The sequence below is a fragment of the Onychostruthus taczanowskii genome, unplaced genomic scaffold (assembly GCF_017590055.1).
Source record: "Onychostruthus taczanowskii isolate IOZ18803 unplaced genomic scaffold, ASM1759005v1 scaffold18, whole genome shotgun sequence".
Lineage (NCBI taxonomy): Eukaryota > Metazoa > Chordata > Aves > Passeriformes > Passeridae > Onychostruthus > Onychostruthus taczanowskii.
This window is the reverse complement of record NW_024499017.1, coordinates 1,824,723-1,956,085: the sequence shown is the minus strand read 5'-3', so window position 1 is coordinate 1,956,085 and position 131,363 is coordinate 1,824,723. Positions and strand designations below refer to the sequence as shown.

Below are 131,363 nucleotides of genomic sequence, written 5' to 3'. Positions count from 1 at the left end.
CACAGGTGGAAATGTTTCCTTGAAAGCCACTGGGACATGTGAGCACTTCACCAAATTTCTGTTCATACAACCAGTCTGCATTTTTCATCTTCCTTAGACACAACATGTTTTACTGAACCTGTCCTACTTCTTTGTTGAAGTAAGCAGACACTGGGTGTATATACTTGGAAGTTTGGAAACCAGCTAAACAGTCCTTCTGTCAACACAGCCGTTGTTAGAGTCACTGTTAAGTCAAAGTACATGGGAGTTCAGAATTCAGAAATGTATTTAGCATGTTAGTACACCAGAATTTTTCAACTCTCTGTTAATATAGCTGATACTGAAAATCTTTATACAATGCATGTTATTCTGACTTGTACTGCATACAATATATGTCACAAACAATAATGCAATTAAGTCTTTCTTTTTTGTAGTGGCACTTGGGGACTATTTGGATTAAATATAAATTTCTTAATCACCACTTCACTGAAAAGATTTAGCCACTGTTTTGACATGGTATAGCATATCACAAAGTATCTTGATCCTCACTTACTAGATTTACACAGCAATGTCTTGGGTAAGCAACCACAATACATAGACATCTGTTATCTTTCTTATTCAGACAGCTCCAGAGGGAAATATTATTATACAGCAAGATTTTCAAAGGTAGAAAGGGAGTGAAGTATTCAGTTAATACTGATTTTCAGTCAGATGTCTGTCTTTGTAGCTTCAGAAATTTTCTCATACATATTTAGGTAGTCCTGTGAGGAGCAGGGGGTTGGATTTGACGATGCTTTTTGGTCACTCCAAATTGAGATGGTTCATGATTCTGTTATTCCATTCTCACCTGAGAGCCTGATCCCTTCTGGCCAGTATCAAAAAAGGTAACAGATACATCAGTGGGGGTTCATCTGTGTACTGACAGGGTCAGCACAGAGGTAAAAGAAGAAATAAGCAGATGATTTGGGATTTATCTTCAAAAGGAAAGAAATACAAGCTAACAAGACAAAGATTTTAAAGTAACATGAATTGTAAGTCAGATACTGGTTTTTACCCATCTCTTTAAACAAAAAACATTGTCCCACCCAATAAGATGAAAGGCAATATACCTAAATCTTCCAAAGGCCATATTACTTCCAGGCATTTTTTTCACAATAATGAATTGATCAGTACTTGCCTCTGACAATGAGAAAACTGAAACTGGGAACCAAAGACGGTAACATCATTTCATAGAAGTAAATGACATTATTTTTAGTACCACTGTAACAACCACACATTTACCAATTATGATAGAGCTTGAATTTTTTGTACCTTTTTGTAACTGTACCCAAAACCTTACACCTTTAGACACATTCCTAATACAATCCCTGCAACCGTGCCCAACATTGCTCAAAATTGGTTAGTTTGGAAGCAGATAATCTACTAGCACAAAGCACAGTACAAGTTAGTCCTGAAAATATTTACTTAAGACTTCAGCAAGTGTTACCTCTTTCCCTAAGTTCTGTGAGGGAATTAGTGTCCCAGGACAGTCAATTTGGACATACCCACAGTACACTAAAGTCCCTGCATATAAATCATTATAAAAATAAATAACAACTGTATAACACTGCCTCTGGCCTAATAATACTTTTATCATTATTACCGAAGAGCTTTTACCATAACTTTAAAGATTTGAATGAAGAAAATTTTTTAGAAGTTTACAGGGCATAAATATCTCTTAATAGGTAAGAGATTTCTTCCAAGGCAGCTTGGAAGAAATCATAAAGGTTACATGAGATTTACTTAATGTCTTTTTTAAATGAAAACTTAGTTGATGAAGGGGGAAGGCACAAGCATAAAGCACTTCAACTGCTGCAAGATTTTTGATTAATAACTTTTCTTAATTCCAATTAATAATAGAACTAAACAGGCAAACACAAGTGAATGAAAAACTGAGTCACTATTGAGATGAATCTGTTGTCAGTATTTTTCAGGTTTTCAACACTAACAAAGAAAATGCATGAAGTTTGCAGGTAGCAATACATGGAGAACTGAATCATAACAAGAACCAGTCATTTATAATAAAGGAACAGATATAAAGAAAGCCAAACCACAGATCTTGAGCCCTCCTTTTTGGCAGGATTAAATACTGTCTGGTGTCACACTTGTCTCTCTTCCTCCAGAGGATATCTGTGTGTCCTTCTTTTGAAGGAAGAAAATGGAAACTCAATAGAACAGAAAAACATTTCATAAAAGAGAAATACATGTGTTTACACTCCCAAAAGGATTGTGGAATTCTGTCTTTTTGACAGTTCCTTAAAAACAGAGAAACAAACATGCTTCTACAAGTAAAATTTGTAAAGCAGAATGTAGGATATGCTTTCCTTAAATAACAGCAAAACAATTGAACCAACTTGTTTTTCACATCTTCAGTGCAGAACAAAGAAGTGTGGCAGTTTGCTGGAGGTCACAGAACACCTGATAGACTCATCTACATAGGATACTGTAGGGCAGAGTGATTACTACTATATACAGATCTAGAGGGCTCCCTGTTGTCAGGCAGATTGCTGTTGAGAATTTTAGGATGCTTAGAGTAGTTAATTAAAGAGAAGCACTGGGAGCATTGCGAGGCCATAAATTCCTCCCTCATAGCTTATGGGGCTCAGTGCTGGAACTTTCCATCTGGCTGTTTTTAAATGGCATAAACTTGTTTTGACCTTAACCAGCATTTTAGACTAACAGTACAAAAGGCAAAGAGAGAAAAGGTGGGGAGAAGTTATTAGTCAAAGAGGCTTGCATATATGCTCAATTATATATACACATATATATAATGAGAAAATGAGCACTCTTGATTTATCCACTGGTATGTTAAAGTCAAAGCAAAGACAATATGGCAGTTTATAATCTAACTGTTCTACAAGCACATAAATTAACACACATTTTGCAATCAAACCAGCAAGCACTTGAGGAACAGGTTTGTTGTATCTGTAGGTATCAAATATCATAAAACATAAATTAACGAGTCTGTAGATTATTAAATGACAGTTGAGATGCCAGCTTTCCTTTTTTTATCATGGAAGATATTCCCAGGATCTGTGACATCTGTGGTGGCTAATCCCCCATAGAGAAACTGACATTAAAAGGAATTCACACTGTGGTAAAGCCATACACCATTACAATGTTAGCTATGGGTTTCCAAAGCTCTCCTGGATTTTGCGCTGCAGAGCAGAACTGGAGTGAAAACTGACAAGGCTGGTTTCCACATTTGCATTGCAAACAATAGCTTTCTAAACTGGGACTTTGAACTAACCCACTGTGGTGAAGATTTCCAACATCTTTCACAGGAAAAAAGAAAGATTGCTACACACCACTGTTCTCATCTGGTGTCCTGAATGTCTTGCATCTTTCAAGAAATATTTCTTTTCAGTTGCTACCCGCTTCATTTTCAGCATTAAATGTGATTTTTTTTAAGTGTGATAAAAATGGGAAGATATCATACTATGAAATATCACTGTAATCTCTGAAAACAAACTCTGTAATTGACAAAAGTATAGTTATTCACAACAGCTTCTCAGAGAAAAAAAAAATCACTAAGAAAAAGGAATGATCAAGTCAACTTTCTGTACCACCTCAGGTAGTTAAGCTTGGTCAGGTAGTTAAGCATGACAAAGTCATGCCTCACTGGTCTTCTGTCTCTAACAGGAATGCCTGTCCTTGTTTTCTCTCATAAAACCCTTCAATTTAACTACTTCTTTCATTTCATTTCTGATAATGACAGCGTCATCATCTTTTGTTTTCTATCTTGTGCTTTTGGATTGCAAATCTTTTATCTCTGCATCACCTCATTTTGACTTCATCAGAACCCTGCTGCACTAAAAGCCTTCCAGTGAAACTAGCTCAAAGTGTGACCCTTCCTTTTGAATGGAAGGTCAATTTTCAATGATTCCATCATTCTTCCCAAAGGGAAGAAATCCAGAAACCAGCAGATCACTTCATAAACCACCACTGTTTAAAATGAAACTATTTGTCATTTCTTCACATCAGCTGTACACAGACACCTGCTTATAAGTAGCTGGGGCAGCAGTGGTAAACCAGCAACTAAACAGGGCAGGCATCTGGAAGAAAACAGGCAAGTGCCCCAGAGCAAACTGTGTCAGTAAAAACAGAACAGCCACAGAACCCAGCCTCCTCTGCATCCAGCATTTGCCTCTGCTAGAAAGATTTTAAATAGGAAGCTATTTCTGCACCATTACTTTCAGAAATAAAATTTCTAAAAGGGACATGACCTTTAAGGATTTTATACAAGGAGCTGTAGAGCTCAAGCTCATTTACAACCCAGGACTAAGTCTTTATAGTGGTATGGCAGTAACTCCACACATAAAAACATCAAAATACTTCATTTCTACAGCATTAATCATACTTTCTGCTAGCCTTGAAACACAGCATTCTTTCATCCAAAACAGCATCCCCAAAGTAATACTACATATTTTAACTTTGCTGCTATGATGAGAATAGCAATTACTGACTATGCACATACTTTCCACTTATTTAGTAAAAATTACCCATTCTTTTTAAAGCTAGTATTTTTTGCTGGCTTATATGACAACAGATACATAAATGAGACCATATTCACTTCTCACATACATGAAATCACCCATTATGTTTATCTGAATTGCAACACTCTCCCTTCATTAAATATTCACATCTCACTAGACCTTCATTCTTTTCTTCACTACATGAAATAATTTTCAATGACTGCTTCACAGCGCAGTGTATTATATCAAGATTAAAGCATCAATAATTAGCACTGAGAGATAAAAAATTTCAACCAAAAGACTGAAATAATTAAATAATTAAAATAAATGCTCAAATTACCTCAGTGGAATCACATCCAAAGAAAGGCTGACACATTATATTCTAAAAGAATATAAACAATGTAAATAAAACACGATTTTGTTCTCCCAGAAACATCTAAGAAAGGAGACCCTTAGTCACTGGCTGGTAAACACTCTAACACCAGCAGATCAGTCCTAGTCTGCCTCATCACCCTAAACTCTTTAATCTGTATAAGCACAAAATAAATATATTAATTGCTCCTCAGAAATACTGGATCTGCTGGGCACAGTGACAGTCTCAGGGAACCAGGGGTCACTGAAAGCACCTGTGTCACTGCACATAAACACAACAGCAACCCACGCAGGGCTGTGCTTCCTATTTACTCTGTATTTCATTTCTTTTTAACCCAGGTGCATGACAGATCACACAAGCACAAATCTATGGACAAACGAAGCCATCTAAGTGATGAAAGCTTTAGATTTCTACTGGGAGCTGGTGTAATCACATTTCAAATCACTGAAAATACAATTAGGTAAAGGTACAGGAAAATATTCTGAGCAATAACAACTCAAAATATAACAAGTTCTATCTTCATTCTGGTTTGCTTTAGATGACAGGATATTTTGGATAAGGACCATCTTTCTGTGGGTAATTACAACACTTAGCACATTGAGCCCTTGACTTATATAGTAACAAAGCGGCTACCAGAGCACACATCAGACAGACAACCTTTTAATTGTTATACTCTAATGTTAGCTGAAGCAAAACAATAGAACTAGGGATATCAAAATCCATAAAAAATATTTGAGTTGTCACATGAAGATGAGGTCCAACATGATGCTAATTTGGTCAGATAATCACAAAGAATAAGAAATTGTAAATTCTAGATGACAGTGTGTGAATATAGATCCACAAAGTATACTCTCCCAACTACAAAGAAAATGTGTATGTGACTGTGAACTAAGACAATGAAATATGGAACTTCAGTTCCACTTAGAACCAGTAGTTGCTATATTATCAAATTTGAAATAATGTCTGATATCCTGCATTTATATCCAAATCTCAGCATTTCTGGAGAATCAATGCTGACCTAAATGCTGAATATTATTCTCAAACAAAATTAGTCAAAAAGGGTATAGCACAATCCTGACATTCCCTGTACACAAAAGCCTCCCAGTCATCTTCCCAAGGTCCTTCTGTGCATGAGCAGGATTTGAACTCTTCAACAGCCCCATGGATAAACTGTTGTTATACTGAAGATCAGGCAGCTCTCTAGGAGGAGGAATTGACCTACTGGTGGTCTTCTAAACTGTCTGCAAGCTGGCAGGTTCCAGAGATATGTGACATTATGAGAGCAGCTCAATAGCCTTTTTTATGGTCACAGGCAAGAAAGGCAGACACCGTTCCCAACAGCCCTAAAGTTCTAGGAGTTGGGCCAGGTGGGCTGAAGTTTTCCTTCAAGTTTCAATGCTAAAATCAGCCTGAAGATTTTTGGCAGTCACATCCAACTATATAAAGGCAACTTGAAGCAGCCAGAGGCAAAAAAATAGTAGGCGGCTGGAAAGTCAAGGGCACAGGAAGAAAGGCATGGTAATACATCCCTGCGAGAAAGTATGAGAGCAAGTGCACAAGTCCTGCTACAAAGGACTAGCAACTACAAGCCAAGAAATTATTTGCTGTAGTTTGATCCCAGCCATGTTTAGAAAAGCAGTACTACAGGTATTTTCTGTGGATAAGGAACAGCTTTTTAATGTGTCTTACCATATGAAAATTTCTTCTCTTAGCAGAAACAGTCCATAAAACTGAACAAGTAATAAAGCTCTTGGCTATTAATAGCCTACATTTATGAAGTACCAGTTGTCATCAAGAATACTCAGTGTGCCAGTCACTCCCAGAGTCACAGACCCATCAAATGTCCAGCAAGTGGTTGTGTGAATAGTAAAGTACAGTGAAACATAAACATTTGGCTAAAAATAAATAGGGAAGAAGGAATATGACCAAACTTGTTATGGACACCAGAAATTTCTACATTTCTGTTTTAGAATATGTTCTTCCTAAGTACCCATGTAAACTGCCAACAACATCTACATATTCTAATGAATTTATATAATGTATTTTAAAGGAGTAATGTGATTTGCCATAGCATCTGCAATAGATGCAACACAGAATTCACACTGAGAGGTCACTTTAGCATTTTCCTTCAGGAAAACTCTTTCTATCCAAAAGATATAAATCATTCATTCTAACAAGTAAGATATTTTAGGTACTACTCACTAGCAGTGGAATTTACCAGAATATTCCTTTCCTTCAAACACATCCCAATCTTCCCTCATGTACCTTCACATTACACTGAGCTCTAAAGAAAAGGCCTCATGACAAAAATCCTTGTTTGGTGGACATCCTCACCATTCAAAAGGATAATCAGTTAGTAGGACTAACCTGAGAAGGAAAGCTCATGTTATTCTAAAGTATTAACTAGATTCTGTGCTAAAATGAAAAGGAACACAGCAACCCGGAAGTCCAACACAGTTGCCAACATTTTTCTCTTTTGTGTGTCCTCCAGAGAATGACCCATAACTGAACCAGGAAACCAACATAATGGCATGAACTGAGGTTTCTTTCATCTAAAATGACCCAAAATGCCCTCCTGGAAAAAGAGGGGGGAAAAAAAAAAAGGTTGGGGGAGGAACTTGTCTTCCCACACTACTGCTAAACCTCTGGGTTAAAAATCCATGCAAATCTAATGCAATGAAGAAATGTGATGAAAATGAAATTAATGTACTTTTGTACATTTGAGGATTTGGAAGAATCCCCCTTTCTTTTGAACATATAAAATGAAAAGATCCACAACACCCAGAAGGCTGTGAATAATTATTTTTACTAACAGGACTGCCAGAAATTTTTAAACACTTACTAAGCACAAGATTTCAAGATTAAAAAAAAATTAACTTTTAAGTTTTTTCCCCAGATTCCTTTCCTCAACAGACTTCACATAAAGAACTTATTTCAATTTTCCCCTCTATTAAAAATAGATGACATTAATAAAGCCAAAGAGGAGGCATTTCTATTCATCTAAATTCTGCAAGGAAGCATATTTATGCAGATGGATTTGGATTTGAACAGTACAAATCATTCAAAAGTGTGGCTGCAGTGCCTCAGGATTGGCCTTCCTTGTGACGTAAGCAATAAACTCGATTCTGCTGTTAACTTACTGATTGCACAGGTGCCACTCTAACAGCATATTCTCACAGCTGATACAAAACATATCTTCTTATTTCTTGTGAGCTTTCAGTAGCTGAAGTTCTGCATCATTCAGTGGCAAATGAAGGCTACAGCACAGAACTCAGAATTATTTATAATGAAAGCCAACAGAGGGCTCAAATTCTTCTGTTGTTTGCACTGAAGTAATCCTAAAGTAACTTGATTTCTAAAACAAAATTGAGTTTTGATTGAATTTTGTCTAAAATACTCCAGGAGTTGTGTTAACAATTAACTGTAAAAGAGTGAAATAGTCTTTTTTCCCCTTGTGGGCCAAGCTACACTCTTCCAAGGAGGAAGCACTTAACCATTTATGAACTATAGCATTCCTGAGGAGAAACAATTTAGCCTGTTTTGCTCTTCTCACTTGCTGATCAAAAAGTATTTCTATCAACTTGTGATCTCTAGAACATGTCGGTGTGGGCTGGGAAATCCCCAGCCACCAAGACTGACAATGATTCAAGTATTTTTACTCTTTGTAAAACATCATCTCAGTTTTCTTATGTGGTAGCCAAGATGGTGGCATAACAGAAGCTCATCCTGGCTGCAAAGTGCCTGGAATCTCATAGTCACAGAATAAAGTTTCTTGATATAAGGAAAATAACAGAAAACCTATGGTCAATGCTGTTTCTAAAACAAAGGGGTTTGTAAACTATTAGCAGAGTCTTTCTGACTCTAACTGAACAGGTTTAATCAGCTGTTGGCTAAAAGAGGTCATCACATTTACACCCTTGCTCCCTAATTTAGCCAAATCAAGCCAGCTGCTTTTTAATTTGGTTATAAATATAAAAGCAGCAGGTATCTGCCACAGCATATACCACAGCTGAGAGGGCCATAACACACAGAGTATCAGCACACAATTCCAGAAGGCTTTAAGCATTCCCCCAAACAGAGCCACACCTTACCACAGCAGAAGGCTTCAGGTGTCTGCCCATAGAGAGGAACACCAGGTCACCTCAGAAGGCTGCAGTCATCTGCTCCTGTTGTTCTTTATCCCAGCCTTTTATCCCCTCATGCTGATGCCCTGCCCCTGTGTGCCTCTGCTCCCTTTGGTGTTGGTCAGTGCCCCTGGGCACTCCATGGCTCATTGCTGTCAGTGCTGCTCACCTGCTGCTCACAGCTCTGCCCACTGGGGACGAGGCTGGGCCAGCCCCACTCCCAGTCACCACAAACTGTGTGCCTACAGATATCTAGTGGCCTATACAGCAAGACAGGCAGAATTCTGTCAGTGAATAGCTGCTAAAAAACTTAAGAAATAAATGTTGTCAATATTTAAGAACAGCCCATACTACTTCTTTACTAAAAAATGAAATGTACTTGAAGCATATTCAAGGCAATTATTCACCTGTGTAAACCAGGTGAAAATAGTGGGACTGTCATCTGGATTTCAATTCCAAATTTACTCTAGAATAATGACTACTCTAGTTTATTAACTCAGTTTGTGAAATATATAAATAAAGCATCTTTGATGAAAGGATAAAGTTCTGACAGTCTGCAATAGCCTGGGGAGACTATTCCATACATCACCGTGCTAAGGAAGTGCTGTACTTTTGTGAAATGCTTTAATACAATGATATTGACAGGACCAAGAGAGCCTAAGGTAAATAAATATTGTCTCCCTTTTGAGAAAGCCGTTTACTTCATGGCATCTTCATCCTTAATAAATGCTCAGATTCACTTTATGAGTTACAGTTTTTTCACAAAATAAGGATTATTTTAATCACTTCAGTTAAATACACCATGACACCTCCAGGCGGGCAAAAAGGTGTTCAGGCATTGTTGAGTCAGGCATCAACAAGCAGCTGTAGAACATCTGCATGTTAGTTTTGAAGACCAGAGCCTTTCATAATCTTTATATATCCAAAGAACTGGATGAACCAAGAAATGGTGATTTATCTAACCAGCAGATTTTTTTCTGTATTTGCCTACATGGGAAACTGTAGTAAAAGCAGAAAAAAATTTCAAATCAAGTAGAATAAAGCTGTTCTACTTCACATCCTTCAGTTTTTAGCAGATATTATCATTTCACAGAACAGGCTCTTACTTTTTGTTTATATTTAGTGCTATACGTCTTTCAAGATCATGTACTGAGCAACAACCTAAAATAAATTAATACACTGAGCAAGAGATGAAAGAAAACAAAAATAATGAAGAGGCAACATGGTGTAATACTTGTTATAAAATAAAGAGTTTGTGAGATCAGAGGGAGGAAAAAAATCAGTGTAGCTAAAGGTTTAGGTGAGATTTGGGGTCAGACTCTATCTCTCCTTTGATTGTTTTTTCTCAACAGACTTGCAGCCCCAACATATAATGTGTGTCTAAGACAAGGCACCTGTGTAATTGGAGATGTTCTACCCTACCCTGGCTCCCTGTCCACAGTGGGCCTCTCTGCCTTAGTTCTGACATTAGCTCCTCATTCCACCACTCCTTGGCAAAGCTGATTAAATACAGAGCATCTTAATGGACTTAATGGACTACTGCATATACTTACTTCATCTTTATTGTATAGTATATAAAAATAAAAATTAAAACAGCTAAGCCGTGTGTAAGAAATACCATTAAACATTCTAGTATATTAAAACCATTAAGAATTTCACACAAGAAATTTCAAAAATTGCACATACTTCTTTCTCCTCCTACCCCAGAAATGTAAAAGCAAATATCACAGCAAATACAATATACATAAACAATATGTATATTGCATATACAATTCTGCATTTGAATTCTAAGCCCTGGCTCTTAAAGTCAGGTTTAACTGCTATCATGAGTAGAGTTTCTAAATTAACTATTATTATGTTTGTCTGTCTTCCTTCACTGTTTATTCCCAAGGCACCATGGCAGCTTGTAGTTTACCACCAGGGGATTGGTGTTAAAACAGAAGTTTTTGTAAATCTTAGGTAGTGTAGTTCCTACTGCTGCTATGGTAATAGAGTAAACCAAATATGTGACTGCAACACAGACCAAGAAAAAGTTCTGCAGAGACTCTGAGTTAATAGTGCCCACATCATTTCTGTCTCCACTGTTGCTCTGTTAGATGCACTAATACAGGACCAAAACACCACTTTGGTACAGATCACTATAGATATTTAATATCCCTTCACTTTGTCTCATCTGTGTGTACTCACACCAAGCACAAAGCTCCTGATTTTTGTTCCTTCTTGGCCATGAGGCTGGCTTAGCAATACACCTCTGGAAAATGTTCTAGTTTTCACCATATTACCTACTGCTGTACCAGAATTATTCCCTTCCCATGTTTTACATCACAAATTATATCAGAATAATAATGAATCAAATCGAAACACAGAATGACACTGTTTACCAGATGTGAACATGCTCTGAGAGTGAAATTAGACTTGCTAAAAAGTACATGCATAAAACTCTCATCTTTTATATACATCATCCAGAGTTCTTAAAAATGTGTAAGTACATATTATGAACACAGTGTAGTTCAGCACAAAATGAAACTATGCTGGACCTGCTACAAGTTCAGTGTCCAACAAAAATTAGCTTTTACTTGTTGTGGGAACCTCTTGCTTCATAGTTGAAGCCTTATGGATTTTTTTCTATTTTGTCAAATACTTCCTCATCAAGCTTTTCTTAATGGTTTTCTCACTCCAAATTTTCCAGTTATCTGGAGTTTTTACTCAATTTTGCTCTATGTACCAGGACATGCTCAGCTATGGCCTTCTTCCTAATCAATGTTTTCTTAAAACCTTGTTATTTTCATCCATTTCTTCTCAAATAAGGTAAGTCTGTGAAACAAGGTCCTTTTAAGCATATTACCTGTCAAGTTTCAGTCATTACTATGTAAACATGTATTTATCTTCTCATGGTTGCTTAAATTAGTGGTAAATTGAGTTAGATAGAACTGAGATTCTAGCACTTACTGAAAACTACAATTAGACTGATAAGAAATTAATGATCTTACAACCCACTGGTGAAAACTCTTGTTTAAATTACAGTCTTGTTAACTTTTCTTCCTTCACTCTAGTAAAAGCCAAACATATGAGTGGAGGGAAGGAAATTAAGTAATACAAATTATGCAGAGAGATGTTCAAATGTATTCTTTCTTCAGTTAAATATCCCCAAACAATCATTCAGAGTGTTTTTGATGCTAACACCTTTAATAATTTTGCATATCCAGAATAGATTCTATGACCTCTTGACTTCAGTATTTTGTTAAAATCAGCAACAAAAAAAAAAAAAAAAAAAAAAAACCAAAAAACTTTCAGTAAATATTATCATAAAATACTGATTTGAATTTAAACAAAAAAAAACAACCTGACTGGCAATCAAAACATTAAGATTAAGAAAAACACTGTAAACTTTATCTTATTTCATCCTGCAATTCTTCTCAATAATGTTTGTTTATAGCAGTAAAAATAACTATTACAATGTGCTAGATAAGAACATTTTAGGATGATTAAATAAACCTAGTGCTATTTTATCTTTAAAAAGAGATCAGACTTGCAAAGAAATACTCATTAGTAATTTGAAAACCATGCTATGCTACACTTGCATTTAATAAGGTAATGATTTACGTTTATGCAGTACCTTTTATCCCAAAGCAATTTACAATTTACAGCCAGAGATTATCACTTCATCTCCAGCGGAACTCAACAAATGTGAAGTGTACAAATTCCAGTAGGTAATAGTAAATATAATGTTTCAGTTGAATAACCGACTCTTATATTTATGCCTCCAATTAAATCAAACAAAAAAAAAATTAAATTATTTTTCTGAAGTTGTATTGCCTTTTTTACCTACCATCCACTTGCAACATGAGAAACAGGTCCTACAAGAAGCAGAAAAACATTTTCCCATTACAGATTATCTGAAATATAGAAATATTGATGGTTCGTCAAGGATTCTGGAAGTGCCATCTAAGATACAGGTAGCACTTCTTCCTGAACTGCTTCCTATGAACAACAGTAGTTAGGAGTAGCTTGGGATCAGAAACCACATTTAGAAATACCTCTGATGTTCAGACATGTCAATGTAGACAATGTCTAAAAGAAAAAAAAAAATAGATCTACAAAGCATTCAAAATGAAAGAAGTTCAACTTTATCCACTAGAACAACCATATTATATTAAAACAAGCTGTATACTTCCATTTTCTGTGAATTTACTTTCTGGAATGCACGCTTTCACCTTATAGTCTGTATCAACAAGGATGAAGAACTGCTCCTTTAAAAAACAAAGAAACAAAACAAAAAGCACTGAAGGCAAGAAGTTATATGACAAAAAATACAGTGGTTTTAGTATAAAAACACTGGCTATCTTGCTCTACGGTTAAACAAAATCAGTTTTGGTTTTCCAAGAAAATTTGGCATGAGTGTAACTATGACTGAAATTCAGGCTTTCACGTATAGAAAAACAAGGATGTGAATGAAATGGACAAAAGCATAAAACCCTGATAAATGTGAAAACACCTTCTTGTCCAGTCAGCCTGTGGAACCACCTGACATGATATATAGTGAAAAACAAAACATGAGCTTAAAATTTCAGACACCAGTGGATCATTTCATCCTCAGCATGCAAGACAAAGTCCTTCAAGAAATAAATGCCCAACACTGGGATGTAACATCCAGACCTGTCCATGCCATCACACATTTAACTTGCCTAATGCAACTCTGTGTCAACTTCCATAAAATGTCAAGCAATTTTTAGAATGTGTAGACTCCTTTGGAGACACAATGACCACCGAAGGGAAAGAAGAGTTCCCAAAAGCCTACATAAAAATCCATTCCAGTTCCAGGATCAGATTCTGATTCTTGTCCTGGGGCCTCCAGAGGGCCGAGGTTCAGCTGACCTTCTACCAGAGTGGGGAGAAGGAAGGCACCACAACAGGAGGCAGCTCTCTAAGAACCTTCTGGTGACAGAACCAGACAGATCACTGACCTGATTGATTTCATTTCACAGCATACACAAAAGTCCTACAAGAAGTGGCCATATTGTCATTGCTATGTTTTAAATTAATAGAAAGTACAAGTAAAGCACTAATTGATCATCTACTGTGAAAAGATCTGGAGAAATACTTAAAGCAGCAACGTGAATACCCTGTCAGAATAAATTATAAAACATGCATTTCCATATATATCTCAGAGCAAATACTTCATGCAGTCTGACAAGGCCATTTTGAATTGATCACACCCAGTTCTTCTCACACACTCATGCATAAACACTTGCTACAACAACATTAATGAGCAATGACATAAGGAATTTTGGTCTAACCAAACAGACTACATCTGAACAGTTCCATGCTTAAATCCTTAAACTCCTTCCTCATCTCCCTTAAGCAAATGAGGGGTTTTTCTTTAAAGGTGAAAAAAATTATCACATAGCTGTCATTTCATACACTTTTTTCAGCAAACCCTCTCAACAGAAGTGCAGTATAACAAACAGGAACATAATCAGGCTACAGTGGAGGCATGTTGCTCCTCACAGACTGCATCCACCTCCCCTCTTGATCTACATCAGTCTACTTATTTACAGAGACTTTTTGAAAGAACTAAAATTACTTCAGAGTTTTAGTTAATCAATCCAGCCAGACAAATCTCTCACAGTTTTCATTTTCTCTGCAACTGTCACTTTCTGACCTGAGCCAATCTTTTCTAAAGACTGTATTCTACCATGTGGGTTTAGAACAAAACAAAACAAAAAAACAAAGCAGAAGCTTAAACCAAAAGTTCTTAGTAATTTCTAAGAGATTTATGGTTTGCACCAGGTCCTAAACATCTGGATATTGAAATAATATTCTTTTGATTACATATAATCAGTAATCTAAAGGGTCAAGTGACCTGACACTACATTCTTTTTATGCTGCTCTCCTCCAAGCTTTCACTCAGAGAGCAAAATTGCAGAGCATATCACAGGAGCTACAGAAGCATTTTACAGATTGTAAGTTCCCATCCACACCACATCTTTGGGTGTCAGTACCACTGGGAAGTTTCAGGAGACAGTATGTGTAACATAAGAAGATCAATTATCTGCCACCTGGCTTGTGGTTGAAAAATTTAAAATATTCCAGCTCTAATTTATGCAAAACTCTGTGGAGTGCAGAAGGTATTCCAGGAGAATGTGATCCAGGATGTCATTATCCTTAAGAACAAGCATTATAAGCAGCAGATAACCACCACTGGTGTTGTCTGAAGCACCAGAGTACAGCCTGCATCAGTTTAAAGAGTCAGCCCCTCCTTACAGACCACATGTGAAGGTCTCACTTTACTAGGGAAATGTAGCACAACCCAGGACAAGGTCCCAGGTATGTTGGTACCTACCGGGACTATGCTGGTTCTTAGCACGAGCAACTACTACTACTTAACTGCTATTGCTACTTCTTTTACCTAAATATGGTCCAGTCATTGAGGAGAAAGCTACATAAAATCTTCAGTTTATTCAGCCCAAGCTGAAGTTGTTCTTAATTTTTATTTTTTTCTAGGTTGTAGACTAAAAAGCCAAACCAAACTCAAGCCAAATACCAGTCAAAACATATTTATTTTTTCCTTCCTCAATCTGAAAATAAAACTTAACTGTTAGTTTGATGTTTCTGTCAAACAGGAATGGAAACTTCTTCCTTTTTCCCTCATTTTTTATTTCCCTCAGAAAAGAAAATTCTGATTACTGGTTCAGAACAACAGTTTGACTAACATTGACGTTCCATAGTGGACCCCATTTAGCACAGAAACTCTTTACTTCTGCTAGAATTTGCAGAGTGGTGTTATACTGATTCCTTTAACTTCATTTTTCTCCCTTCACATGAACACCAGTGCATGCAATATTAGTGTCTGCACACACTGTTCTGCCAATCCTGCTGAGCTCAAACACCTTCCCCAAACAAGTTTAAACTAAAGGTGACAAAAGGCTGGACCTTTAATTCTTCTTTTTGCATAGAGAAATATAAATAGACCCCACCAACATCACCCTCCCCTTTGGTGATCCCTGCACGGGTGTCCCTGTGTTTCACACGCACAGGGCTCCTGGTGGCCATTCCCTCTGCTTTCTGGCCACAGCCTGTGCAGCTCAAGCCAGCCCCAAAGCACTGCAATGCCACGGCTCCTCCCAGCTCCTCAGTCAGTGCACAAAATGCAAACACCTGGGGAGAAGCTGCTGCGCCTGCTGGCAAAGTGGATGAAGGACACCAGACTCCAGCAGATGAAAACCAAAGCTGTTACACAGTGGGGGGGACACTGCAGATCCCATGTGCCCCTCTCCATTTTTAAATTACACATTTCCCACAGAGGACTGTATCAGGATTTCTGAACCAACTAACAAATCACTAATAGCTTGAATGCAAACACCACCAGAAAGAGCTGAGCTAAACCCAGAATTTATCCTACAAAATCTGCTTGACTACTTGCATGAAATTAAAGGTCTTTAAAAAGTAACCATTCATGTAATGTCTTGTACTGTCAGATAATAAGCAAACAAAAATTGTCTATTATGTAAATTTCCTTCTCTTGAACATAAGTTGCTTTTCCTTTGCATATTACACCACCAAGTGGCATAATGATCTTATTTTTTGTTCAATGTGTTTCCTCTAGAGACACCACTACACAAAACAAAATTTAATTTAAAAAGATGAATTGCTACCTAAAAAAAAAAAAAAAAATTAACTGGAGTATCATCTAAGACATTCAGCTAGACACTTGTTTTAAACTTTCTCCTATTATAGCTTACAAGTGCAAATTTAATACAAGTACAAAGTTCATCATCATTTTCCCTCTTACAGCACTTAAACTTATTAGGAAAAGGTTTCTCTCCACATTATTTGGTTAATACCTATACCTAATGGAGAACTGTGATGTGCCTGCTATGAGCACAGGCATTTTCAGATATTTTATTCAATTTAAAACATGACAAAAGTAATTAAAATACATAGCGAAAACAAACATTTAGGACTTTAACTAAAGTCTGACCAAGTATGTGAATCAAGGAAGTTCAGAACTGGCTGGTAATATCTTGATTGAACAAGCAAATCTTGCATGTATTTGAAACAAGCAGGACTATACACGAGTGAGGGCAATGGGACCTGGCTTGGAATCATGAGTAAATATAATTTGGTTACATTTCAAAGGACCCATCAGCTCAACCTAGGGTTCAAACTTTTCATTCTCAATTCCAATGCCCAGCCTTATGCTGCTACCTGATGGTGTGGTTTTATCTGGAAATCCACTCCATATTTTGACAATACATATATATACATATAATCTAGTGGTCTCTGCCAGTAACTCCTCTCCTCCCCAAGGAAATTACCTGCTGCAATTGCTAAGACAGGCTTCAGTTCCAACTTGCTTGCTGTTCAGGTTTCTTCCTTCTTTTGCTCCTTATCCTCCAGCTGACTAGGGAAAAGCAGGGATGATGGATAAATCCCATTTGTCCATCAATCCCCTCTCATGAGGATCCAGCTGAATCCTGTTTAATTTTCCCTACCTGTGCAGCTACAGCAGCCAAGAACCAAGGTCATAAATGTTCAAATTTCATGCAATTTCATGCATGTCTAGCAAAAATTTGGCTATTTTAATTCAGAGGTGTGCAACTAGGTATTTCTTCAGGTGCACAAAATCACTTCAAAAGAGAGTTATTAAAAGAGGCGCCAGCAGGATTTGGGCAAGGTCACAGGAAAGATATTTACAAAACACAGATTTGTACAAATATACACACACACAGATCTTAGAGCATGATCCATGTGAGTGCTTTATGGACCATAAGATGATCATCCCTATGACTGAATTACAACCTTAATTTAAAGTTTATTACAGTCATAAGGATCTTGGGGTAGAAACAGATAATTGCCTATTTTCATGAATATATGAATTAGACAGTTCAGTGCTAAACTGAAAAAAGAGAAAATGCATCATAATGATGAGACTGTCTATTCAAATTAAGGGAAAAAATTCATCTGTCACAGTGGATTTTTTCAAGACATGGAAAATGACAATGTCCCTTTAATACTCACAGAATCAAGAAAATATTCATATTGATCACATTTTCAGCTAATGAGTAATTGATTTTAAAATCATATTAATAACTCAACAATCAATAAAATATTGACTGCATTCTTTATTTCTGCCACGTGATCAGATATTTTTAGAAAGATGTGTTGGGGTAAAATACTGGTTTAAAATTAATGTCTGTCACAAAAACTTTATTCCAATGTTTCCATGTCATAGACTACAAACCAAACCCACTTATGAAAAACTCCCAGTGACTTTAGCATCCCAGGTTTCTATATGCTTGTGCATTCACAGAAACCTGCTCCCAAGGACTCTGGCACACTCTCCTCCTGTGCCTTGCAGCAGCCTCTGCACTTTCTGCTGTTACCAGGATCTACCTCTTCCTCCTGAAGCAGTGATTAAAGCAACAAGGTTTCACTAAGCTTTTTATATCTCTGTCAACACACTAAATTATAATGCCTGTGCTATACACTCACTGAGCAAAGACAAACCCACAAATAACCCTGCTTATTGCATTCTTCTTTTTTTTTTTTTTTTTTTTTTTTTTTTTTTGGGGGGGGGGAGGGGGAGGAAACACAAAAAAAAATTATCAATTTAAATAATTGTGGTATTTGATGTCTAGCTAAATGATAAACACCTTATTGCATTCTTCTTTTTTTTTTTTTTTTTTTTTTTTTTGGGGGGGGGGGAGGAGGAGGGAACACCAAAAAAAATTATCAATTTAAATAATTGTGGTATTTGATGTCTAGCTAAATGATAAACACTAATATCATCTTATGCTTTCCACGGGTATGAATAGAAGTTCTTTACAAGATGGAAAAGGCATATGTGAAAACACTTGGACATCCTGGAAGTGTTGAAGGCTACTCTGGATGGAGCTCTGAGTAACCTGGTCTACTGAAAGGTCTCCCTGTCCATGGCAGAGGGCTTGGAACTAGGTGGTTTTTAAGGTCCTTTCCAACCCAAACCATTCATGACTCAATGATCTATTTTCGAACATTTCCTCTGTTAGTAGCTCACAGTGATAACAACAAACATTATTGTCTCTCACTCTTAAGTGCTAGTTGCTTTAGAAACCTGACACAGATTAAGAACATGATCCTCAGGAAATATGCAATGAATTGAAATTATTAACTCTGCACTATCAACAAGAATGAGACCTTACCTTTTTAATATCAAACAGTGACAACTCTTCATAGGCTTACAAATGTTGTTTCAGACTCTGTGCCCAGCTAGGCTATGAAGGGTTTGAAGCAGGAAGAAATACTGATCTTCTAATGGGAAAGCAGAGCTAGAGACAGGGATGGCAAAGCCAGTGTCTATTCTAGGTGGTGTGAGCACTAACTGTTCAGAAATATCCTTCTCTGACCCGGAGGATGCTATTGAAGGACACACCTAGAAGCTCTCAATATTGGCCAGATCTCACATTCCTTGCTTGTGTGTAATTCTCTGAGATTTTATTAAATTTAGGACAAGATTAGTCAGGAAATTTCAGAATAACAATTGAACAAATGATCTTACCATATGACATCTGAAAGAAAAACCTTAGAAAGTCTGCCAATTTTCTTGTGGGAACAGAGGATATAGCAACATTTTTTCATTCTATAAAACATGTCCTTTAAATATTTACTAGTCTTGTATTTTCTACATGTGGCCATATCCCAAGCAAAAGCCCTCTACCTCTCACTAAAGTATGCTTAAGAACATTCACTGCCTATGCAAAAAGAGTTTTAAAGGATCCAGATGTGAATTAGAAAAACAACCGTGTCCATTATGACTGAATTTCAAACTACTGGAGTAAGATCAAGCAGGAAAGCTGTGGTTTATTCCAGAGCACCACCCACACAATTCTCTGAGTAGGATACCAAATGACAGTAATGTAACCAGCAAAATGCAAAACAAAGCTGTCACATCTGATTACACTCCCAGTGACTAAACGGACAACAGACAAGAGATTTTCTCGATCTTGATATGCTCTCAAAATAAACCTTGTATCACTGTACGGCCATACATATCATAAATTTCTTATTAACAACTTTTTTTTTTTTCTTTTTGGCTATAAAACATCACTTATGAGTCAACAAACTTGAGGAATACTTACAGGACTATAGTGTGGGAATAAATTAAAGCTTCTCTTTTGAAATAGGAACAGTTTATTTTTGCACTCCAGACTTCAGAGAACTGAAATTTCAAGATGCACTATTGAAGAGGTCTTGGCAGAAAACAATACCCACACAGCGCTGTTGAAAGAGCAATAGCTGCAGCTTAAGCAATAGCAACAAATACCCTATTAACTTTGAAAGACTATACAATCAGCATCGCATTTAATTTTGAAAACCAGTTGCTTGCTTTAGGAACACTCTCACGCAAGGCAAATGGGCGGCTTTCAGCATTTCTAGGACTACAGAATTTCTTATTTTTTACCAGTAATGGACAATAGACATACTTTCCTTAGAGTTTTACCTGATTGTAAAGCATTTCCTTTCAAAACTAGCGAGCAGGCTTAGGCACTCAGTCGGCAAGGCGGAGCCTGTCCGAGCCTGGGCAGGACAGCACAGCCATCGCTGCTGTTTGCCAGGGCACAGAGAGACGTGTCCCTGGGATGGCTACAGACTCGACACACCTCTGCCAACCCTTCCTCGGGTAGACGCATCCTCTGCTCTTCTCACTGGAACAAATTTGGGCACAGGTGCTCACACTCCAGGAACAGCAAGCCTTTGTCCCGGGCTGAGGGTCTGTGGTGGGCCGGAGCTCTCGCCTGGCGTGCCGGGCCGGCAGCAGCAGCCAGGTCGTGGCACATCGCAGCCGAGAAGCCGGCAAACCTCGCGGGCCCCTTGGCATCCAGCCGGGTGCAGAGTAAACTCTGCTGTCAGAAGGACAGACTGCCACAGCACCCCGCCCGCTGCTGTCACCTTCGGCCCCTGGCACACACAGTCATGGCAGGGGACATTCTGTGGCCCCGGCTTCTGCCGACACAGCGGGACTCAGGCTGGGTACTCGGGTGGGGGAGTCACCGTCCCTGGGGGTGTTTAGGGACAGACTGGACGTGGCCCTCAGTGCCAGGGTCTGGTTGGCACGGTGGTGATCGGTCACAGGATGGCCGCAGAGGTCCTTTCCAGCCTCAGGGACTCTGTGACTCCGTGAATTCTGCCGAAATCTCTGAAGCGCTGCACTGCCCCGAGTTCCCAAGGTGGGATAAGAGGGGCAGGGACGCGGGCACGGCCCGCCTCAGGCCGGGAGCAAGGGGCACCGCCGGGGGAACAGCGAGGAGCTGCTGGCGGCTGCGTGAGGGGAGAGGCTGCGGGCAGGCGCAGGACAGACGAGATCAGATTTTTAGAAAAAAATCACTATTCGGGTGATGTGTCCTTGGAACAGGCTGCCCAGAGAGGTGGTGGAGTCCCCATCCCTAGAGGTGTTTAAGGGGTGATGAGGTTTAGGGGTAGTGCTGGTTTGACACCGGGACTGGATGATTTTAAAGGTCTCTTCCAGCTTTGAACATTCTATGATTCGGTAGGATGCCGCGAGGGTCCTGGAGAGGCGATGCTGCCCGGGGAGCGGAGGGGGCTGCTCACAAGGGGAAATGCCCCGAGCCGCGATGGCAGACCCCGATCCCGCCGCAGCCCGGCCACGCTGCCGCTCAGCCTCCCACCGCTGCGCCAGACCTCCAGCGCGCCAGGGGGCGCTGCGGCCGCCATCGCCCGCTGCGGGCCGCGCGGGGCCGCGCCGTGCTCCGCCTCAACAGCGCGGCCTCTCCCGGGCGGGCCGGGCCGGGGCCATGGGGAAGAAGCACAAGAAGCACAAGTCGGACAAACATCCCTACGAGGGTGGGTCCCTACGGGGGTGGGCGGGCAGAGGCCGCCGGGCAGCGCGGCCCGAAGCGGACGCGGGCCCGGAGCCCCCGGCGGCGGCCGCCCCGCCCCGCCGGGCCCAGCGCCGGGGAGGTTTGAACGCTCCGGGCTGAGGCTGCGGGGAGCGGGGCCTTCACTCCGCCGGCGGGCCCGGGGTCGGGAGGTGGGCGGCGGGCTCGGCTCTGCTCTGCGCGGGGGAGAAGCAGCTCTAGGGACTGGGAATGAGGAAATGGTGCGGTGAGGAAGAGGAGGGATCGCGCGGGGTTACTGAGGACAGGAGTGTGTTTGATCTGGTACTCACACAGCCTGTTTCTCTGCTGGTTTAAGAATACGTAGAAAAGCCATTGAAGCTGGTGCTGAAAGTTGGAGGAAATGAAGTTGCTGAGCTTTCCACTGGAAATGCTGGACTTGATTCCAGCCTCTACGAAGACAAATCTGAACATGAAAAACACAAGGACAGAAAAAGGAAAAAGAGGAAGAAAGGAGAAAAACAAGTTCCTGGCGAAGAAAAGGAGAAAAGAAGGAGAAAAGTTAAGGTATGTGTTCATGTTACTGCATTTTAGCAAAAAAAAGTTTTGACTTTCTCTGGGTTTCACATCAAAAGGTCAGCAGATATGACTGTAACTTGTATCCTTAAGCTGGAGTACGTTCAGCCTCGATGTGTGAGGCATTCCTGTCTCATTTTTTAAGGATACACACCAGATAGCTGTCACATTTTCTAAACAACTAATTCAGTGGTACATTGTAGTGTACGGCTGAATTATTTCAGTGTCCAGCAGATGGAGACAGTACATAAAGAATACAGAAATTTTAAGCACTTACAAACTATTCTTATTTTCTAAACTTTGTGAATATGTTTTGAAAAATCTAGAGAGCATTATGTACATTAATAATGCAGGGTTTGCAGGTACTCTTACATTTCCATAACAATCTTTCCAGGAGGATAAAAAGAAACGAGATCGAGACCATGGAGACAGTGAGGGAGAGCAGGAAATGAAATGTCAGACCCCCGTCAGAATGGAATTGTCACCAGAGAAACCACTGACGAGCTCTTTATCCAAGCAGGAGGGTAGGGGAAAAAAGACATTTCTTTTGCTAATTCATGTTTTCTGTAATTGACTCATGTTTTATTGTTCTTTGTTTCTGTAGCAAGTGACTTGGCATTTTGTGCCATCTGTTTTTCTCCATATTGTACAAAGTTTGGAATTAGTTTTCTGTACACTTCCTTTAAAGAGTGGTATCTGGTACTTCTGTCAGAGTGAGCAGAATGTGAAGTAAGGGCAATGAGAAAAGTAGATCCCCTGTAGGTATTGTGGGGTTTGCCATGGTGTTCTTTTCTTTATACTGAATTCTCAAGGTGCGTCAGTTTTGTTTGGTTGATTTGTAATATCTTGGAAGTGCAGTCAGTTGTGCCTCACACTGTTTCTCCCCCTCTCCTTGTTTTTGCTCTAGAGGTGGAGCAGACACCACTTCAGGAAGCTCTGAATCAACTCATGAGACAGCTGCAGAGGTAATGTCTGTGCTACAGGCTTGCAGAGCTGTGAAGTGAAAATAACATCCAGTAAGGGAAGGGGCACACACAGAGCTCAGTGAAAATATCATTGGTAAATATATTGCTAAGAGGCCTATTTTAGGAATTTAAGTGCTAGTTTAAGAAAGTGTATTTGGAGTTTCTCTTCAGCTTAGACTTCTTGTGAACACCTCCAGTTTCAAGTTCATAGTGGTTTTAAAAAGCTTTCAAAACCGGGGAAGTTTTCCAATAATGTGATGTTTTCTTTAGAGGAAGCTTTTGAAAGGAAAGCACAAAAAATTATAATTAACTTGCCAAAGTTTCTTTTACCTTGAATTCTATTTTAGCATGATTTACAATAAAAAGGAAGAATGCATTTGAAAACTTCAGCCATGTTCTCTTACTGTTTTACTAACCATATGTCTTTTTGGTTAAAACCATCAAGTCTGCAATTCTTTAGAGTAGTCTCTTACTAAGATAATCTTTTGTGACTGTAAGAGTATCTGCATCTTATGCAAGAGTGGTTGAAAGATCTTTCCCTTTAGCTGTCTCACCAGACTGAGCTTGAAACTTCGTTTGCAGGTTTTCTCTTACCTGTAAATTTGCAAGACCTAGGTGTGGTATCAGTTTCAAGAAACTTAAACTATCAAAAGTGTTCATTTTGGCTCCCTTTCTGTGCATACAAAAAACAGCACTTGGATTTTGAATCCTGTCTCTTCCCTTCTGATAATTTCTGAGTAAACGATAAATGACAAGAATATTCTTATATTCTGTATATTTGTTTAATTTTTAAATTATTTCTAATATGGTATAAAATACCTTTGTTAAAATGTAAAATCTTTTTTAAAAATTTGGGGTTTTTTCATCTTCTGGGGAGCACAGATAATTATCAAAATATAGAAAGAACTTCTGAAATGCATTTGTAGTACTTTTTTGGTACATGGGTTTGCATATGAGATCTTTTCAACCTTGAAAGGGAAAGATTATGCTGACACAAGCTATTTCTCTCTTTATAGTTCTGATTCCTTTTCAGCTTAGTTATTTCCTTTCTATTTAGTTCCAAACTCGGTATGTTCTTTGTTATAAGTTGAAACATAAAAAACCATCTTTCATTTCTTAACAGAAAGGATCCAAGTTCTTTCTTTTCATTTCCTGTGACTGACTTTATTGCCCCTGGCTATTCCATGATCATTAAAAACCCAATGGATTTTAGTACCATGAAAGAGAAGATCAAGAACAATGGGTACCAGTCCATAGAAGAATTAAAGGTAATGTTTTGAATTTTGTTTTGACTACAGAGATGTGTTATGCTCAATTGACTTGAAGGCTAGTATTTTATGGGAGTAGAAAGATGCCAAGATGAATCAGTACTTCTACCAAGAAATGTTTCTTCTTGAATTTTTGTGAGCAAGTGAGTTCTGACTGTAAAAGAGAAAACACTTCTGGTTTGTAAATGTGCATCTCAAAAAGATGCAGATGGTTTTAGGTTTTGTGCAGGATTGCATGGAATCTGTCAGTTTGTCCTTCAGCCTGTTTTAGATCTCTTGCTTTCCCAGACTAGTCTGGTCATGGAGATCAAGGAGTGAAGGCACTGTGAGCTCGGTCCTGGTGCTGTAGTGTGCCTAATGGATCCAAGGTCCTGGTTTGAAAGCCTTCTTGAACCTTCAAAATATGTGGGACCTAGTTTTGTTTTGTTTTCTTCATCAGAAATACTCTAGTTCTTTACTGGGCTAGATGAGGGCCTGAGAGGTGTAATTTGTGTGTAATTAACAATTAGGCAGATGTTAGTTAATAGTATTGGTTGTATTTTCTTACACATTCTTCTTTAGATTTCCAAAACTTAGAAGAGCATTCCCTGTTGTAACAGCTGTTTCTAGTTAATTTTAATTTTGTAAATAAATGAGAATGTGACAAAACATATTCACCTGTAGAGGCTGCAGTGAGTATAGAAGTGCAGTTTCTAGCTCACTTGAATTTCAAACAAGCATACATTTCTTCATTGTAACTAAAACTTTGGGATAGTCTGTAATAATTTAACTTTGCACTGCAGCTTTTCTTTGTTATGTTGCTTCACTTTGTTTTAATGGCTGCTGACTGGCCAGGAGGTGGGTAGCTGTAGCCAAGAGGCTTCCTTTGAAGCTTTAAAAACTACAAACAGTACACTTAGAGTATTTCAAGGATGTTTCTTGGGTTGATAAATTCAAGTCTTAAAACAGAGTTACATACTTATCCCTGTTTACATTTTTAGTAGATTTCTTAAATTCATTCATTAAAAGTATTTGTCTAAGTTTTTTTTCCCTAAAGCTCAAGACACCCCATTTGCAACAAGAATATCAGTATATAGTACACTGGAAAATTAACTTTCATTCCAAAATTATTCATTTTTGAACAGGATAACTTCAAACTGATGTGTAATAATGCAATGATTTACAACAAACCAGACACCGTTTACTACAAAGCTGCAAAAAAACTGCTGCACTCAGGGATGAAGATACTTAGCCAGGTAACAAAAAACACCAACCAAAATATTTTAAAGTATACTGCTTCTTTTTTTTGATCCCTGTTTATCCCCTTTACAGGGATCTCTTGAAAATTAATAAAACCTTTCTTGGTATTTGTCAAACGCTTGTTGTATATTGGAATATAAATAGTACATTGTTTTAGTAATGCTGCCAGATTAGTCATTGTGGAAAGTGTTGAATTTAGTATTTCACCTTCTAGACTCTGTGTTTGCTAGCATAAGAAAGAAAGAACTCAGATAAAATTAAGTCTCCATGGGTAGGTTACAAAAAGATTCATTGAAGCAGCAAATAAAAGGATTTTCATGTTATTCAGGAGAGAATTCAGAGCCTGAAACAAAGTATAGAATTCATGGCTGACTTACAGAAGACAAGGAAGCAGAAGGACAAGACAGAACTGCAGCAAACTGGAGAAGAGGAAAATGGTCCCGGAAAAGACAGAGGAGAACCTATGGATGGTGACACCAAAGCATTCAAAACACCTAGCAAAGAGCACAAAAAGTGAAGTATTGTCTGAGTCATTGTAGGATACACCTTTTAAATGCTACATAGCAAGATGATTTAGGGTCCAATGGATGTGGGTTTCTCTTTGGTACTACTTAGACATTTTCATCTCAAGGGAGCTACACTTATATAAAGCATCCTAATTACTAAAACCAAATAAGTTTAGAATCATTTATGATACAATCATTTTTGAGGGTAGGTAACCATGTACTGTTCATCATTCCTTCAATTATTTTCTGGTTTAGTGTCCATTTCACGGACACTGTGTAGTTTTGGAGAAGGCTTGCAAACAAGTGCTTTTAAACATTTTGGTACAAAAAGCTACATAGCAAATTTTGATTACTTTTTGTTTGTTTACATAGTGGTTGTATTTGAAACACACAGCTGCCTAGCTACAGAAAGTGTACTTTCTGAAATAGCTATTCATATCTAGAAATACCAGATAGGAAGATGGTAAATATTTAGGAAAATAAATGCTGGGTACTAAAATTAAGGGTATCTTAGTTTTGTGGGAGACCTTTACAGTTATTAACTGTAAAGGTTTACTGATGTAACCCTTTGTCACATGCCTTCCCCAGCTGTATTACATACAGTCATATTCAATAGCACTCTTTGTTGTTGTTGGTTGTTTTGTCTGCAAAACCAGGTACAGAGTAGGCTAAAACTATTGTCACAGTATCCTGTTGTGTTATTTAGCCAGTTGGTGTCCAGCTAGTCCCTAAGTTGTGTGGGTGCATTCACAGGAAGGATAAAGACCTGCTTGAGGACAAGTTACGAAGCAATAGCTTGGAAAGGGAGCAAGAGCAGATTGATCGGATTGTTAAGGAATCCGGAGGGAAGTTAACCAGGCGCCTTGCAAACAGCCAGGTAGGCACTGGGGGCCTTGGTAGCTCCTTTCCCTTTTCCATAAATCAGGTTTCCTTGGCCTCTTATACCAGTTGAAACTTCTTGTCTGCTTTTACTGCAGCTTACACCATTTTACACCATTGATCATCTATGTAACATCATCAGGTTAAAAAAAAAGTGCTATTTGAATGCATGCTGAATTTCATCAGCAGAGCAAGTTGAGCTGAAATTTTCAATAAAGTAATAGAAAAGGATGAATAGTAGAAAGCTCAAGAAAATAAAACTGACCTGCAAAAATCTCATAGTTCTGGAACAGACACATACCTGATCAAAGGTTATTAGTATTACAGGAGAAGAAACTCAGATTGGTAGTACTATGCGAGTTTCTTTTTCTACATTTTTTGTCACTTGCCCTTTGCAGAAGCATTAATATTTATTATAATATCTCAATTCTTTGTGCCTATACCAATAATAAAGTTATCTAGTGAAAGTAAAAATTTAGAGCAGCACTTGATTCTGAGTGACTGATTTCCTTTCTTATTCCTGCAGATAGGACAGTTTCATTAAATGTTTTCATTAGTTTAAGGACCAGGAATTTCAAGTACTATGCAAATTAAAATAGTCTAATCTTATTTCAGTGTGAATTCGAAAGAAGAAAACCAGATGGTACAACAACTCTGGGCCTTCTTAATCCCGTTGACCTCGCTGCTGGAGGTGAGTTGGCATGGTGCAGGTAACAAGTGACTTCCACGTACCTGGCATCTTTACAGGGACAGATGAGCAAATCCTGGCCAAGAACTGAATGCCTCTTTCCAGTCTGATAAAGATCTGGATTGGAAAAGCTGCAGCTGAAGGATCACGTAGATGGGCCTCAGCTGTGGCTGTTGTTAGGAGCAGCTGGTGGGAGGCCTCAGTGCTCTTGCTTCTCTGATTTGTGTCAGCTGTTTGTGGAAGCTGCAAAAGAACACTTGCTACTGGAGAATTTCTTGGGATCCTCTTATTTTTGGTCCATGTACAGAGTGCAGTGTCTGCAGACCCAGAAGGTCACAAGATGTTTTAGAATTGGGAACTGTCTGGGTCCCAGATCATTAGCATGAAGCATTTGGATAGGAAAGCACACTTTGAGAGCCATGTCCTATTTGAGTTCTTAGCTGAGTATTAAATGAGTTTAGTCATCTTCCTATGCCTTCTCTGTATTCTGATATGTCCTATTGCAGAACCAGGTTACTGCCCTGTGAAGCTGGGAATGACAGCAGGAAGGCTTCAGTCAGGAGTTAATACATTACAGGGGTTCAAAGAAGACAAAAGAAACAAGGTTACTCCAGGTAAGTGCTGATAATTTTTTTTTAAGAATACAAATCCTTCTTCTTATATAAATAAAGTGTATCTTGTTACTAGCACACAAATTTGGAACTAACAATTTCTAAAAATCACATTATTAGGTGTCCTTGCCCATGGCAGGGTGTTGTATTTAGTTGTTGTTTTTGCACTGGGTGTTTGGTAATTTGCACTGATCACATGGTTTGTCCCAGTCTCCCATTTTCACCCTTTAAAGCACAGGGATTGGAAATAGATGATCTTTAAGGTCCCTCCCAAGCCAAACCATTCTATGCTTCTTTGTATCTATTACACAATTAACAGCATATCACAGAGTCCTGCTTAAGTTACACATAGGAAAGGGGCAAGTTATTTATTTTTTATCTACACTGAGAAGAGAAACCTTTTTGGTGGCTTTAAAAGAGCAGGGGTGAGCCTGAGAACCTTTTCCCAGCATCAGACTCTTCATGTAGTGCTAAGGCACGCAGTGATGTTAATGACATATTTGCAAATGCAAATGCATTTGATTTAGATCTTATTAAATATTGTTACATTGTGAACAGATGGTTCTGTGAAGGCTTGTTTTCACCTTAAGAAATACATTCCTTTAAAGTTTCTTCTTGGGGGTTGTTTTGGAGCCCCTCCCTTCTCATTTCTACCGAAGCATCCAAAGCAGGGTAATAATTAGTGCTATTGTTATTCATTAGTGACATACTTGAATTACGGACCCTTCAGTTCCTATGCACCAACGTATGATTCGACATTTGCCAACATAAGCAAAGAAGATTCTGACCTAATCTACTCCACATATGGGGAAGACTCTAATCAAGGATCTTCCAGGTAATCCAGCAGGCAGGATGCACAGTACAGCTGCCATGGACAGAGGCAGTTATGTGAAACTCTCTGCAGGATGGGCTGGCTTTGCTGTGGAGTGATGGCCCCGCCATCTTTATAGCTCACAGGGGTTTGCTTGTGTAAGAAACAAATACTTCAGTAGAAGAACCTGCCTCTAAAGTATAATTGGAGGAAGAATTGTGATGCTGCTGATTCCTAGGAGTACACTGTCTAAACTTAGATGTATTTATAACTTAAGGACTCATGTTCAAAGCCAGAAGATTTTTGAGTTTTACAAATGTTTGTAGAAACTGGTGGGTTTTTTTCACCTTAATTACTGCCTTGAATGAGATACAGCTTTGTAAAAATAATTGTTGGTTTATTATTCTTGATTGTAAAAATTTCAAACCTCTTTTGTTTTATGAGAGTGTCACAAGGAGCAGGCACAGTGATATAAATTTTTGGGAAAGGGAGGAATACTTTAGTACAGTGTAAACGTGAAGGGCCTGTGCAAGTTTGCTTTCGTGTTGATGCAGCTGCCTCAGACACTACACATGTCCAAGTTTTGCAGTGTCCCATTCAGAATGGATTCCTCAGCTACAGAAGGCAGGCATTATTAAACTAAAGCAATCCATTTTGATCAGATACTGTCCTATTTCTTACGTTTTCTGTGCTGTACATATTGGTTTGACCTTACATAACATTTTTACATTAAATGTTTGATATGAAAGTAGTTACCTGAACTATCTTTATTCTTTCAGCATTCAAGATTTTTTTATGAAATCCCAGGATTATCCTCTCCTAATGGCTGATAGTTTGCTGGATGTTCTGACTAAAGGAGGACATTCTAGAGCTCTCAGAGAACTAGAAATGGTGAGGGTGGATTTGTGTACTATCTGGCTCTTGGTTTTAGCACATAAGCTCTGAAGCAAGAGGAAGACGATGCTGATCCTATTAATGGGCTTTCTTTCAATTGATAGAATTGGAAAGTAAAGACTGATCTTTGCCTCCAGTGGCAGGATTTTCTGGAAAGCAATTATTGTTAATTAGATTAATGAACATTAACATATTGTACATAGAATATAATTACCTATTCTTTGTCCATTATCCCCTTCCCATTATCACTAACTCCTGTTTCAAGACCAGTAAGTAGTTGTTTAAAATTGAGGTAATCATTGACAGACTTCTTTTTTTCCATGAAAATTTTATCACATGCCTAGCTGTCACTGTTTAGTTTAGGTGAATTAATATGTAGTTTTTCCTTTTACTTGGTACCATGCTTTTAAAGTCACACATGTGCTGTGTAAAAACACTGAGCAGTCACTTCAAATTCTTAGGAAATTCCAGTCCTGTCCATGCTAAACATTACTGGAATCAAAGAGGCTCATTTGATAACCTTAATTGACAATCCAATAATTATTAGAGAATCTCCTCTGAACAGTTCCTGTTAACTAAAAGTCTTGCTTTGAGTTTCAAATCAATGCCAGCTATTGAAACAAACAGATTGTAGCCTTAATGAGTCAAATATTACCTAAATTAATACTAGAAATAGTCCATGGACCTTTTTGCCTCAGCTCACACCTTTCCTTAGCATTTCACGTTTAGCTCTTTTCTTGTACCCAGTACTGGCACTGACTCTCAGGGTCTGGCCTCTTACTCTGGGCAGTATTGAGAGAAATACAATTGCATACACAAACAGAAAACATTTCAGCCTCTAATAAACACCCTTCCTCTTTTTCCTGCACATCAGTCTCTGGTGTGACATCGCTGTGAACTTTGCAAAGAGAAATAAAACCTGAGCTGAAAAAATGTATTTCAGTAAACATTAGTACCCCAAGAAAGACCCTAAAAAATAGCTGCATTATAACTTGCTTTACAGTGAAAGCACATTATGACGTTGCATACTTACCTAGAATATGGCATCTTGTAAGATTTTACTTTGAATTAAAAGAGTAATTTTAATGCTTTCTTTAAAAATCCTTTCTTTATTCAGCCATGTGAGGAAGCTGAAGGCCCACAGGAAAGAAGTGATGCAATGAAAGATGTAAAGGTAAAATTTTTCTTTATGAATTAACTTCTCCAACCAACCTGTCCAAGCTCACAGTTATAAAACAGCCTAAAACTTTCAGGGCTCTACTACAACACTGAGACTTTGACAAGCTGTAAATCTTGTGAAAATGGTGTGTCCCTTTGTATGCATGAGGAGAGTAAGGTTCTCCAAAACGTTAAGTCTTAACTATATGTTAAGAGAACTGGAAGAAAATGCTTATGTATTTTTGTTTGTGGTTGTTCAGAACTGTAGCTTTGTTTCTATTTTAATGTGGTTTTGTTTAACATGAATTTGTAATGTCAGTGTACACAATATGTTGCAGTCTTTGAGAAGTTCTCACTTTGTGCCCTTACAGGCAATACATTATAGATGTCAAATCATTCCACCCAAACTTTGCTCAATTAGAGAAAGCAGTTCTAGGGCCAGGGGTGCTCTCCTGAAGCATTTCTTCATCTGCAGCCAGTACCCAGATTCCTTTTGAATTTTGGCCTCAGATCTTTGATAAAATCTCCTTTAGGTGCGCTGAAGGAAGTTTTAGACTGCTTTTTAAGTAGGATGTTGGTCATAAGTTACCACATTGTTTGTGCATATATCCCCAATGATTTTGGCAGATGCTGATTTCTATTTGCATATGAAATAGAATGAGTAAACAATAACTGTAGAACAGTAAAGTTGTACAGGGCGTCTTTTCAGCTTTCCCTCTGTATGTTCACTTACTTTTGTAGATCAGGCTAACCTTACCTTTGTGTTCTGATCTTCCCCAGACAATTTTGTTGTTTCAAGGCTGAACCAAATATTATTTACATTATTACTTGCTGGGGTTTTTTTTCAGAGTATGGAAATTGATATTGCTGCCAGGTTGGAGGCTGCTAATAGCGACAGACTTACAGCTCTAAAAGCAGTTACAAACTTTGGCATGCCTATAGAAGAGTTTGATTCTGAGGGTGAGTCTTTGTGGTAGTGAAAGTTCTGATATATGTCTGTAACTCCTTTAGTTTCTCAGTCCCTTACACAATATTTTGTGTCGTAAAGTAAGTAAATAGACTTAGGTCTTACTAGTCAGGACTTTCTTTTTCTCTTTAAACAGAGGCTGAAATCTTCCAGAGGAAACTTGATGAAACAACAAAGCTGCTCAGAGAACTGCAGGACGCTCAAAATGAACGACTGAGTACAAAACCACCGCCTAATATGATTTGTCTTCTGGGTCCATCTTACAGAGAAATGCACTTGGGTAAATACACTTTTTCTGATCATTCTTGCAGAATTGATCAAGTCCCAACTGGTATCAGCTCCAAGAAAAAAAAGTCTCAAGGGCTGTAGTGTAGATTACATGCTCTGTTAGGCCTAGAGGAGTAACTTAAACTTCTTTGGATGTAAAGCCAGATGAAACTTAAATAGTAATTACAAGTATTTTCTCTTTGTTCCTAAATGCCCCTAGAACTGATTAAAGCTTCTGTATGCCATAGGGCAGAGAATAGCCAAATACCAATAACTCCATGAGTTTTGCAGTGTCTTTGAACAGGTCTGCTTAAGTATTGCCAAGTTATTATTGCAAGGCCAGCTTTGGTCCAGGATGGATCTGGTGATCAGTCTGTTGAGTTCACTAATTAATACCAGTCATACATTCAAGGCCAGCTTTGGTCCAGGATGGATCTGGTGATCAGTCTGTTGAGTTACACTAATTAGTACCAATCATACATTGTTTAGTTATTTGAGCAAACCTGCTTGTCTCACAGATCAACTACACAGCTTTTGTTAATGGCAGCCCTCTAAGATATGACTGTGTGCAGGGTGCCTGTTTGGCAAGTAAAACTGACTTGTGCAAGACTATTCATGGTCTCAACTAAACCACATTACTGAAGCAATATGACAAAGTCGGTACCACACCAAGTCTAAGCCAGACCAAATACTATCTTTTTTTATGGTTCACTACTTATGGCTTCCTTCTTGAGGAAAAACTACATTTGTAGCAGCAAGCACAGTCTGTCTTTATATCCAAAGCTTTGTGCTGAATCCCAAAATCCTGCTATTACTAACACCAGTGCTGTGTGGGTGCCATCAGCCCTCTCCCAGCTGCTGCATGTGTGGCCCAAGTTTCATTAACTTACTCTTTTAACTTCTGGTGTTTCCTGATGGCAGCAAGCCTTGGGCAGCAGCTGTTCATTCCTCCTGTTCTTCTTACTTTGTTTCTTGGTTCCCAGGATGTCTTTCCCGGCTGCACACAGCACAGGACAGCTCTTCTGTTCTAGAAATATTATTTAACATAGTTGCCTTTGCACTAAATAATTGAACTGCTTGCAGGGTGATTCAGCAATTTGGTGTCTATATGTAGCACATAAACACATCCTCTTATCTTTTCCAGCGGAGAGAGTAACCAATAACCTGAAAGAACTTGCCCAGCAAGTGACTCCGGGTGACATTGTCAGTACCTACGGAATCCGGAAAGCAATGGGAATCTCGGTCCCTCTACCTGAGACAGAAGACAGCTGGGTAGATTTGACAGAGGGTGAGTATATGAAAACATCTTGTAGCATCTGTTCAACTGGAACAAAACCACATCTGCAAATCCTTAGACTGGCTTATGGTAAAACTTTGCAGTAGTGTGGTTCCAATTTTCAGTTCTTCTCTCCTTTTTAAATTCTGTTTCAAATGGAAAGTTGCTGCCTTTGGTCTCAGTCCAAAATGAATCTTTTGTGTGTAGGGGACTTTGGTTCAGCTACATGATTACTCTACAATCCATTTTACAGCACTGCCAGATTTTAAATCTCAGTAATTAATTTAGTTTTAATTTTCCCCATTTTGCATGAGGTTGCAAGAGAGGAGTTGAAATTCCTCACTTGCTAAAATGAGTACATCGTGATTCCTTCTTCTCCAGGCTTTTGGCTGTGCAGGCCTTTTGCTTAGTTTGGCAAGCTGTCATGCTTTGGAACTTGACAGCATGAGTTCAACTTACCCTATCCAGCCAAAAGCAGCGGCTGTTTTTGCTGGATTAGGGAGTCTGGTCAGTGGAGTCTCGGTGCCAGATCCTGTCCTCCCCCATTTATAACATGCACAGCAAAAGAGCACCCAGAGTTAGGGTAGGGCAGGAAGAATTTCCTCTCACAAAACATAATTCACACAACAAATTTAGTCAATCTGTGGCTTATGAAAGTGTTCATTAAATAACATTTTAACTGAAAGAGCAGGATTAATTCAGGAACTCATTCCTATTTTTTAAGGAAACTGCTCAAGAAATTTCCATTTCAAAATTATTGAGCCTTTTCTTTTCCATAACATTACACAGAGGCTTTGCAACAGAACCAAATGAAACACAGGATTTTCTGGGACTGTTGAAGAGCAAACAGCTAACACAGGACTGTCTGCATAAATAGCAAATGACCTGAGGCATGCTCTGCTGGATATGCATGTCTTCACTTGAGCATTCTGTGGTCAGTAACCTGCTGTCTGTTGTAAACTTTCAGACTTTGAAGAGCCTAAAAAGACCATCACTGTCCCTGAAAATGAGTGTGGTGCAGTTACTAGCTGAAGATTCTGTTCAGCTTACAGCTGTTTGTTTGATTCTGTTTAAGACCCAGGTAAAAGTCCTTCAGGTGCATTCACCATGTGTGTTTATTGTGTGTTAAACTACTTTTGTTTATTAAATTTTGGAGCTGATGGCTTTTGAAGGGTTTGTATTAGTTACTTCTGCTATGTAAATGCACTAAATTATTCTTTTTGCATTCTCTAATATTTTTAAGCACCTCTGCCGCATTTAAGTTTTCCTAAATTACCAAGTATCTGGAAAAGTCAAAGCATAATGAAAATGTGCCTATATATGGTGCAGGGACTCAACCAAAAGTTTCTAGAAGCAATGTATAGACTTGTCTCTGAGTCTGGTTAGTGCAAACATCATTAGTGTAAACATCGTTAGTGTTTGAACATGCCCCTTTTTAAAATTACTGTGCAACTCTCATGGACATGAGGAAGAGAAATAAACTTTTTATACAAAACTGATGCAGTGTGATGAATTAACAAAAGCTCAGCTTTGTGATGCTTTGAATGTGGATTAATCTCCTCTTAGAGAAACCTTGCTGTGTACTTACAGTATCCTAAAACTGGAGGGCAAGCTTACACCCATGACCAGAAGTGAGACTAACATTGTCAGCAAGTACAAGTACCCTGTGGTTGTGGTACAGTCATCTCAGACAGTTCTTCATGTTATGCAGAGGTATTAGCAGATACTGTCTGGATAATGGTTCTAGGCTCGTTTGCCAGAAAGCCTTCTCCCGTTAAGACAGCTCCCTGTTCACCAGAGGGGCAGACCAGCAGCACAGCTCTCAGGCACAGAGAGCTCGAGCATTGCCTGGGCACAGCTGCAGCCAGCAGCACACCCAAGCAGGCTTTCCCTGTGCTCCCCATTTGCTCTCACACCATCACACAGTGCTGCACGTGGCTTCTACCGTAGGCATCCTTCATTGTTTTTAAATGTTGCTTTTTTTAATCCCTGATTCCAGTATAACCCTGTTGTCAAGAGGAACGAGCTGTAGGTTAGAGCCACTGCTCACGTGTGCAGTGACAGGGAACTGAACTGAGAGGTAACTTACAGGCCAAACAGCATTGTGAATTCCACCCCCTCCCCTCAGTCTTCTGGCCAACATCATATCCTTGCTTCCTCTTTTCCTTCCTCTCTGAAAATGCTGCAGAAAGATTTGTTTTTAAACTTGCACAATTACTAAAATACATAGCAAAATTTTTAACTGTCACCCTGGGGTTTTCTCCAGTAGTTTCACTTGTCCCAGAAGACTTAATAGTCACCACTGGAGTTTTTTCAGTTCTAGGCAATAGCAGCTGAATTATTACTCCAGGGAATAAATTCTTCCATTACTATATAAATCATCTTCATGCTACAAGAAAAAGACAATATTCAGGGCAAATGTGCTAGCCAAATCCTTACTCGCTCCTTCCATAGCATCTTACTGCCCATCACTCACCTTTTAGATGGGGCACGAGGTGGCTGCTAGTGACAGAAGTATTTCTCATCAGCTGTTGAACATGTGGATGTCACTCTAAGCATTTTCTACTGGCAACGTTTTTTAAAAAGATAAATACCAAGGCAGTTTATGAGTAAAAAGAGTTCCATTTAGGCTGCAGCACTATAAAGAATATACCTCCTTTTCACGGGGATCTCCATCAAAATAATTGCAAAACCAGACATGTTTCAATAAGCTTTTTATTTCATAGTAAAAACAAAGTTTGTTCTTTAAACCAGATACCTAGTTCCAGATGTTATTAGCTCTTCAAATTAGATACAGTGCCATTTTTTCCATTTAAGAAAAAAAAATAATGCTGCAAGGAAGATTTTTCCACCAAGATTGAACTGTGAAACTTAAATTGAAGAAACAATCTCAGAAGGACTGCTGAAAACAATTATTTCAATACAGTTGCTTGTTAAGTTGAACTTTTTCTGTGGTTGAATATAGCTCTTATACAGTTCAGTTCTGGTGAGAAATTAGTCATCCTCTCTTTCATTACACAGAGTTTCTAACTTCCCCAAGAAGGCTGTGCACAGCACACCAAGTCAGCATTCTTTTTAAATCTGCAACCAAACCCAACTCCTTCCCCTTTGGAAGCTGCAGCTCTTCCTGCCACTTCTGCAAATGAGGTTGAGTCGAAGGTACACCCAAATAAGTTACCAGCCTGACAGGCAACATCATGTAAACAAAAGCATTTCAAAATGCTGTTACAGACAGCAAATGTTCTTTCTTAGATAACTTACATCTACAGTCTACAAGTTCTGTGAACAGGAGCACTTCAGAGCCAGCTCTATTTATAGGCATAATGCACTTTTCAAATTAGATTCATGAGACAAATGGTCACTTCACCTAACATGACATCAAAGACTGCTGAAAGGAGCCTTTGACACATGCGTGGTCCTGTAAAACAATAAATATCTCTAAAGAAATGCTTGCTGAGCACCTGTAACTACAAATACACAACATACAAGAGTAGCAAAAACTGTTTGAAGGTTTTTTCAACTACAACACTGACTTGCACTAACACGACGGCGAGTATGTCACTTCCTTCTTCAGCAGAGCCCATGCATGAACTTGCCACCTCAAATTCAGGTTTTCTTACATGCTGTTTTCTGTTGGAGACCTACTACACACATAGATTTGATCTACAAAATTGACAAAGACTACCAGTACAATTTTTAATCCACAGTTGGACAATACTTACATTTGTTCCTGTCTTGATATATAGTCACTTCCTCTTCTAAAGAAGTTACACAGTAATTAGAAGGCAGCAGTGAAGCACAGGACTGCTTAAACACTTGTCCAGCATGGGTTGGTAGTAAACCCAGAAGCATTAGGAAATGCTGTTTGTAGAGGAGTAAGGCTCAGCCAAATAGGTGTTGTACTCACTAATCACTGTGCTGTCCAGCCCTAACGTGGTATATGGGGAAAGGAGGAAGCCATCCTTAGTGAGGGACATAACAGGGCACAAGATGCTAGCCTTACAAACTACTGTCATCTGCACCAACAGCAAATAAATTAAGAGATTGCAGTAAGTAAAGAATGCCAATGTAGAAATTAGCAAAGGACACTAACAGCTTAAAAACCTTACAAATAAACTAATTTACACCGTGTCCACAATGATCTTATGAATGCTCTACTCACATTTCCAGTATTGGGGCTCTGCTGAAACATTTCATTATGAACACATTTTTTCCATACGTCCTTTTGTAACCTTCAAAACCAGTTTATGAAAAATCTGCACTGCCTTTGAAAGGCATAGTAACCAGCCAGTGGCTAGTCAAACTGTAGAAATAAGAACGGGGAAAAAAAACCAAAACCCACCACACACAGTTCTGTTTATACAGTATCTGCTACTGTTTCTAATACTATTTTAGTAATTCTGTTCTTCAACTTCCCAGCAATTCAGATTTTTTTTAGTTCCTTAAGTGCCCTCAAGAACACAGCACAGAATCAGAATTCCTGCTGGGATCAGCAACACCAGCTGCTGTCAGAGCCTGATCCCTGTGCTCCTCACCATCACTTGTACTTTTTGAAATATAACGTAAAAAATTTAAGATTTACCATGACAGAACAAAATGCACATACAGATACTAATTACAGAGAAATACAAAGGAGAACATGTAATATAATGTAAACACACTGAACTAGATTAAAGGTATTTCAGGTATTTGTGAACAGCTCTTGGTCGTGAAAACATCTGCATAACACAAGGTACTACTGTGGAGGAGGCGAGGGTGGTCAAGTGACCCATACTGTGCAATTCAGGTTTTTTTCCCAAAAGAGCTCAGAACAGTCATCACGTGACACACTTGAGTTTCCTTGCATTCCTCTTCCCATTATTCAGCTGTCTTCTGCTGTGCAGTCTGTTCAGCACTGAAGCAGGATAGGCAGTGCCCTCAGTTTCAGCACACGTGTCAGGACAAACACAATACTGTAAGCAGGTGTGTGTCTAGCAGGCAATGAATGTTTTAGCATAGGAACGAGTTCTGCAGTGCATCCACACCAGTTGCCACCAGAGCTGTTAAGACTCCCAGTGCAGGTAAGGAAAGCAACTAACTGAAAATGCCTCATGGCAATTCCAGGTAAATCCTCAAATTACTTCAGGAAAAAGTAGTCTTTTTCAGACTGACATTTGTATATCTTCTAGGAACTTCTCAGAATTCTTTATTAAAAAAAAATTCTCTCATCTTGAGATGTAGAAGAGATAGGAACAGTATATACATGTTTTTAGAATAAAGTCCTTCACATAAGGAGGGAAATTCTACGTCTTCACAGAAGGGAGGCAGATCTAAGTCTATTTTTATTAACTTCATTTTAGCCTCAGTTCAGTCCCATGCCTTGAAATTTGGCTGTCTCAGTGCAAACAAAATAAGTCCTCAGTTCTCCCTTGCCTTTGACATTAATGAGTCCCCTACATTCACATGAGTATCCCAGCTCCTGTAGTATTTTGCTTGTTTCTTCGGTGACCTTTGTGTGAAAAGAATAAGAAACTCTTGTGAAATTCTTCTGATTATTCACATTAAAGCAAAATTCCACAACCAATTGGAAATAATGCTTTGGACATTGCAAGGCTCATAGTTTTACCTGGATCTTGCCAAGCTCCCCTGTGCTCTCCATTCGGCTGGCAACATTAACAGTGTTGCCCCAAATGTCGTACTGAGGCTTCCGGGCACCAATCACACCAGCAATCACAGGGCCATGATTGATCCCTGCAGAAACACAAGCAGTTGTCATTACTGAGGTAGAAAGGGATGTGATTGTGTTAGCTGTAGCTTCAGGGATAAAAAAACCATCCCAAAACTTAACTCTGCAACACCTGTCTAGCAATCAGTATTAGTGCTGTTCCATAAATATTCATACTGAGGCTCAGGAGATGTGAAGTGACTCACTCATTGCAAAATAGGAAGTCTAGGGCACAAAGCAAAATTCTTCCTCTTCTACTTTTACTATATAGAAATGAGCATTGTAATGACAATACTGTCTTCAGTCAACAGTCACCAACAGGATACTGCACTCTTCATCTGTACCTTTCATTTCCTCCAAAGTCATGCAGCTGCACTCTTCCTGCTGCTCCCTCCAGTGATGAGAAAATACCCATCCACGCAGGAGCTTGGCCTGTCTGAAAAGCTGACCACACAACACTGCCTTTGGCTCTTCAGCACGTGGACCTACCTCATCCTGCCTGTTTCTCACCTCTCTGAGCTGTGGCGTCCACATTCCCCACAAACAGAGCTTACCAACGCGTAGGCGGAAGTTGTTAAAGGAATGTCGGTTGATGCCATCCAGTTTACTCATCAGGGCAATTCCATACTCCACCATAATCCCAATGTGAGCGTGCTGCCTTTCCCTGTCCTGTGCAAGTCATAACACATATTAATGACCAAATTACAACATGAAAGGCTGTGTCAGGCTGCTACTCCAAAGCAGTACTACAAGTGTGAAAACACACACTGGAGTGTTTATAAGGATGAGACCACTCATCCTTGTAAATGCAGAACTGCAGAATTTCAAAACTCCATTAAATACAGCTGGGATGTATATGAGATAACAAGCATGATATGATTGAATTTTATAACAAATTATTGTCTGTCCTTTAGGGTTTCACCTTTAATTTTACATAGTTTGGGTATATAATTATTATGTGCATATATTAGTATATGCATCTTAATGTCATACACAAACCTGCTATACTGAAAATGAGCCAGAGAAATTAGTGTTAATTCTTCCAGCTAACAGTTTAAGACCTAACGTGGCACTTGAGGATTCTCTTTCTGTGCCAGTTCTCAGGTATCAGAAAAAGCCTACTGTCCAGTTCTGAGATGGCCTTTTCTTTGGCTCCCATTCTTTGGCTCCCCTATTATTAGAGCCTTTCTGTTATGCATCTAGGAATGTTAAACTACTGGAATCAAAGATGAAAGATGTAAAAAGTATGCTGGGATTACAGACTGAATAACTTAATTCAGAAATAAAATGGAACTAGGAGATAAATAGTGAAATCAGCAGGAGACAATACAATTTTGTCATAATTTTCCACATTTCAGGAAGTCACCGTGCATTATATTCTTTTTTGTATCATGTTATATTTCATAACTTTAAGCACACCTATGCACCCACAGAATACTGAAGGCAGGTTCAGAGCCAACATACCTGGTTGTTCTCCTGGCCTGGTGTTACACTGAGACCAGCTGCTGCCATGTAAGTGCTTCCAATCGTTTTTATTTTTTCAACACCACTAAATTTAGGTTTTAACAAGAGCTGTTTGAATGGAAAGAAAACAAAAACTTGAGACTTTAATACCATATTTCAGTGTAGTATTTAACCAGAAATCTTATAGTGCCTACCATAAGCATTAAACATCTCTAGCAATACTATCACTCATATGAAGATTAAATAAAATACTGAGGATTAGTTTCACAGTTTTGCTCTACCCACTCACAGGATAAATGAAAGCATTGGAGTACTGAAATAAAGTCCTTAAAGTCAGGACTTTCAAAGCATACTTCTAATGGATTAGATGAAGTACTTGAAAATCCCAACTAGATGGGAAAATATCCTTCAAGATTGCAGGCTGAAGCCAGAATATTAGTACAGCACAAAAATGGTTTTTCCCCCTCTAATGCTCACAGATCTAGTGAAACATTTATTTTGCAGTAAATATGTAATCCAGTGCATTTTTGACAGAAGCTTAATTACCTCATCAAAATCAGCAATGATTTCATTTAACAGCCTCAAGCATTCCAAGCCTTCTTTATTGACATCACATTCAGTGTAGAACACCTTAAAATCTGGTACTGATGCAAACATGACACAGACACAGTCGTAGGATTGATGGTACCAGTCCTAAAGGAAAGCAATAAACCCACACATTGTCAGCAGCCACACTCCCCCCACAGGTACTCACGCTCATGATACTTGTTTGTAACCAGAAATCAAATTACAGCTTTCCTATGAATTCAACCACATCTCTTATTCTATCAGAAACATAAACAAAATAGATTTGCCTAAGGAAAAGCTGAGATTCTTTAAAGATACCTTAAACATTTCAGTCTACTTGGACATTGTCATTCTTCTGAGAGTTCTCTCTCGACATGCAGGCAGAATGAGATTTCTTAAAAAAATCATTATCAATTAATTTCTCTCTGGGAGATACTATCTGCTCCTCAACTCATTCCCCTAAAAATTACAACCTATCCTCTCTGGTAAAATACAGTCTTTGTAAAGCAGTAAATCTCATTTAAATATTTGCCAAACTAAAACTTCTCATTTTTTTGAGGGCATCTGGTTAACATGTTGTTTGGTTTACAAAGGTGTTGGAATGCAAACAAGAGGCAAAGATTGCAGCAGTTTACAGTCTGTGCTCTTTTTTGCATCATGTGTAGTATATATCACAGAAATCCAATTTGCTGTCCTTCACATAGGAGAGCTTCAACACACCTCATTTCGTTTTTCTCCAATGAAATATGCAGCAACATGTGCTGGAAGTACATTTTCTAGCAAAAGCCTGTTAACATTCTCCATAGTTTCAAATTGTTCATGTTCTTTTTTAAACTTATTCTTCCACAGACAATCCAGTCGACAGTAATAGTCAATCTGCAAAGAGATCAAATATGATAAATTAAATCCATCAAATAACTCACTGAAAAATATGAGGCAATTTTCTCAAGAAGTGTAGTAGTAATAGTTCCTTCAAGGCCTTTTGAGTCTATATAGTTATGAAAAATATGCTTTGAGAGCAAAGGTCACAAAAATATGAAGCAGCCACTAAGACCAAATGTCATTTGATACCATCAAATGGTGTATTTACCAAAATGACACTTCAGTAATATAATTATTTTTATCTTGAATTGCTATGTTGATTTAGAATGAATACTGATATATAAATACAGATAGATCAAAACTGGAAGAACCAGGAAGTTCTCACGTCTGTGATGCAAACACTGTTGAAAACTAGAAAAATGTTCCCATCCTTTCACAGTAAAAATTCTTTCATTGCCAAAAACTAATTAGAAGTGTGTTTTCTGCAAGACCAGAATATTTAAAAATATAAAGATATATACTAATGTAAAGCACAATTTCAAGGAACAACACTTCTGCATTTTATCTAAGTCAAGTAGCTGCAAGTAAAGGAACTAGGTGATTGTGTTTTAAATACATACCTGTTTTGCAAGTAAAACTAGGGTTATGTAAAACAGAACCAGATATAAATTAGTCATTATCCTTGGCTCTTTGATGAAAAACCTGAAAATAAGAAAGCAATACAAAGTTATCTGTATCCTTTAAGAAAATCTGCACGCTGGAGGGTTGGGGTGGGAGGTGAGGGGAAGAGGGTGTCTGCCCAGACTTGCACCACAGTGTCACTGCTCATTTGTGCACAGGTCCTGTCCTAACAACGAGAAAGGATGATCAGCCAGTACCACTCATGGAATGATGCATTTCACATCACAGCACACTGGGTGTTGAAACCTTGTTCAGTAGCTGTCGTAGTGAGATGCTCAAGTAAACAGGGCTTTATCTTAATGGAGCCATCTCATTTCCACCAGACCGAGTTTCATCTCCCACCCCACACCGCCCTACAAAAAGACAGCCAACAAAACATTGAGATAGGAAAACAGACTTTCTTATTTGTGGAAGGAAAGACAATAACAAATTAAAAACCTGAATTCCTAAGACAAAGACAGCAATTAAATCATATCTGTATCTGAATCACCACTCATATTTCATAGTAAGATCAGTCTTACCACATCTATTACTTTTTACACATGCAAATTAAATTCTCATCACATGAATGATTAAGTTCACTCAAGGTTTTTTAAGGTGTACTGACAGGTTACAGCCCCTGTAAAATAAATTTATTCTAATCTTCAGCAATGAGACTATGCTGAGGAATCTGAGAAAGACTTAAAAACTAACAGTAAAGCAGTAAAGACTTTGCATGTGATTTCTCTTCAGTATTTTCAGTTTCTGCAATTAGATCAGGTAAATTGCTGTTACTTTTCAAAATACCTGTAAGAGTTCACCATCCTATTGACTCCAAGCTTGAGCCTCAGAAATTAGCAAGGCTTCATAACTTAATATCAACCTTACATTAATATTCTACTCTCTAGTCCTTAATATAGTCCAAGGCTTCTTGGAATCTCAGAAGCCACATTACAGATTTTTTTCAGAGAACATATACTTTGTTTAAAAAATATATGTAAAAAAAGTGACATGGTCTAATAGGATTTCCATGTTAACTTTACAGCAAGGTTTGCAGTGTCTGGCTTATAAGATTTTGATATTTCAACATTCCAGTACAAAATATTCCAGCACAAAAATCTAACACCTCCTTAAATGAAACATAAAAGGATGAGAAACTTTACAGTGCACCTGGTACTGTTGCCATAGTTGTCTTTGTGCTGAAGGGTATTAAAAATGATGAGGTAGACAGTCACAGCAATGGACAGGAGGAGAACTTTGAGTTCGAAGCTCATTTGAAGAAATACCGAGCAGGCAATGAACCCCAATATACAGCAGTAAGCATAATACTGTAAAAGAGCAAGGTAAAGGTAAAGAGCCTTTGCATTATTTAGAACTTATGTCTAAGAAATATTCAAAACATAGCAAATGTTCTGAGTTCATGATCACTGCAATTTAAAGCAAAGAAATTGCAATCACTTAAAGCTATATTTTTAATGGCACTAAAAGGATGAACTTAATATTGATTTGCATTTACTTTTATAATTTCTAATGGGTAAAAAAATATTTAAACCAAAAAAAAATCAACATAAGTAAGCAATGTCAGATAAAAACTGAAGTGCCAAGAATTTATCTCCTGAAGTTTATTAATTTAAGCATTTATTTATTCAAAGTTCAAGAGTAATCTAAAATAGGTTCATAGTCCATAGAACCAGCAAGTCCAGTGCTCTGATCCTATTCTGTGCTTTCCCATTGCAACCTAGAGCAGATTCCCATTCCCAGCTCCCACACCAGTAACACATGGAGACTGACTGGTTATCCAGCCTGAGGCACAGCTCCTTAGAAGAGCTGTGATTGATGCTGATAAACATTATCAAGCTATGGCCACTGTCCCCACTATGGAATTACTGAGCAGGGGAGCCCCAGCTCGGGCAGGGTGTCCCAGGTCAGCCTGCAGCTGGCAGCACCAAACACGGTACCAAGCGTGTGCTGCAGACAGGATTGCTGCCTGCAGCCACGGGCACAGGTGTGAGGGGCTCAGCTGCCATGCTCCAAAATTATCTCAGCTTCTGCTCCTCAAGAATTCATTTCTCTTTATGCACAAAGCACTGTTTTCTCACCTGTAACAGCACATGCCTACCACAGAACTGTGAGATTCTTGACTGTATAATTAACATTTCTACTGAAGTGAATGAAACCAGAATAATTTATGAGGCAACTCCTAATCAGAGCCCATATATCACACATTATACCAAATCTGTCATCCTAAAGACATTGAGTCTACCTCCAAAAGACATTGAACACTCTACCTCAAGCCAAACCTCTGAAAAAGGAACCACTATGTAGAGAATGGCAAGAGAGGTCTGTCAGCCCACTTAAGCCCTTTCACTCTGTAAACACACTTTACTGGGACTCTTGCAAGTTCAGCTCTCATCTGTCAGACTCAAACATTATCATCACATGTTTTGCTGGTTTTTTCCTTAAAGATTTAGGCCTACTTCTAAGTCTGAAATTTCTAAAAACTGCAAAGCCATACTTTGTGCAACAGCAGCAGCTGAATTATCTTGATTTCATGAACAATTTTTCTGCTGTCAAATATCTAAAAGAGCTTCCTTTCATACCTTTCATTCCTTTCAATAGAACCTGCCATTTGTCAGTAATATACACCACATTCAAAGATCAGGCCTAAGTAAGGCGCGTTCACTACTTACAGTTTCCTCTACGCAGGAATGAGTTGTGTTTCCAAAAGCCTGATTTACAAACATGCAAGAACAAAAGGTTACCAGGTGAGCACAATGTGTGTTTCATATGTGTAACTTATCATTTTTCATAAGCATCTGAATAAAAGGCTCCTCACACAACTTGCTGCACATAATTCAAAAATATTGAATTGTCTCATCTAAAGGGGTGGCCAGGTGACAAAGGAGCATCCCAAACACTTGGATGAACTCAAAATAGAACACAACTTTGTCATTAAAGATAGAAAAAGTGAAATTCCCAGAAATTATACTCTTGTGTCACTACTAAGTGCTGAATTTACCCTTACAGAAATGCTAGAGAATACCTTTCAAATATGCTGAGAGACCAAAATAAACCAAAACTTCAGTTTATACATGAATACTCTAGACTTCTGAAAATCCCTAAAGGATGCACAAGAAAGCTATATATATAAATATAAAATATCCCTTAAAACTGCCTTGTGTCATGAGCAATTCTTCATGTTCAACAATTTAAAAAACCCAAAACCCTATCTTTATAAATAAAAATTAAAAAATATAAAATGTTGTCATCCATTATGACATCATCCTACATGATAGGAGTTGGACTTTGATGATCCTTGTGGGTGCCCTCCAATTCAGGATGTCCTATGATTCTATACCCACCATCCAAGACTCATTTTATTTCAATCCTAGAAATTAGGATGGTACTGTACTCACATAGGTGGTAGCACTCAGGTCATTTGATCCAGTAAAGTTGGCAGGTTTGTTCTTTTCAGTAGTCTTGATTTATTGGAGGGGAAGAAAAAAAAAACCACAAAAAACCCACATCAATAAAACCATCATACCAACTTATTAGCAGGTAATCACCAATTTTTTTTCCCTATGTATTTTACAAAGAGTGTTGATCTGGTTGTCTTTTCACTGCTGCTGAATAAATGTTGAAATACAACTGCTTCCCATGTAGTTGTATTAAACATATATGCACACACAAGCTGCAAGAAGGTTAAAATTTACTTATTTTCTAACTGGGGGTAAAGGTTTACATTATGGCTATGTCAATTTAGCAACTACCTGGCACAAACATGTGGTTTTGTCTCAACCCCAGTTTCACAGCTGCTGTTCCTGTTGTCTTTCAGTCTGTCTCTGGTGGTGTTCACATGACACCACTGTGAGTCAATGCAAGGACCTAAGCCAGCAGAAAAAACACCCTTTGAAAGAGAACTAAGCATTTTCTGCAGTATTGCTTTCAGAAGGAACTCCCCATGCAATCAGGAGAATGGCAAGGCAAAGGAACACATGGGATCAGGAGGACATCAGTTTTAGTAGTTAACTACCAGTTAAGTGGAACTGATCACACACAGAGCTTGTTTAAATAAAAAACCAGCACAGTTATTCAAATGGACATGCCCCAGGTGCAATATAATATTCAAACTAAATTTAAAAGACAGATGCCGTTTCCACTTTACTCCAGCTGTACCTATCCACAATGCCTTTGCTTTTAGAAGAGAGCCAAGCTATATTCTTCCTCACCCACATTACTACCAGTGAGTGCAAATACCACACTGAACTGCTTAAAGTGCTGCCTTGCCACTGCCAAATATTTCAAACCACTTCAAAACAGGAAAATATCTTAGTGAGGAGGGTTACAATCAAGAGCAGTTGTAAGTGCTGTCTTGAAACCAAGAAAAGTTTGTAGAACTGAAGTCTATCAAGTGTACTTTCAGTTCCACAAACTAGGAGCTTTTATTTTTAATGCTTTTACTTGACATCATGCACTATCCCTGTGCAAATCAACTCGTGTTGTAAGGCAGGCATTAGAAATAGCAGCAAAAATTGGTACTTGATGAAAAGGAAGCAGGAACTTACTTAAACTGTGGGTTTTACAATAGTTTTACAATAAGTTCATTAATTAATGTGATTACTTACCAAATTAAAAATGGCTATAATCAGCAAGGCAGCTATAGTGATGACTGCTAAAGGCAGCCTGAGTAAAGGCATTGTTTCCACCTTCTCTGAGACAGCACACAGACGGCGCAGGAGAGGCCACTGCTCTGAGCAGCACTTCTGTAAACACAATTAATTCGTTTCAGTAACAGATAACACTTTGATACAGGGGAACAAATATTTCTAAATATAAAGTTGTCCTTTTTTTCTGCAGGAGAGCGTCGACAGCCTTCACTGGAATTCTAATTTAGAAGTTTGAATCTCCTCTTTCTGAGTTCATGTCTAACACCTTTCCCCAACTGAAAATAGAAACAATGCTTCCTTTCTTCAAAGGAGTTGGGTGCTAAAATTTTCTGAATTCGTGCTTTAAAAATGCAGAATTATGGTTTGAAAGTCCTAGAGAAAAGTTAATAAAAATGCAGTAAAAATTTTGTATTTTTTTAGTTATAGAGCTATAATGTTATATTTGGAACTACATTTTTTAGATTAATAAATCAAAACCAACCCTAGACAGTCCTCATTCTTGCCATCCCCATGTCCTCCAGTTGTTGCTATAGACAAAAACAATCCAGTAAAGCATATAATTTTAATGACTGCAAGCATTATTCCATTATTTGCCTACTCCAAAACACTCCCAAGCTTAAAACTCAAGTCTCATACAACTGCAGTCCTGGAATTTTCTGTTTTCTCCATGTGTTTCTACACATGGAGAAAAAACACATGAATGCATATACACACACACACCTCTCTCTCTATACAGGTATATATACAAAAATTCATGTTTATGTATATATATAAATACCATACATACATAAAATCCATAAATCTGTCTAACCATACAATTAAATGAATCATAAACCTTTATCCCATGTCCTGAGTGCAATTTTTTCTTATTTTTTTTCTTTCCCTTTTGCACAGCTTGACTGTGGCTCTGTAAGAGACTCTTTCCCTGGAGAGCTCCATCCCCTCACTGGGTGCTGCACGTCCTCACTCTGGCACAGTGCAGGTTTCATGAGCGCAAGGAACATTCCAGAATCCCTTCTCTAAAATCCCTTCCCTCTCCCCACCCTGCTTCCAGGCAGTTCTTGAAGTGAGGAGGCCTTTTTTTTTTTTAACTCTGTATCATTGAACTCTCCATCACTAGGGGCTCTCTCTGTCACTATATATTTTTAAACATTAATTGCATGTGTTTAATAATGCAAAGAAAAAGGAACTACAAGTGCAAAGTGTCCCAATTGATGTAATGGTGAATTTGGAATTCTAACAGCAATGAAATTGTTGCCAATAAATTATTCATATGTTTGTAATTTTCATTACACTTCATAAATTATTATGAAAACTGATCTTCTGTTCCCACCTATTTCAATATTGTTTCCAGCATAGAGAATAACAGTATTTACAACCAAAAGTACTATTAATGACAAACATAAAAATACATTTTATAAAACCAACCCCATGTTCTCCCTCCTAACCATCTATTCTTGTACTCAAATAATTCTGAATTATTATTTAAATAATTATGAATCTGAGAATTTTCAGACATGAAAACCTGTTTCAGGCAATGGAATCTTTTGGTAGTCTCAGGTTCAAGGCTCCTGTAACTCCTATTGAAATGACTAAAATTTCCCTCAGCCTAAAAGACAGACCAAGTTGCTGAAATATATCCATCCACTTTTGAAAACAGGAAGTGTTTTTTAAAAGTAAACTTACCAGACACTTCTCAGCAAAGCACACAAACAAAATAAGCACAATGATGACTGCAACAACTCCAAAGGAAATTCCCAGTTCTGCAGTTCTAAACAGAAGAAAAAAAACACTTAAAAAACCAAGTTTAAATATGATTTTTTTTTTTCAAATAGCACTGAATAACCATAGCATCACACAGGTTATGGTTGCTCTGTTGCACAGTCACTGCTTTGAGATTCTGCTCCTGATGGCCTGAGCCACTGCCCTGTGCATAAACCACATGGAAACTGCACTGCAACAGCCACGAAAAACAAACATGCATGCACTTCAGAATTATCCATCATCTGCTTTCTTGGAGCTGTGACTAGCAGCTCAAAGTTGCCTCCTTGTAGCAGTACAGAAAAGGATCACTGAGCACAGTTTAAGCAGCGAAATCCCATTTTCCTACTGCTCAATGTCTTTATAGCCAACTGTTCTTATAAAACTGACCTCCTCCCTGGATGTACTAGGCAAACAAAAATGAAAAGAAATATTTTATTTTATTTTATTTTCATTCTAATATGTTAGCTCTTATGCTAACGATATTAATGTAATCTTTATCATGGGGTAAATTAATGTATGTTTCTTAAATTTAACCCTTCAGGAACTCCAAAAAGTTCTGAAAAGAGCACATGCACTTCACTTTAGCTGTTGGTTAATTTGAATTATAAATAATTAAAATACCAGCACTTACTTTGGCATGATAAGCATCTGGATCACAAATATACAAAGGAACACAAAACTGGCACAGGCAAAGTAACTCTTGAGTTTCAGAATAGGAATTGTGCGATACTGAAACAGACAGAATAAAGCATCAGGGTCATTTCAGGGGTGTTTTTTCTTCTTTTCATTACAGTCTTGTGATGACACATATATAAAAGTTTATACTGTATTATTAAAAATATACTAAAACAGAAGAAAAGAAGATGACCAGCAAAAAAAAAAAAACCCAAAAAACAGTCACTTGAACATCTTTCAAGAAAAACAGCCCAGGCCAAAAGATAATTTCCAAATTTCCAGCCTAGAGGGAAATCCAGGCAGTATGTAAAACAGCTCTCCACAGATTCCCATGGCCAAAATCCTTATCAAAAAAGGACATACACAGAAGTAAACCTAAAGTGTATGTACAGACCCACACCAGTAACTACATCCACAGCACAGTAAATTTAACAGCAGTTATTCAAACTGAAAAACTACAGTGCACCTAACAAATATCAGCATTATATCTACAATGAAATAGCCACAGCAAACAAAGTGTTTTCATTATGGATACAGAATTTTTTTTTCCTTTCCTTCTTTAAATCTTGTTACTTTAGAGGGAAGTAGTTTATATAAAAAAATTATCAAACTCCCACTAACTCCTTTATGGCAAGAATTTGACCACAGATTAGAGACATTTAATTAAGCTCAGAATTTTCATTCTCAAGGAAGAATGACCAGTTCAAATGACTCCTGAAATCGGCTTTCCATTAGTTACCAAAAACCTCTGGGATGTGCAGTCACCTCCAGAATCCAGTTTCAGAATGCAAAGTTTCAAACATTCTTATGCTGCTCTGAAGGGCAAATCAAAGACCAGGAAGGATTCTTTTGCTCTTACCAACCTCTTTTTCAAGACCAGGCTCGGCAAAGATCAGCGAGAATCCGCAGAAGTCATCCGACCTGCCGCACCACGGACTGCAGCCAGACAGAGACAGGGGTTACCAGGAGCACACAGGGCCAAGGACAGGACACAAAATAATCCCTGCACCGGAGGCCCCACAGGGATCTTAACACACTGATGTTTCTGCAACACACTGATGTTTCTGCAAGGTCTTGATGTTTCATAGCAGAACATAGCAGTAAAAACAATGTTTTTACTCATCTAACAGGCCTACCCACAACACTCTCAGACAGCAGCATCTGCCAGCTACATGAAAAATGCAGCTCCAAACCTTCCTGAAGGCTGACAAGTAGGAAAGTGTAACAGCAGATGTTAGAGAAGGCTCACAGCCTCCAAAAACTTCCCCTAAATAATACCAGATTCCTATTAGGAATACCTGAGGTATAGCCTTCCTAGCATTTAGATGAAAGAAGGAGTTTTTCTTCAATTCAGTGTTTTAAGAATTTGTTAGGAATTTAAGTATTGTATTTATTTTAAATTAAAACAAAACCAAAAAAAAAAAAAAAAAAACCCAAACCACCACCACTGCCTGTGTTTGTCTGCTTTCAAATGCAAATGCACTGTCAAAGGAATTACCCACCCTTGACAGACCATTTGCCTTCAGTGGACCAGGCACTAAAGCAACTTTATTACCCACAAAACTGTTTTGATTTTATATGTAGTTTTTTGTTCAGGACAGCACCCCATCTCAAGACATTTCTTGTTTTAATAAAGAAAACATTGAACAGCAAGACTGATCACTGGCTTCCTGCTAAAAAATGCAGTAGCACTCTCATATTCAAATTAAAAAATAAAACAGAAACTAAATAAAAACAAAGGGCAAGACAAAAATCCTGATAACTTTATACACATATTTTATATCTAGGCTTAAATTGAGAACGCAGGTTAATCTCAAAGAAAAGATGAAGAATAAATTAAAATACTGCATACGTAGTTGAACTGAGGCCTTCAATGGTTGACATCATTTCATCATAAATATCTTCCTCCATCCTTCCCTTCTGAGATGAATTTCTGAGGATGAAAAGAAGTCTGCGTGACAAATGCTATTCAGAAACATGTAATGTGTACAGAGTACACTTTCTCAGCACACAGTGGGGCAAGCCTCCAGGCAAAAGTCAAACTAGAATGAGCCAAGCTGATTAAAAAACACACCCATGAGCACTTTACTAAGCATTTCTCTAGTTACCCAAATCAAGCATTTTTCAAGACAGCATTTTGACAAACTGAAGGAATGTTCCACAAGGGAAAATCAGCCCCTCATTTAACTCAGTGCTACAGGTGCCACTGACAATTCTTATCACATTGTAATGGCAAACATTAATAACACTAACCAAACCCAAAACTTTCCACTTTAGGGTTCTTCCTTCCCAATTCCCTCCCACCCTGCTGCAGCCCAGCAAGCAAAATGCAATCTGAATGACTGGGGGGACAGAGTAAGACAAGAAGCTCCTTTTAGAGTCTGCTAACAATAACAAACAGGAGCTGAGAAGTCTTCCAAAGGCCAAAGATTTAGCTTAACCTTTCTAAGGCAGGACTATCATACACACAGTGATTAATCAACCAAACGATCACATCCTTACAGCACACTGAACTGCAAGAGGAGCACAAAAAAACCCAGAAATGTACTTGACAAACCTATCAGAAGTTCTCTGGCGCCCAGTAGAACACAAAGGTATTTCCTAAAGAAAATAGGAATTCAGAATAAATTACACACTCTTTGAATAGCAAACAACTATGGGATACAAGCATCAAGAAACTGCCCAAACCATTTTTATTCAGAAATAAAAGAAATCAAGCACGATTCTCAAACAGATGTTTCTAAAAATCAATCTTTTCCAGCAACTTTGCTTCTTTAACAAGTGAGAAGTGAGTGTTTTCTGACAAAAAAGGTTGTTCGAAAATAATTAAACAGATCTTCCCTCTCATTTTTCTCTACAAAACAAAGTAACTAAGTAAGCTCCAGCACAGGTGAGCAGACTGGAAACTACTTCCACACATCTGAATGAATGGTGGATGGATGCTTAAATTACAATTTACTACATCTGTGGCTCCAGGACAACATGTGAAAGCATGCACATCTACTTCCAGCTTTCAGGAACAGGAGATGGAAGGAAAAATTAGTTTTCTTATATTTTAAAATTTTAAAAACCTTAAGAATTCTTGATCTTAAAAATTCTTTACTGATAAAATCCAGTTGCTGAGAGAGCATGTAGAGGGACTACTTATTTTCTATACATTTCAATTAAGTATTGAATGTATCTATCTGGGTTTTTTTACAAAACCACATGCACTAGGCAGGATTTCAAGATGGAAAAATAATAGGAAAAATATAGTTTTGCTGTGAGGATATACCATGATTATAGCACGCTAGAGAGACTGGCAGTCTGAGAGTGGTGAAGGTCTGACAGAAGGAGGTGTTGCACCGACACCCCCTCAGCTGTGCGGGCACTGAGCACCAAGGGTAAGAGCAGAGGCGCAGCCACTGAGGTCAGGTGAAGAGTTTCAGGGTGCAGGCTCCAGAGCAGCTTGCAGCTGCTGGCTGCCCGTGGCCCTCGCCGCCTGCCCGTGGTTCAATTAAGTATTGAATGTATCTATCTGGGTTTTTTTACAAAACCACATGCACTAGGCAGGATTTCAAGATGGAAAAATAATAGGAAAAATATAGTTTTGCTGTGAGGATATACCATGATTATAGCACGCTAGAGAGACTGGCAGTCTGAGAGTGGTGAAGGTCTGACAGAAGGAGGTGTTGCACCGACACCCCCTCAGCTGTGCGGGCACTGAGCACCAAGGGTAAGAGCAGAGGCGCAGCCACTGAGGTCAGGTGAAGAGTTTCAGGGTGCAGGCTCCAGAGCAGCTTGCAGCTGCTGCCTGCCCGTGGCCCTCGCTGCCTGCCCCTGGCCCTCGCTGCCTGCCCCTGGCCCTCGCCGCCTGCCCCTGGCCCTTTGCCCGCCCGTGGCCCTCGCCGCCTGCCCGTGGCCCTCGCCGCCTGCCCCTGGCCCTCTGCCCGCTGACCTTCCTGCGGCGGCCCTGCGAGCCCGAGGAGTCGCTGCTGACGCTCTCGCGGTGGCTCAGGTGCGCGAAGGGCCGCGCCGCTCCCCAGGACTCCAGGTACCGCGTCATCCGCACGGACGCGCGCATCTTCAGCCCGTCGTTCACTCGGGTTTTGGGGAGGTGGTTGTTTGATAGGCATTGCTTGGACTAACAGAAAGAAAACGCGCTCATGTACAAAACAAATTCAGACAAATTGCAAAATACCGAAGCTCTGTGTGTTGAGTAGTTTAAGACTACAAAAATCTTGCAGTTTTGTAGGGCTCTGAACACATCTGCAACATGTCAGCCAACCTCAATTCGTTTATCTCATTTAATTAAGGTGAGCTAAAGAAAATCACAGCACACACAATTAATTGCTTCATCTGCCTTTACCAGACTTGGCTTGCAACACTGCAACAGTCAAACGTCCAGGTTTATGTACAGTGACGCAAGGGCTCACAGGATCTATGAACAGATAGAGTTCCCTTGCAGTCAGCACTACAGCAGGGGAAAAGGTGCCAAACTCCTGAGCTGGGGTGTATCAAAACAGTGGTTAGAAGATCCCACAAATTACAGACTCCACATTAGATTATATCTCTGTGTCACAGGTGCTGAGCCAGGCAGTACAGACACCGTGTGTACAGCAATACCCTTGCAGAACTACAGGGAAGCTAAAACTACAGAATAAACCAAGACATCAAGGACTGATAACTCTAACATTTCACAAGTATCTTCAAGGGAGCAGAGACCATTTTAATAGACATAGGTCCTCATTCTGAAAATATGTGCTGGGTGGGAGTTCTTGCTAATTAAAAGTGGCTCTATGCTGTTCCTTCCTGTAGAGATCAGGAAGGAAAGAAGTTTCTCATCTGCATTCTTTTTTCATTTGAAACATGTTACTCATCAACCACAAGCCAATTCAAAATAGCAATACTCCAGGTGTTTGTAGTTACCAAGCTCTAAAGAAGCAACCCACAGTTGCTAAATTCACACCCCGAATAGAAGGTGAATCTTTATTTTCAGATAGTGAGGAAGATGTCTGACGTTATTTTACAAGGAATATTTTAGGTGGAAGTGACCACATAGTACAGGTATTCTTTCATTCCTTCATCCTCATCTTTTGACCTCAGTTTTTGAGACAATTCATAAAAATACCTAGTCAAATATGTGGTTTTACTCTAAGTGGGTCACATAAGAAGTTTCAGCATAACACCTATTACTTTCAGTGTAATAGGCATGTCATAAAAAAGCAGGATGTGCTTTCAGATCTGAACTCCCAAATCCAAGCTACTCAGGGGACTCACACCATGCTCTAATTCTGTTCCTGAATGAAAAAGCTCTATGCACCACAGAAACCTATGTACTTGTGTGTATACACTTGAATAAATATACATGTTTAAAAACAAATACATACCCTTGGATCGACCACTAAGTAGGTTTTGATATTCATGGATTCAAGGTAAGGATCCCTCAGGTGTCCATTCCCTTCTTCCACTTCATAAGCTTTGCCTAGGTGATTTAATGTTGCTTCAGTGATGTGCACACGGCTGAGAACAGGAGAAAGAACAAGAGACCCAAACACTCACAGAAAGGTCACATTAAGCATTTCATTTACATTTCAATGGCCACTGCTGACATTTCTGCTTTTCAAACACCCCCTGCTTTGGCAGCCAACTGAAAAATCCTGCCAGTGCTTAAAATTATATTTGCAATCTCTTACTATAGTACATCATTCATAGCAAGTGTCCTAAAAAACACTTCCCGTAATGAGATAGTGTTGGTATAAAATTGAATTGGAATGAGCAGGAAAGTAAATGAAACAATAAGAAATGTGATCAAAGGAAATCTGATGACTCACAAGACAGGCAGGCTCACAGGCAGGTTGGGAGAGCTGCAGGGAAAACTCATGAACAAAACCCAAGCAAGGACTGCTTTGTGCTAGAAATGCGTGAGGGTGGGGGGAGACACAAAATCTGGGAAAAGAAAGTTGGGGAAGGTTTTTTGTTAACTCTGAGGAGAATTCTGAAAATCTGCCTTTTCTGACTGAAACAATCCAAGGAAAAGGCAACACAGCAACAACAGCAATGCACTTCTGAGGAGAGCAGCCAGTATTTTTCTGTACCTATTCACACTTCCCCTTAAATGTCATTTCACTCAGTATCTTAAATCATGTATTTCCACATAAGTTATGAGTAATATCTTTCCATATAATTTCTCAACAATTTATTGAGAATTGGAGGGAGTTCATAAAATAGCATTTCTTAAGTTCTACTTTTTCATTGTTCATCTTCCCATGCTTTTCTCACTTTTCTTTGGCACAGAGGGGTTAGACACTGTCCTACAATCCATTAGCTCATGGCTGGGAAAAGCACAATTCCAGAATGGAAACTGGCAGTGTGCAGCACTGCTGCCTAACTATAGAGAGCAAGGGAATCACAGCTCCATCCAGCCCTCCTTCCTAAAGCTGGACATAGGTTTGCATGAAGGTAATGTGTCCAAGACCTGAAAACTACTGGCTGTAGCTTCTAAGAAGGAAGAATAAAAAAACTTCCTTAGTACTTTTCAGGCCAACAGTAACAGCTGAATTGCAGAGGGTGCCTGCTTTTATCTGTATACTGGTAATTTTCTCAAAAAAATTTAATTGTTACCTTGACTATACACTTTCGCAATTAAGGTGAACCTTCAAATCTGAAATTTTAAACTTTGCTCTAGACAATAATTTTCTTCCACAGAGACTGGGGCAGTTCACTACCCACCATTTTGCCTTTTTCCGAGCTTCCTCTCCCTCAAATCACACACTTTGTAGGACATTCCTGATCTTACTGCAAACTTCTCTTCCAGTTAGATGCCAGTGATCTCTCAGCAGTTACTAATTGCTCCCTGGATTCCAGGATAAGCACACAACCAAGAGCTGCTCTCCCAGGCAAGCTGGAGCACGCACTGCTGCTCTTGCCATGCCAGGACAGAACACCCAGCACACTGCCCAGTTTCCTATGCAGACAGCAGAATAACACGTGCTGAGCTTTCAGGCATTTACAATCAGACAGAACTGCTCATAAATGCGTTTTTAGTTTTATGCTACTCCTTTCTGCTTTAGCAACATATTATGCCGTTACGAATGTAAGTAATTTTTAAAAACACAAGGAAGATGAACAAGGTTACTCTGACACTGGACAGAAAATACTTCGAAAGCTAGAAGTTTTCCTGCATCCCTTCAAAAGTCTTTAGAATTCCTTCATTTACAGAAACTCAAAATAGATATGCTTCCTATTATAAACAAAACCTCTGGCTGGCTTCTAATGACAGAACTGCTTCCAAAGAAGAAGGAATAGCTAACATTGGAGTGAGGAATCCCCAACAAATAATTCCTTGCAGAGCAGGAGAAAAAATACAACGTAACGTTTGCATAGTTAATAACACCCCTTCCACCCTGTCAGGCTCAGTCTTCCACAAGCGGAAGATGTTTCCTCTGGCCACTTTTGAAACACAAGATGAGTGAGCACTACACAGCTATACCTAGAGGAAGTAATAAGAAAAATGTTTCCAGATCAGCATGACAGACTAAACCAGCTTAATTCTTCACCAGCTTATCAACTATAAACCTGACAGCCATACAGGAATAATCACAGTTTTCAAGATTAGGCAAAGGTCCTAAACGTGACTAACAAAGTGTGGTTTTGTCATGCTGTTTGTTTTACCAACAAAAGAAACTTTACAACTCTGTATTCTTGTTTAATCATGCTGAATCAACACACTAAACCCTTCAGCCTGGCTGGTTAACCAAGCTCTGAGAAGTTTTCTTTCTGTTTCAGGCACCAATGCAAAAAAGTATTTTGATATTCATAACCCCCTATCACGATAAATCACTTTAATTTTTAAGTTACAAGCATATACCTAAAAGCTGTCTGAGGTACAGAAATAATAAGAAAAGCTATAGCTTTTCATGCCCCGCATGTCACTGGTTTGAAACACTTACTGCACACTTACTGAAAGAAACCAATTGGTACAGACTACCATGACACAAAAAAAAAAAAAAAAGTCTGATTTGGAAATGAAAAAATAAAGTCTTATAACATCCTTTTTAGTGCGAACTACCAAAATAGGAAAGAAAAAAAAAAGAGTTTTTTAGATGAATTCTAATCCTTAAATTTAACTTAGAACACAGGAAAAGAGTATACTTTCCTAAACAAGGAAAATGCAAATGTTGGTGTTTTTGCAAAACATTTATATTTGTTCTGTTCAATGAGTGTCTTCAAAAGGCTGCAAGAGACCAAACTCAGCCTTAATGCTTGTATCACTGAGCAGCACATGGCGAGTTATATTCCTGCTCAGCCTCAATCCTCCCATTCAGCACCACTCCCTTCCCTTCCTTTTGCCCATGGCAAATGCACAACAAACAACAGCTCCAGACTCTCCTTGCTGGAATACTCCCCATCAGGATGCATTTTAATTTCTGAGCTGCTTGTGGGGTTTGAGTGCTGGGGGTGGTGAATATAGAGCTGATATAAATCAAGTGGAGCTGATCAATGCATTAGCAGAAACACTGAGTAAAGACAGCTTGGCCTTGTTGACTTAAGGAGCACAACTGTTCTCTAACTAAACTCACAAACGTAGAATTATCCCTGTGTACAGCATGGATTAACTAAGTCAACATAACGCACATGTTTCTCCCATGAAGGGAAGGTCAAGAAGCCGTCTCTTGCCTAAGAATAGAATTTTATAGCTCATCGAAAACGCAATCAGAAAATACGAGCATTTTACAGCTCTGCTAAGTACACAGTTGTGGAAATCTGTCCTATTTCCACCACCCCAGGTGAGGATGTGTGTCAGAGCACAGCGACAGACCCCGGGCCATGCCAGCCTGGCTCGGCCCCGCACGGACGGCGCTGGCTCACCCCGGCACTCCGGCGGACTCCATGCGGTTGGCCAGGGACACGTCGTGTGACCACACGTCGTACTGCCACTTCCTGAGGCCGATCACCCCGCACAGCACGTTCCCGGAGTGGATCCCAACCCTCATGTTGATGTCCACGCCCGTGGCTTCTCTCACCTGCCTGGGGAGCATCAGAGATTAGAGCAGACTTGTCATTTCATCTCCTCCTCCTGTCTCATCATACACTTGGTGCAAAACTTATGATCAGAACTAAGCAAGTACAGCTAATAAATACACTTTGAATGTTGACAAGAAAACTAATTACTTAATTCAATATCTCAGATCTTAGTATCTAGATACACAGTATCTATATTTTAAACAGCCTTCTGTGTAACACTTACTTTATTGCTTCACACATGTCGAGCCCCATTTTAACACAGTTCCTGGCATGAACTGGTAAGGACACAGGCAGGCCGGACACACAGTAGTAACAGTCTCCCAGGATTTTTATTCTCATGCATTCATTCTCCTGCAAAATTACACCAAACATTTTTAACAGGAAAAAATTAACTGCAAGTAGGCTAGCAGCTCCAAAGGTTCTGGTTTGAGAAAGTCAGGCTTTGTTCAATCCTTGTCGAAACAAAGCTTACTTCTTTTGCCCTACATCTGAATGTATGGATGTTGCTCACTGGAGAGAACAAAAATGACCACTTTGAGCATTTCTGAAAAAACACTATCTTGTTAGTTTATCTCCTTTTTCTTGGAACTGTGTGAAATTGAAAAAACTATAAATAAAATAAAACCATCACAGAATTTACCATCTAAAAGATGAAATCTACTTATCTATCTTTTAATCTTCATCTGAATTATGGGCAGTTTTCCTCTATTTTTATACGGCAGCCTCATAAGTAACAGTGTGAGGTGTCAGAAAACTTCCCAGTACGAGAGAAAACTTAGAAATTCAGATGCCCAACCTGGTAGTTGTGCAGATGCAAAATGGGTTTGTTTTCGTTAATGCAAACATGACTGAAGAGGAAGCTGGCACACACTACAGTTTGCTATTGCTAATAAAAAACCCACAATACTAAATGGTAGCAAAAAAAATGTTTCCTAACTGTGCAACAGAGGATACTGCTGCCAATGACTGGCAGGAGAGAGCAAAAAATCCCTGATACTGTCTTTTGTGAACACTTTACTGAAGAATTTTAACTGCAAAGGTTGCAAGCAAGCCCAGGCTAATTCTGCAAGGCTGTGTAATGTTTGACTGATGAGCAGAGATAGCTTAATTTGGGCCAGCCAATAGCTCCAGCTGTTCAACACTACCTGCTGTGGGAACACAGTTCCTAAATCAACTCCAAAATCAGCCCAAATATGTGGCAATTTCCCAAACTGAGCTGTTCTCCCTCATCAGATAAAGCCTTTAGTGAACATCCATCTTTCTCCACATCTTAATCCATCCCAGTGTGTTCTGAGCAGTGCCACAAGTGACAAGCTCAGAGGGATCAGCAGGAAAAACCAGCCCTGGATTAGAGCTGCTGCACTTCAGCATCCAGCTCAGTGTCCAGCTTAGCCATCAGTTTTTATTAGGTAAACTGGAGCTTGCAATATTTGTACATTATGGAAAAGATGACAGAATACTCCCTGGCAGAGCAAAAATAGCACAAAAAGCAGGAACCTCTTCTCACAGCTCAACCACAGAGTTGCAAAAGACCTTGACTCACTAATCCAGACATTTCAGTGCAATTTACATAAGTGAGAAATTAAAACGCATCACTCAAGATCTAGATTTTCCTATTTTTGTATCTGCAAAACAGTTACAAAACCTTACCAAATGTGTTTAGCATCAGCTTCTACTTCACCATTAAAATAAATTTTGCCATTTGGCAATTAAGATGACATAACTTACTCTGTCTTTATAGCTGCTTCACAACAATACAATTGCAATAGATATAGTATAACTTATTTGTCAGTTCCTAAACACTTAACAACTGAATTCAGATAAATGCAAAAATTAGTCATGCCATGAAACTACGATATTTCAATGCCATGTAGTCAAAAATATTTTTAGCATCTTAGTCAGGTTTTAATCAGTGGTATATTTAAGAATTTATTCAATGATATCCACAAGGGTTTAATTACAGCAATTTCACTCCTCTGCTACATTATGATTTTAGAGTTTCCAACTTTTTCTGACAAATTTTTAGGATTTCACAAACACAACACACAAACATGTAGGTGATACAGCCCCTGTAATGTGAGAAATAAAAATCCGAGTTCGTGATTACTGCTGCAAAAAATGAACCTCAAGCAGCACCTGGAAGTGGTGACAATTCCTGCCAGGCTGAGGGGTCAGTATTGAGGGTATGCCTTAATAGGGACCATTTTAAACAGTTACTCCCCAGTTTTACACTTTTGTGTAAGTAGCCATTAGTAACAGGAAGCTTTCTTTAGTTCACTCCTCAGCTAAAGAACTCTTTGCCTGATGCCTCTGAATTTAAATGTGTCTGAGAGTTCTCCATTTGTGGAGTCAAACCTTCGAGCTGAACACAGCAAAGCTCCTCGGTGGAGTTTGTACACAAAACCTCCCACAGCCCTGCTGCAATCACTTACCACCATCAGACAATTTCCTAAATGATACAGATAAACCTTCACACCCAAGAACTGGAATTACAGTAGCAACCTGCAATATTTCCCATTTTTGATTTACATTTTGTTTTAATGTTATTTTGCCAGTTAGCTTTAAAGCAAAAGCAGTCTTGCCTTCCTGACTTGAGGGCTAACACCCCGCTATCCTGTTGTGCAAAAAACTTTTTCCAAAGGCCTTTATCCTACAGCACAAACTGTAAACCCACCTTTGCAATCTGATCAAACTTTCCAAAGAGTTCATTCAGCATCACTACAAGTTCCTTAGGAGAGCAGTCACTGGCAAGGCGAGTGAATCCTACGATGTCTGCATAAAGAATGCTAGACAAGAGCGAAAGGAAAAAGCAAAGAAAGTGAAATATGAAGATACATCAATTCCACAGTCAGCATAACTATTGAAATGCTTTTAACAGAAAACACCTCTCTCCTCTTTGGGAAAGAACTCCAACAAAAAAGGTTCAAGTATCTCCCCTGATTTAAAAGAGAGCACACCAGTGCAACACACGTTATCTTCCCATAGCAGGAAAGAAGCTCACTTCAGCCTCAAAGTTTGCCTTCAAATTTTAATTTCACCAGACCATATGTATTGATAAGAATCGGAAGTGTATAACAATACAATTATTTCTAGGGCTTCCACTTACCTAACATTTTGATGCCTTTTTACATATAGGCTGTGGAAGTTATTGTCATGCATCTGCCTGTTATCATTAGTTTCCTTCAGTCGCTCAATGATTGCCAGCTTCATTTCCATAGAGATATGAGCAGGCAGGATGGATAAAAGCAAATTTTCCTAAAAAGTGGGGGGAGGAATAATTGTGCAAAATTATTAACACAGTAAGTCTGAAACAGCAGAATTCTACTGACTGTAAGAAGGCATAAAAAAAAAACCAAAACAAAAATTCCTTTATTCAAACAGTTTTTGAGTCATGCACGTCAGGTTTTCCAGAAAACAATTTTACATTGCTGTTCTCCAAATTATTGATTTCACAGTAATGTTGCATATTTTTTCTTTTGTTCCTTGTGGCCTAGGTGTGACATTCCATTGTAACCGTGAAACAAACATACACAAAAAATGTCAGTATTCAGTACTACATTTTCTGGATAAATTGCATTTTATTTTGTCCCCTGATGTCAGTGTTATGTTGGCACTGTCTGATAGAGCTTCTGTAAAAGCTTATGTTTTGTACCTAACAATCTGTTCAGTATTAAAAATATTTGCAAATTCTCAAATACTGGAAAAGCAGCAACAGATACAAAAGTGTCAGCTGCGTGCTGCTACAGCTAACCTGAAGCAATGCCACTGAAATGAAGCCTGTTCAGCTGAACGAGAAAGACAAACAGGCTTCTCCAAACCCACTCCCATTGTTTGACTATTCAGGGCACCGTTTTACACTGCTCTCACTCAAAAGCCCATTCTTCAAAGAAGACCCTGGTAAGTTGCTGGGCAGAAGAGGATGACAAAAAATATTTTGAGTGAGGAAGGGCTCTCCCACTGCAGAGATGGAAGAGGAAATGTTGTGTGGAGCAGCTACAAGCAGGAACTTTTTCAGACAACATCAACAGCAAGATTAACACGTTGTGCAGCCAAGTCAAACACTAAATGCTGTCCCCTGGGACCAAGTCCTTGTCCCCTTTCCCTGGCTACCCAACGCAGCCATGTGCAGGAAGTGGCGAGCTGCCAGGGAAGAGATACCATGGGATCACAGTGGGAAGAGACAGTCCTTGAGCACCAAGTACTCCTCTGTGCAAGGTGTGGGCTGCAGTTTAACTTGAGACTGATCCCAGAACTAGAAACACCTCCCATGCCTCACCTACTGTTTTGGTACTAGGAGAGTCATCCCTGGGAAAGAACTTAAACTGAAGCCGAATCCCAGGGAATGTAACAGGGCCTTTGGGAGGCTGACACATCATGCAGGTTTCAAGGAAGCAGCGAGGAACCCTGAAATGCAGCTCTCACATCTTTTTCACAGAGAAGTGGGAGGCAGAAAGGATACTCAGAATTACCTGACAAATTGCAACATGGATGAAAAGAAAACCCTCCATAGACTTAAGCACATTTACACTTCAAACAAGCAACCATTAAAAAAAAAAACAATCCCCAAACCAAAATCCTGAACATCCATGGAAGTGAGCACACTGCCCAGGAAATGGGAGCACACTGCCTGCGTAAGGAGATCAGAGGCTTCCCTGGCAGCTGCGTGGGGAAATTCTGGCAGGGCTCTCATGCAGATTTGTCATCTCATCTCACAAGATTAGCATCAGAGAACAGACTGCACTAGCAGTGTGGCATTTTCTTCTTCCCAGTTTGATCAGGTCAGTCACTTTTCAGCCCCTTCTTTTTTATCTAATAACTAGTGGGCAGAGAACACAATACACATCAGCCTTGTAGAGCACTTCTTAACCCTATTTATACCTGGAAAGGTGCCCCAGTTTCAGCTCTGGCATCTCTCTACAAACCTTCCTCAGTAAGAAATCCATGCTTGTTTGTTATTTGAATACCACTGGAGTTTATGAAAATAAATATTTTAATCTATTACATTTTTTTTTCCCTTCACATCCAATTTTCTCCTTCTAGCAAAGGAAAAACAGTTGGTGAGACAATAAAATACAAGAACAAATAATACCTTAGAATTCAATGTAAAAAAATGTGACCAAGAGAACTATAAAACTGACTGCTAAAATTACCTTACAAGAAATTTCAGGGCATTAAGGGTATGTTCTCTTAAGTTATCTTAGGTCAGTCTCAGGAACAGTTTATTCTAGGAAAAAAGGAACTAAAAATTACTGGCAATTACATTCCTGTTACAAATACTATGATTTTCATGTAGACAAGCCCCAGAAAGCAGCTTCCTCCCTTTAACTTCCTCCTTTTGTTACAAATGGCACAACTTTTATTTTTGACACTAGGAGGGTATCTCAAAGACTGGACCAAGCTTTTCAACATGGATTAGTCACCAACCTTATGAATTCATGCAGACTTTGGCAATGAAAACAAGCAATTTGTAACAAGAAGTAGCTCACTCACTTGCTGCCTCTTCTCAATCTTCAGTTTCATTCGGACCTGAATGCACTTTAAGGTGTATCTGTACAAATCCCACGAAGCAACCTGCATTTGGCGTTTGTGAAATGCACCCATGAAGTTGCCACAAAGGAAAATTACAGCATTGGCAAGGAGCTGCACAAGAAGAAAAATATTTACCTACTGCAGGGCAATCATTGATACTTCACTAACACACATATTAGTCCCATAAAACGCAGTAAATCCCAGACCATGTCTCATTTCCTCTTACCCCATCCCATAACAAATCATTGTTGCTATTACCCAGGATGGACCTGGCAGACACCATCTGACTTTCACAGTCACAATAATGAAACAGAAAACGCTATGCTATCATTCAACATTTATTTGCAGGCACCAGTGTTTGGTTTGTGGCAAACCAGTGCACAAACTCCTGCACCAGCAGCTGTGTGGAGCCTGGCACACGCCTGCGCGGACTGAGCCGGGGTGCTGCTGTGAACACACCCTGTTAATGAGGGCTGGGAGCCCTGGACTCCCAGCTGCACTCCCAGCCCCTCTGACAGCCCAGGGCAGCCTGGGCCCTTTTGATCCACCCTGTGGGCAGTGCCTGATGAAGGCAGGTAGACCCACCTGAAGGACACAGGTTGGGAAGAGTGACTGTGACTAAGCTAGGCATATTTTTAACAGCTTAGTTTAAAAATTAATTTAAAGAACCCTGCTTTTTCCACTTAGGTCAGAAAAACAAAATTGCCCTACAGATCTAAAAATTTGCAATTTTAAAAAGAGACCAAGGGGTTTTGGGCCAAAGCTCCTAATCCACAAACTTGAAACATCAATGAAACTTTTCTTAATGGAATAGTTATGCCAAAAGCAAAGGGTATCTTGACTAGAGTATTTCATTATGTAACCAAGTTATTTCCTTACCTGGAATGGAATGGGTTCCTTATTTCCTTGAGAAGTCACACTTACCACAGTTAAAACAACAATATGGGAGAGAGCAGAAACAACACTAATTATGACAGCACCTCTCATCCCAAAGGGTAGCATGGTATAAACTGTGAAGATTATGAACAGAAAGAATGGCACCTTTGGAAAGAAAAATAAAAAATAATCAAACATACGTGTTATTAGGTAAATGCAAAAATCACTACAGAAACAGGAGCAAAGCAGTAGGATTCTTACTCAATTTCAGGCTGAACAATTAGATACTGATGTTTCAAAATTAACAGTTAAAACCATAAGAACAGTGGTAGTTCTAAGAGTTTTGAGGGAATAACAGCTACAGGTTCATAGACAAGATGGGCTAATGTGACATATCACCTATAATTTTTTCACTTGTCCTTGCCCTTTATCCTGAATTTATCCTTTTCAGCTAGAGATGCACTTTGGGTGCACTTTGTACCCACACATCAGGAACAGTGTGTTGCAAGGCCAGCAATACTGAACAGAATCAGATTTCTCACCTGTTGGAAGATATTTTTCTAATTTTAACATCACCCAGTCACATGTGTATGTTTGCTTCGTACTTGATAAAAACCAAAAATCCAACCAATACTTCCTGGTCCTCCCACAGGAGAATAACCTTTATTACCACTAACCACACATTTAGCTGCACACATATTATAAAATGCAGAACTGAACTGCTACAGATCAGTGGGAAGGTTTGTAAAACTTAAATTCATATTTATAGACTTGTTACAATTGTCAGCTTATATATAGATGGAAATTGTCAGCTTATATGTATATATATAGGGAAACTAACAGCCCTGATCAGAGGAATATATTGCAGCATTCCTGGCTCAGCTCCATCTCATCACAGCAACTAAATTGTGCCATTCCAGACAAGAGTTTCCTTCGAGGAAGTCTCAAGGTCCAGTCTGCCCTTCAATATATTCCCAGAATAGACAGTTTGACTGAGACAGCAATAATCAGACAAACAGGTAAATAAAAGTTTTCATTCAATGAAAATATTTTTCCATGTATATCTCACTGCTTTAGGTGAAGTAAAAACATTTTTTCTGCCTTATTTTCAGCCCCCATCTCACAATGTTCTGAATGTTGTGTGACAGTTTTATAAGCACAAAGGATGGACAAGCAAAGGCCATACCTGCATTTAAACAGTAGCTTTAATTAGTGATAAATTCATAAATTAAGGTGAAAGTATGAAATAAATCTATTCACTTTCAGAGCAGCACATCCTTATATTTTAGACTTAAAATCGATATGAATGAATTATTACCACATGATGACACCACATTGCCTTGCAGCACTGAAAGCAGCAAAACCAAATCTTACGTTGTTACATATTTGCATTTATGGTTAAGAACAACAATACATCTGGGGGGTGTTTCTAAGGGAATAGGCACTTCCTCAGGCTAAAAAATACTGAGCAGCAACTCTAAATGTACAGTGCTGGATCCAGGCCATAATGCAAATGAGATTTTGGTTGTTTAACTGATAATTTATATCTTTCTTTATTCAAATAAAGGGAAGGGGCAGAGTTCCTAAAACAAGATAAAAAGTATTTTTTATTTAATTAAAACTCTTCTGCTTGCATTATGAGATCTTAGGAGGAGTTTCCTACAAATTATGATATTTTTGGCTCCATGAAATCACCCATCTTCTGATCAGAGATAGCAAGAAACGAAGTGTAGCCACACCCAGCAATGCCAGGATGTGTCATTAATCCTTATTGTTCACTTCACCTCTCCCACTGACTTAAAAACCTGCTCCCTAGGGCACACCCAGCTCTGGCGTCCTTTATACATTTCTTGAACACCTTTTTGACCCAAATAAATTAACAAAGCAAGTATTATTAAGAACAAAAGAAAAGAGAGATTAATTCATAGTAATTAAGATTTGGTAAAAATCCTATGTAAAAATCCAATTCAATTACAACTTAAAGATGCAATTCCCACATAGGTTTACACAATTATCCAATTTTTTCACTGAAATGTATTTTCACTATAATCCAGAATACCAACTAAAACTTACTGCAACAAATCAGTGAAGCCAGTTTTCAAAAGTTAACCTAAATCTCAGAAGAGTCATTAAGCAGCTACAACATTCTGAAAGACTGAAGCACACAAAGACATCCACAGCTGACCACCAGCCCTAGGCGGGTACCTGCATGAACAGAGCATACACACCTGTTCCCACAGCTGATAATCACCTCCTGCTTCAAAAAGGGAAACGTAGCCCACAGTGAGGAAGCAGAGCCAAGCCACGGCCCCAAAGAGCGCCAGCCACCTGCGGAACAGGGACTCCATGCACAGCAGCAGGTACATGACAGCAAACGCGGCCAGCGCCGCGCACACCGCCACCACGAAGGCAAGGTGGGAACGAGCTTCCTGCAAGGGCAAAACGAAGGGAATGAGCTTCCCGCAAAGGCAAAACAGGGTTACGGGTGGTGCAAATGTCCCTTCAGGAAAGTGAAAGATGCATCTGTACAGCCCTGGGAACAGCATGGATACCTCTGAAATAAATTAAGCTGGGTTTTTAAGTAGACTAGCTGTGGCAGCATGAACACTTTCTGATATTCCCACATACAGAGCTAATATAATAAATACTATTATAGATACTCATTCTACCCCAGTTCCTCCATTATTATTTTCCAAACTAGCTTAAAAGGTAAACCCCAAACCACTAAGTTCTAACTACACTGTATCTCTAATGCAAATGTACCCAAAGAAATTGATTTAGAGCTCAAACTTTGCTAAAGAGGAGTAACAGTGCTCTAAGTTTCACAGAAGACAAATTGTTAGAAGTAATATTGCTACTTTTTTCCCCTTCCTAAGAAATAAAAGGTAAAAGGAATAGAAGTGCAATTGGTAACATTTGATTTGCTGCTAAAGAGGGACTTGAAGACCCTTTATCATGAAGCACAGTGTTTGGAAAGCACAGTTAAAAGGCAATGAAGGATTATAATAGCTACTTTGCTACCTTTATACACTATCTTTAAATCAACTCCCTTCCTTACCAGCTGCCAGCTGGGCTTGTAAAACACCAAATTTCTTTACAGAAAATCAAATTACACTACATAACAAAAATCTTTAAGCTGCATCTTTTCTATGCCTATAGGATCTCTGCTCTTTGCTAACTAAATTTTGATTCCACCAATCACCCACTGTACTGGGAGGTTCCTGTTGTGTTTTCACTAACGAAAAAAAGAAAAAGATAAAAAAAAGGAAATTAACGTCTACTAATCTCTTAAGAAAAAAATCACCTCAGGAATAACCTGATGAAAAATGAGCAAGTCACCATAATATGAGAAATGCAGGACATTTTAACCGTGCTTCTTGTTTCTTCCTTGGCCCTTTCAGTACTTACTATCATAGCTAGCATTCAATACAGATCAGGATTTGTTCATAATGTATAGAAAGGAAAAACAATTGTTATAGTAATTGTGCAGGTGCCTGACAATCTCTCCTCTCTTCCCATCCTTTCAAAAACATACACAGTCATACATGCACATTTACTTGATATCTTTCAGCACTGCAACTTTGACATCATGTTGCTCAAAATATTACATAGCCAAAAAGGTTTAGTGCGCTGTCAGAACAACTCCTTATCCTCCCTGCAAACACTGAACACACACAAAAGGAGTTTACTCACAGCAGTAACAAAGAAGATTATGATTAGAGTAGTCCAGAGGAGGATGGCAATGAAGAGCAGCAGCAGCAGGAGGGGATGCTGCTGGCTGGTGTAGCGGTACTTCTCGTAGAGCGGGTCTGATATCCGGCCGTCATCGCTCTCATTGAAGAAGTATTTCCCTTTAGCTGGCATCTTCTCCCAGGCTGGCTGCTATTTCTCTCAGTTCCCAGTGCACACAATGACACAGCTGAAACCACTGCTTCAAAGAGAAGTTCTGTCGTTTTGCTGCTGCCTCTGTGATCTTCAGGCACACAGAGTAATCCACGTTCCCTGATTTTACTTCTCATGAGCATCAACTTCAGATTTCCAATGCCATCAAAAGCAAGAATTAGCCTCCCCAAAACCACAGGCAATTCATCATCAGCACTAAGCATGAAGCTCCAGATCAACTTGCGTTGGTGCGGACAGGTGTTTTTGGCATGAGGTTTTTTTAATTATTACTTTGCAAGTCTCAAACTCCTTTCCATAAGCTAGAATCTCACTTCCTGGGATGAATCCTGCAGAGAGACAGGATTAGTAAATTCATAGTTAATCATACACAGTGTTCCCCAGGGGGGAGAGAATAAAAACAGTTGATTCCTTAAACTTTCCTTGAACTTTCTACCTGCATGCTGTGAGCAGTGAGCAAGAGCTGCGTGCTGCTGGTGGGTGGGAGCCCAGGAGCTCCGTGCGTGGGCAGCGGTGCCCGGCAGCGCTCACCAAGGGCTGCTCTGCTCTCCTGGCTCTGGCAGCTCAAACATTTCCATATACAGTGTACTACAAGGGGCTTTTCCTTCTGAGAAAATGACACAGTTCCTGGGAGTGTGTTGTGTAACTGAATGCTCACAACTCTTTGGAAGTTCCGTGCATCTGTGTGTGTGTGTATATATAATCTTCAATCACAGTACACATGGCATTCTTTCTCAAAACATGCATCTTAAAAATTAAGAAATCCTCTTTTATTAATTTCACACTTTAATTAAGGCATAGAAAAATGAGAAGAGAATGCAGCTGTCCAAGCCAAAATGCATTAAACTTTTTTTTTTGTTAAAGATACTTAGCATGTAGTTCTGTACATTTCATTCCACTTTAAGTAATACTGTTTCCAAGGCAATACATGTGTTCTGCTAGCAATGAACACTAAGGAATAAACTGTATTGTTTATTTCTAATGACCTGTGTTTTTCAAATAGGTTCATTAATATAGTTCATTCAGTGCCAAGAGCCACGAGAAAGAAGCACAGGGATGTGATGGAGGGAAGCATGAAAAACAGGATTTTGTAAGTCTTATTAAAACTTGATAACAGGACCACAGCTTCTTTGCCACTTGACTGCCATCACCATGGTGCCCAAGGCCACTGCTCCAGGGAGAAATAACCCACTAAACCCCACTTCTTTTTTTCCCCCAGAAAAGCCAAATTCCAGCCAGTTGCTTTCAAAGCCCAAATGCTTAACTGCACACACACATTCAGACTGCTTTCACACTAAAAGCAGGAAAAAGTTTCAGAAACCATAGTGAGCAATTCTGCCTCTGGTAAATAGAGCCAAACACTAACATCCTATCCCATTATTAATGATCAAGCAAGCAAAACCAGATATATCAACAGTGAGAATGGAACAAAAAAAAAAAAAATGTACTTTTGCAAAATGAGAAACTAAAACTTCTTTCCTGAGTACCCCACAAACTTGAATTAATCACAAAAAAACCCATACAGTATCACTCTTATTTGGTAATACTCAGAATAAACTGACTATGTATTTTGAGAGGGAACTTTATTTTTCCAATTAGCAGCATCCATTTTCAAAAAATAACTAATAATTGCAAAGCAGCAATACATTCATAATTATGTGGAACAAACTATCCTGTCTTGGGCTACTTAATATTAAAATCCAGGAAAAATTTCTTCACAGCTTGCTTTCTGTAACTTCTGACTATGTCAATGAAAAAACAGTACCAAGAACTGTCTATTCTACAGGATTATACTTTGTGGCTGTGGTTCAGTTATCTGATGCTCAAAAAATGAAAAATGGGTGCAGTGTCAGCTTGGAACTCTCTCTGAATATTATTGAAGAGTTTTACAGGACATCAGATTGAAGAGACATGTCTTTTCAATAGCCTAACCCATTTTAATTAAAAAGAGATTGATATCTCATTGATTTGTTTCTTCCTGGGTGATCTTTGTAGATATGCACTGCAAGTAATTACGAATGACCCCTGGGTCATACAATTTTCCTCTCAGAACTCTACTAGGCAAAGAAACTCCCCAACAGTACTTTATTGATTTACCAAGAATCCATAATGCACACATAAATGTTACTTCGAGGTGAACAATTAACTCTGAATTAGTTTCAATTTCCATCCCATGTCCCACTGCCACTACCACCTCCCTTCTTAACAGTCCCTATTTTCTGTGTCTTTCCTCCTTTGAATTTTTTCCCACAACCTTCTGGAAACGTAGAAGGTAGAGTTGAGAGAGAGAAAAAGATTCTATCATGGGTGGTATCACACACTGGAAAAAAGATCAACTCAACATGCTCCTGTTTATACATTTAAGGATCATGTGAGCACTGTGCACCACAGCATCACTTTTACTCTTTTTGGTCATTGTTCCTTGAAGATTTTTTGTTATGACACACCAAGAGAGGTGTAACCCTGAAAGAGCAGCAGGCCACAAAAACCAAAGAACACTCCCAGAAGCCCCAGTGGCAAACACACTGAGCCAAATGAGGACTCGATCTGGGCTGTTGCTCTAAAGCCACAGAGCTCTGATCAGCAGCTTGTCACGAAAAAGCCTCATTTCTTTTGTGTTTGGATGAAAAAAAAAGGAATTGTCACCCAGGCCAGGATATATAAGAAGCAACCCCAGCAGTGTGGGTTAGAAACTGCACTGGGAGCTTACAGGAGCAGCCACCAAACACACTAATGTGATTTAGTCACATCTGTGTGAGCTCCATAGCCATTTGCAAGCCAATAAACATGAAGAATTTTTGCCCAGTGAATATGTAAGAACACTGGACATGTGAGAGGTATAAAAAAACTGGACAACAGAATATCTTTCAGAACATGAACCAAAACACCTATTACCTTTCAAATCTACTGTGTTTCAGTGGGAACAAGGATGTGCTCAGATTCAGCACCAGAACTAGGCAAGAGCTGACGAAAGCACAGCCACCTTTCAACTGCAAGCAAAAGGATAACATTTCTATCTCCCACAAATCTAGGTATTGCTCTATGCTTTCCTCCCCTTAGACAGGAATTTTCAAGCACTGCTAAACTCTCCAGTCTCCTACTGACACATAATAGAATTTGTCACAAAAAATATAAAAGCAATTATTATTTGATTATCCTACCAGGCTTGGACTGAAGCTGTTTTTTTCTCCCAAGCTAGTTAAAATTGCTCACCAGGCTTTGTGTCAATCCACCACATTTTCTGAAGACCTGGCTGAAGACACACACATTTTCTGAAGACTCAACAGCTGCAGAATAGCTATGGCCTGTACAGAGCCTGTAGAGCCCAAGTGTTTTAAAGAAACACACACCAGCCCAAGAGTGTTGTTGCATGGGGTCATTTCAGCCCCTTCCTCCCCAGAAATTGTCTGCATGGAGCAGTGTGAGGGAAGATGGGGGAGGGAAAAAGGGGAGATGACCCAAGACACAGAGAGAGCAGAGCACAAATCACATCCCAGGGAGCTCTCTGGAGCACAAAGAGCAGTCTCCCCCCAGCATTGCATGGTGGAGCAACAGAAAGAATCAGACAGAAATCAGACTGATAACAAACAGAACAGCTCTTGGGATGGCTTCTTTCACTCTCTGCACCCTCCTGCCCACCCCCTCTCACACACACACCAGGATGGACAGACAGCCAGTGATCACATCCTATTCCCTCTCTCGGGAGAATTATTCACAGCAGCTCCTGACCAAGTAAAAGCCCTTCCAAACAGAATCCAAGAATGCTGGAGTTCTGGTTTTAGTTTCAAAGTTCCTGATATATTCACAAGCAAACACAGTCACAGTCACCCCCTGGATAATTTATAAAGTATTTTTTCTCTTTGTTGTTCGTTTGCCAAGAACTCAAGACTTGATCACCTAGAGCTGATTACCAAGAGCAGTGTCTGAAATATTAAAACAAACCCTAATAGCATGAACCAAATGAATCAATATAAATTTCCTTATTCCTCTCAATAACGTCTGTTGTAAAAGCAAGCAGAACCACTTTTTTCATCTTGAACTACTACAGCACCAGACAAAGTACAGTTTTGACTTCCATTCCATCTTTTGTTTCACACAAATAACAACAGTGTTTCTGAAATTACTTTAGCAATTTCCATTACAAGAATGATTGCTGACTGTAATTACCCATTAGCAGATACTAAAAAAGAATCAGGAATCTATAAACATGCAATAGAATAATTGAAGGAGATTAGTGGATGAATTATGAATCTCAAGCAAAAATAATCTCCAGTCTAGTGGACTTCACCACTAGTTCAGTCTAGGAAATGAACTTTAGCAATCCAAACATACACCACAGGAAATACCATTCATGTTAAAGACAACACTTCTTCCTTTTAGACTTTGCTTTCAAATGCTAGTCTGCAGCCACCTTAGCTTCTACTACCCATACAAAAGTACTGAGTGGAGAACAGGTGTGTTTTTAATGATCTGTCTGCTAGCAGTGAGTTTCTTTACAAAGGCAAACTTTTTTATACATATTTTGGAGTTTTCATGTGAAATTTCACCTTCCTCAGTTACTTTTAATTGTTGAAAAGCTTCTTCTGCAATACAGAAGAAAAACCACTTACTTATATTCACCTTCTATTTTCTCACAAAAAGTGAGCATACCCACTTCAACACATCAGCACTCAGAACTACATTTACATTAAATAGCCAAATCAATACAAAAAGTCTGTCATTTAAAAAAAATACCCCATGACATATCAGAGCAATCAGTGACACTACATCTCTTAGGATTTGCCCTTGAACTTTGAAAGCCACAGCAATGATAGTGCTAAATGTGCTGCAAAGAAAGCAGTGAAACTGAACTTATTAACTCACATTCCTATTTCAGCAGATTGCTTCTTCCATAATGTTTGTTCTCCAATGCTATTTAAAGTAGGGATAAGTAACGAGTTGTTTAATTTGGAGACAGTTTTTCAGTCTCTTGTACAAGTGGAAGATGTGAAATAACAGAGGCTGTGGTTTCATGCGCACGGACAGCCAGCTCTGGCCAGCCAAAGGAGGAGGTCTCCCCCCCCAGAGCCCCCATCCTGCACCAGGCACTGCCCCAAGCTCCTGCTGGGCTCTCTGCAGAGCCCACTCACCAAATACAGCACGGAAAGCCACATTTGGCAGGTCACTTCCCTGTCAGGGTGGGGCAGTGCAGCAGGTAGCAGAGGTACAGATGAGCTCCACAGCTGGCCCGGGGTTTGGAAAGGAAAAGCAAACCACAAGTAGGAAAGCAAGCACAGCAGTGAGCTCTTAAACTGACTCATCACTTCTCACAGGTCCACAGCCTAAGGAAAAGAATATGAAGAATACCACTGCTAAAGCTGGGGGCAGGGGGAGGCTGCTTGTTGCTCATGTTTAAATACCCCTATCATTACAGGACGTGCTTTGAAATCTCTGTGCTACCGATTGAGGTAGGACAGAAAATGGTGACAGAATATGGTTCAGAAAACCTGTTGGTAATTTAAGACAAGCTCACAAACTAAGTCAGTAAAAAAGAAAGAAAAGTCCATATAACCAGACTGCTGCAACTTAACTACACAGGAGAGTTTACTACTGTTCTAAGGTACTTTTTATTGTGAAAACACATAATGGTTCAGCCAACAAATCTATTAAGCCTTATAATTAAGTGCTGGGTCTGGCTCAGCAGGGCGGGGGAGGAAGCAGCCCTTTTATAATACTGGTTTTCATAAGCAGCAAACTCCAGGGTGTAAAAAGACACATCACACCAGAAGGGAATTGAGCTGTGCTTTGCATCTTTCAAAACCAAGGTGTGTGATTATTTCTTGACTTCCCGACCCCCTGTCACATCTTACAGATAGGCTTTTTGACTTCAGCTGATCTAAAATTGAACTTGCCACTGCAAAAGTCAATATTCCCCTTACACTCAGTTTTCAGACCTATTTAAAATTCATGTCTTTGAACAGTGTCCTCAGAAGCCAGAATAGCTTTTCACTGAGTAATTTCAGTTTAGTTATATCAAAAGCAGAGTGCTTGTGCCATTACTGAAACCTGTAATATTGAGCTATATAAACTGCAGAAAAACCCTGAAACACAGAACATTAAACTTCAACACCATGCCAAAAAGTATTTTCAGCTAAGACAGGGACAGAACCTCTGTGTGTCTAAGCCCCAATAATTTCTACAAGAATATCCCTGATTTTCACAGAAAGTAAAACTCCTGACATTTTCAGAGGATCTGTTTTTAAAGAAAAAAAAAATACATCACAGTAGCTAATACTGAGCCTTTCTGAAATCAGCAATAAAACAAAAAATTCAAAAAAGGTGTGCTTGAACAGTCTTTTTTTTTTTTAGCCATTATCTCATTTAAGCCACATAATTACAATAAATAGCGAACAAACAGATCAGGCTGACACGGTTTCTAAGCTCAATATAATTAATTATACCTAGAATGAATTCTCTGTCATATGTATTGCAAAATTTTGAATATGCCTCAGCTAATCTATTTCAGTAAAGCAGTCAAGAAGCAGAGATGTGGCAGAGTCAGACTACCAGGGTGTAACTGGACTCTTCTATCACTAGATATAACAGATGTGCAAAAAGTAAAAAATTACAAAATATTTTTAAAAATCACTGTAAACAAGAGTGTAATGGGCATCACACATTGCTTTCATTTTTTTTTTTTCCTGTCCCACAAAGTTATTTAAGGGGAATGTACAGTTCAACACAGAAATGGCTCTTGCCACATCTAGGGTAAATTGTGTATTTGCATAGAGCAGGTGCAATCACAATATGGCAGGGAGAAGGCAGGAAAAAGATAACACCTGCCCTGAGTAAGATAAGAAATCACTTCCCATTTCAGTCGGGTCTATCTAAAACCAGTACAACAGGGAAGGAGGCTCCTCTCTCTCCTACCTACAGTATTCCCACCCCACTGAATGAACAGAAATACAACCTGGCATCTGAAATTCAAACAATGCATTGATAACAACAACAACTTTGCTTTCCTTGATTTTTCTTTGTCCCAGCATCAAATTTTTACAGATCCAACTATTGTTTTTAAATGTTTTTGTAAAGTATGGTTGTTTCTAGCTGAATTTCTGCTTACTCAGCTCTTCCCTAAGCAATCTCACTTTGGAAGTAAAACTCAGCCCTAGGCTGAGAGATGGACACAGAAAGAATGTGACTGTGCCTCAGTACCTGGAGCAGTGCACTGCAGCACAGATATTTTTGTTAATGTATAAAATTCACTTTACTAAAGGGAAGACTTCATACTGTTTAAGGAAGAAGGGGGAAGCTAAGGAGACAGATTAAATCCAATCCCCCTTATTTAATGACTAGTACTTCAAGACTAAGTCCTACCAAATACCTGCTTTAAAAAAGTTATTTTTCTATGCTATTCATTACAGGAGAATTTTAACGTTCCCAGACTAACCATGCAACATTTGTTACACCACCACATCCGTACTTCACAGCCAAAAAAACTAAAAGTAACACTTGCAATAAGGAAGTTCCCTCCCTTGGAGGTTAAATACTAAAAACACCACCAAAGAGACAGACATTTCTGATGGAAGCATTGATTCCAGTCATACCCTACCTCAGGACTCAAAGCTGTCAAACACTCACAATTATTTTTTAAAAGTTTTCCAAAATGCAGTACCTGGTTTCAGAAAGGTCCTTTGTGGAGTAATTCTGAAATAAAACAATAATAAAGGACTGAAAACCTCAGGAATCTTATATTTTCAGCCTGAGTTGATAGCAACACACTAAAAATTTGTTAGGAGTTGTATACATATTTTTCATTGATCCAGACAGAGAGCCACAGGAGCCGAACATGCACAAGGACCTGGTAAGCTGCTCTGGGTCACACAGAGGGAACCTTGAGAAGCAGCGAGAGCTTTCCAGTGACAACCAACATGTCTCATGGAATTTTGTATTCACACTAAGTTTTGATTGCCTGCTAAGATACTAAAATGTCTGAACACAGATCTAATCACTATCACCCTCTTGTTTCATCTTATCTTTCATCTTGCCATTTCCAAAGGTTTATTTGACAGCCAGCCCTGCCAAACCATTCCCAATGCCAACAGGCCACTGGAAACCTGCACCATGCAAAGCACTGACTCACCAGGGGAAACGGGGCTATCTCACCTGGCACAGCTAAAACAAAGCAGATACTTTTAAATTAAATTCTCCTGAAGCAACTTTGTCCTTTGGATTTGCTGATACTAAAGCCAGCTAACAAGTATTAAAGCAGAACTAGTTAATTCCAATCTTGAAATAATACCATGGACACAGAAAATCTTCAGGATGTGGCAAAAGTCACTTCTCAAAACAGCCTGCAGTCAGTGCCTCGGAGCATGGGGTTTACAGAAGAACCTTCCAAACTGAGGCATCACTGACACAGAGTGAAGGTTGCAGTGCTCAGTGCCCAGCCAGCCCCCAGGGCTGGGTGTTCACCCACCTCAGCAGCACCGAGAAGCATTTTCCCCTGCACTGCAGTGCTGAGCTGTGTGCAGCAGATTACTCCAGGCTATTATTTACTGGGACCACTGATAAAAAACACATGCTGGTTGTTTGCTTACCATTACAGGCCACAGGATTCATTGGCAAAATCCATATTTCTCCACTCCACCATGGTCTCTTCCTTCATTTTGAAATTCCTACAGGAGAGTGAGTGCAGCCTACTCAGGTTAAATCCTTCACTCTAGATCTTTTGATGTACCACACACAGGAACCTGCAACAAGACAGGGAATCTTTACTCCAAGGACCACTGTAGGCATTAACAATGCTTTATTTCTTCCCCTCATAGTTCAAGGAAGAAAAATCTACTCCATCTCCATCATACATTTTAGGAACCTTTACTCAGACTATCAGTAGAAGAATAAGTATTTAACTGTATTGTTACATGCTGCAGCGTGGATAGAACCTGACTGAAACAATCATAGCTGGAAATGCCTGAGAAAAAGGCTCAAGACTGATGAGAGGCATTGTCATTATCTAAGTGATCCTAACATTTTTCAAGCAAGGCCTGCATGACAGCAAAGGGAACTCTGCTAAAAATAGGATAAGAATGTTTTACTAACTTTCACAGCATCATAGATAATGAAAGCCCTACTTTTCCAGTAAGTTATGTTACACATAAGACCAAATATCAGCAATTTAAAAAATAAAAACACTCCATGAAGAGTAACTTAAATTAAAAACTACATAATTCAGAACAACTTAAAATATTGCAGGTCACCACATATGACAACATGGCCAGAAAACAGCTGGAAAAAACCCCTAAAAGCACACCAACAAAACATTCATTCCCTGGACCTTGTAACTCTGGATAAAGACTTGCCTACTGCTAGTGTGGAAATGAAGAGATTCTGACACTGAGTTTGCTTGTCTTGGAGTACCAAAGGGCAAAAGTGCATATTCCTGGGATGCTGCGAACAGAAAATTGTGTCTCCAGTTAGGCAGATGACAAGACATGGCTAGGTATCACCCTTGAGCACAGTGCACCAGCTAGGGGAATTCATATCACACAACAGCTCCTAGCTTTGTCTCACTCTCTTCCTGCTTTATCCTCTTCATACACATTCTGGGAACAGCTCTTCCAATGTGAGAAGATGCCAAAAAAGTTCAGCACCTCAGCACAGTACCAGGCACTGGCAGGAGCCCTGGCTCCTCACTGTTGCTTGTTGGAATCCAGTGCACACTCACCAGGGGCACGAACCAAGAAGAGCAGTAAATGGTTACACAGAAATGTTGAAACAACAACCCAAAGAGAGACCCAGAGCAGGAAATCAGAATTAAGATGGCACTGAGGAGCCTGACCAACTTCAATAGCTGTGCTGGGAAGAAACAGTATCAGCATCTACTTCACTGCCCACCCCAAAGCTCTGTCCCCAGGGACCCACTCTGGAAAGCAGAAGGCAAAGGAAACTGCCAAATAATCTGGCACAAAATCAGAGTAGATGCAAAGTATTCTATCACAACAAGAACTGAAGTAAATCTACTGCCATTTTCTGATAACTTTTTGCTAAAATATACAAACTACAAAATAGGCACTCCACTCTGTCACAGTGGGTTAAATGTCCAGCTCATACCTAAGTCCTGGGACAGCTGTGGCCATTTCCATTAGATTTTGGCCAGGAATTAGCTGTATCTAGCCAAGCCCTACATGCATCAGCATTCATAAAAGTTGGGTGAAAGATGGAAAAGATTGTTATGTAAACGGTCAAAACCCTGACAAAGGCTTTTGGGAACCTTGGAGAGAGATGAGAAGAAAAGCCACAAGATATCTCAGAGAGTTCATCTGAAAGGGCAGATATGAATCTGCTGTGTCTGTGCATGCATAAAAGCAGATAAAAACAAGACTTTGTTAAACCTGCTACATGTACAATTTGGAATGCCTAACTAAGCTGCTGCTTTACTTTCACTGTGTCACGTATCCAGTGCTAAGGGTGAGTGTCTGATAATCACGAGAGATGCCTCATGTTCCTTTGAAATGGACCAGTGTCATCTGGAGAGCAGCACATGAGGAGGATGCTGAATAGTTAGAGCATCCCAGAAATATCACATTGCCTTTTAGAAAAATAAACTGTGACAGTTTTTAAAAATCACCCCATGTTTATGAAGGTGCTTAGTTGTAATTCATACTTACAACACACCTAACAGAATTACAATGCGATTTAGAGAATTAATGTAAAGTCTATACCACGCTGACAAAATTTCACTGACTTTAACTTTTCTTTTTATTTTTAAAAGTTATGCCTAAAACATTATTTTGTCCAGAGTCCCTGATCAACAGTTATATGCAATATTCCTTTTAGATACAGAGGGATAAAGTTGCTGCTCCCTAGAAGTGTCTTCAGGATCAGGTTCTGGGGGATTTTCCTGTCCTATACAGACTTTATAAACAAAGATAATGCACAGAAGAAATACTTCACATCAAAATGTAAAGGGAAGAGAGTTAAAAAAGAAAAAGGTTCTCTCTGTATTTGTAGCTGAAGTTCCTCAGAGGCACAGAGAGCAGTCTGCTGATAAGCAGCAAGTTTCCGGCAGTAAAGTGATACACAAAGTACTTGGAGCCAATTTTTGATCTGCAAGACAGACAAGCCTCTCTGCATTCAACACTCACCACAGGCGCCTATTTCCCTAGCAACAGTTTGTGGGGAGCTTTCATTTTGACTGAAGAACATTTAACCAGTTACATTATGAGCCCTGCACCTTGCTGCTACAGCAGCAGTTGCTTTTCACACATACCAAATTGTTCTTTGTGTGGCACTGAGCTGCTGGATCAATGCTGCACCTGCAGCACAGATTTGCTTTACCGTGTTTTGGTAGTGTGGGTTTTTTTTGTTTTTTGACTATCTGAACTTTATCAAGCTCAAACAAGTCAAAAGTGAAAAAAAACCCCAAAACTTCACAGTATTCAAAAAAGGTAACTTAGTTACTTTGTAACACCCTTATTATTTTCCAGATGTGTCCTTTGTTTGAAGTTTGGAGTATTAGAGTGCAAAGAAGTACACAACAACAGTTGTGTATGCAACAAGTACAGTCCTTGATTAATGCTAGGGAGACTTAAATCAACCAAAGGAGACAGAAAATGTACCAAACTAATAATGCAACATCAAATATTCACCATCAGTTCAAATGGCATAATGAGATTTTCTTAAAAGTGCCAAAAATTGAGAAATTACAATCTAGGAAGTAACCTTTCAAAACTAAGAAAAAGCAATATCTTTCAATGAAAATGTAATTGAACTACACAACTCATCCATCCCTAGTTCATCTTCAGATGGTGAGGAAGGAAAAAACAAATTTTCATAAATACTATGGCCCAACAAAATACAAACTACTAATGGACATAAGCCATAGCCTGCTGGTAGTTTCTTAGAGATAACCATGATTCAGAGAGCTCACATTCTGCACAGAGCCCCAAGGAGAAAGGCAGCACTTACACACAAGGAAAGTGCTCAACCAAAACCCATGCTATGAAGCACCTCAGGAGCAGATCTGGGAAGAGCAGCCAAAGCTGAGAGGTCACTGGTCAATTCTTCCCTGGTAGATCAGGGAGCTCCTGTAGAAGCACAAATCACCCATTTAATTAGTGTCAGCTGCTCAAAATTCTGATTACTTCTGTCACTGAAGTTGTTCAGCACAATTTAAGAGCAGGCCTGAGAGTCAACTATTGCCAAAAGCACAAGAACATGATTTCAATAACCACATCCTGTAGTTAAAACACAAATTCCAGAGCTATTTTTCTCCCTTGTAATCCCATATTCCATCTTGTGAACATACAAATTCTCAAAACCTTCCGAAGCCCTTAGCCCCTGTGTGAGAGGACAACTAATTTGTTTAAAGAAAAGAACTCAAGTTCATTTATTTCCTCCCTCCTATGGATTTTCTGCTGACAAACTTCAAGTGTGTGGTATCCCCTTTCTTCTCTCCTAAAGGAGCTGACCTAATACCAATATCCACCCAGAAAAAATAAATTAATACTTACAAGACATTTTAGGAATACAGTAGTCGCAAGCTTATAAGATACAGATAATTTTGGACTACAACAATTTATTACAGCAAACATCTTTGCTGGCACTTAAATATTTGCTGGACTTTATTCTCATACTTCCAGAAACATATAATTCCTGGAGGAGAATGTCTGTTCAGCTGCGGCAGGAAGCACAATGCTGGGCTTTAAATATCACATAAAATATTAATTAAGTTATTGTGTAATAGCATTATATTTTCAAAAATAAATATATAATTAGATGAGAATGCATAATGTTAAGGACAGCAGAATGCCGTGCTGCAGCTCCCACTGACAGACATGGTGGTTAAAAAACAACACAGCAACCAGTGCTGTAAATTCACTTACAGAAACTCGGGGGGGATCTCTTAACGCCGGTTTTTCAGCAGCAAATGGAATCAGCGCCTCTGAGCAATGGTGTGACACAACAGGGGACGGAATCACGAGGTTCCTTTCGTTGCCTTCACATGGCTGAAACACCAGCACTGGTTCTGAGGTACAGCTGAAGCTGACACTGCTGACTGCCGAGGCACAGCTCCGTACCTGGCCGAGCAGCAGACCTGGCACCACAGGGGAGGTGTCTGGGCTGTGCTCTGCTGCAAACGTCTTCACACTTATTCACAAACCACCCTCCTCCCTACACACAGAGTTTAAGTCAGTTTAATGAACAGAAACAGGAAGTTTTGCTGTTCATTTTAAAAAATATACCCACAGATCCTGGCTCTGGTTCCACAACAGGGGTGTCTACAGTAATATTTGCTCAATGAGTTTCTCCTCCCCTACCCCACCACCACTTATTCCTAGCTTGTTGCCACACCATTCTTTCATATGTGCAGTTACTGTTTCTAGGACGACAGATCAACACAAAAATAACCATTTGTGTCTCCTAGGTTTTGTTCCTTTCTGCCCAAGAGGCAGCCAAGATCAGTGATGGTGTGCAGCAGCTTCGAGGGCAGCTCAGCCAGCACAGCTGAGAGCAGTTGGCTGCAGAGCAGAGGCAGAACATCGAGGTGACAGCAGGAATGTGCTCCTTAACCTAAGTCAGAGGGACGAACTGTGCTCCCACATGTGCCCCAAGATGAGGAACAGCCCAGAGAGATGCCAGGCAAGAGCCAGGAACAGAAGAGATCGGCTCCTCAGGGGAAAACAGACCTCTTGATGCCTTTGGCACCAAGCAAGTAGTCAGGGTGGTCTGAAATTCTCTATTTTAACACATGACAAAAGCCATTAACAGTTCAGTTATGCACAGTCTGTGACCTGAAGGAAATATTCAAGACTGTAAAAAACAGGCAAGATAAATATATGCAAGCAGGGAAGACTCACTCCAGTCAGATTGGCTCACCCCACCTCTGCAAACTGAATGAGGAGATCCAAGATGCTTTCCCAGAGCAGGGAGGAGAGTTGTAATTGCATCATTTTTCTAGATGAGCAGTGTCAACAACTTGGGCTCTGAGTCAGTGCTGAGCCTGTCAATGCCCTGTGGAGGTCCCTGGGGCACGGTGCTATTAGAAGTGATGACTTTCACAATAGGCTGCTGAGCAGGATCCAAACACAAATACACTTATGAAAGAAAGAAGAGCTGCTACTTTATTTTTTCAGTAAGAGCAAGAACACACTGCCAGTACTTTGGGCAACTTCCAGCAGCCAAATTACTGTTAATGTCCAGAACACTTTCCACTTTTGTCTGGGAGCTTCCAAGATGAGTAAATAAGACCTCATGTACTCTTATTTCTATCAACATTTCACAGAATGAAAAAGCCAGAAATAAATCAGACTTGCTAGAATCACCCTGGGAGCACTACTCACATCTTTTGACTGCCAGGTTTATGTTTTCCACCAGTAAACACACTTCAAGTTTGCTACCTAAAAATCCAGTCATTTCACGCAGAGAAAAGAAAAGTATGCTCTTCCCTTCCAACTTACAATTTTTGCATGGCAAGATATACACCAAAAGGATCTGTACTCGAGAGCAGGAAATAGGGGAGGAAGAATTAAGGGACTTCAAAGATAAAAAGAACAATTCCAAAAGTTTAGCTCACTCTTTTAGACAGAAGGGAGTTAAGCACACGAACAGAAAATATATCAATCATTTGTGACCAATTTGCAGCTCCTAATACGTTTATCTTGCACACCTTCCAGAGGCTAATCTCCAAACCAAGTACTTTTTGCATTTGATTACCAGCCTCAAAAGACATATGAGCTCACAGTGAGAAATAAAAAGCCAAACATTTACATTTTTAGTGTTGCTGATGTAACACAATCTGCAAATATTTACAAATCCATACCCCACACACTACCACTTGATTTATTTTTGTTGGTTTTAAATTAATTTCAACAAATGAAGCAGAAACCACTAAAATACAATATAATGCACAATATGACAAACCCCATATTCATATTTATCACTGAGTCAGCCCACTTCATCCAGGAACCAACGTCCAAGTATTTCAGGGTAAGGAAAATCATGAGCTATATGCAACCCTTCAGTGACCTTACCTGTGCCTGAAACAGGCAAATCTACATTTCTAGGTACTCTATGTATTACACACTAACATAAAAATGCTGTAACATTCATTTAAATCATAAAACAATGGTTTACTCAAACTTCTACTACTTGATCACCATGCTAAGCCTAAGCATACAGGCCTAAAACAAGGAAGAGAAGGAATAAAATGTAAGTGAAAGTGTCTGGTAGGTATTTTTGTTTAAATCCACTCCTTAAAGTGACTGTTAGCAGTTACTCTATTCAGGCACGTATACATTGGACTACACCAATAATTTCATCACTGTCTAATTGCTTAATATACCTATGAGCATATATAAGCACAACAAAACCCTACATGATAAAATAAGTTGGAATTAATTATAAGCAAACAGTCAAAACTTAGCATTTTTACAAAAAGACACTGAAAGTGTTCAGTGACAAGCATAGAAAAAGGCTTTCTATGTCTTTCACACAAGCTCCCAGCTTCAGGTGGAGTTCAAAAAAAGGTGCGTGGGAGAGACAGCAGATCTGCAAGAAATGTGCAAAAGTTCAAGTGCCGTTCAAAGAAAACCAGTGGGGTACAAGAAAAAAGTGTCCCATTAGGAAACATACTGTACACTGTCAGCTGCAGACGTCAAGCACAAACTAAAAAAGCATTAAGACAAGTTTTTATATTTAGACACTAGCTAGTGTCTAAATATGTTGAACATGGAAACCAACACTCACTGAACTCTCCACCCACACCACTGACTTATGAAATCCTGATTTCCTAGACAGGATGACAAAAGAAGTAAAATAAAGTGAAATCAAAGCTGCTCATCAAACAAACTACATATAAGAGAGATTTTACGTGTACTATGAACACTAGATGTCCACTTTATCAACATCATGGCTGGAAACAAATCTGTAGTGTGAACATAAAGCAGGGACTTAAATCAGCCACAACAAAAAAACCCCTTAAGATTTTGTAAAAAAATGTATTCATGGCAGTAAATGTAGTAAGTAATACATCAATTTTTCTAAGTGGTGTTAGATTTTATCAATTTCCTTTAACGTTTCCTCCTTTGGCTGAGATGAATCTGGACGTTAGCACAAACTGTGGTTCCCAGGGGAGGCTGACAGGGCCGTGCACGAGTGACCTCCCCAGAGCCAGACCAGACACCAGTGGGGCTCCCCCCTGCAGCCAGGGAGCAGCTCTTGGCTCCTCTCTGAGCCCTTGAGTGATTCTCCCAGTTTGCCCTGGTTTTATGACCCTACAGAAAGGATCAAGAAGAGGTCAGACTGAGGAGCAGGGATGATTCAGTGAATGACGCATCAAGGAACTCAGACTGAGGGTCAAGAAATCCCAAAGAAGAAAAGGCAGATTCTCATTCTGGCAGAAGTCAAACAAAAGAACAGTCAGGAAGTTCATCAATAAAGGCAGATTTTTGTGTCAGTACTCTGACTTTGAGCAGGCAGCATGTCTAGTTCTGGCCTGAAATCAGTCTCTTGCACAAGCAAGCTACAGCACAAACCCAAGGTAACTGCATCAATACAAAACCCTGGCACAGTCCAGAAACAGAACATATAATATTCACCACATATTTCTTCAACTACTGTGCTTGAAATTACTGGGAAATAGGTGTAAAAAACTAAAGGTCCTAAGAAAGTGTTGAAAAGTTTGCTGACTTCTCCATTAAGACAGGAAGGAAGTTATAAGAATGCTTGAGCCCACTGACACAGCATTAGTGTTTTATCAGAATATTAATGTTAGCAGACTTTTTTAGTGAACCCTAAATCACAAAATTGTGGTTTAAACAAAGCTTTTAGCATTTAACTGCAGAGAAGAACTCACCTTAGTCTAAAAGGTGATAAAAATTCATAAGACAAGTGAGAAATCAGCCTGAAATAAGTTCTGAAAGCCTTTTTTCTTTTTGTAAACAAATCATAACCAAAAGCTATGCAAGGAAGGTGCAGTGACCCCTCAGGTTACTATAATGTTATTAAAAACTCACTGCTGCCTGTGTTCCATGCTGTTAGCCATATAGCAACATAGAAAGGAAAAAATAATTAATGGTTTATAGGAATACAATCACCCCAAGCAGGTTAGAACTAGAGAAAACTACATCTTGACATAATTCTGACTCAAGTTTTACTTCCAATTAAAAGGCACACGATACAGTTTGTATGCTACAAATTATCTGTCCAAATTATCAAAGACTTTTTTAAAGGCTACCATTGCAAAGAAAACTGCCTACCTAGTTACACAAACAAATTATCAGCAGATCAATTAAAACATGAGGATTAATAGCATGTAAAATTTCCCATAGCATCTGCCAATATACAAACTCACAGCTTCCTGTAAAGAAAAGCAGAATAATTTGTCCCACATTTACTTTATGTTGGATAACAATACACACAGGTAATAACTAAGGCATTTTAAATTGCCCTCTGACAACATTTTGTGCAGCCACTCTCTCAGGTTATTGTCTAAAAACAAGTGTGGCCATCCTTACCTTGTTGCTCCCCTGGTATAAGAATATACATTTATGTTAGAAGATATTTGTGCAGCCTGTGTGCATTGCTAGGGGAGGTGAGGAAGCTCTGCTCTGTAATCAGAAATTCCTCGTGGCTGTCACAGGAGCTGACACATATCTGAAGTTTGCCTGGACATCACTAAAGCTCTTTAAGCTAACAGCCCTTCATGTGACAGGGGGACATAGGGAGGGTGGCTGGATGGCACTGCACAGAGGAAGGAGCAGCCCCAGCCTCCTCTGCTGAATAAGACACCAGCAAAGATCATCCACAACCACCTGGCTGTTTCCTTGCAGAACAGGTGGTTGGTGCATTTAAAAACCAGTTTTTCAGGTCTGAACTCAAATTGTATGGTAACCATGCAACAGACCACCCGAGGGTCTGTGGCTGGCCAGAGGGTCACACAGCAGCACAGGAACAGGAATCAAAGGCTGCTTGGATCCTTCTCACAGAGCAAAGAAAAGCCCATGCTGGGGGTGTTGAGTACAGGAACAGTGATATGGGAACCCCGGGAAGAATTGACCAAATCCCAAAGAACACTTCAAAGAGGGAAGATTCAGCAAACAGCATGCTGTATGGTTTGTTTTGCACTGACAGGCAATCACTAGCATCACCTGGAAAGCTTCTTTAAAAATTCCCCCCACTAACTAACTCTGTGTCTTTGTGACTGTCAGCTATCTCATGCCTCCAAGAGTTAAGTATTTCTAGCTGATAGGACTCCAGAAAAGTTGGTTTATTTCAAAGAGTCAGAGCTGATTTTAACGTCCAGGGCACTTGTTCCCAAGGTCCAGGCTGCAGAGGGGCAGCACCCAGAACCCTGAGGTGCTTAAAGCACTTGCACATGGGGTGGACACAAATACAGCTGGCTTGCAAAGAAGGCACAAATCAGGGTGATACCATCACTAAGCTGCACACAAAAAGAGAACTTATTAAAATTCAACCACGAGGCTGGAAAGAGTGGTGGAGTTGTTCCTCACTCAGAACTGGCACACTTCCCCTGCCCACTGCCAGGCCACTGCTCTGACAGCACAGCTCAGGTTTCAGCAATTTAAAAGTATTTCTGGACAACCTGATTTCCAGTGTGTTAGGCAGCTGCCTTCCCAAGTGCTTTTAAGATACACAAGGTTTCAGAAGACATACACTGCCTTCTCCCTTCTGGTATCTCCAGAGTCCCCTCCCATCAAGGGCACTAACCCAAGCCTGACTCTGGATCAGGGCAAGCTCTTCCCAAGTCCACTGCAGTATCTTTATGCAATAATATACAACATAACTAGGTCTCCTCTGCCTGCAACCCGCAACCCATCCCATTTCTGTGAGGGCAGTGCACAGTTAAAGAAATCCTTCCTTCTCCCCCGATCTCACTTTTTTCACCTCGTGAAAATCCTTCCGTTCCTAATGAGAACATTTTTATAGCACGTAACAACTGCAACAACTGATTCATGGCTTTCCAATTCCCAGAGTTCCCATCCTTTCTACAACCAACACTCCTCAGACTTAACAGCAAGCAGTAAGTTTGGTTGTTTGGGGTTTTTTTGGCCACTGCTTCTTAAAAAATTTTCTGTTTGTAAATGCACAAGCCCAAAGAGTGATGCCTGGGATACTGATACACAGAACATGATGGAGCTGCCATTTAGAAAGATAAAAAGAAACAAGAACAATATTTTGGATTCTGTGGCCTTCAGAACTGATGCTTTAGTTTTCTTTATCTATACCAATAGACATTTATGTATCTTTACATATATACATTTTTATTGGCAGCAGAGAGCTCCAGGAAAAGCCTAACCATGAACAATCTAGTTTAAAATAAGTACAGGAGAATCCATTTCCAAATACAGCTGCCTGCACAAAAGTAGGACAGAAATTAATTCAACATGTAAAACAAGTGTTTAATGCTACTCTGATAAACCAGTTTAGCTACAACTACATCCAAATTCCCTGTGTAAACATGCTTGCCAAATGGTTATGGAATACAGAACTAATATAAGAAACGAGCAACTCTTATTTCTTGCTTAAATTTGTCCAGAATTTCGAAAAGCAAAACTTCCCCCTTAGTACTCCCAATATACTATTCATTAATTGCAATTTAATCTCCTTTATCTTAAAAGATCGTTAAATAATTGGTCTGCACCTGACCAGAAGTAATTAACACCCACATGGAGCTCTGCTCAGCCTGACAACCTGTGTCACTGAATCATGTTCCACCACTCCACAAGTGAGCTCTGAACATGCAAGCAATCAACACATCAGCTCACTGGAGAAAGTAAAACAGCCTGTGTGGAATTTAGCCTTTTGTGGCACTGTAAAAACTGCATCAAACTGTTTTCACCAAGTTACTACACTGGGTTTTCCTATTTCTTTGAAAGGTAATTATGGTGTTATCAAATCAAGTTCTCACTTCCTCAGAGCAACTCAGCTTTGAGTACCTTCCAACGTGAATTTTGTGTTATTATCTAATGTGCAACAAGGCTACACAGTCCCAAGCAAACCACAATATACATCAGCTCAATGGCTGCTGTAGCACTGCAAAGCATCTTCTGCCTTATTTTAAAAGGGCAGCATCCTGAGGGAGGAGGGGGCTTGTAATTGTTACAATTAACAATCTAAAAATAAAAAGTAAAAACTACTACATTCAAAACAGGATACTCCTCAGGAACTTGACAAAAAAAAATTAGATGATTTTTGAAAAGTACTACAGTGAAATACTTTTATGTTCATTTCCTGCTGTACAAGTAAAACAGAGAAACAGATCTCACTCTCAAGAAATACTGAAATTGGGATAACAATTCAACTGGCAATACCTTCAACCAAAACAAAGTCCAGGTCACTTTTCCAGCATGTTTCAGAAGTATAACTTACTACTTGGATAACCAGGAGCCCAGTTACACTGTATAGGCACCACTGACGAGGAGGGAATTGTCCCTGCCTGACTCTCTAGAAGTTCAACAATGTGTTCTGGCCACTTCCTCTAGCCTGGTTGTTCTGTTCCTACAGAGGAAAAAAAAATCATACTTAAAAAATGCTTATCCTATGAAAAAAACCTGTGTTTTGTCCATTTGGCTTCATGAATCATCTCTGCAGCAGGTCAGATGAGCACCAGTGCTGACTCCAGGGCGGGGTGGAAGCACAGGGGCAGGAAGTGAACAGAGCTGCTGGCTTTTACTGACAGCTGCTCCTTGAGCCAGCCTAGCTGCTCCCTAAAAAACACAGCCTTCTGTGCACTTACTTCTGTGTTCATATTCAAAGTCATATATTTCTAGGGAAAAAAACATTTTTTTTACCCAAACATCATTAGTCAGTGTTACATAACAAGTGAGCAGAAAGGGATTTAAAGTTCCCAGGATGTTCCCAAAAGAGGCTCTGCCCTCCTGTACAAAAAAAGAAAAATCATGAACAAGGTGGAGACTCCATAGGAGAGCAACATGGGGTCCAAAACCCCCAAAACTCAATATGCTCCCAGAAATACAAAGTGACTGGTATTTACATCAAATCTAGAGGAAGACAAATTTTAACCTCAAAACCCAGTTCCTGATTATAATGTATTAGTAATGCCAACATGTATTTAACACGTTTTCTGTTATATTTGTTTATTCCAACAAAAACATATCCCGCAAATACACAGATGTTTGATTCCTTGACATTGACATACTTGTCACCTTCACAGCTGAAACTGCCAGCAAAGGAGGAGAAACAGGTCAGACAAAGAGTGTCAGGAAGTGAGAAAGTTCTGATAACAGTACCCTAACTTCCTTCCAAAGGAGAAGATTAAAACCAAAATTCTCTTCTGCTACTGTAGCTTATTTTTTTGATTTATTCCCACATGTGCTCAGCAGCAATAACGGGAAAAGAGAAAGACACACAGAAAAGCTCCAGCACAAAGTTCATCCTCTCTCAACTTGACCCCATCTGGGGTTTTCCCCACAGCCTGACTAAGCCTGAGCTTGTTTGAGCAAGCAGGTCCTGCCTGAAATACCACAGCAGATGGGCTCAGGCTGACCTGAGCCAGGTGCTAAGAATATCTGGCATTTAAGTGATCAGGGCTTTATCACCCATTTCCATTAATTTCAGCTGAGTTTAAATAAACCTCAGTGAGCTCAGCCTGTCCCCATCCATCTCTGTGAGATCCTTCTCAGCTGTACTCCTTGCCCAGCCCTTCCATCTACTCTGTCATCCTACTGGAATGCTCATTCCCTCACCATTTTGGTTATTTGGAAGGAAAACGGTATTCAAGTAATTAGTCACTGGTTTGATCATCAACTAGTTCTTTCAAAGAACCCCCAGAATGAATGTATATTTTTATATAAATAAAGCAGAAAATGTCCCAGACTGGACATTAAGTAAATAAGTAAATATTGACTAAAATCCAGGCTATATTATAAACGAAGAGCATCTTACTACAATATTTCAATTCAAGTAATTGAAATGCTAACTTAGTCATAACAAAAATTCATGGAGCGAAAAGTAACAACATAAACCCAAAATTATACAGTCACAGGTAAATTATTTCTACATTTGTCTACCTATAAAACACTTACTGTGTTGTCTCCTTCCTTGGGCATGCAGTCTCAAGGCCTGATAACTTTATTAAAGCCCTTTAAAGCAATTTTGTATTGATTCTGAGACTAAGCTTGTGGCTTTATAATAAGCCATTTACAAGGCAGCATTATTTAAAAAAAAAAAATTTACTACTGTTCTTGCTGAACACCTCAAACAAATAGATTCCTTTTGTTGTGGGCTGAATGACAACTTGCGTGACAAACAGTACTTGTCTGTGCATCCCACAGAACAGAAGGTGGGACAAAGCCCTGCCGCTGCCCTTTGGCGACGCGGGACACCGGAGAATCAGCCTGAAATTTCCCTCCCTCGCTTCCCTGTGCCAGAAGGCGCCAGCAGCAACCTGAGCAGGGCAGACACACAGGCACTGCCTGAGCGCAGCACACAGGAGCACTTGAGGGAGAAGCTGCCAGAAACAGCCAGCTCTGCTCGAAGAAACTTGCCCCCTTTCTCTCACTTACACCGGCTGCAGCCTTGGTAATCTTCGTTATTTCGTGTTAAACTAGAATCATTGCTTATTCACTTCAGTTTTGTGCCCACAGACAGAAATTGAACACACCCTGTTGGTTCCCTCTCTCTAATTACAGACCAGAAGCCACTTTTAAAGCTGAAAAGAGGATTACAGAGCAGCTGTTAAGAGAGGAGCGTTTTGGGCATTAGCTGTGAAGGAAGCTCCCAGGAAAAGCTGTGCATACAGCCCTGCTGTCACAGGAGAGCCAGCTTTGACTTTGTTTCTTCTTTAAAGCACCAACAGACCTGAAGCCTCTGAACTGCAGGGCCTGTGCTGGAGAAATCAAACCAGCACCTTGGCTGCTACAGAGGAGGAGGTTTGTTTATTTTTTATAAAAGTGCTACTGATGAGAGACTACACAAAACAAAGCTGTTTGAAGGGCACATTTTGATACATGCCATAATTCCAAGGTACTGAGGTAAAGCAATGCTTTGGCTGGAAAAGGAACATCAGCCCCAGTTTCTACTTAAATTCTGCTGTTTGAGTAACCTAGACAGAATCATTCCAACTTTTACACCATCAATTTTATTAACTGAAGAGGTAACATTCAGGAGTAGCAACCTTCACATGGTGTGGAGGAAATACTATATCATTACAGCATATTGATGCTATCATATGTTATTATTAAGCAAAGAAAAACACTTCCAAAGGAAAGATCCAGTGTATGGCTTGTCCCCCTGCCTGCACATATGGACTACCCTGCTGCTCAGCACCACAGAACAGGGCCTGGGTCCTGTTTGAGGAGCCTCAGGAAGACAGGATGGTGTCAGAGGTGAAAGACAAAAAGCAACAATTATTTAAAGTGATTTCCAAGTCTCTGGAGATAACAATGGTTTTTATTATGAGATAAGAGTGTTGTAAAACTCCTAATTTTTTAAGGCAGCAATTTTTTCCAGATGAAAATGTTCTGGTTTGTAAGAGTAGGAGGGAATTCAAGATCTATGTCTTTACTGTTCTCAAAATGCAAACTGTAAAACGCATTTTTTTTTTTTTGCAAACAGAAGACAGACTCTTGGTGAAGTCTGCTGTAACAGCCTGAGGAAGAAGTTGCACTTCCTCATTGTAATACGAGATGATCTGAGTGCACAATGCTTACAAACTATTTCACACTGTAACATCCTGTCGGTTTAGCAAACAATCATCTTGAAACTCTGCAGATGCTAGTTTAACATATTCTCCCCCTCTTTATATAAAGTATTCAGCCTTTGAAAGAACCGGCTAACTCCTCAAATGGCATTTAGAGACTGCACTTCACAATTTGAATATCGGCGGGGCTTTACTAGGGAAGGAGAGAGATCTTTGGCTCAGGCAGGTCCCGGCTTTCACCTGGAGAGCCTCGCTGGTCTGGGGCAGGTCTGTAAGGCTTTGGGGGTGCCGGGGTGATGGAGCTGCCCTGAGCCCCGCTCTCGGTCACGGAGAGCAGCGGGGCAGCGGCCCGGAGCATCACTGCACACCCCGAGCTGCCCGCTGCTCCTGCACCGCCCAGCCCGACCTCCCGGGACACTAAAATTCTCCTCGGTTTACACAAAAAGAGTAGGTATTTCCGCACAGAAAAATCCCAAGTGACACTTGCAATACAGAAGCTTTGCGGATGCTGAGTGCATTGTATTAATCTGGAACAAATCCAAGTAGTCTGGATCCTTTTTTTCAGAAAGATAAAACGTAGCTTCAGCACAAACTATAAAGCTGAGGGAACAATAACTGGGTGAAGTATTTCACCCTATATTTTACAGATGTTGTAAAAAGTTAGAGCAAGTAATTTTGATAAATTCTGTCACATTATAACGTTAAACCCAAGTCAAAGGTGGAACACAAGAATAAATCCAAGATTTCAATTTAGAGATTTTATTGTTATTCCATGGGGAATACTGTCTTTTTCTAGTTTTTTTTAATCTAAGAGCACTGGCAATTAGACAAACACCCACCCTGACATGAAACAGTGATCATCAACCCTAGGCTTACACCTCAAACTAATTACCTCTGCACCAGCACCTGCTCTTTCACTTAGAGCAAGCCGTGAGGACACAAATACCCACATACATTAGGGAATGAAGTCTCTCCCTTGTTTACTCTTAATTGGCATTGGCATTAGCTTCATTAAGAAAAATTTAAGAAGTTTAATGGCTGCTTTACAAGAACCCCCAATGACCCTAATTGCTGTTCCTAATGGCTTCTGGAAGCAAAACCAACATGCCATAATGGCCATCAGAATTCCTTATTGGCTTACTGTTTTGGGAGCTGTGTTCACATGCCCCTCTGCTTCTGTTCCACACTTCTGGATAGGGCAAACTGTCAAGGTGTGGTGACTTTGGCAAACACACCTCAACACATTCTTTTTCCACCTACAGGGGATGATAAAAATCCTTCCAGATCAGGAATTAAGCATTTGAAAGATCAGGATACCTAAACAAACAAACAAAAAATTTATTGACTTTTGACCTAGACAAAAGCATTAAAGCCTTCTGGAGTTTTTCTCTTGCTCTCCTGGAATCCTGCATGCTTAAATAGTACTGGAAATTATTCTTATTAGTCCTCAAAATATATAATAACTACAGAATTTCTTTATAGTAATTTTCCTTTTTAGGCATAAAGACATCACATAAACAAGTTCACCTGGGGGTTTGTTTTGTTTTGTTTTGTGGGGTTTTTTTTTTGGTGACTTCCTTATAGAAATTCCCAGGTCACTCTTTACAGCCTATTTCCCACTATGAAGAAATTTTCATATTGCAGTGCCTAGATGCTTTATTTCTTATAAGAAATCTCAACCACTTCAGAATCAAATCCAAAGTTTTTAGGTACATTTGTGTAGATTTTCCCCACCTTGTATTTGCACAGCACTTATCACAGCATGGTCTTGGGCCACAGCCAAATGTGTCAGGCTGTCAGTAATATAAATAAAATATAAGACATATAACAGGAGAAAAACAGACTTCTGTGCTGAACCAAATTCAAACATTACCCTGCATATTTACTTTGCATGTCCAAAAAGGGTTTCAAAGTGTCTCTGCCCAGTTCTCAGCACTGGTGCTGACCACATCCTTACTGCTTATGACAGAGGCTTAAAGACTTGAGTATAGTCCTGTGTCACTGGTGACATGTTCCTGTCCAGGATATCCTTCACCTGCCACAGGCAAACATCAGATCCCAGCAACAGTGACCCAACGCTGTACTACATGTTTTAAAGTGCTTTAACCCCTTTATTAACACTTGTTATAAAAATGCCATAACGCATCCCATGGAGATTAGAAACAACTTACCTACTCAGCAGTAAAACAAGACACAAATCAAACTTCTGCAAAGACACAAACCAAACTTCTGCTGAAATTTCAAGTTCTCACTGGTATTTAAGTACCTCCTCCAGCAGTTTAAAGCCCTATTGTGTTAAAAAAGTGCAATCCAAAAAGGATCTGAAATGCCCTCTACTAAAACCAAGCAGCTTTTTGCTTTCGAGCGCCAAAGACCACCCCCAACTTCTCCATTCATGTGCCAATACTCAGGCCTCGCAGCTTCACCAAATCCGCCTTTTCTGAGCGAAATAAACTTGGAGAAAAGGTTTATGGGCCTCAGCATTTGTTCGCCGTACGCAAGTGCACGAGTGGTGTCACACGAGGTGGTAAATAACCATTACACGGGAAACCCACGGAGCCTTCCCCCGCTGCTGCCGCGGTCCGCGCAGCGCGACCCCGAGCCCTCCCTCCCGGGGAGCTCACCTGCGGCCGGCGGAACAGCGGCAGGCAGCGGGCCGGGGCTGGCTGGGACCGGGCTCTGCTCTTCCTCCTCCTCCTCCTCCTCCTCCTGCTGCTGCTGCTGCCGCCGCCTCCCGAGGTGTCTCCGGGGCCCGCGGAGCCTCCCCGGCGCGGCGAGGGCGGGACCGCGGCGGCATCGCCCCTCCTGCCTCGGCCTCCTCCCGCGCCGGGAGCGCCGCCGGGGGACGGCCCGAGGGCTCCCTGCCATCCTCAGGGGCTCCCTGCCACCCTCAGGGGTTCCCTACCACCCTCAGGGCTCCCCATCGTGACGGGCTCCCCCATCGTGAGGGGCTCCCCCCTCAGCTCTGCAGCACCCCGTCCCGCACGGCTCGGGAGATCCGTGTGTCTCCCCATCAGCGTTCACACTGTACAGCGGTGGAAACAAAATTCTGCCCTGGACTCTGAAAAATACAAAAGTTTACAGCCAGTTTTTTACATCTGGCCACTGCCGTGCTGGTTCTGGCGGGGCTCCCCACCTCGTCACAGGCAGGCTGCACAAGGGGAACCAGAGGCCTGACCAGGCTGCACATGAGGGACCGTCCGTGCCATCCCACAGCGCCTCTGCTCCATTGGGTCCCCGGGCTGCACATGAGGGACCTGTCCGTGCCATCCCACAGCACCTCTGCCCTGCTGGGTCCCCGGGCTGCACATGAGGGACCTGTCCGTGCCACCCACAGTGCCTCTGCTCCATTGGGCCCCCAGACTGCTCCCTGGGAGTCTCACTGGGCTGGAAGTTGTTCCTCAGAGCATCAAGCCTCCAACATATGGCCACTAATTCAGATGGAGCCTGGCTCTACCACACCTCAAGTCCAATGCAAAGCTCTCTGGAGGCAGCGGAAAGAAATGCTGATTTCCATGGATTTTCTGATTGAGCTTATCTGAGCTGTTAGTCACTGGCATCCGCACGCAGCCCATGGCAGGCAGGTGTGTGCCTGGCTACCTGCAGCTACAGCCGTGTGTTAGTCATGCATGGACGTACCACGACTGCAGCAATAGCTCAGTAACTAAACACAGTGTGTGTTTGTGCCCTGCCGGCCAGCTGGTGCTTTCCCCTCTCGGCAGGCCCGAGCGATGTGCTGCAGTTGACTCGCGGAGGGAGCGGCAGCTCAGCGTGCACATCACAGGCACAACAGCTTTCTGTGACTCTCTCAGATCCTGTTCCAATATTGCTGGGAAAATAAGAACGGCTGTGTTGTCTGAGACTGCCCAGCTATTAGGATGATTTCAGGCTGAATTTTGGGAAGGAATTTAAATCCAGTTTTGGCAATGTGAGACAACAGATAAGGAATACAGCTGGAGAAGTGGTTACGTACCTGAGGCACAGGACAGAGCAGCAAGAGAGCTGGACTCTGCTCCTCTGAACCCTGCCCTGCAACGCTTCCATGTGCAGTCTTGGGCAGGGTACCTAATCATACCTTGGTCTTCCCGTTCCTGTTTTGGACCTAGTGTCCAAAAGCACTTGGAAATTAGAGGAGCATTCAGATGGAAGCAGTGCACAGGCTGTTCAGGCCATTTCTTAGGGGAAAAGAGAAGGATCTTCCAGTAAAATTATTGTATAAAAAAAATTGTATTCACTGGAAGTTGGATTAGATAATAAGATTTTAAAAACTGCAGGAAATGGAAAATACATTGTTCTGCTGAGATCATAAATGGAGTAGTTTCAGAACAGATGGACTCAATTTATCACTTCATCAGAATTTTGTGGACCTTCCGAGTACACAGATTGCTTAACGTCATTTCTGTATACCCACAGAAAGTATTTGCTATCCCAGACTAAGATCTAAAATTCCTGCATGATTCAACACGACTGACGTTGTAGGGTTTTTAAATGGCAGCAGCTTCAAAGCACCCCAAGTGCTTTATGTACACTGTTGTGCAGATTACTTTTAAACTATCAGCAATTACTGTAACATTTTTATGGGGGAAAAAAAAAAAAAAGATGCAAAAGGAAAAAAAACACCCCCAAAATATGGAAATTAATATGCAGTTCACTGTGTTACATACAGACTTCCCCCGTTCTTTTTCGCGCTGCTGAGGTTTCTGTCAGCGCCGGCAGCCCAGGCACAGCCAGGGCTGGCTCTCACAGCAGATGCTACCACCCCTTGCTGGAGAGCAGCTGGCACTGCTGGGAGCCTGCGAACGCCACCGCCCAGCACAAGGTTCTGTCCCTGGTGAGCAAGGCGACAGCATCTCTCCTGTCCTTTTAGTGCCTTGTCTTTTTGCCCTTGTAAATTAACCCAAAATAAATTTCCTATGCAAATGTGGTAGCTGTAAATGTCGGATACTGTGGAAATTTAGCCCTTCATTGGAGGTCCTTCTGAAATGTCCAAATTTGAGTACAGCAATCCTTAGGGTTGTATTTGCTTCTGTTAAAGTTTTCTTCACAGGCAAGCAACCATTATCATTTTCAGGTTCCTGCTTAGAAAAATATCCAACAGCTCTACAATGACGTGTACATATTGAGTGTATAAAGTCAGAGTATTAAACACACAAATCTAATCTTCCTCAAGATTGAATTGGATAACAATATCACAAATAGTTTTAGAGATTTTGTTAAAATGCAAAACATTTGCTGATAAAAATCTAATAAAACAAAATTTTTAGTTTTCTGTGTAAGTTATTTGTAGATAGGATGCTTAAAACAAATGTAGCTGCAAAGTGAGTTATGGAGCATCACAGGAGCCTGTTTTGTACAATTCAGATGTGCACTTCAATGTACACTGCTATAGTACCCAGGGCCATGAATCACTATGAGACAGAGAAAGATCACTATTTGAAAAAGAAGCAGAGATAGAAAATAGTCAACTTCAAGTCTAATTCTCATGTGAGGGGTTTACATTTCTCTTAGTAAATTACCATGGGTTGAACCTACCTTCAGTCTGTGTGCATAATTCATAGTAGTAAAGAGCATGACAGCTTTTGGTTCTAAATAATTTTACTTGAAAAATGTTCCAACACTCAGATTTTCAGTGGTTCCCAAAAGTGAGTCAGTTAGGACTGACCAGATAAATATGTGACAAAAGCAAATCAGAAAGTATTATTTTAAACCTTTAGGAAAAAATTTGAAAATTAATATAGAGCAAACTATTTCGTCGGTTAGACATTATATAAAGTATCACAATATGTGGAATTGTACTTGTAAAATTAGCAGGTAGACTTTTAATATATTCACTCCTTTTAAATACTCCTTTGAGGTCCTGCAACACTACAGCATGGGTAGGGTAGCATGCTTTACCATGCTGCCATTAGTAGTTCCTCAAATACCCAGAAAGTGACCAAGACAACTGTAATTTCTGCTTTTTGTCACTAGTTTCATGATTCTGATTCAGAAAGACAGAAATGTAATGCTTTTAATGAGCTCTACAGGAGGAAGTATTTATTAGAATATTGTTTGTTTGTTTGTTTGTTTTGGATGAGATTTAGCATCTATTTACCAATGTGCATCCGGACACACTCCACTCTTCAGCCACTGATCAATTTAGAGAATGAGACAAACAACTGGAGTAAATTATTTGCTATTTCCTGTAAAGATATCTAATAATAGAACAATCCCAACCTGCTAGACATGACATGCTTAGGAAGGATGTAGTAAGACACTGTTTAGAGCTGCTACTTTGCTGTCACCCTTATTTTCAGGGCAATATTAGAATTAATTGCTGAAGACCCTTTAGGCTGCTAAAGGCATGAGCACTTCACTGCACAGCCTGGCCAGAGAGAAGGCAGAGTTTCACTGCTGTTACATGGTTTGCACTTTTGGCTTTTGGATCAATTAACCAAACTTTGGGGAATAATTTGCTGCTTTCTCTAAACAGAGCAATAGATGTCATACATGTTTCTTTGGGGACATGAAAAGCTATTCAGGTCTCTTGTTATTTGTTTTAAAGTTGACAAAGACTCTTGGCTGACTTGGAAGGAGGATCATGTTTTCTAGCACTCCAGTCTTCATTAAAGTTAGTGGGACGACAAAGAAAGAAAGACTAAAGCAAACACTTTAGCTCAAGCTCACAGCACTGGGAAATGATAATTAGGGAAGGTACCAAGAGTGCAAGTGTGTGACTGAGGAACTGAAGGACTTAGGAATACAAATCCCACCACTTGCAGCTCCAGAACCTGGGCTAGGAAGTTTTGTTTGAATACTTGGATTAACAACCAAAAAACCACCTGCATCTCCTCTTCTGTTCATGCTTAAGATTCTATCTCCAGAACAACAAAACACAATATTTCTTGAAAAATCTGTGGCTGGTTAATTGCTTAAACCTTTCTACCTGACTTGCAGGTGTGATTTGTACTGAAACAAGGGCTATAGATCAGCCTGGACTTTAAATCTTTCTGTATACTCAAGCTGACTTGTAAAAAATGGAATATTTTCTTCTAGAAGTGTAATTACTCTCAACAATGACAGAGGACCCAATCTGTGCCTTCCTAGAAAACTGTTAGATGGTCTTTATTGAGGAGTCACTGTTTTTATTAATTGGTAAGTTACACAAGTTAGGAAAATAAATGAAAAGAAGGCTATTTCCCTGTTAGGAGCCCTAACGCTGCAGGTGGATCTTGTCGCAAAACGGAAGATGTTATTGATTGAAAGAACACAGAAAAGAACAGATCGTTTTATGTTCACAGTAAATGATAAAACAATTTAGCTAACTGTTTTCAATTTGCACTTTCAGTATCTCTGCATTAGTATTACTTCTATACTGGAAAGAAAAGAAGAATACTTTGGAAAAATCAGTAAGGAACAAATGGACCATCCATGTGATTAGGAGAAAATGCTCTTACGTAAATTGGAATACAATTGTAGAACACAAAGGTCTAAAAGAATCCACTAGGAAACATGGATTTACAAAAAAAAAAAAAAAACAAAACAAAACAAAAAAAACCAAAAACCCAACAAACCCAAACCCACTCAACCCTGTTACAAATCAATTTTAAAAGTGTGTGGACAAACTTCATCTGATTAAATCAATGTAGCCCTATTATAGTGAAACCAATGAAGTAAAAATTTTTTCTATTACTTGAGGATGTAGCCTTTTATATTATCTCACTGAGCTTACAGAAGTAGCTTACTTCTTGAAGATTAGTTTATTTAGATCACAATGGGGATTTTAAAAGACAAAATACAAAGCAAAAACACTAAAAATTATTTCTATTACTTGAGGATGTAGCCTTTTATATTATCTCACTGAGCTTACAGAAGTAGCTTACTTCTTGAAGATTAGTTTATTTAGATCACAATGGGGATTTTCAAAAGAGAAAACACAAAGCAAAAACATAGCCCTCCCTTTATTTTCCTCTATGCTGAGAAACAGAGTGTGTTTTCCTCCAAGCAGTTGGTATTTTCAATATTTTCAAACCAATATAATAACTGCCCCAAACCTGAGAGGGACTAAAGTGAAAAATACTTTACTTTCTTAATATCCTGATATCACAGAGTCCTGCTTGCTATCAGTGAAATTAGTGGACGAACTCCCCTTGCATTCAACAAAACCAGGCTGTGGAATTCTTAGAGCAAGGCAGAAGAGTGACCTCAAATTTCCAACAGTAAAGGTTTCTCTCCTTTGCAACAAAATCTTGGAATTTATTGACATAGTAACATTAAAATTATGTTCATACTGCATCTTTACTACATTTGTTTTGAGTACAACACATTATTAACTGAAATCAGCTGGGCAGTGATTGATTTCATGAGGTAAGGATTGTCTGGTGCTTTAGCATGTCCACATGATAGTTGGTTGTACTGGCATTAGAATAATTTTTTTCAATGTGGATAAAATACTGAACTGGGAAAAAAAACCTGGCTAGCTTCTAACAGGACTGTATCCAAATGGATACTCTTTGTTCTTTAAAAAGGATCCATCCAGCTCATAAAATTTAATCTCAAGTGAGGCCAGCAGCCAGTTTGGGGTACAGGACAGCTGTGATATGAGGTGCAGGACAGATGAGGCACAAGGGTAGGAAAAGTCTGTAAAAATGGAGACACTGATGAAGACTCTAAAAAGAAATGAAAACAAGTAACTTTCCAATAATGACATCTGAGAAATATACATCAGTCCTAATTTATGTCCTTTTAGTGTTTCACCAGCTCATCACGATTGTCTATTGTAGTTTTCCCTCACTAAGCAGCACCAGAATATTAAGACTTTCACAAATGTACAAAGACAGTAATTATAGTTCACAACTACTGGGTTTTTGTGGACAGTTTTTGTGTCTAAGTGTGATAATTAGCAAAATAATTATATAATACAGAAACTATAGGACTGCATTATTTCATGACTTGTTATTCTTTTCTATTGCTTTTACTTTAAAAGTACTCCTCTAAAATTGTAACACAAAATATCACTCTATTCAATAGAAATTAAGTGCAGTAATGCATTTGAAGATTTAGATGTTGTTTTGGTTTGTTTTTTAAAAATCAGACTGTCCATGCTAGGCAAAATTACCAGACCAGTTCTCTCTGTAACTGCAAAGGCTGGATTTATTCTTTTTCACATTAATGCCTCAGCTTCCAGATTCCCAACGTCCGTATTTGCCAGTACTCCCCAAGAAGTTTGTTCTGCTTCTGACAGACCACCATGTGACTTTGCTCTGAAGAGCTCAGAAGTGCTGACTTGTTACAAAGCTCTTGGTGCAGGAGAGCAGGTCCAGGGCAGTGTGGTCTCTGCCCCTGCGCACAACAAAAAAGGCCAGGGCTGCTCTTCCTTGGAGCCAGTACTGCCCTTACCCCCTTGGCTTTCACGCCACTAATACTGCCCCAATATTTTTTTGCAACAAATTTCAGTTCTCTCACTTCTACCCTTAGCTTAGTGGGATTCTGTGGGTAGTTACCACTACCTGAAGGTGCTGCTGTCTGCTTTCAAAAACCATTATCAAGCCAAAGCCTTCAAACTACCTTTTGTAGCTGGAGTTGTTGGCTTAAACACTGCACAGAAGCGATTCAGGGTGGCACACACGGCAGAGGAGACATACTTGAAATTGTCAGCAATCATGCTTTATGACATTATCTTGATGGATAAAACCTAACATCGGGTTAGTAAGACACTTTGGGATGAAAAGAATCTTATAGAAACAAGTACATTATTTTATAAGTTATTCCTCCCATGCATTATGAAAAATTTTGAAAAGGAAAAGCAAACATGCATTGAAGGAAGACAATATAAAACATTTCTACCTGCTGTTGGGTTAGCCATTGATTTTTCTGACTGAGAATGTCTTTTCATAGTTACTGATTACCTGGCAACCACAAAGGAGCTTGATTCAAGACCCACTTTAGTGAAGAGGGACAAAACCCCAGCCCAGCCTTAATCAATCTCCCATTTATTTTAAGATTGAACAACAGTCCTGTTTGGAAATAGGTCACAGGAGGAGGGAAATGCAAACAGCAACCATTAATGCACATTTCACCTAAACTACATCATGTTATTTTTTAAAAAAATATTTCTTCACACTCCTGGTGCAATAATATGTTGTGTACAGACCAGGAAGATGTATTTGTTTGGGGATTTTGGTGGTTTTTTTAGATGGGAGCTTTAAATTCAGATCAGATATTTTTTGTGTTACATTGCCAGGCAGCATAAACGAGCAATCTGAACCAGGATTATTTTCAGATTTTGCTGTCACCAAATCTAGCCCAACAAATGAACTTTAGACCTGGGAAAATGCAGCCGAGAGGGCAGATTAGTTTCACCAGCAGCTATTCAGAAGCATTTGATTGCTTAATGATCTTTAAGCTCAAGAGTCAAACATTGCTTCATACAGAAGCAAAGGTCTTTTCATATACCCGCACAAGAGCATTTTATTTATTTTAAACAAGCAAAGCACTCACCAAATCTGCACTCATGGTTCCTCAGATTTCTCTATCACCACACAAATGCATTCTTTACAAGCCAGCTCTTGCATACAGTCAAGTGTTTTTTTCTGGCAGAGTTTTGCACTATGGGAAAGTAGGACTTCATTATACAGACCCACTAAAAAATCAGCCTCACATCTAACATTAGATTGTAGAATAATTTACATGGAAACTAGCTTCAAACATGGATATTTGAAGGGGTCATATTCCTACTTCAGCCTGCTCAATCAAAGGGTTTTTGGTCTATTTTCCTTTAAAGAGCTGCTGCAGCAGCAGGAAATGCCCTTCTTAAAGCACTAATGATCTGCATCCCCTTTGTGGTTCACTATAACATGTTGGACAGCATTTGAAAAATGTCACATTTAGGACCAAAAAACAAAGGGTGGGCTCAGAGTTGAAAAAGGATTAGGAAACTCAATGCAGCAAGTTTCAAATGCCAAGAGCTATTTAGACCTGCTACAGAGCAGAGACACCTTCAAGAGATTCACTGCTGAGGTCATTTGGTATCCCTGAGCAAAGGGACCCACCAGAATCCCCAGGGCACCTCACTTCCATGCATCTTGGAAGCAGAAACATGGCATTCCTCCAAATGGCTTTTATGCAGAGGATACCCAAGATTTTCCATCTTCCCCTACTTATAGGCGTACTTAAATGATTTTCAGGATCCCATCAGCTTTCAACAATTAACTTGCAGCAAAATAAAATTCACATCCTTTTTCTTGCCCAGTTTCATCCATATCCTGCACTGCTTACAGGAAGGAGCAAATGGGAACAGGCCACCTCTGAGCTGCCTATTGCCAAGAGAAAGGCCACTGTACAACATGGCCAAGATGCCCAACAAAGGCACGACACTTCTCTCTTACGTGTTTTTGCAGTCCACAGATGAATCAAATTATCATGGTGGGCCAGCCACTAAACACACACAGAATTAAATTCAAAGCTTTCAAAAAAATAACTGATCTAAATTTTAGAGTTATCTGAAATGCACATTAATTTGATCCAGCACTACCATGCCCAAGTAACAGCCACTTTCTGCCCTTTTCCTATTTTCTTTTCAAGCAGGTATTTGACAGAAACTTTGGGCTTGTAAAGACTCAATAAAGCCATTTCAATTTGAATTCCTGTGTTACTCAGGACATTAAGTAACTTGAAAAGGATTCTTGGTGTCAGATATTTCTTTCCCTGGGATCATCTCAAACATCCTAAAAAGTTCATTAGGCTTCAGAGCAAACTGCTACAGGGAAGAGCCTAAGAGATCTTTGGCACAGGAAAATCTACTACAAGAAATTAAGCACCATGACAACAGAAAATGTTTTCAATCTGTACATGAAATAATGAATAATGTATCTGTCACAACTGCTAGTAAATAACTTCTGGAAATACAGTCAAGACTCACATTTAGGTCACTACACCCAGAAAACATTTTCGAGGAAAACTTTTGAAACCACTACAGATTAGGTAGAATATAAAGCTCTCAAAATCTGCACTTTCAAGACAAACAGTTTTAAGACATGCTAAACTTGATTCTTAGAAAATTATTTTGCATTGCTAAGCAAAAGAATAAAGTTCTAGGAATCAGCAGAATAATCACTTTTTGTCCTTTAACAGTAACTGGAATAATGAATTTATTTTTTTGTTACAACCTCTAAATAGGTGCTCCCTTCTTGAGTAATTACACACTTTATCTCCTATGACTTTTACTCTTTAGGAAATAAAGCTGGAGTCAAACATTCTGTTTTAAGATCTATTATGAGTTTTAGCATCCATCAAGATGTCAAATGGCTGGCTGCATTTATTTACAATGCATTTTCCAGGTAAGATTATTTTCTAACCAGCTGCTCACATTATATTTAGGATACACTCATGATGATTCCAGACATAAAATGGAAAAGGTCCATTTTGAAAGTACATTAAAAAAGCTGCCACCAGCCACTGAACTACAATTACTTTCTAAACATTTAGTTCTAGGAAAACAAGTTTGGTTTTAGTATTTAAAAACCTGAGCTGTAAATTCTGACAAAACAGAAGTCAAGTTGTGCCTCATGAACAGGAAGATTCTTACATTTCAGCTTCTTTTCTGCCACAAGGGAGAAGACTATCAATTTAAAAATACATACATTTTTAACCATAAACACCATTTGATATTAAAAGAGCCTCAGCAAATCAATTTAATACCGAACAATAATATATACAAACATTTCAGCTTATTCATGTGTTTCCAATGGTGTGTAGTGGACTACCAGAGGGAAAACTACCAGAACTGCAGTATGTGCACGTCTCCCAGGGAAGGACAACAAGAACACACTTCAGTAACATCAGCTGTGCTTCAGGAACTGCTGAACGTGGATTTTAGCTGGAAGTAAATCCAATTAACTCTTGAATAGTTCTACTCAACCCCCTCAGCATGGCAGCTTTGAGCAGCTGCTGCCCTGCAGCTGCAACACCACCCCACAGCCAATTTCAGAAAAAAAGGAAACTGCATCCTTCTGTAAGTTTCCTATGTATTTGAGGATGAAAATTAGACAAAAATCTGACATTAAGAAATCTTTTCACATGTATCATCTTCCATTTATTCTCAGGCTTACAGACTCTGCTCCAGCTTTCCCGAAAGGAAAACCAGCAGACCAGGGCCACCTGAACAAAATCAGCTTCCCAACTCCAGGCAGAGGGGTCCAGGACACAGCTGGGGAAGGACCCTGATCCTACCAAAAAATGTTACTCGAGTAACTCTTTCCACAGTGCTGTGAAGGGGAAGAGAGGGTGTCAAGAATGGTGATAAACTGCAGCAGTTAGATTAAACATTTATTTTTTTCATATATTCACAAAATCTTCACAAAAGTATTGAAACTCAAAAAGGAATTAGACTTGAGTCAAATACAGAGATGAAATGTACAAGACAAATGAGCAGGCAAACTAAAAGGTCTTGAAAGTATTTTACTTCAGATTGAAAAACGAACAGTTCAACTGTTCCGTTTAAATAAAGTTTTGCAAGATATACAGTATTTTATGAATACAATGCTGGTCATTTGAGGCAATGTAAAATGCCTCAATTTTTCCTTCATGCTTTTTTTTTTTTTCTTTTTTTTTTCTTTTTTTTTTTTTTCTTTTAGAAAGATACTGTTTACCAAAAAGAAACTTGAGCAGTCCAGGAAAAGCTTTTTTCCATTAAATTTATGAAAACCATAAATTGAGGCAAACCTAAGATTCCCAATGGAATCAAGATTATCTTCCCGCTACCACCACCTTAAAATTATCACATGCTTATTGGAACACTAATATCTGCACCCTAGGAGTACATTTGCTTTCAACAATGAGGGTGATTCTTTTAAAAACACTTCAGTGTGGTAAATGCGATACAGATCTTTGCAAGTATTAAGTTTTGGAACAGTTTTGCTAATAGCAGCTAACAATACTGGATTAATATAATTTATAAATAATTGTTCCCTAAGCGGTGAACATAAGTCTACACATTCACAATAATCTAAAACAAAATAAATAGTGACTATGCATAATGTGGTACAACTTTCACTAGTTTCTATGAAGAAAAGCTGAACATCTTGATAAAATTATCTGATCAAAATTATCTGATCAAATTAAAATATGACTCTAAAAATTAAAAAAAAATTGTCAAATTAACATCACTTAAGCTTAGTGTTGGAGTAAATGTTATGACTTGCTGTATTTTTGGAATATATATATATTTTTTTTTTCCTTTTTGAAGTAAAACACTTTAACACATTGAAAATGTTTATTAATTTAAGTGATAACATTGGTTCTGGTCTCATTTTACTTTAAAAATCATTGCACTCATTAGTGCCCATAAAGGTCAGGTTGGTCTGTAGTATTCTGTAAATGTATATAAAAAGTTTCTCAAAGCTAACAGTACTTTTTATAAAAGCATCATCTCAGAACTGCTGCATTTAATACAGCCAGGTACGCCAAGTACAGACTCTCCTCTTACAGAAATATGTGAAAGTAAATGCCACAACTCTCTCCCACTGAAGTGTCCCCACTCCTGCTCCAAACTATGCCTGTGAGTGCAATTTTCCATTTCATTCGCATTCATGGCATCAAAGGTACTGCAGCCTAGACTTGTGATGTGACTGAACCACACACACGTGGAGTTTCAATGAAATGAGAACTAGGTCAATGAAGAGATATTATGAGATACGAAAGGTTTGGGTCTTTAAGGCAATATAAAGTAGATTCCATTATTTGAAATTGTTTTGTTTTTAATAATTAAGTGTATATATAAAAATGCCTAAGAGGGGAGTGAGAAAAAAATACTTTAATTGTAAAATTTACTTAAAGCTTCAACAGTTATCATCTCCTACAGGAGTTAGCAAAAATATAAAAGACAAAAAAACCCAGACCTGGAAGGGGGAGGAAAGGCACAAACAAGGAGGCATGGGATTAAAGCAGCCCAGGAATGCAAACATCTGTAACAAACTGAGTTTTGTTGTTTTGTTTTTTTTAAACAAAAAAAAAAAAAAAAACCAAAAAAAAAAAAAAATCACCACCATCAATCAAACAAAAACAAAAAAAAACCCCACCAAAACAAAAAAACAACCAACCAACAAAAAACAACCAACCAACAAACAAAACAAAACCAAAACCAAACCCCAAGTGGCCTTTTTGTTGTTTCTTTAAAAAAAAGAAGGAAGGGTCGAGGAGAGACCACCAAGGGGAGGAAGAGAAGGATGCAACTACAAAACCCCATTGCCTGAAATGATGGCACTCTAGAAAACAAGGTGAAGGTTACTTCTCAGAGATGACAAGCTCAGTGTCTACACAAAGTACACGTACACTTTATACAAATGAAAATCTTCATTTGTCACCATAAACCTTTCTTTCAGAGGAACAGCTTTTGCAGATCAAAAGTTCTGTGAGATCTTCCAAATGCCAAGAAAAGAAATTCTGAGCAATATAACTAGTAATGTCTCTTTATATGGATGTTAAGATGACAATTCAGATTATTTTCCAAACTAATCCTGAGAAAAATTTATGTTTACAATTTAAACAGCAATGTTATGTAAAAAGTATTAACAAATCCACTATTACAAATGTCAGTTTTCCTATATGGTCATCTATATATACACAATAAAATGGTAAGTATATGCAAAAATAATTAAAAAATCATGCACAAATTACTTTCACCTTTAAAGGCTGGGTTTCCCTCAAAATACAATTTTTTGCCTTTTTTTTCCTATTTTTTGTGTTTTATTTGTTTGTTACCACCCCCTAGACACACTGAGTACTATCTCTACAGGTCAGCATGAGCTGATGGGAAATACATTTATTTTACATTCAAGCTTTTATATCCTAAATGACCCTGTTGTAGCATATGACTTATCAAATGAGCAGCCTTTTTCCTCATTTTAAAAAAATTAATTTTTTTCCTTTTTTTCCATTTTTTTTTTTTTTTTTTCTTTTTTTTTCTTTTTTTTTTGCAGTGATCAATCTTCATGTTCCGTTCCGTGGCGAGCTGGGAAAAAAAAATGCAGTTGCTAATCTATGTCTGAACAGTCTGAAGCTCCAGAAGAGATCCAAGGAGTCACTATCAAACTATCCTGTAGCATGAGATCATTGCACACAGAAGAACAGTCATAAAGTAGGCAACTATCTACAAAGGTCTGACAGGGCTGCATCCCTCTTGTGTTTCCTCTTTTTGCCGTGGAAAAACTGATGGTGCGATTTGCTGCCTTGGTGCTGTTTGTTTGTGACTGAGGTACCATGGCTTGAGTTTGTTGGACCTTGGAAGCCTTTGTTAGAAGAGCGAAATAACCGTGCAGATCCATGCTGTGGAGAAAGAGAACACGGTAAATCCCTGCCAGTGGGACAAAGCAGACACAGAGCCCTGCTTCTGCACAACGAGCATGGGGACTCCTGAGAACAACACACCTGAAAAACTTGCTATGGCAGGAGGAACCTGGCCACTGCTGAGACAGCAGCACTGCAGTGCCGATTTCCCATCTGGAGTTTTTTCATCTCTAGCCCCAAACAAGTGCAGGGAGCAGCACAGCACTTGGAATTTTGGGAAGTATAAAGGTATTTTACAGAAACGTCCGTAATCCAAGACAACACAAGAAGACTCTCAAATCTGATTCAGTACTGATTTTATGCCACATCTTTTCAGAGATGGGGTATGTCAGATCGTGGGCATGCACATTCCAGCCTGGAATTAGTTCTGCCCAGTAACACAAACACACGCTTATAGCATAGCCAAGGTCAGGCGTGTGAATTGTCTTGCTGGAAGACAGATCATCAGCAAATAAGAGGCATGTCTTCAGAATAATTTTCAAGGAAAGTATTCCAGAAGGTTCCGGACTATGTTTCAAACATAAAAGATCTAATTTCTGAAAAAGTGTAAGAATTTAAACTGCATCTATCCAGGGTATTGTATATAGAGACACAGAATATTCCCAGAACACTGAAGCATTCCTCAGCTTGGGAAATCTCCTGAATGCATAAGCTCTGACAGGTGCCATCATAAGGATGTTTGGCTATAGGGGAAAATGAGGGTGAATGTTATGTATCACAAAGAATCTTCACCTCCCTTAGTGGAAGACAGATCAACAAGCATCAACAGCTAAAAGAGCAGCCAGTCAGTTTTAAACGCACATTTTTGCTAACTGCTTTCACTGAGTGTAGGCACACCTCATTTCTCAAATTTTGCAACCAAAACTGGACTGATGTGCTTTTTGCGAAGGAGGAAATGGGTGCGACACAGCTAAATACCTCTGGCAAATTTGGTGTACAAGTCAGACCAACTTCATCTCTTTTAAAGTTGGGAAAGCCACGGTTGCAAATTCATCTGTGCAAGCTTAACAGAGAACCAGGTGGCTTTAGATACAATCAGTGCTTGGAAACTTTTTAATGGGGCAAAAGGGAGGTGAAAAACGCAGTGTTCCCTTTCCAGAACAAGTTACCCTTCCATGGGGGATATGTGTAATATTCAAATAATCTACACAGTTGTTGCTTTCAAACATTTCACAAACCTGAGATTTGTTCGTGTTGCTGGATGTATTGGCTGTTTGGCTATTTTGTGTTTTCCCACTTGACTGGGAGGATTCCAGTGACACTTCTTGTGACCCCACTCTGTTTGTGGTAGACTGACGACAACTCAACTGTTTAGAGGTTTTGCAAGGTGTTCCATCAGAATCCTTAGGAAAATGTAAAGGATTAGTGAGCTTTTCTTAAAAATGAGTATTTCTAAAAGTGATTTTTCCTTTAAAAATAAAGTTAACAGTGGAAAAAACTGAAAACTTGTTTATTTTACTAGATATTAAAATTCTTTCAATCCAGAATTCTTATGGAGTAAAACAGATTTAAAGATATATTGATGTGTGATTCTGGTTTTGAGATTTGCCTTTTATTTTTTAAGTAAAATTCCCAAACAGATCTTTTGCAAAGCTTTTGGCCTGTTTGTTTTTCAAAGCATGTGGCTTAGGATTACCAGTCTGTTTTACTTTTGAAATACAGTTTTCCCAGAGAAAAGAGGGCTGTGGAACTTTGTGTCTATCTATTCACTTTCTACATGTATTGTGTCAAAAACACACTGCAACTTGGATGTGTAAAAATTGCATAAGAGTTAACATCTTATGCAAGTTAGGATTCTGGATAATTAACTGACTAGGATTGTGAGCTCCTAAAATGTATTTTGTGACAATATAAATCAGAGGGAAAAAACACCAAAGAAATATTAAAAAGCAGAGTCAGAAAACCTCCAGTACTTACTACATCACTAGAGCTGGACAGTGTGGATGATGATGATGATAAAGGACCTGATGAAGAATTTGAAGAATGTTTACTAAGTGTTTCTGAAGTTTTATTTCTAGGTTTTCCCAGTGCTTCATTCTCTTCAGCAAGATTATTGTTGCATTTGTCCAGCTGCTGAGTATCGACTATCAAGGTTACTCCATTACCTAGTAAAAACAAAACAGAAGCATCACCACACATTTAAATGCAAAAATATGTTGCCTTGGGGTCTTTCAATAAAAGCCCCCTACAAAATATGTGTTTCATCCCACAGGACACTCACAGACATCTGCACCCATCCACACCCTAAATCCATGCAGGCACACATGAGTGCCCCTGTGTGTGTGCGCTGCAGGCCAGCACCTCCCAGAGGGGTGGCAGCTTCTTGATAGGATCCATTAATGCACTGAGAATTCCCATGGTTTGAGATGGAGATTAGGGGCAGAAGAAGTGGAAAAAGGCACTAACAAATTTCAGATGTGCTGTTGTAGATTGTTTCATGCCACGCTTCAACAGCACTCAAACGCACAGGTTTAAATTCTGTTCCTATATGTCCAATACTCAGCAACTCCAATTTTTCTTCTGCTGGAGCTGCTAATATCAGAACTCCAAATAAGCCTCATTGCTTTGTAGGATTTCCTACATTGAAAACTCAAGATACAGAACTTTCATATCTCACTATGCTCTGCATTTAAAAAAAAAAGAATTGGAACTTAAATCTGAACTAAATAAATCAGACAACCACTGTTACTGTCACCATTACTTCCTTAATACAGAGTTCTTCTTCTTTTTTGATTGCTGTTTTATCTGAAGTAAGACATTTAGGAGGTAGAGATTTATATGATGTCCATGCATGTAGGCAGCTAAAAGGGAGGTGATGGGAGCTCCTGGGACTGAGCACTGGCTGTCTGCCGTTCCCAGGGACAGCAGGGCCACCAGGGCCTGCAGGCTGACAGCCCCAATGGCACAGAGCACATCCAGCTGACAAATCACTCACACAAGTTCTAAAAACAAGTAAAAAAAAATCCCAGCCTAGCCAAAAGAACGGGTCCTTGAAAAATTTTCTCTGATTAATCGCTAACAAGAGAACACTTCTGACAGGAAACATTCTAAAATTAACTGGAGAGTACGAAAATTAATTCTAGTTTGAAAACTTCCAGACAGCAGATTCACCTGCACCATAAGAGGGTGGCAACTGGCTGCTGAAGTCAGAAGATGGGCAATGTGATTCCAAAGGGCACTGTCACCAAGTTCTGTGGCTAGATTTTGTGTGTTTCCATTTGTTAAAAATAAGATCATGATTGATATTTCAGGACTTTTCTGTTTAAAAGACTTATTCCACTTACATAGTGAATCCTGGCTTAAGTATTGCTTCCTTACACACACAGTATGTTAGACTTTAAAATGAATATTAAAAATGCAGAATTTAAGGATTCAGATTTAAACTAGCATGCCCAGTAATTATTGTTAAAACCTTGTCCATATTTAAAGGACAAAGGAAGTGTGACTCTGACAATGTGGTAATTTAAATTGGAAGTTTTTCCATAGTCTTTTTGGAAGGCAGCACTCTTTAAAGATCTCTCTACTAACCAAATCCATTGCTGTACAATAAAGATGGGGACATTTTACTCTTGTACAAATCCACCTTTTCTGGATGAAAAGACAGGAATACTGAACAAAAAAAGGAAATTGCTACTAAGACGCACACATTGACTTATGTGAGGCAAAAGCAATCTATACAAGCAAAATGTCCAAGAAGTTTCCCCCCTCAGCCCTGCTGAGTCAAAACTCACCATTACATGAAGATTCTGTTCTGCTTTGCATTCCCCACTGCTTGGATATCCAGTCTCTGTATGTGGCCACTTCTTGTGTTACTCTAATTATTCTCCCTAATATACTGCAAACCAGGAGGAAAAAAAAAACAACAAAACCATCAGCACAATTAATTTTTAGACACAGAAAAATATAAGCAATGAATGTCAGAGATTTAGACTTGGAGACTTTACCTTTCTGTTTCGTTGTTAGGATAATATTTAGCTATTGGGGAAACTGCATGGCTCAGAACAACATAGGCATAATCAAAAGCCTGCTTGACTTGCATGGCACCGTAGGAACTCCTCCCAACATCATTACCTTAAAAGAAGAATATAAATAAATGAGTAAGATTGAAACTGTGGTTATCACCTTTCAGGCAGGAGACAGTAATGTTTTTAAAATTGCGCTTAAGTCCCAACTAACTGCAGCCACCTCTTATAGAACAGGATTAGCATAAAGCATAAATATTCATGCTTTATACTATACATATGTATATATGTTTAGCAAAACAGCTTAAAAGATCTACAGGGATTTTGATGTAAAAAAGTCCAGACCAGCAATTCTCTGGTACAAGTACAATATATGAAGAGAAAAAAAAAAATCCTGCAGTGCATCTATTAAACATTTAATAGTACTGTTATTCCATTTTGGTTTCTGGGGATACCTGGCTGTAATGGATCCTCGATGTACAGCATTGATGGTCTGTAGCCATCCAACATGCTTTTCTGCACTTCATCCTTGGCAACATAAGAGCCACCATCCTTTATTCGGATTCCAGTCTTCAGATAATTGAAGTGACGTCCATATAATTCAAAAAACTCTATTAAAAGAACACCATAGTTGGCATTGGGCATACAGGCATCTTCCCTGGGATGCAGCTATTAAGAAGAGAGAAAAAAATTCATTCTTTTAAGACTTCAAGTTCTTTTCTTTTTCACAGAAAACATGTCTAAACACAGTAATAAAAATAATAAAATAGGTATGTCTAAATAAAGTATTTTCCCTTGATTAAGCAGTTTTGCATCTTTAAAATAAGATGCTATGACAACTTTTATAAAATAACTACCTCTTCAAAAAAGGCTGTCAAGCACTAATCTTTTTGCATTTGAACTTTCAGTTCAATATATGAAACTTCCAGCACTAATGGCAGGGTTCTTGTGAAAAAGCAGGTATTTGAACCTAATAAACCTGGGTCTGCAATATAAATACACACTTCTCATGTGCACAGCTATACACAGGATCCACGCTACTGTTAAGGAAGCAGCCTGAGAGGCAGCCTGAGTGAACAAAACCAGCTCAGAATTGTAACTGATATGAAACCTACCTTTTTAGTTTTTTTTTTTTTTTAATGAGGAAATGGAAGTGCTGTTACTCAACATAAGGAAGTGAACAAAACCAGCTCAGAATTGTAACTGATATGAAACCTACCTTTTTAATTTTTTTTTTATGAGGAAACGAAAGTGCTGTTACTCAACGTAAGGGAAAAATGGATTAGGAGAGATTTTGCTTTTAAACTATATGCATGTTGCCCTTATTTCTTTTGTACTCAGCAGGGAGCTACAAAGGCACTCAGCAAACACTGAGCTCCAGTTCCAGGCTCAGGTTTTAGAGTAATTACAGTCTGGAAAAGTATGGACATACACTTGCAAACACAGTTATATGTAACATTTAGCTCAGGAAAAAGAAAAGGGCTGATACAGCCAGAAATCAGCTACTTCATATTTGTCCAGTATTTCCCTCTCCCAGGCACAATATAGATTCAGCTCATGCATTTTGTTCTATTAGATTTAAGAAAAAGTTGTAAAACATGTTTGTTTGAGATCAGCTTAGAAACCCAGAGAACCAAGATTCCACTGCATTTGTTAAAGAACATACAGGGTGTGTGACCTGGAGACCAAGTGTTACAAAGGACTGCTGCAGCTAACACCAACCTTTTGGAACTTGTTCCAAGCAAGTTATACAATATTCAAGTTGTTTTACTATGAATAATACATGTCATATCATGTGTATCAAAATCATATATACCAGTGCCTGGCATTGGCACACCAACAGATGTTCCAAACACCTTTCGTACCGAAAGTATCAGCATCAGATAAGGAACAGAAGACAGATGGGACATACCTAATTTAAAATGAAAAGGGGGTGCAACCCCAAAAAAATGGTAGCTTAAATGATTAAATTTGAGGGTTGATCAAATTCCTTCTTAAGGTGATGTCCTTAGGCACCACAGTAGCACTGATAAATTCCATTGAACTTACCTGAAGGAAACTGACAGCCATTAAAAAGAGACTATAAGAACCAATTCCACCTGTAAATACTTCATTAAGGTCCCTCTGCAACAGGAACTGTTTCAATACTAAAACTAGAAATGGTAACACAGGATATTTCTGAAAGAGAAAAACAAAGTTGTTACAATACTGTGATGCACGCATACAATGGAGAGCAAACTGAAACCATCTGTTTTATTATATTTTGTCTTGAAGCTAACTATAAATCTAACCTATCATTTTTAGTAACAGTGGAGAAGGGCCAATGCCCTGCCTGTGATCAACACAGGTATTTTATCTATTTGACTCTGGTGGCAGATATTCACAACAGAAAAAAGTCATTACATCATAAAATCAGAGGTATTTGGGTTGAATATACATATACACTTACTTTTCTCGTGCAAGTGAAAAGAATAGCAAAGGAACAACTGTGGAGATACCGACATCTGTAACAAAACCTTCTTGCTACAACTGGGAGGTAGCTCAAAGTGCACTGAGAACAAGTGAAAAGAATAGCAAAGGAACAACTGTGGAGATACTGACATCAAGGTAACAAAACCTTCTTGCTACAACTGAGCGGTAGCTCTAAGTGCACAGAGAGTTCTGTCCTGCAAGTACTTTGGATGCCCAGAGCTAAAGAAAGTCCTTCAAAACTACTACACCCAGGTAACATCTTCAAACAAAATACCTTTGGGTAACTGGTCCTTTGAAGGGTTTATCTGCATGGATTCCCTTAAGAGGTGTGCTGAACACAGACCTTTGGGACAGCAGTGGAGGCTGGGCTACGCCTGCACTCTGTACACCCCTCACAGGGGAGGGGCAAAAGAGCTCAATAAGAGCACTGCTTTTACCAACACAGAGCCAAAAAGTTCCTTAGTGTCACAGATTAAATGTAGATCATTATGTCCGTGACTGAAAAAGATTAAAGAGAAAGAATTTTGCCAAGAACTTCTTTGTATGAGCCTTACAGTGACTATTGGGAGCTTTATCTAACTGAAGATCCCTAACTATCTAAGTGAAGATTTTGAACTATTAAGAACTTCCAGTCACAAGCTGAAGCGTTGATTATCAGTATATACCAAAATTTAAAGATGGGATTTTTCTTGGAAAAAGAATACCCTTAATAAATTGCCTCAGATTTCCTAAATAACCTGGATGAAGAGAAAGAGGCATTTCCAAGCCTAATACCAAATATGACATCTCAGTTAGGTACTGAAGTTATGTGGGACAAAGTAAGACCCAAGAGAATGCCCTGCAAATGTTATCTAGAGAGTGCCTCAAGAACACCAACGAAGTCACTTGGCAAGAACATGCCAAGTTTTCTCCAAGTCAAACAAAGGCCCCTCCACAGCAGCACAGCCACCTCCTCCTCAGCTGCCCGTGCTCAAGGCCAGCTGTGGCGTGGCACAGCTGCACAGCCTTGGCTCAGCCGCTGGGAAAACAGCCCTGTGGGAAAGCACCATGTGGGAAGCCTTGCTGGGAGTGCCTCCACTCTGCTCGAGAGCTGCTTCCCTGCCCTGTCAGCCTGAGCCCCCACTGGTGCTGATCCTGACCCTAACCCTGACCCTACCACAGCCTGCACATCCTCACTGGCCTCTTCTCTGCCAGGCACTGGCACTGGCTCTGGGAGCTGACCCCAGCTACTGGCACCACATCTGCTCTGCTCTTTGGGCTGCAGCCTTGTCCCTGCTGCCACGCAAAGCTCCTGCTCCATCCCCAGGGCAACAGACCCCTCTCACCCCCTGACCCAAGGCCAAAGGGTCTCAAGTAACCCAGGCAACTTGATTTTCTATGCTTTCACACACAAAAACACCCTCAGGCTTTCAGGAGGAGCCTATCTCCCATCTCGAAATTCAGAAGTGCGGAGCTCAATGAACTGCAGTTAAAAGAGCAGAACACTTAAAACAGGGAATAATGCATTTTTCTTAATCATTGTACCATTAAAACCACCCCACATTTTATTCTTGCATTTTAGTATCTTCATGCCTTTTAAGGCAATATATCTACAACTTAAGAACATCCCTCAGCATTATCAGACAACAAAAAACAACAGAGTAAAGTAAGGATACAGTTCCTCTAGTAAGGATACAGTTGAAATAAAACAGAAAAATGAAATTAAGTTATCAAATACTCAGCGGGTAGTTCTATGAGAGTGTTGGCTAACCTTGATAAAATCTTTGATGAGCTGGGCTGCTTTAACCCCATTCTGTACATTAAAGCTTATATCAACTTTTACTTCAGTGAAGGAATCTGTCAGTTTAATAATAGGTACCTACAAAAGAAAGATACAATAAGTCAGTACAGATTTCCAAAACACACTTGGTTTCATTTATAACTTATATGCACCAGAAAACCTGAAGTTTTTAATGAATTTACAGAGAGGAGATAGGCAGTGAAATCAGAACTCCTATTTAAGAACTCATTTGCCTTGCCAATCTGTTTATATAAACTTTGCTTTTCTAGCTCATAAACACTATTTTCAATTTACTGTCCTGCTGAACAGAACTTAATGCTTCACCTTCCAGGTGATTTATTTTGGATGGGTTTGGGTGAGTTGCTGTTGCAGCAGCTCAGCTCTGGTGGAGACCACAAACACCAGAGGGAGACAAACACTGGAGAAACACAGAGAAATGGTCCTGGAGACATCAGAAATGACAAAACTCAGGTCACTGGGGTCATCACTTCCTCACCAAAATGAACTTCAATTAAGAAGTACAAGATATGGAGAGTACTCTGATGTGTCTCCATCTGAGTGAACATCAAATTACCTCTCCAATAATAGTAGCTATGACTTGGATACCTCAGTACTCTTACAACTCTTACAAGTAAGGAAGGTAGGAAATTATAATGGAATTAATATATTTTTTTTTCAAGACATACCACTACCTATTTAGACAAGGCTGTATACTTAGTACTTCTTTGTGAGAACTTAATATACCTGCCTACTAGCAGAAAGAAAAAAGAAATTATTTACGTATATAAAAGCTCAGTCCAGAAATGGTTTAAAAATATCTATGCACAACACTGACTAGTCCAATCTCTCTTAAAAGGAATATATTGTGCATACGAAATATCAGACAATTTCCACAATAGACAAAATGCTTTTGTTATTGCACTATCAATTATTTTGTCAATAATAAAAATAATACTAAATAAAAAAGTTCTTTATGTTCTATTTCAAATTTAATACACAAAATAAGTTTCTGCTTATAAAAATGCAATATTTTAACCAACATCTTCCTTTGATTAGAAATTTAGCTTAAAACAAGGGAATACCCTCTTCCCCCAAACTTACAGTTGCTTTATCTAAAACCTTTACTGAGTTTTCATCTGCTACATTGTGCTTTCTAAGAGCTTCTTCCAGGGTCCAAAGAGGTAATGTCTCCCATTTTCCAAACACAACTAAATCAATATCACTGAAATGGAAAAAAATATATTTATTCAAATTAAAAGACCAATACACTTAAAATACAAACAACAAAATACATAATTGGAATAAAGCTGACAGAACATAGCTGATCCCCAAATAATTAATTCTGATTTTTCTGAGGAAAAGGTTGGAGATGAACTCTTATACTTGGGGAAATACAGACCATTTCATGTTACCCAGAGGAGGGGACAGATAAACATAAATCAATCAGACTGCAATGCCACAAATTAGTCTCCTCAGGCTACACTGTGAGCAGAGAGGGATCAGCTCCTCTGGAGTGATTCAGAGCAAGAAATGAACTTGTTGTGAATCACCACCTTTGGCTTGTATTCATCAGGAATGTCGATTTAACAGCCTGACACCAAAAGGAAAAGTCCTGTTTCCCATCCTCTAACCCCACATGCATGACTCTGTCTCCTCCTTTGCTCCAGGTCTGGTGTTCACCTAATCCACAGCAAATCAGTTCAACCTATTAATGGGTCTGGCAGAAACCTCCTTCACTCCCCCTTTAAAGGGCCTACAGAACATTCTGGGGTAATTTCCTGCCTCTTTGCATCTCTAAATTGCTTTTCTGGATGATCAGGGCACCAGAGGGCACAGGGTAAGCTGCTGGCCTGTAGTACCAAAAAGAGGGAGCAAGGAAAGGGAGAAGAAAACCTAGCAACTTGGACTTCAGGAAGCAACAAGCTATTAAATAAGATCAAGCTGCTAATTAAGTTCACTCATTAACTCAGCTCTTTGAAAGGGTGTCTCCACCTTACTACACCTCCTCCCTATGCACACATAGAATCATTTCATTACACAGGAAGCTGACACCCTAATCCAGTCCCTGAACTCAAATTCAAAAGCTGGCTGGTGTCACATCTGAAGCCAGTGAGGGCTACTGTGAGGTCCTGAGCTTCTCCCTCTTTGCTGCCCAAGTCCTTTGATTCCCCTGCTTGGCCAGGAGCATGAAGGAGGTGAGCGTGTAACCCCACAGTTATGCTAGCAGGGTGCTTCAGAGACATGGAAAACAGAAAAAAGTTTAGAAATACTTCCCCCTGCAACAGATTCTATAGATGTGCTGATTGACAAACACCACGGCTTTAACAATCCCAAGAAACTACATGTGCATTAGATGAGCTGTCTCCTGAAGCAGCAGTTCAGCCACAGATCACTGGGCTGACAAGGACAGGCAGCATCCAGTCACTTTCAGAAATGTGTTCAAAACTGGCTTGGAGAGCATGAAATGCTGCTGGACATGTATCTTCTAAACTAAATTAGTGTTAAACCCACTGCTGACAGTTAAAAACAGGAGACATTTTCCTGATGCACACCGAGAGAGAAAAAGCAGCTCTGTTGCCACCTTGAGCATAGACACTGCCTGCAAATGGACACAGACATCCAGCAGCAAAGCTACTGTGTGCCCAAACCTTCACCAACAGCTTAAGCTAATGGTTATAGAGCAAATGCCAACAAAGAGACACACTAAAAACATACTTCAGGCCTTTCAGAATCCCAGAGCCTAAAATCTAAACAAACTATTACTGAGAGGTAGGGAAAACCTAGGGCAAAGGGAAGCTTTGATGGAAAGCAACAGTGAATTAATGACCAACACACAAATGATGACTATTTTACAAGTCTGGCACGCACTGCCACAGGAAGGTTTTTTGTGAGTTTATGTACTGTATTTGAAGCATCTGCACTTGTTCTCCCACAAAACCTCACCTGAAACAAACACTCAAGAAAGGCAGTATACGACAACAGAAAAACATTTTTGTTACATCTGCTTCAAAACAATCAAGCAAATACAGTAAAGTATCCATCAAGTGGCCAGGAATATATCTCTAGCATTACCAGAATCAAATAATATTTAATTAAGCCTATTTAAAATAAATTTTAAAAAGGCCCGGAATGAGGCCAAATGTGCAAACAATGAGTATTTGTACACCCCACTTCTGGCTTTACAAACAAAAACTGAGAAATTAAGAGTTCCTTACAACTTCTGAAACTAAAGCATCTGTCAGGTTCTTTCTTTTACAAACAGAGATGAAACAATGATGAGGATATCCATCACCTGCAGTCAGTACTAGATGTCCTCCTGTTCCCAAAGTATGGAAGTCAGTTCAAAAGTTATCCTCAGATTTATGCTATTTAAATGTGTTTACCCCCTACAGCCATTTAAGCCTTTCACTCCATTTCTATTTAGTTGTCATAAATACTCACAATTTCTACACAGAAGATACCAGTGTCACTGATTAAAGACTCTTTATGAAAACTAGCAATAAATTTGGAAAAAGGCAGATGTTGACTATGTACAGATTTCACAAAAGAAGACTGAAAGAAAAAAACCAATTCTGTATGTAACATTTTGTTTTCAGCACTAATATTAACAACGTGATGTTAAAAGTTTCAATTTAGTCATCTGTGGAATAAAAAATTAGCTTTTCTTTTAGGGCCAATATCTTCTTTTTGTATTAATGAAGCCAAATCCCAACATAAGCCTTTTCTAACCACATGGTAATTCAGAACCTTCTACTGATACATGCAAGATCTATACAGACACGTGTTACAGTCAATAGTCTTATTTATTGCATTTCTGTACACTTTGCAGGGAACTAATAGCTTAACGCTTTCTTAGCATAACAAGTATTGACACAAGTAACAGAGATCCTGGGAGAGCAGATAAATAACCCAAGGGTTGCAGGTCAACAAGTTACTTTTCTTTTGTGTGGAATTTACACTGAAAAATTACTAACCTTGTAGGTAAATATAACCCAGTTTTAAAACTTCCAAATATCTGCACCTGAAACACAAGAAAAGAATATATAAGAAAACATATAGGACAAATTAAGAAATGTTTCAGGCTTCAGAAGACCAAGTTTATTAAGCTGCTTGTAAAGGCTGGCTATTGCTACCCTCCATTGGTAGATTTTGGTATTGCTAACAGGCACTGAACACTTCTGTTAAAGCATACACATCTCCAATGTACTACAAACAGCCAATCCTCGTCAAACATTAATAATTTTGGCTTTTCTAATAAACAACTACTTTGCAATGTAAAAATTGTTCCCATGACCAAATCTGTCAAAAACCCAATTTGTCAAGAACCCAAGATTTTGAAATGCTTAACGATGGCAGAATATTTAAGAAAAACAGTATAAGTTTAATTTGATTTTAGTTTTCATATCTCCAAGTATACCTCTCAGTATTTAAGCACTTTGAAGTTTAACATATTTCCATTGCTTTGCATACTTTAAAAACCCCAATTCTATCATGCCCCCTTTTTTTTTTTCTGTATTATAAAGCAAGTAGCACAACTCTATCTCTGCTTAAACAACAAACAAAAGTTTCATAAAACTTCACATCCCACAGAATTACTTTATTATGCTGGATTTTTACTAGCACTGAAGGTGTAAACCATCAGGTTTCCCCTGTAAGCTTTCCAAAACCATGCTCTCAGTACTTAGCCAAGCCTTGCAGGGAGGTTGGACTCATGTGCTGAGTCTCAAAGGGGGGTTGGGGAGACTTCAAAGTAAAAAATATCTACACATTTGGGCTCATTTTCAACTATTCTTCTGATGTGTTTCCTGAAGTCACCTTATACAGACTTGAGTATTCTACTTTAATGAGTCTCATACACCAGCTTGATTGCCACCTATTTGTATGTCAAGTGACCCACTTTTTATGTTTTTCCCCTTCAGGATAAGAAAAAGGGGGAGACAAGAAAAGATGATGTTTTGCAAGTGCCTTAATACTTTAGTAGACTAAGAAGCAGTTTGAGTGCTTCTTCCTGATTATTTTTTATCACTTCACTCCTCTTAGCCCCTCACCCCAAGCCAAATAAAAAGTACATACACAATTTAATATTGAAAGTTCATAGCTTCTCAAACTGCCAAAGACTGTGAGAGGTGCCACAGCATGAACATCAATATTGTACATAAGCATAAAGGCATCACAAAGCTAAGAATGTAATAAAACTAATACTAATAATAATCACTGTTTTTAATCCAGGGTAGTAATAAAAGTACCCTCTATGAAACTGAGTTTAGTCAAACCAGGATTCACTTGGGCACCAAAACCACCAGAAAAGTGCTTTTGCAAAATAAAACAGCCACTGATAGGCTTGGAAAAAACTAAATGTGCTTTCACAATATCAAACAAAATAGTGTGTTCAGCTGAACAGCAAAGAGAGCCTTTACAGAATAAACAACCCTGAAAGTATTCATAAACTTACTGATACAACATATATGACCTTTACCAAAAGGAATGAGACAACATCTGCTCTTGTACAATAATCTGGAGTTTGAGAAACACTGAACTATTAAAAAAGAAACCCACACCCACACTTCAACTACTCTCTCAGAAAAACTGGAAACATGAAAGAGGAAGAGTGGAGAAATCAGAACACAAATTTGAAAGGATTTTGATTTATTATCAATTTGGAATTTAAATAGTTGAAGCTCTGTAGCCATGTAGGTATAGAAAACATCCCAAACAGAACACTGTTATGGCTTGAGATGTTGAGATGTGAGCAACAGTTTTTGTGGTGTGCCAATGCTGCTGATAATGTTTTTATTGGTTGTGGACAGAGATCTGTATTTGCACTCATAAGATAACTTCAGTCTTCACAGTACTGTAATGACTCCTACTCCTCTATGCTATGGTTACTGTTTATCCCACACTTCTGTGAACTTTTTTATATTAAATTCCAGAGTTCCTGAAGGAACTTTAATTACAGTATGTGTCCAAATACATGCTCACTAAGCACAACAGAACTTGGAAACCCACAAAAGCACGGTAAATTTCTGGTACCAAAATCCCTCTGTCAAAACAACAAAAAATACATCCACAGGCAATTTAATTTCCCTTTATTCTACATCTCTCAGCAGAATTTTCTGAAGTTTGTCAAACTAAATAGATTTCATCTTTCTACCTTCATTCCCAATCATAGTATTTTCATAATTTAGTTGTGTGAAATATGTAACATTCCCTCCTTTCAGATCTATGTGGTCACATAGACATGAAGCTGAGGATATCATGACAAATGTATCCTAAATCTGACTGTGTAAGTACTTACTTGTTTAGTAGCTAAATTTTACTACTGAACTTGTCAAAAATCTTTGTCTTAAGAAGTTTTCATGTAAATGTTTTGGGTTGTTTGGTTTCAGTATAATTAAAGTGTTTCTTATGGTCAGAGCCCTGCGGATGCCAAGAACAGTTCTCACTTACTAGGAATGTTTCCTTCTAAGCACATTCCCTTGAGTAAGAGAGCAAATGACACAATTGCTAACTTCTATAAATAAAGTAACAGTTTAGGATACCTAGTTTTACCCCCCTCCATCTGCTTTTTCAGCCTTTTTCTAAGTGGAACAGGGGAAGGGGAAAAAAAAGGATGTGCTCAGGCACATTCCACATGTACATTCTCCGTATGTTTAAATTCATGAAGCCATATTTTTTCTTTTCTTAGTATCTGATTTTTATGTGTTTATATATTTTTTTATGTCTTACCTATGTGTTTAGTGAGAGACTACAAGCTGTATGTTTAACTTCCAAGTTTATTTAAGCTGGTTTGGCTGTATCAACGACTCAAAATGAGCAGCTTAAACATTAACTCATCACTTTACACTACAGCTTGAGCTGAGGACATTGGACCAGATAACACTCCACCTTCTCAGAGCATGTACTCAAAACTTGAATCTTAGAAGTAGCTAAACCAACACAGATTGTCAAAAGATTAGTGATTAACTCAAAAGACTGAAAAATTACAAGAGACTGTCCAAGTCGAACACGGTTGAGTTCAGTAGTTCAGTTCCCAAGCTGATCTAGCAAAATAAGTTTTAGAAAAATAACATCACAGCAATGCTGTTGTCACCATTCAGTTCCCTTTTAGCCTCCAGAAAACGGAAGGACATACAAAAGGAGAATTCTTCCTCAACGTAACAACTGCAGACAAAATGCAGTTGGGCTTTGAAGAACAGTTACTGACTTGAGAAAAAGGAACTGGCACACTCTTGCTCTCTTAACATTTTCAAGCACAGCAGAGAAAGACAGTCCTGGCAGATTTAACTGGCACTAATTGAAAAGTGAACTTAGGTTCACTTTTCAACTACACAGTGTGTGCTTCCTCTCAGTCATGTTACAGCTAAGCTCAGTGGCCAGCTGTCGCTTGTGGCAGGACTTGTAATTTGCTTCCCCTCCTTAAATACCTGGTGGCTACAAAAAACTTCCAGCAGCTTAAAGAAAGACCATTTTCTCAAAGATGCAAAGCTACACACACACACACACACACATATATATGTATGCTACATATGTATGTAAACAGTTACTTTTAATACAAAAGACTTTTACAGATCAAGCCTGTCCCATAGAGTATCTCTGGAAGCAGTATGTTCTTGTGCCCATTCAAAGGGCTAATGGTAAGAAAGAGAGATCTCCTGATAATAAATCCATTCACCCCATTAGACTAGTTAAGTTTGCCTAGGAAATTGCAACATCTCTAGGTTGAAGCCATCAGTGGTTTTGGTGAAATCCTCTCCTCCAAGGCACTGGCAGGGTGTGGTACCCACACTGTTCCCTACACTATTGCCTGTCAGACCACTACTCCTGCTCTTGATTAGGGTCCACCTGACTGTTTCACTGAGTTAGAGGAGAGCTGTGTAACACCTGTGGCACATGCTGCTCCCTTACACAGTTCCCATGGAAAGGTTACTGCATTTGCTCAAAGAGAAAATTGCCAGATATGTGGAGTAATGACACAAACACCTCCCTCCAGCTGTGCAAAGGCAGCAATCACCAAGTGGAGAGTGCTCCTTCCATACCATGCTCTCTGATACTCTGTCCATAACAATAACCTGCTGGAAAATGTGAGAATATTTTACACACAAACCCACACATCACATACACAGAGCTTACACAGAATTCACATTCTGTCGTATTCTGCCGATTTCTAAAAAGGCATTCCAAAAAACAGGTTAAGAAGATTTGAAATGAACAGTGGATTTAAGTCACTCATGTCAAAACACTGTCTTTTACTGTGGCAGGATCAAAGAGCATTCCTCATACTAGAGATTCTGCTGTCTGAATCTGGTTTGCTATTCTGGCTAACAAGCCCTTATTTTCAGCTACTGTTATCTACAAATAGATGACTACAGCTAGAAATTTACATTCTGGAAATGAACACAAAATTAGTAGAAGACTACAATTAAACTAGATCCAATTATGAAAGAAACCCAACTGTGTCCCCATAAAACCATATTGACTTATAAATGCAACTTCTCTGTCTTCTTTTTAATCTAACCTTTATTAAAAAAAAAAAACAAAAACAAAAAAACAAACCAAAACAACCCACAGCTCTGCATAGGAGAAACTCTTGTTTTGAATGGATATGTACTAGCAAAAACCCATCTTCAGTGGAAAGAGGCATTACACAGCTCAGCACACAGATCTACAGATTTCTTTCTTCCTAAACACAGACTTGTGATTTTTTTTAAAATTTGTACAATATATCAATTTAGTATAACTGCCCATTAAAAATACCATGGTCTACGTAATGTGACACTGCTGGTACACCACCTTAACAGATTTATTAAAGATCACAGGTCTTTGGACTAAAAGCCCTACTACTAAACATAGGACTTTCAGAAGACTTCTTTAAACACAACACATGCATACATGTATGATATGTTCCCAATCATCTTATCAAATAAATATTCATGAGACTAAACATTGCCACATCTTTATGCCTTTTCTTTGACTACAGAAGGACTAACTTGTCTTTGATCCTACCTGTGATAGAAAATGTTACCCTCTATTGTTCGAGAAAGAAAGATCACCTCTCATTTCACCAGAAGTCTTTTTATGCTTAACACGGAAAAATAAAACAGCATTTGCAATATTCAATATTCCATAAAGTAAATAGGCACAAAATGTTGCTTTTACATATAAACAAATAAAACCGTATCCTACTCACATCTGCATTAGGCCAGAGCTCTTTGATAACATTTTCTATTCTGTTCACCACTTCCATCCGCATTCTCTCTTCTTCAGGTCTGGGAGACATATACTTATAAAAGTCAATGATTTCTTCATGAAGACTAAGAAAGAAATAAAAAAACAAAGAAGAAATAGTCAGAGAAAACCCACATGCAAATGAAATATCAACTATTCTAACAAAAAATATTTTAAGCTCCTAGTTCTCCATTTCGTTAAGGGGCAATTTTAGAGCAGCATGCAATTAAAAAAAAATACACATTCACAACACTTTGTAGCATTTATTTCCACATTAGCTTCTTATGCCAACAGGTCAATACTGCAGTTGATTTGCTAAAAGCATGGAAGCAAACCTAAATCCAAGTGCCTTCAATTCACATTGAAAGTCACACTCTATTTTAATGCCAGCATAACACAGAAATGGTTCAGTCTTCAACTACGAACGCAGCTGTAGCTCTGAGTACACACTTCACAAAAACACTTCCTAGTCAGCCCCTTGGCACCAGGCAGGGAGTTTCAGGCAGCAGTCTGTATTCAGTACCACGCTTGCAAAAGTTGACAGTAATTGTGCCAGTACTAGAGCTGGAAAAACTGCTTCTTTTACTGCTTACAGAAGTCACATAAACTAAAAATGTACTCTCCCCCCATAACCCCAGCAAATACGTAGTACACATGTAGCAGCAATTGCTCAGAGAGTAACTGACTGACAGAGAGTTGACCCATATATAATTTACCCTATTACATGTGCTTTTCATTGTAAGTTATGTTTAGCTTGCCTGTAATGAGAGCTGAAATAAAAATGTCTTCATACAGTGCTACAAATTTCTGTGCTTCTGTAGTACCAGAAACACATCATCAACTTGACTAATAATGTAATTCCAGCCACAGAGTAACTAAATTCATTTCATTTGTTTCCTGCAATGACCATTACAGTAATAGCTAGTTATCTTTTAAGAATGTATTGTTTCTAGTTACCAAGTACAACTGCATCTTTCATTAAAGCTCTGAGGGACCACCAGAAGAGAACAATTTATTAAGACCAAGCCCTTAGCTGAGATGGGGAATCTAATACTTCCCTACTGCATACACACTTAAATAAATCAAATGTTAATAACTGGAAGCTGTATACAGGTGTCAACAAAACTGATTAAAATAGCCCACAGCTGTGTTTAACAGAGTCAGAGCAGGCAAAGAACTCAAACCACCTGTGTTAAGTTCTTCCAATATTGCAGTGTTATGAACAACACAAGCTTCTCTCCCTCCACTCCCCAAGTTAGGGGAACAGTCACAAAAGCCTGGCAGCTTGGGGTAGCCATTGCCATTACTCTCTATAAGGCTAAGAGAAAAACTCATGATAGAGGACATCTCTTACCTCCTCCTACAGCTGCTTTCTTGCTTTTCTTTGGAAGCTTACATCCTGCAGTTAATGCGCACATTCCAAACCACCACTTACAACTTACACCACACTGACTACTCTGCCTTCAGCTTCTCAGCCAGTTCTACTCTTCACTGCTGTTCCATGTGTTGGCATTTAAACTTTCTCACAGTTATCTTCCAAGTGCAAGTACTGGATTCAGGTGAAAAGGAGGTGATAAAGGACAAGTTGAGCACTTGAATGACCAAGTTCACTCTGTCCTCACTGCCAGTCACGTGCACTGATTGCTAATTTGTTTCCACATGCTTGACCATTAATCTAGCTTTCAAAACCAAAAGTAACAAAGAAAATAGGTAAACCCCCAATAATTAAACTCCTGAAAATATAAGTAATTTTCCAACTGTAATTGGTGAACTAGCTTACAGGAAGAGCTGGGAGTCAGGGTCTGTCTTAGGGGCTACTCAGTGGGGAACTGATCAAGAAACACAGCCCCATTTCTGCCTCTGCTCCTCTGGACTAGCTGGAGCAGACTGATTACATCCACAAGGCACATGAAAATACTGCCCCAGAGCAGTGTTTTCAGCAAGGACTGAATGCCCACATGCACTGTGAGGCACGAGGAGCAATACCATGCTGTCTGAGGGCACTAAATGTCATGCAATGTGCTGGGATGATACCAAGGGAGTATCCCTGGGGAGAAATTCATGCATGGCACAGCACAAATCCATACTGTCCATCATTAGTGGAGGCCCAGCTGCTACTTGGGCTCATGATTTATGGGAGTTAATTGTTGCCCTGTCCCATCAGGGAACTTTGAAAGAACAAGGCAATCAGAAAAGAGGTCCCCAAAGTGCACAGAGAGCCAAGCCATACACACACTGCAGTTCTCAGGGCACTGCTCTTTATTAACTCCACTGACACTCTTAATCCAGATAATTATATCAACTGCTGCATTCTTTAGAAGCACATAAAATAATGATGAGTTGTCAGAACCAGATATATTTCTTTTTCTAAACATAAATAACAGATGTCTGCATTTCTTTGAATGGGATCCTTCTTATTCTGAGGTAGTCATGAAAAGCTTCATGGCAAAACAAATGAAGCTACCTGCAAACACACAAACCTACATTACACGTGCACAGAATGTTAGTAAACACTGCACAGGTAGAAAATAATGAAATCTGAGCTTCTTCAGTGACAGAAGAAAGGCTTAAAGACTACTAGAGAGAGTTCTCATCAGCACTCCAGTTGGAAATAGTACAGACATATCTGTGTTTCATCTGCTGCAAGACTCCTGCTGCCAGGACCTCCTGTGCTGCACAGAGCCATGGTGTGTAGAAGGCAGGCAGAAGCTACAGGGGCTCAAGACTACACCTGAATCCATACTTCCCTGCCCAAAAAAGGCTGCTGCCAAGAAATAAGGGAATGATTAATGAAAGCCAAGACAAAGAAGTAGGCACACGTGGATTTCAGAGCAGTACAACATGACTTAGAGGTGTGACTCCAATTAATGTGGAGTTAACTCATGCTGTATTGAAAATTAAAACTCAAGGTTATTCACTGTCTTAATCAACATCTATTACAGTTGCTGTTTTTCAAAACAATTTGTTAGGATTAATGGAGTCTGTTTGCAAAAATCTCTAGTGAAATTTTCTATATTTAGCCAAAATGAAGATCAAAGAGACTGAGATGTTCTTTTTGGCATCGTAATAGTATTTTATTATTTAATACCATTGCGTTCATCAGTAATTTCAGATAAAAGTCCTTAAAACGAGACTTGTTTGTAGAAGGAAATTACACTGTAATAAACCTGATTTCACTATTGAAAGATATTTCATTTGGCTTTATAGTCACACTGAAGCATACCCAAAACATATGTTGGATGCATGGAGAGAATTCTCCATTAGTTTGCCATTTTTGTTACAGCAAATAGGAGTAAACAAGTGGATCTTTGTCCCGTACTTCAGGAAATCTTAGCACACGGAGAAAGTAAAATAAAAAGCTCTCTTACACTTTCTCTAAATAGGTTCTAAAACAAAATTCTACTTGCATCACACCTGTTTTCAAGTCTGGTAATCTGATTCCATCAGAATGTCACAGCAAGAACAGAATTATAGGGAAGCCACTCAAGTTAATATCATGTCCCACTGAGTGGGACAGTGATGCATCATTAAAAAAATAAACTATGGCTGCAAAAAGTTGTAATCCAAGAATGACTTCCCATGGTAACATCAATGAATAGCCCCACGAGGAACACAAGACTGTGAGACTGAAGTCTTTCAGGTGAAAAGTTGCAGCTTTTGTGAGGAGCAAGTACTATGGAACATGGTGCATTACATTACTTTCTTAGTTTGATCACAACTTACTTTATTTTGTAGCACAACTTGTGGGCTATAAATGTAAAACTCAGGAATCCCAATCTCCTTTACATAAGATGTTGTTCTGGAGTATGAATCTTGTTGCACATCTGGCCATCAATTAAAAACTAATCACGTATGAACAAAATGTCATTTCTGTTTGATACACAGAGCACACAGATAATGTGGCCTAGCACTTCATCTACCTGACACCTAAACCAGCACAACTCTCCTGCTGCAAGTCCAGAACTGGAACCAAGAGTGACACGGGGAGGGACATCACACTGTGAAACACAAGTGGAGATACTACAAGTGCCACTTCTCTGCACTCTGATCCGGATGCAGAATAAATGAGCAGCCCACTGTCCTCACAGACGGCTTGGAGGAAGCCAGCCTGACTGAAGCAGTGCCCAGGGCTCAACAGCCACAGCTGGGTGACACCACTCCCTCAGCCCCCACTGTCCCAAGCAGCCGAGCAGCAGAGCCCAGTCCTGCTAAAGCAGAGCCCAGTCCTCCTAAAGCAGAGCAGCCAGCAAGGTCAAGATCATTCTGACCCTTTTTGCTTAAGCACAGGATAGCAGTTAAGTGTTGCTTTGTGTGTCAACACTCCGTATTATTCTAACCAGATTAATTGTTTTTATTTTAAAAAATTCCTGT

The 131,363-nt window shown here is 39.3% G+C and overlaps 3 protein-coding genes across 7 annotated transcripts; 1 reads left to right on the top strand and 2 right to left on the bottom strand.

Annotated features, from left to right (window-relative positions):
- The first annotated feature begins 21,701 nt into the window (after nt 1–21,701).
- BRD7 (bromodomain containing 7) lies at nt 21,702–35,426 on the top strand. Of its 2 annotated transcripts, none has more exons than XM_041400906.1 (17): nt 21,702–21,833; nt 22,185–22,393; nt 22,797–22,926; nt 23,310–23,367; nt 24,491–24,635; nt 25,760–25,870; nt 26,203–26,387; nt 27,134–27,257; nt 27,875–27,950; nt 28,454–28,561; nt 29,261–29,393; nt 30,149–30,260; nt 31,381–31,437; nt 32,270–32,381; nt 32,525–32,668; nt 33,800–33,943; nt 34,899–35,426. In XM_041400906.1, exons 1-17 carry the CDS (start codon nt 21,785–21,787, stop codon nt 34,961–34,963), a joined length of 1,962 nt encoding a protein of 653 aa, XP_041256840.1. In that variant the 5' UTR covers nt 21,702–21,784; the 3' UTR covers nt 34,964–35,426. The 2 variants fall into 2 exon arrangements, with proteins under 2 accessions (XP_041256840.1, XP_041256841.1); XM_041400907.1 differs by lacking the exon at nt 34,899–35,426 and adding an exon at nt 34,721–34,892.
- A 1,206-nt stretch (nt 35,427–36,632) lies between these two features.
- On the bottom strand, nt 36,633–95,969 carry ADCY7 (adenylate cyclase 7). 4 transcript variants are annotated; one of them, XM_041400838.1, is made up of 29 exons: nt 95,855–95,969; nt 78,145–78,297; nt 69,359–69,894; nt 67,894–68,094; nt 65,669–65,830; nt 64,751–64,900; nt 62,367–62,515; nt 61,935–62,046; nt 59,484–59,611; nt 59,105–59,263; nt 55,624–55,756; nt 54,192–54,377; nt 52,812–52,855; nt 52,107–52,187; nt 51,118–51,190; nt 50,211–50,308; nt 49,502–49,586; nt 47,774–47,911; nt 46,565–46,627; nt 45,839–45,877; nt 44,319–44,476; nt 43,109–43,190; nt 42,387–42,542; nt 41,646–41,792; nt 41,100–41,207; nt 40,190–40,304; nt 39,980–40,079; nt 39,537–39,661; nt 39,281–39,419 (listed from the first exon to the last, which is right to left on the bottom strand). In XM_041400838.1, the coding sequence occupies exons 3-28, from the start codon at nt 69,527–69,529 to the stop codon at nt 39,583–39,585; spliced, it is 3,117 nt and encodes a 1,038-aa protein (XP_041256772.1). In that variant the 5' UTR covers nt 69,530–69,894; nt 78,145–78,297; nt 95,855–95,969; the 3' UTR covers nt 39,281–39,419; nt 39,537–39,582. The 4 variants fall into 4 exon arrangements, with proteins under 4 accessions (XP_041256769.1, XP_041256771.1, XP_041256770.1 ...); XM_041400835.1 differs by having other exon boundaries at nt 36,633–39,419; nt 39,980–40,304; XM_041400837.1 differs by lacking the exon at nt 39,980–40,079 and having other exon boundaries at nt 36,633–39,419.
- A 12,301-nt stretch (nt 95,970–108,270) lies between these two features.
- LOC121333965 (terminal nucleotidyltransferase 4B) lies at nt 108,271–127,073 on the bottom strand. Its single transcript, XM_041400807.1, has 11 exons — nt 126,955–127,073; nt 121,742–121,788; nt 118,869–118,989; nt 117,738–117,845; nt 115,565–115,693; nt 113,971–114,184; nt 113,498–113,624; nt 113,285–113,388; nt 111,471–111,658; nt 110,732–110,896; nt 108,271–109,532 (listed from the first exon to the last, which is right to left on the bottom strand). The coding sequence occupies exons 1-11, from the start codon at nt 127,042–127,044 to the stop codon at nt 109,353–109,355; spliced, it is 1,473 nt and encodes a 490-aa protein (XP_041256741.1). The 5' UTR covers nt 127,045–127,073; the 3' UTR covers nt 108,271–109,352.
- Nucleotides 127,074–131,363: the final 4,290 nt, after the last annotated feature.

Coding starts and splice junctions, on each gene's coding strand:
- BRD7 (XM_041400906.1), top strand. CDS start 21,785: ATGGGGAAGAAGCACAAGAAGCACAAGTCGGACAAACATCCCTACGAG. Junction 24,636..25,759: donor AGTCCATAGAAGAATTAAAG/GTAATGTTTTGA, acceptor ATTTTTGAACAG/GATAACTTCAAACTGATGTG. Junction 27,258..27,874: donor GGCGCCTTGCAAACAGCCAG/GTAGGCACTGGG, acceptor ATCTTATTTCAG/TGTGAATTCGAAAGAAGAAA.
- ADCY7 (XM_041400835.1), bottom strand. CDS start 69,529: ATGCCAGCTAAAGGGAAATACTTCTTCAATGAGAGCGATGACGGCCGG. Junction 54,378..55,623: donor ACTTAGTGGTCGATCCAAGG/GTATGTATTTGT, acceptor TCTTTCTGTTAG/TCCAAGCAATGCCTATCAAA. Junction 45,878..46,564: donor ACCTGAGTGCTACCACCTAT/GTGAGTACAGTA, acceptor TTTGTAAATCAG/GCTTTTGGAAACACAACTCA.
- LOC121333965 (XM_041400807.1), bottom strand. CDS start 127,044: ATGTCTCCCAGACCTGAAGAAGAGAGAATGCGGATGGAAGTGGTGAAC. Junction 117,846..118,868: donor AGGTTTTAGATAAAGCAACT/GTAAGTTTGGGG, acceptor TTTCTTTTGTAG/GTACCTATTATTAAACTGAC. Junction 110,897..111,470: donor TGTCCAGCTCTAGTGATGTA/GTAAGTACTGGA, acceptor CATTTTCCTAAG/GATTCTGATGGAACACCTTG.